This window comes from Scomber japonicus, chromosome 13, assembly GCF_027409825.1.
Source record: "Scomber japonicus isolate fScoJap1 chromosome 13, fScoJap1.pri, whole genome shotgun sequence".
NCBI classification, from domain to species: domain Eukaryota; kingdom Metazoa; phylum Chordata; class Actinopteri; order Scombriformes; family Scombridae; genus Scomber; species Scomber japonicus.
This window is the reverse complement of record NC_070590.1, coordinates 6,064,445-6,208,623: the sequence shown is the minus strand read 5'-3', so window position 1 is coordinate 6,208,623 and position 144,179 is coordinate 6,064,445. Positions and strand designations below refer to the sequence as shown.

General features: G+C 38.9%; 8 protein-coding genes across 10 annotated transcripts in view; 3 read left to right on the top strand and 5 right to left on the bottom strand.

Annotated features, from left to right (window-relative positions):
• The window catches only part of LOC128371286 (14-3-3 protein epsilon), a 19,431-nt gene extending 5,708 nt beyond the window's left edge, over window positions 1-13,723 (bottom strand). For both annotated transcript variants that reach the window (XM_053331567.1, XM_053331568.1), the window contains exons 1-4: window positions 13,500-13,723; window positions 7,387-7,586; window positions 4,071-4,177; window positions 2,328-2,534 (exon numbers count right to left, since the gene is read on the bottom strand). In XM_053331567.1, coding sequence (XP_053187542.1) covers window positions 2,328-2,534; window positions 4,071-4,177; window positions 7,387-7,586; window positions 13,500-13,563 — 578 coding nt within the window. In that variant the 5' untranslated portion in view covers window positions 13,564-13,723. The remainder of the gene's footprint in view (window positions 1-2,327; window positions 2,535-4,070; window positions 4,178-7,386; window positions 7,587-13,499) is intronic.
• A 7,745-nt stretch (window positions 13,724-21,468) lies between these two features.
• LOC128371284 (adapter molecule crk-like) lies at window positions 21,469-30,823 on the bottom strand. Its single transcript, XM_053331565.1, has 3 exons — window positions 30,321-30,823; window positions 26,793-27,397; window positions 21,469-21,723 (listed from the first exon to the last, which is right to left on the bottom strand). Exons 1-3 carry the CDS (start codon window positions 30,538-30,540, stop codon window positions 21,589-21,591), a joined length of 960 nt encoding a protein of 319 aa, XP_053187540.1. The 5' UTR covers window positions 30,541-30,823; the 3' UTR covers window positions 21,469-21,588.
• A 2,723-nt stretch (window positions 30,824-33,546) lies between these two features.
• Window positions 33,547-35,235, top strand: LOC128371283 (tripartite motif-containing protein 16-like). The gene has a single exon (XM_053331564.1). It carries the CDS (start codon window positions 33,562-33,564, stop codon window positions 35,233-35,235), a length of 1,674 nt encoding a protein of 557 aa, XP_053187539.1. The 5' UTR covers window positions 33,547-33,561.
• A 2,400-nt stretch (window positions 35,236-37,635) lies between these two features.
• Window positions 37,636-42,339, top strand: LOC128371791 (tripartite motif-containing protein 16-like). Its single transcript, XM_053332165.1, has 3 exons — window positions 37,636-38,788; window positions 39,502-39,590; window positions 40,597-42,339. The coding sequence occupies exons 1-3, from the start codon at window positions 37,636-37,638 to the stop codon at window positions 42,337-42,339; spliced, it is 2,985 nt and encodes a 994-aa protein (XP_053188140.1).
• A 2,311-nt stretch (window positions 42,340-44,650) lies between these two features.
• On the top strand, window positions 44,651-50,379 carry LOC128371790 (E3 ubiquitin/ISG15 ligase TRIM25-like). The gene is made up of 2 exons (XM_053332164.1): window positions 44,651-46,315; window positions 48,616-50,379. Exons 1-2 carry the CDS (start codon window positions 44,651-44,653, stop codon window positions 50,353-50,355), a joined length of 3,405 nt encoding a protein of 1,134 aa, XP_053188139.1. The 3' UTR covers window positions 50,356-50,379.
• Window positions 50,380-54,444: 4,065 nt separating this feature from the next.
• LOC128371788 (smoothelin-like protein 2) lies at window positions 54,445-67,430 on the bottom strand. The gene is made up of 13 exons (XM_053332163.1): window positions 66,954-67,430; window positions 62,184-62,253; window positions 61,960-62,109; window positions 61,282-61,443; window positions 60,995-61,168; window positions 58,948-59,118; window positions 58,683-58,841; window positions 58,493-58,555; window positions 58,179-58,236; window positions 57,887-58,012; window positions 57,669-57,783; window positions 57,135-57,286; window positions 54,445-55,177 (listed from the first exon to the last, which is right to left on the bottom strand). The coding sequence occupies exons 1-13, from the start codon at window positions 67,428-67,430 to the stop codon at window positions 55,051-55,053; spliced, it is 2,004 nt and encodes a 667-aa protein (XP_053188138.1). The 3' UTR covers window positions 54,445-55,050.
• A 2,254-nt stretch (window positions 67,431-69,684) lies between these two features.
• On the bottom strand, window positions 69,685-104,964 carry tlcd3a (TLC domain containing 3A). Its single transcript, XM_053331566.1, has 5 exons — window positions 104,639-104,964; window positions 92,986-93,072; window positions 89,150-89,369; window positions 82,066-82,161; window positions 69,685-79,232 (listed from the first exon to the last, which is right to left on the bottom strand). The coding sequence occupies exons 1-5, from the start codon at window positions 104,758-104,760 to the stop codon at window positions 78,927-78,929; spliced, it is 831 nt and encodes a 276-aa protein (XP_053187541.1). The 5' UTR covers window positions 104,761-104,964; the 3' UTR covers window positions 69,685-78,926.
• Window positions 104,965-127,198: 22,234 nt separating this feature from the next.
• On the bottom strand, window positions 127,199-138,702 carry LOC128371282 (ubiquitin carboxyl-terminal hydrolase 2-like). Of its 2 annotated transcripts, none has more exons than XM_053331562.1 (12): window positions 138,418-138,702; window positions 133,659-133,709; window positions 133,427-133,550; window positions 132,362-132,473; window positions 132,112-132,222; window positions 131,454-131,518; window positions 131,264-131,367; window positions 130,603-130,683; window positions 130,420-130,498; window positions 129,229-129,336; window positions 128,974-129,094; window positions 127,199-127,783 (listed from the first exon to the last, which is right to left on the bottom strand). In XM_053331562.1, exons 1-12 carry the CDS (start codon window positions 138,622-138,624, stop codon window positions 127,678-127,680), a joined length of 1,269 nt encoding a protein of 422 aa, XP_053187537.1. In that variant the 5' UTR covers window positions 138,625-138,702; the 3' UTR covers window positions 127,199-127,677. The 2 variants fall into 2 exon arrangements, with proteins under 2 accessions (XP_053187537.1, XP_053187538.1); XM_053331563.1 differs by having other exon boundaries at window positions 133,659-133,706.
• Between the last annotated feature and the right edge of the window lie 5,477 nt (window positions 138,703-144,179).

Sequence of the window (144,179 nt, the reverse complement as noted above, 5' to 3'; positions counted from 1 at the left end):
GACAAAAAATATGTTTTCCCCTCAAAGATGGTTTCTGTCATTTAGCTGTTATTACCCTGATGTTTATTCAACTGCTAATTTTTCTGATGAAGTTTGGTTTTAATTTGTTTTTTTGACGATATTAAAAAAGGAGGTGTGAGTGCCTTGGTAGCCAAATGGTTACCGTGCATGTCACATTATAGCAGCGTCCCTGGTTCGATTCTGGCCTTGGTAGACAAGTGGTTACCATGACGCTACATTACACGCTACTGTAGCGTTCGATTGTGGCTCTCCCTCTCTCTCTCTCTCTCTCTTTCACTGTTACCTGTTGGCTTCTCTACCATGTACTATCAAATAAAAAGGAAAAAAAAATGCCCCAGAATAAATCTTCATAAATCAAAAAAATGATCATCAGTGACATCTGTGACATCTGCTCTCATGGTGCGTTCCATATAGACTCGGAAGTCATAATTTCCAAGTTCCAAGTTGGAAATTTCAACTGGAATGCCCCAACAAGTCGGACTTCCGAGGTCGGAAACCTCACCAGCCCCGACCTCAAAACCCCAGATAGCTTCCCCGTGCATCAACTGTGTGAAGGTTGTAGTAATATCTTCTGTATTAGTACTTTTCTCTTATCTGTGTCTCATTACATCAATCGTACAAACATAAGTCTATCTGTGGACCCGTTGCTATGGAGATTGTATGCTAAAAATAGAGCGAAATGCCTTTTTTTTAAATTCACTGGTATTACTATTAATAGCTAACTAGCCTAGAACTGGTTTTGTGACTACTAAACTGGAAGAACTCAAACTCGTATGTGACGTCATTCCCAGCTCCGACTTCCAACTTCGGAGGTAAATGGACGAAATGTAACGCAGACAGACTCTGGCTCCAAATTACGTCACATAAGCTAAGATGGCTGCTCCCAAAAAAGAGATAATTTAGCTTCACTTTGGCATAGCAGCGGAGATGTGTCGTCCATATTTATGATCAGTCTATGTGGTTTATCAATACTACTCAACAACAAGCTTCTGTGTTTGATTCTTATAATTAAAAGACGGAGTGAGGGGTATTTTTGTGTCGGGATGGAAATTCACACACGTTCAAGTTTCAGAACTCGTTCCAAGAAAGTTGCCACGTTCCTGAGAATCATTTCGCTCAGCGTCTGACAGCTGGAACACACTCTCGCTTTTCTTTTCATGTGGGATTTGAGCCACCGCAGAGAGGAAATGATGTTAAAACATGTGGACACGTTTTACCAAATTGGACCAAAAATGTCAAACTGCAACAGCCTCAGAGCACTTTTTTTTCCTTTTTTTTTTTTTACTACAGGGCAGAAAAACAAGCTGTTCATGTCCAATAACTCGAAGAGGGCACGTCATGCCCATTTGTGAATATTTAAAGATGTTTCATCAAGATAAAGTAGTAGAAAAACAGGTAATTAACCCTCCTGTTGTCCTCGAGTCAAGGAAGGAAGGGAGGAAGAAGGAGGGAAGGAAGGGAGGAAGGAAGGGGAGTAAGAAGGAAGGAAAGGAGGGAATGAAGAAAGGGAGGAAGAAGGAAGGAAAGGAGGGAATGAAGGAAGGAAGGAAGAAGGAAGGAAAGGAGGGAGGACGGAAGGAGTGAGGAAAGAAGGAAAGAAGGAAGGTAATGGGAAGGAAAGAAAGAGAGAAGGAGGGAGGAAGGACAGATGGAAGGAGGGAAGGGAGGAAAGAAGGAAACAAGGAACAAAAGTCAATTTGACCCGGGAGGACGACACAAAGGTTAAAAGAGTGCAAATCCTCGAACCCTAAAAATTAAATGGAAATATGACATTTTGAGGAAGGGAAGTATATTTTTATCTTTTTTAGTTGAAGGAGAAATATGAGTGGACACTGTAGTCTCATATTTCATATAAACCATAATTCGATGGCCGAATCTGTTTTGATTGCACTACAGCCAAAAACTTTTGAACTGAATTTTTTTGCAATGCTTTTTAAAAATTTTCACACTCACTAAAAGAGGCAAAAAAACTTGGAGAACTAAAGAGTTGGATGATAATTCTGCATAATTTTGGCACTATGAACGGTTGCTCCCCATCACTCACACTCACACTCACACACACACACACACACACACACACACACGTCTGATGTTTATATGTCCAACAAGCGAGCTCCAAAGCAACACTTCTCTGACAAAAACTAAATTGGGGTGCCAAATATACCACCACACCTCCTGCCATTGCCTGGAAAACGTCTTTTTAACATCCTTTCCACAAACACCAGACACACTCATCATTCCCTCTTGAGGGGCAATTAAACCTGTTAAAAATAAAAACATGGGAATAACGTTAGGAGAGCGCCTACCTGCAAGCACGGTCTGGTGAGTTGAGGATTTCATAATAGAAAACGGAAAAGTTAAGGGCCAATCCCAGACGAATAGGGTGCGTTGGAGGGAGTTCGATCATGGCGATGTCGCTAGCAGCTTTATACGCTACCAAACTGTTCTCTGCTGCCTCCTTCCTGTCGTTGCCCGTGGCAAACTCTGCCAGGTACCTGTGGTAATCTCCCTTCCTGAGCAGAGGAAACACCAGAGTCAGAGAGATAATCTGCTTTCACACACACATGCATTACAAAGAGTCTACATGCTGATTATTATAAACCACATTCAAACGATACAAATGTTCTGTATCTGACTTTTTTTTAGTCCTGATAGCAATACCCGGGCTTAAAGAGATGGTTCGGCGTAATTTCAACCTAGCGTCATATGGTCGAAATATCGCGTGATCATTGAAATGCTGTGTGGAAGGAAGGAAGGAAGGAAGGAAGAAGGAGGGGAGGGAGGACGGAAGGGAGGAAGAAGGAAGGAAAAGGAGGGAGGAAGGAAGAAGGAAGGAAAGGAGGGAGGACGGAAGGAAAGGAGGGAGGAAAAGAAGGTAGGAAGGTAATGGGAAGGAAAGAAAGAGAGAAGGACGGAGGGAGGAAGAAGGAAGGAAGGAAGGAAGGATCTAGATCTCTGTGCAGGATCTTGCGATATTTTAGCAGTAGCCGCAGAGTAAAAGCCATCAGTTAAGTGTTTATTGTAATAAACTCCTGGTGTACTTACAAACTTTCCAATGCATGGATTTATGAGTAAAGATCCTATTTGTACTACTGTAGAAGTTTGATAACAATCCAGGCATTATTAGTGGGGTCATTTACCAGATACACTGGTGGTCCCATTAGCGCCTGTACTAAGACATTCAGCTGATGGCTCTAACTCTAACGACCAAATGAAAATGAACAACAGAGGTGGTGTTTAGATAGACCTCATGGTGCATATGACACGAGGTTGAAATTACACCGAAACATCGCTTTAACAGTATCAGTCTACTGGGAGTAATGATGCCAGTATTTCATTAATAAGCTGTTTGTCTCACTGTGTGAAAAAGACTCTTCACATCACACTTCACTTGCTTTTCTTAACTTTGTAAAACCAATTGTATTTACTAAATACATAAATATACATTTACTGAATTGTTATTTATTAAAATGATGGTATCCGACAACCAATCCAGCTATTTGAGTCAGTATTGGACAAATACGTTATATCAGTATCAGTGAATCTCTAGTCTGGGACAAATACATGAAATAAACAGGCCATTGAAAATTAACACTGTTTACTACTTTGCATTTTTTGTCACAGCACATTTCATTTAAATAGTTAGTACTGTTTTTTAGAGGCTTGTACCAGATACCGACTAAATTAATGTGGGTTTTTTTATTGTCTCTCCTGCTGGTGTTAAATATAATTACTCACAATTGTGGCATTATAAGTAGTTAAAACAAAAAACCCATAAAACATACTTGCTGGAGATATTTTTAGATCTAAAGCAAGACAAAAAAAGAAAGAGCTGCACATCAATTTTACATCAGAGCAGCATACTGGTTCAATAATACTGATGCAAGTCAGAGAAGAACTATACTGAGGTTAGTAGAAGTGCAGATATTGTATACATCATGTCCATGCCAGCAAAGGATAAAGTAGGAATCGATTACTTTGTTTTCAGTTAGTTTGCTTCAGTAATGTAAATGTGTTACAGAAATGGACACACATTTATTATTACGTACATTTTGTAGTAGAAAACCTTAGATTCTCCCGTGGTTGCAGCTAAGATGAGGTGCTTGTCCAGTACATCCAGGATGTCGTTGCAGATTGATTTCAGCTCTTTCTCAACCTGCAGACACACAAACACACACACACACACACACAGAAAACACACACACACACACACACACAGCTGTCATTTAAGTGTGCGGACACAGAAAACATTACAGGCACTGAAATTTCCTCTGAAACATTAACACATAATTATGATTTGTAGCCGATTTGATACGATTCAACTCGTCTGAGATTTAATGTCATAAATCATAATGCTAAGATGATCTGATTGGGGCCGGGCGATTATGGCAAAAATCAAAATCACGATTAATTTGCTTTTAACCTCGATTATGATTAATGAATAATGATGTATTTTCACAGTTTCTTTAGTTTTGTATTTTACTCTGCTGCCCTCACACACGAGTATCTTTAGGGAGTGAAAATAATGATGTTTTAACCTTCATGTCAAATTGACCCTGTCTGTTTTGACTGTTCCTTCCTTCCTCCCTTCCTTCCTTTCTTCCCTCTTTCCTTTCCTCTCTTCCTTCCTTCCTTCCTTCTTTCCCTCCCTCCCTCCCCTTCTCCCTCCTTCCTTCCTTCCTTTCTTTCTCCCTCCCTCCCTTCCTTCCCCCCCTCCCTCCCTCCTTCCTTCCCCCTCCTTCCTCCTTTCCTTCGTTCCTTCTTCCTCCCTTCCTAATGTCTGTTAATGTCTAGTTTACTTGATTAGAACTACGTAAAGATCATGGTTTGGGTTAAAATCATCACTGGAGACAAGTTTTAAAATTGCTTTAAAGATATGCAACCTTTGCTGTCATGGCAACAGTGAACACCACGATTAATTGACATGAGCAAGATTAAGTCGATTAGAGTTTCTAAATGTCGGTTTCGATTAATTGACCAGCCCTAGCTCTGATTTCATGTGATTTAATATATTAAAATTGCCAAACCAGTAACAGTAATGTGGGAGTCAGCGAAGAGTCGGCTGAGTATTGTGTGTCTCTGTTAAAGGGTCAATGTCAGTCATCTAAATGTGACCTTTTAGAAAACATCACTTCATGGCTGCATGTCCTTGTAAATAAAAGTGCTCTTTCTTTGGATACTGCCTTTATCCAGTTAGGGTCAGCGAGTTCTGTAACGTTATATCTGACAAAGAAGCTACAGCAGAAATGATCAAATGTGAAGGTTGAAATCTATTATTCAGGATAAAAGTTGTGTTTAAGTTTGTTTTTTCTTTCCGCTGAATGGATGCAGGGCTGCAGCAGAAATGTAGAAAAAGTGATTTAAAGTCGATTCATAGTTGCTTCGTGTCTCATTATTTCTTTAAGATATGTGGTGTCAGACTCCTCTCAAAGATCAGTGGAAGCGAGTTTAAAAAGTCTTACCAAAAAGGGTAAAACATCTGTGACACCTTGTCTTTCTAGAAATGGAAATGTACGACAGAGTATTAGGGCCAAAAAGAGAGAAAAAAAGAGATTTCTTTAATGTTAAAATGTTAAGAATAAAGTTGAAAAGTTAAGAAGAAAGTCAAAACTTTGAAAAGAAAGTCAAAATAAAAGTCGAACTTTTGAGAATAAATCAAACTACTGGCAGATGTAAGGGTATCTACCTCTGCTGTGCGTACCTCAGGTCAACGTAGGTAGCTACTTAAAATTAAAAACTAGACATCTGTACTCAACTCAGGATACTTGAAGTCAATCAGAGTCGGCACTTCCGACTTGGAGGAGAATGGAGAGAATAAAGTTGAAAGATCAAGAATAAAGTCAAAACTTCGAGAAGAAAGTCAAAATAAAAGTCGATATGTTGAGAATAAATCAAACTACTGGCAGATGTAAGGGTATCCGTGGTTACACCTGTGTGCAATACAGAGAAGATTTGTTGTATTATAAAATACTAAAACACTCGGTCCACACCGGACACCTCTACCTCTGCTGTGTTACCTCAATAAAATAAAAACTTAGGTAGCTACTTAAAATGAGTTCCATAAGAAGCTAAATATCTGTACTCGACTCAGGATGCTCGTAGTCAATCAGAGTCGGCACTTCAGACTTAGAGGAGTCGACTTTGGCGTTTTAATTTATCATGAGCTTCTGTTTCCTGCTGCTTCTTATCTTCTTATCACATAATTATCGTTCTTATAAATCCTCATTACTGATGTTTCTCTCTTCAGTACATGTGACCTACAAATGTTATTCACAGTCTCTCCGTCCAGTTACAGTACAAAGCAGCAGCAGCAGCAGCAGCAGGAGCCGTGGGAGCCTCATATTATCCTCCTACAAAACACAGCCTTCATGACTCATCTTTTACCTGTGAGACTGCTGTTCGTCATCTCATGTCAAACCATCAGATCTCAGAGCGGCAGTCATGACAATAATGAGTGTGTGTGTCTTAATATTAAGTTCGTTTAATTTATAAAGATCCAAGCAAACTGTGGAGCATCCTTCTCTGTGTTTGAGTAATTTAGGGAGGACATTTTGTGATGGTTTACAGCCTGTCACGCTGTCACACTGCGTTACTCTGTAAGCAGTGACGCAGCTAAATAAAGGAAGAGATTTAAGAAGAAAATGGAGTCGATAAGGGGCTTCAAGAAGGGGTCAACACTGATTCTTTCCTGTGATTCCCACTTAAATAGGTACAAAATGGACTATTGCTTCCCTTCAATTAAGCATCCTTAAGATATTGCACATTTCACCATTATTGCATGAATTATAGGGCTAGGCCAAAAAAAAAAAAAAAAAAAACGATTTTTTTTGGGCGATTTTTAAAAATTGATTCTTATACGAGAATCGACTTTTTTTTTTTTAATTTACATTTTTTATATTGTTTTTTTTTTAATTTTTCTAAAGACCAGCTAAATGTAGCAGTTTAGTTTATTGTAAGATGTTGGCGGATGAGAATGTTTTTTGTGAGGGCAGGTGCACAGTTATAAAAATAAATCTCACAAACTGATGTCATGTGTGTATTGTTTGTTGTAAATATGACTTATGATGTATTATCAAGTGTTTGGTTCAACCTGTTCCTGTTTAAGGAAAGAAAATCACAATAATTGAAATATAAAATCGCAATACTTGTTTAATCAGAATCGCAATTTAAATCGAATCGGGACCCAAAAATCGTTAGAGAATCGAATCGGCACAAAAGCATATCGGCCCAGCCCTAAATGAATTAACTTCTGTATTTTCACAATTAAAAAGAGCCGAGGAAACTATAAAACATACTATCTCACACAGCTTCCAACCATGAAAAGCAATGAGTCAGTAGAATTGGCTTTACGTGACGGTGTCTGACCGTTTTCCTGTATTCTCTGATCATCTTTAGTTTGTCTTCGCCTCCTTTGTTTTCTTCTTTCTGTTCGAGGCTGCTGATTATCCTCCAAGAGGCTCTTCTGGCTCCGATCACGTTCTTGTACGCTACCGACAGCAAGTTCCTCTCCTCCACCGTCAGCTCCACGTCCATACCGGCCACGTTCTTCATCGACTCCACCATTTCTGAAAGACACAAGGACACCAGTGATATAAAGGCACCTCACCGTTGTATAACTCGTATAACTCCAGGTTGGAAGTAGATGCATCTTTTCATATCGTCATTCTGAGGACTTTTTTTTTTTCTTCCCTTCAATGACAAACCACAAGACTAAGTGAGCTGGTTTTATTTTAAATTCTAGTAATTAAAGCCTAACGAACGTATAAGCAGGGTAGATATGGTTAACTGTTATTTTCAGCTACTATTATTAGGTTTAATTATCTGAAGGTCTATTTTAGACCAGGTCTGACTGTTCTCCAGTATCTTTCAGGCTGTTTTTTACATTTTATTTATTTATTTATTATAGTTGTTTCAGATTGGGCCAAAAACATTGATGAGTTTTCTACTACTTATATAATCAATTGTTCTTACATTCTTGTTTGCGGCTCCTGTTTAATGAAGATTTATTATACTTTTCTTTAACATACATGATAATAAAGTGAATATTTTTCAAGCATTTTTCAGTATTTTCTGATAAATCCATATATCAAAAAATAATTAACAGATTAATCAGTAAATTTGACGGGACGTTTGACAGTTTTTTCAGGCTGTTTTTTTAAGTCGTTTCAGATTGGGCCAAAAAAAATGGACATATGATGAGTTTATTTTTCTAGTGTTAATTGTCACATTCATTACTTTTCACCACTGCTGCAACAATTGAAAACTACTTTTATAGTCAATTTTTCTTTCATCCTGTTATTTGAAGATTTACCATACATTTTCTTTACCATACGTGATAATAAACTGAATATTTTTTCGGGGTGGTTTAGACTGTTTGCAATGCCACAATGAGATTTAGGACATTTTAACAAACATTTTTCACTATTTTCTGATAAATCCATAATCAAGATTATTCAGTAAATGTATCGATGCACATGCTGCGATGTTTGACAGTATTTGAGGGTTATTTGACATCCATCAAAAAGGAGAATTTATTTCCTTGGATTTCATTAAAACTACTTTCTACTGAGAAAACAGTCCCTATTAAACAGTCAGTGGATCATCAACAGTAATCAGGACAAATTCACCTCTCTTGTTTTGAGGATGGAGGCAGAGACATCAGAGAAATCTCAAACCTGGGCGAATATAACCAAACGTATCTACATGTATGTGATAAGATATGTTTGTGTAAGTTGAATGAATATTTAAGCCGTCGCCTCTGTTACAATTATTAACAACATTTTGTGGGTAAGAAGTGCATACGCCAATATTTCTTTCTTTCTTCTTTTAAAATGAGCACATCTTCCCTCCATTAACAAAGAGCTTTAGCCACAGTTGTGGAGCCTTGAAAGGTTTCTGTCATCCTCAGTACTTTATTAATGCACTCCCTGGTACACTGCCCAAGTACAAACTCCTCTAATGCAGATATTCACCACCAATGGTACAACTACTGTGTGGTGTGATGCCGGGAATGGAGCCAGGAGATGGAAGCTAGATCAAAAGTGATTTGTCCGTCTTGTACTTTTAAAGTCTCACGTCTTCGAGGTGATGCAGTGTGAAAAAACAAGTCTAGTATTATTTGGGGGCAGAAACAGCAACGAAAACAAGCTGATTATGTCAAGATTAAGATTTAAAAAGACACCCAAAAAAAAAAAAACACCTAAATAATTTAGATAAGTGCTTTTCTGCAATTTCTGGATCAACCTGAGATAATATATGCCTGTCCATCTTCTGCCTGAATTAAATGACTCTTCTTCTTGGTGTTTTACTCCTAAAGCTTTTATTTGCACTTACAGTAATGAGGGTGGTTCTCGTCAGCTGAAGTGTTTCACCTGGTTTACTGCCTCTCCTCTGCTGCGCTACACACACACACACACACACACACACACACACACACACACACACACACACACACACACAGAGGGCGCAGAGACGAGAAGAACTAACGTGACCACAAATGACAGCCAAACACAGCCCATTTATGCTCAACGTACGTACAAAAATGTATCCGTCTGTTTCAAACGATGTTACCGTCACTGCTCACATACTTCCATGCGTCCTTTACGTTGGCATGGATGTTAACCAATACATCCACCAGGGGGCAGCGCAGAGTCAAAAGTTTATGACAACAAATTCAAAAACAACTGTGGAGGAGATATTGATAATGTTCCTCTTGCATAAAAGACAAAAACGATATGTTTAAAGTTTCTAACCAACTCGCAAAACCTTTCCTCTAAAAGTTCCTCCATTGTTATTTCTTCTTTGTGTCTCACTAGACCTACGTATCGAGTAGTGACAGCAACACTGCCCCCCCATGGTTTCCGGTGGTACTGCTCCATTTGGGTCCGTATCTGTAAGCTTTATGGAAACGTGCAGAAATACGAAGGAAATGAACGCAGAGCACGGACAGCAGGCTCACACACTGAGACCATCCCCCTTCAAAGCAATGTAAGCATGGCGAAGCAGCTGAACGCGGCTCTGTTTTCACCAGCTAAAAAACTTCGAAAACTCGACAGAGCCGAGCAGTTCCCGAAGGACTTCTATGTGTCAGTGTCGTTTTGCAAAAACACACTGTTTTTGCTAGTAAAATAAGAGTAAAAGGTAAAAAAAACAGGATTCACAAAAATTAAAAAGGAAAGAACGGAATTTGGGGGGAAAAAAAACGGATTTTATAGAGCCCTAGCTAGGAACCTCGCCAGGTACCAGGTACTATCCCTGATGAAAAAGCAAAAAAAAACAGAGTTGAGCCGAGTCGAGTAGTGCTAGAACTGTATAGTGGAAAAGCACCATAATACTGAGCTTAAAATGAAATGAAAATTTATAATAAAAATAAATGAAAAAAGAGTCTCTGCTCTCTTCGTGTGAATGCCGTTCTCACATAGCGCAGCAGAGGAGAGACAATGAACCAGGAGAAGCACTCGAGTTGATGACGACTACACTTGTTACGTTACTCTAAGTGCAATAAAAGCTCCGTGAGTAAAAGGGCGAGAAGAGTGACTTATTAAAAATTGGACAGATAATATAATAAAATGAGAGCACGATATAAAAGAAGAGACGTTTTTTCTATCTTCAAGCGATATATATCGTCATATCACACAGCTCTGGTGTTACCTGCAGAAGCCAATAGCAGGGTTCAATGCAGCATGCTGATGCTGGAGAAACCCAATACACAATGGCTTCACGCCAGGAGGAGCACTGCTTTGATCACTTTACCCTCCAGCTCGGCCTGCACTCTGAAAAAAAACCCAATGACCTCTTTGTGCCACTTAAACATTTTTTCAGCATTACGAGCTCTGCAGAGGCGATCTCAAATCACTGCTCCGCCGGTAGCAGGAACAAACTGTACCTCATTGACCGTCTTTGGACACCGACTTCTCAAGCAACAACAACCAAAAAAAGGTGTTTTAGTCAAATCTGCTAAAAGTGTACTTCATGTCATTCAAAGATTATTTTCATTATTGAGTAATTTACTACTATATTGTCCTGAAAATGGGTTGTTTTAATTTATACAACCGTTAAAACCTAAAATGCACCAATAAATACCAATGCTATTTAAGTCTTTATATCGGAGCTGCAACAATTTACCAAATCAATCTGCACTATTAAACTATTTTAATAATTTAAATAACTGTTTTAGTAATTTCATGACAGCAAACTGAATAGCTATAGATTTGGGACTGTTGTTTAGATGAGATCTAAGACATTTTAAAAGGCACTTTTCACTATTTTCTGACATTTTTATTGGCACAGTGAGAACAGGAGATTATATATTATTGATCAAATAATCACTAGTTGCAGCTAGGTTGCGTCACGATTTTGATTCTCAGTGTGTTTCTGATTCACATCCGAAGGGAAATAAAAACATTTCAAAAGACGACACAGCGTAGCTTACCGGCAACCTGCCACTTTCCCCTGAGTATAATGAATGAGTGAGAAGGGAGCATCTAAAAAGTACAACCCTAAAATTTAGTTTCCTCCAGAATGAGTCCTGGTGGATTCATTCTCCTGGCTTTGTTGCAAATAAGGAAACTCAAGCTGTTGTTGTAACGTTCCCTTCTTCTGCCATCGAGTAGTTGTTTTTCTTTTTACTTGTATTCCCAGTTGATTGGTGAAATAAATTATTACATTTTAAATTAAGTATTTAAATGTAACCATGTGTCTTTAATGTTTTAAAGGAAGAATTTGAAAATGTAAATGAATGAAACAAATGGTTAAATCAAAAATCAAATCACAACCTTAAAAATCAAAGCTCAAATGAAATCATTGATTAAAGCTATGACTGTGAGACCTTCAAGTGCCTCGGCAGCATTACTCTCTGTCTCGCCTGCCCCTGTATATTGATGATGCTACACCTATTAATCAATTAAACACGGTCACCATGGCGATGGGGGGGTGGCGGGGGGTGTCCTTAAAACACTAAAACTGAGTGTAACAAAGAAGGAAGCAAACTGTTTTTTAATATAGCTTTCTGTATAAATATTGATTTATTCATGTTTATTCATTCACCTGCTGCAACAGAAAGTCTTCACTAATCATTGAAATGTTAAGTCACTCTTTAATTCAATAGTACTGTGTTTGAGTACAATTTTGAGGTACTTGTACTTGACTTGAGTATATTCATTTCATGCCATACTCCCCCCCTCCCCTGAAAAAATGCATACTTCATAATGCAGCAGTTTATGTTGCATTTTTGGGAGGGAGGGTGAGATTTACACTAAAAATACACAGGGCAGAAAACTAGTTATAAAATAAATATTAAAATTGAATGCTTTGCTACAGAAATACTTGACTCAATGAGCTTGTAATGTATTTGATAAGTCATGCACTCTTTCATGCAGGGCTTTTAATTGTAATATAGTATTCTTACACTGCCATACTGCTACTTTTACTAAAGCAAATGGTCTGAATACATCTTCTAACACTATCTTATAATCAAACTGTGAATTATAATTTGAAGAAAGTCAGTTCAGGAAGCAGAATTGTTATAATTTTAAGTATAAATACTGATTTATTCATTTTAACTTATTCACATGTTTCTGCAACATAGTCTTTTGATTATTTGTTTAAATGCAAAGTCACTCTTTAATTCAGCATGCACCCAACATGATTCGATAACAGAGGAAAGTAACAGATTGAGTATTTGTATTTACTTGAGAATATTCATTTTATGACCCTTTTCTTGCCATACCTCTCCCTAAAAATGCAGCAGTTTATGTTGCATTATGAAGTTGCATTTTTTTTGGGAGGAGGAGGAGGGGGGGATTTAGGGCATGCAGGGCTTTTAATTGTAATAGAGTATTTTTGCATTACTATACTGCTACTTATACTATAGCATACTTCTTGTAACACTGTCTTATAATTAAAATTGTGAGTTATAATTTCACAAAAAGCCAGTTTTTGCAGAGCTGGCACCATCCTCCCTTTTCCACAACACTTGGTGGGGGCGGTACATTGTTAGCATTTATACCCAGAGGGGCAGTTTTTTTTAGATTAATTGCACCGCTTTGTAAAGGAGCAGATACAGTTAGATATTGACCTACGGGAGACCTGCTTTTTAATGGGGTGTGGACGCTTTCTTTTTTGAATGGGGGCTGCAGAAAGGCTAAACCAGCTAGTTAGCCATTCACATATGTGCAGGAGAAGGAGAGGGGGACTATTTTATCTCACCGTGTAACACAAATACTCCAAATAAGGGGTGTTTTTTGTACATTTAAGCTACTCTTCTATTTGAAGTGTAACAATTGCTTTTTATTAATTATATTTTTTTTAACATTTAATGATTCATTCGGCCCCGAAAAAAAAACCCTCCGCCATTTTGTCTCCTCTCACCCAACAAACGGCTGCTTCACCTGCGTCTCCAAGCCCCCTGCGCAGGGACACAGAAGCGGCGGAGGAGGAGGGTGGTGATCCGCCTTATATATAGAGAGAGAGCCACTTACCGTCATATCGCTCCGCTTGCTCGGCGAGTTTAGCCTGATACACTAAGTTCTCTCTGTCCGCCATGGTGGTGCCTTTTTCGGGGGATTTGTTCTTGTTCTTGGCGTCCCGATTAAGGGGAGAGGGGAGGGGGAAGAAAAAAAAGGGAGGAATTTGTCAGCGATGGATCAGCAACAGCGCCCGTCACTCCCGCTGAACCGAAGACCCACCGGTGGTAGCACTGGCGTAAAGATGGCGTCGCTGCTCCATCCGGGAAACCCACGCACACAGTCTCTCCATCCACGCCTACAATCCTCTCCCAAAAAAAAAAAAAAAAAAGTGACCCCTCCAAACTCCATCCACACAATACCATTAAATCCTGCAGTGATTAAAACCACCAATTGTAGTAGTTATTTCATTAATTGCACTTCCTAAATAAAAGTGCCAATGATTTCAAAATACTTACAAGTAAAAGTCCTGCATGAAAATTCCTATAAAAGTAAAAGTACACAAGAGCTTGATGTAGTATTGCAGTAAAAGTGCATAAGTATTGTGAGCTTGATGTGGGTAGAGAGGAAAGAAGAAAAAACGAACTTCTGATAAACATCTGTTTTCAGTTTTTTTTTTAAACTTTTTCTCTAATCTTTGATTTTTAGTGAAACATTGGATCATTTAAACATTTATTGAAATGAAACCATGTGAGAAGTTTAGAGAGAAAAATCACTATTTGGTGGAGCTGTTAACTACTCATAGACATCTGAAATGTGACTCCGACTACACACTGCTTTTTCTAAGACTTCAAAAGACAAAAAAGTTGGAAACCACTGATTTAAACTTTAACAATGTGTTGTACTTTAAATGCTTGTGAAATGATCCATAGTATCAAATCTTCATCTGAAAAGTAAGTAAAGCTGTCAAATAAATGTGGTGGAGTAGAAAGTACAATATTTCCCTCTGAAATGTAGTGAAGTGAAAGTGTAAAGTATTGCATCAAATGGAAATACAGTACGAATGATTTGGTAAAATCTTTTTAGGTAGAACCAAATATCCCAAGTTTAATTTTATTGTACACCTATATAACACTTTATCTACTGCTAAGCATTTTCCACTTTTAACCTTTAACTGAACATAATTAAGACATTGATTATACTGTACGTCTCAAATGTAAGGCTGTAATTGCACGATTAGTTATTCAAACTGATTTTCTGCAGTCTTGCTCAACTACAGATCACAATGGTGCAACAGTGTAGTACAGCATACAGACATTCATCCATAATGTATCCAGGGACAAACCTTCATTTAACCTTTGTGTTGTCCTCCTGGGTCAAATTGACCCTGTTTGTTTTGACTGTTCCTTCTTTCCTCCCTTTCTTCTTTTCTCCCTTTCTTATTTCCTTCCTTCATCCCTCCTTTCCTTCCTTCTTCCTCCCTTCCCTCCTCATTTCCTTCCTTCCTTCTTCCTCCCTTCCCTCCTTCCTTCCTTCCTCCTTTCCTTCCTCCCTCCTTTCCTTCCTTCTTCCTCCCTTCTTTCCTCCCTTCCCTCCTTCCTTCCTTCCTTCCTCCTTTCCTTCCTTCCTTCTCCCTCCCTCCCTTCCTTGACTCGAGGACAACAGGAGGGTTAACCTTTAATATTACTGTTCAATCCGACTATACATTCTCCTCTTCTGTTTCTACATTATCGTGATGGTTTACTTCACCATCACCATCACGAGACCACAAATCCTCTCTGGAGGTCCTCGGTTAGTCTTAAGTGCTTCAAAAAGTTCAGTTTCAAGTCAGCATATTGCAAAGTTAGCTCTAATTGAACATGAACCATAAAACACTGGATGTAATTCAACAGAATAAACTCACCACATGGAAACACTCAGTAACGCCCCAAACTGAGAATTTGGTACATTTTTTTTATTGACTAGGTATATTAACACATTACATGCTACAGAAAATAAAAGGGTAAAATTTTAACTTCAAATAATATATTTTTCATAACACTTTGACACATTGTACAAAAAAAACAAAAACAGAAAATCCTATTTTGCTTGTTCCTGTCCTCTTCAAAGGTTTCGGGGTGGAATGGCACAAAAGGCAAAAATATTTGATCATTGTGGGGAAGAAAAAAAATAAAAAATAAAAGAACAATTAAACATTATTTGGCATGGTGAGACTTATAATGCATTTCTTTTCTTGAGCTGTAGAGGAGATAAGGTGCATATTATACGGGTCATCAGTGGTATCGTCTAAAAAAAGGGAAAAAGAAGAAGAAAAAAAAAACACTTCTTAAGCATTCATTGGTCCTCAACTAACTGTTGTGAGTTACAATAACGTTATAAATAAGAAATAATCTGTGTTCTCAAAGGCAACAATCGAGGGGCGGTGGGGGCGGGGGGGTTCAGTGCCATGCATCTGCAGATACCCAGATTATTCTTTGCATAAAAGGCATTACAACAAAGTAGAAAAAACAATGAAGTGGTGCCAGTATTAAATGGAGAGAACCAGCCTGTGAAACAAAACCAACGAAGAAGAAATGTCAAATCATGCAAAAACTGTAACTAAACATGACAGCTGACACAATTTATTGCATTTTCAATTTAGATTTGTGATCCTAAAAAATCAGTTTTTGTCTCAATATGTTCTGTTATTCTATGTTTTGGGACACAAGATTATAGATTTTTATTTAAAGCATTACTCTTCCCCCAAAATCACTAAAATACCTGATCTGCAGCGGCACATTTCATAACTATAAAACTGTTAAACTGGCCACCATTATATCTATATGAGCTCAACAGACACTCTGTATTAGCTGTAACTGGCTTTTATCAGCACATTAACCACTGTGTGTGTGTCTGTGTGCTAAATTATAAGAAATAAGGAATATGGGGGCTTTGAACCATTTCATGTATTTATTCATATGGGACTGTATTTGATCGACAGGTGTGGCTCAAAATTATTATTAAATATAAATCATTGTAATAAAAAATATGATTAATGTAGCATATAAAAAAATAATTGCCTTAAATTTGAATCTCAATAACAAGAAAAAATAATAATAAAAAAAAATTTAAATGGATAATTTCACAATTAGAAAAAAACACATTGTAAACTCAAGACCACATTTTTTTGGACATCTTAGTAAAAGACAAACTTTCTGTGTTCGTACAAAAGTCACTCTGAAATTGTGCACAGGTGCATTTAACTATAATTGGACAGATGCACCTTTAATGAACAAACCAACAATTTCAACCACATACAGCTAGAGGAGCAATTTATGGCACATCAAAGAAATTCATTATTAAATGTGCCTTTGATTGCTGATACAGTCGGGCTTTATAACCTAAATGAATAACCTCTCCTGTGTGTTAGATTCAGTCTCAGCTTATTTTATGATTTGATCTTTACACTAAATCACACACAGCTTGAAAAAGTAAAGTTAACCATGTGTTTGCTACGTTGATCTATGTGCTATGTGTTCACTTCCTCATCATACATTCTTTATGTTATAAATACCAGGTGTGTGTTTATGTGTGTGTGTGTGTGTGTGAAGTGAAATGGCATAATGAATTTTTGTGCATAGGCATCGTCTCCATATCTGACCATAATCGGACAATGTTGGAATAAAAATGTAAGTATGCGAGTGCTACAGAAACCATTTGGCTGTTTTTTATTCATTAAAAAAAAAAAAAGCAATACTGACTGATCGAGCTTCAGGACAGGAAGTTCCTACCCCCCCCTCCCCCTCCTCCCTCCCTCATCCCACCTTTACTTTAACGACAGCGGACGCGAGGTAGAGAGGACGTTAAATCAGCAGATCCTCCCTGGTGGCTGAAAAACAACCAACTTCTATGTGCAGTTGAGGTTCGTCACTCATCCCTGTTCCTATTGTAGTTCAAGCACTGCCTCATATTCAAGAAGACATCCATTGCATTCAAAAAAAAACAACCAATTGTAGTTTGATATATTAAAAATAAGACTTTAACCACAGGATGATTTGTGTTATTGACACTGCTAACACTCATTTACCACATTTTAAAACCATTTTTAAAGCCACCTCTTATTATTAGTGTTCATTTGCTTTACTGAAGAGTAAGAATGGACATAATGTTATAATAAAAACACCAACGAGTTAGTGATTGCTCTGCCTGAGGAAAAGGACGCATTCTGAAACAAAATATTTGGGACATTTAACCAACGAGAGTTAAAAATTCATACAGTAAAAGATCATTTTCTGGTTTGCTTTCATATTGACCTGATGCTCAGTGTGCTGGTGGTTCTCTGTATATCTTTACTTATTGTCACAAGAGACAAACCAACAATGAACTGATCTGATGTATCTTATTCTTTCTGTGCCGTAGACTTTTGATGTCCTAAACCCCCCCAAAAAACACATTACTGCTGAACATTACTGTTTGAAAACGACTTTAAAGATGAATAAGAGCGATCTCTTTATTATTAACCCTCCTGTTGTCCTCGAGTCAAGGAAAGAAGGGAGGAAGAAGGAAGGAAAGGAGGGAGGAAGGAAGGAAAGGAGGGAGGGAGGAAGAAGGAAGGAAAGAAGGGAGGAAGGAAAGGAGGGGGGGGGGAGGAAGGAAAGGAGGGTGGGAGGAAGGAAGGAGGGGGAGGGAGGGAGGAGGGAGAAAGGAAAAGAGGTAGGGAGGAAGGAAGGAAAGAAAGACAGAGGACAGAAGGGAGGAATTGAGGACTTGAGGAAGGAAGGAAGGGAGGGAGAAAGGAAAAGAGGAAAGGAGGATGGAAGGAAAGAAGGACAGAAGGAGGGAAGGTAGGAAGGAAGGAAGGAAAGAGAGAAGGAGGGAGGGAAGAAGGAAGGACAGACGGAAGGAAGGAAGGAGAAAGGAAAAGAAGAAGGGAGGAAAGAAGGAACAGTCAAAACAGACGGGATCAATGTGACCCGGGAGGACAACAGGAAGGTTAAGTTTCAGGAGAGTAGTTCTGTGTCGTGCTCTATTTATAACGTTTTGCTAGCTTGTTATACGACACGTCACAACCTTTTGACTTTATTCTACACAATAAAATGTATATAACTTTACTACAGGGGGCAAGAAGTTGTGATATGTAGCACAACAAGCTAATGAAGCGCCGTTAACAGGATGCACAGTGGAGTCAAAGCATAAGGAACAACTCTCTAGAAATTGACTTTGGAGCCGTTTCTTAAAGTCCGTGTAAAGTAAGAATAAATATGTGTTCCGAGTTTGACATACAACAGAAAAGTGTGTTAACCACCCTGCCATATTTAAATGATTAAAAAAAAAGAAGCCAAATATATGAAATTAGGCTTCAAAGTTGTGTAAAAATCAGCCTCTTTCTCTGCTCCCAAACGCTGTGGGTGTGGCCTCAGAGTTTGCTGAAGCCCCGCCCCCTACCAAGTGTCACCTGTCAATCAAAGTCACCACCTCTACCCGAAACATGGACGCTACGTCTGAGAGCTTTCTGCTGCTAACTTGGCTGCTAGCTAAGCGGCTAACTCTGCTGCTAGCTTAGCGGCTAACTCTGCGGCTAACTCGGCTAACGGTAGACTTTAGTAGTAGTAGTGTGTGCTGAATGTATTTCTAGCTCTACAGCAGCAGGGGCGGGTTTATGCTAATCACTAAATCCTGAACACAGAAATCTTGAAACACAGTTTGTGAAGCCTAGCTCCACAATTCAAATCTAAATTGTTGAAATGCTTTTTACACCTTTTTTAGAAATACATTCATGACCTGTTTAATGTGTTTAGAAGAAAATGTCTGAATTCACTTTACACGGTCTTTAATAAACTAACATGACCATAATCGTCATGATGAAGGTAAATGTCACCCAGTGCAGCTTTTTGGATAACGACAGCGCTCCACAGCACAGAGGAGTAAGATATAAATCAGGTTTTGGATGCACATAGACACATAGATACTTGTAAGTAGATTAATTAATTGTTGGTTTGACTCTGCACATTTGTTGCCATATTCTAAAAATCACAGCTTGTGTATTAAATATGGAAAAAAGCTGATGACGATCAATCCGATAGTGAAATGTCAAACGGCACCGGAAATGACAAAATGACATAATGTCCGTTTTATACATACACAAATGTAATATAGCATTAGTGTTTTTTAGGGTGGATTTTATATTTAAAGCATCTCAATGTCATATAACAACCCTGCTGGAAGACAACAATTTAAAAAAAGACCTTTCTCATTTCATTTATATAAATTTAAAAAAAAGAAGAAAAAAAAAAGAAAACAGCTTCAAGGGGGAATCTTTCCTTTCTGCTTCAAACGTCTCTTGTTCTTTCACACGGCTGCATTTGAAGTCATCCATGTTGGCACTGAATCGTGTTTTTTTGTCGTTTTTTTGTTGTTTTTTTTTAAACAAGAGGAACATAAAATAATATAAAAAGGTGTACAGTCTCTGGTAACAAAAAAAAAAAAAAAGGAGAATCAAATATAAAGGAAGGAACATGTTTACAGTATTTAGCATGTAAGGTGTGTATATATATATAGTCAATTCTATTATAATATTTTCCACTTTTAGTACAAAAAAAGAGGACTTGGTTTGTAGTGTGGTATGTAATAAGTTGGTATTGGTGAAGTTGTCTTTGCAAAGGAGGACCGTCCTTCTCCGCAAGACGGAGTCATCATGAAAAGTATGTTGTTGTTTTTTTCTTTTTGTTCGTTTCACTCCGAAGTTCACAGTCGAGCACTACAAAAACTCACTGATTCATGATTCTGTGAGAGATGTCAAGTGTTTTTTTCCCTTCTGTGTAACAATAAAAAATAAAAAATAAAAAAAGTAATGTAGTGGGGTTTTGGGATGGATAGATATCACAGGAAGGGAACAGTAGGCTGCTGCTGCTGTTGTGTATGTGTGCTGCAGACTTCAATACTGGGATGGAGGTGTGAAAACTCGGGTTCGACTGATATCGGTTTCTGGTGGGTTTTTTTTTGGTCATTTCTCCAGTATTAAAAAAAAGGATAATTTCCCAGGTTTTATGAGCAGCTTCTATCTAGCCACGTCCACTTGTTGGTGAAGAAATAGCACAAACGTCTAAAAGCTCCTGAGGTTGCTTTCACATCTGTATTTTGGCTGATTTGGTTAGAAAATGATACGTGTGTGTGTTTCTGGTCTATTTCTTGTTCACACTGACTCATTACAAAACTCCGACAGTTGATATGGACTGATAGGTAACTCATCAATCGGACAGTTTTGGTGAAGGGCAGCAACAAGCGATTCTTTTTATTATCAATTAACCTTAAAAATATTTTGTCTTTTTGACACAAAATACTTTCCTAGAGTCAAAGGTGATGGATTTAGGGTTCAAACCTGAAGATTAAAGCTTTAAATCATCACATTGAAAAGTTAAAGAAGACTAATATTCTAGTATTTGTTCAGCTACTATTTTAGTGACAGTCAAATTTCCACATCTTGTATTATTTTAGATATTAGTCAAGACTGCAGCCGGGCCTCAAGTGTCTTAAAATAATGACAAATGGGTAAAAAAAGGTTGAAAAAAAGGACGACTGTTGAGTTTTGTCCACACCAAAAATCTGCCAATTAACAGCTTTTAACATCAGGCAAAATCAACCGAATTAAACATAAAAAAAAAAATCACCTGAATGAATTTGAACTCCACCAATCAGATGTGAAAGCAACTTTACAAACCTCTTTTTACCTGTTCATTAAAACATTGTTAAAACATCCATGAAGCAGGTTTAGAGCCGTGGAATAGTTAAAAGCTTCAAGCTAGACTAACTGTTTATCTCGTCATAATAAATATTTAACAAATAAATGCTGCTATATCTTCCTGCATGTGAGGAATATGTCATTGCAGGCGTCGGAGATTTTTTTAAAGTGGCTTGTGGTCAGAGAGGAAGTTAAAAAAAAAAGCTAATATAAGCAAACCGATATCAGTCTGACCGTAGTGTAAACTCTTGGTGAGGCCGACGTCCATCGACACGTCTTGCATTGGCGGAGAGGGTCAGGAGGAGCGGCTTCATAAACTGTGTGCTTATATAAATCTTTTTCATTCTGAGCATGATGACAAAAATAAAAATAAAAAATAAAAAAATGGCCGAAGGGAAGGGATGTGCTGGACACTGTGGAGGCGATTGGGAGTGCGTTGTGTGTTTCTCAGCTCTCGTCATCAGGATGGTGTTGTTCCAACAGTCGGACGTGGGTGAAAGGGAAGTGGCCTCGCTTGCCTTTGCACTCGCCCTCCCATTGGCCGTTGACGTTGATCTTGGTCACTTTTACCATGTCGCCCACCTGCCAAAAGACAATATATATAAAAAAGGTCAATAATGTGGTTTTTATGTGTCTATGTGGTTTAGTCAAACTTAAAAGAAGTTAAAACATTTCATTTCATTCTTTTGTGGTTACACCATTTGACATTTTGAGGAGCATTCAGTCTTACTATTGGTTAAAATTGTTTCTTGTGTCCATGTGGTTTAGTCAAATATTGATTGAAACTATATCACACATATAATATAAAGATTATATTATACAAACTCTCTGAGCTCAGCATAAACTGACAGAATCAGTTCATACGAGTCAGATTCATCAATAAAAGCTTGAATGACTGAAATGCCAACACAAAGAAAAGTATTGACGTAAAATTGACTGACCCATCTTCATTTTTTTTATTTAACTACCGGACAACAAAACCACAGAAACAATACGACCCTGCACACTTCATGACTTAATGTCCTGTAATACTGTCAGTGGAAGCTCTTTAAAGCTGCAGTTGGTAAGTCTTATAAAAGTAACTTTTTGTCATATTTGCTAAGACTGTCACTATGTAAAGACAGCATTACATGAAACTAGTAATCTGTAAAATAAAAACAGGCTCATTTAGCCCCGCCTACTGCTCCTACTGCAAATTGCCCAGAATCCACCGCGGCCAGAAAAAAGACCCAATCAGAGCCAGGATTGTGTCTGACAGCTGTCAATCACTGCTCACGCACACAGGCCCTCCCCCTTCCTCCTCACAGGCCCCTCCCCCTTCCTCCTCAGCTCGGTCAAGCTCATATCTCCGAGTTTCTAGGTAAGGTATAGCCATGTGAAAGTCACTGTAAAGCATTTTATATCTAGCTGTGTGGAGTGTAGTTCATGTATTACTGATCGCGCACACGTCAGCCTCCTCTGGGGGAGGGACTTTGGAGGCAGGGCAGGAGTGCAGCGGAGAGGGAGGGGGAAGGATATGACAGTTGTACTTCTTCAAATTGGATGCTAAGTCCTCTCTCTCCTCAAAGTTACCAATTGCCTGCTAAAAGCTTAATTCTACATTCATATTTATATCTACATTATTCATCATCAGCAGCAGCTTTAGCCTGATAATCAGTCTGAAACATCATTTTCATTTTTACATAACTCAGCCTCTCAAATCTCGCATTTCCTGAAATGAAACTTGAGTTATAAACTGTGCCAATCTGCAAACAAATGCACTTTTTAAATAGGATTTAATTTCACTCCATTATGTATTAACTGCTGCTTCTTATCTCCAGAGAAAACATTGTGCTGTGAATATTAACTACAGTGAGTCCATACTTGGTCCTTACAGGCTTCACAAATACATTACGACCGATTTCAACAACAGCAAGAGGTTGATAAACACGGTGTGCTGTCATTTAGTCTGCTCCTTGTCTCACACACACACACAGACACACAGACACACAGACACACAGACACACACACACACACACACTCGTCTTAATTCAAACAAAATGGCAGCGTTGAGAAGACTTGAATAAACAGGGCTTGCAAGCGAGAGAGTCACTACGGCTGACAGGTGGAGGATTTAAGAGGCGGCTGTGTGTTTAAAAGTTGGTGTCAAAAAGAAAAAAAAAAAAGTAGTTATCAAGCCAACGCACGCTACGTCTTAAAAAATTGAAATGATGAAATTATTTTTAATATATTCAGCTTTTGCTCTTCCTGAGTTTAAAGAATGAGCCCAAAAAAAAAAAAAAAGTATATATCTGTTTATTTGAAGCTAATTTGGAGCCAAATGAGTTAAATCAAGTCGACAGCTTTTAAAGTAATCCTTCCTCTGGAGCTTAACAGGAAACTATTTTGATTATTGCAAAAGTAATATGCCCAAATATTTACTGGTTTTAGTAAGGGAGGGGACAATTTAATGCTTTTTATTGGCATACATGATAAAAACATGAATTTATTTGAGTTTTGGACGTTTTTAGATGTCATCTGGGAATTTTTTATTATTATTTTCTGACATTGTGCAGATAAAATGAAAATAATCTGCAGATAAATCAACAATGAACATGTATAATAAATGTATTTAAAGTTTTCACATAAACTTTAAATATATTTTTTGCTCCAAATTCAGATTGTGTATTTTGTCCTCCATCGCTTACATTGTAAAGATGTTTGAAGAAGAGGGATGATTATGTGAGTATGGTTCAGAGTTGGGACGGTTACTATGGTTACAGATTACTGGTTACTCTATTTAAAAAGTAATCTAACATAATAAGTTACATTACTTTGATTAGTAATAGAAATAGTTACTTCCTCCCTCCTTTCCTTCCTTCTTCCTGCCATCCATCCTCCCTCCCTCCTTTCCGTCCTTCCTTCTTCCTCCCTCCTTCCTTCCTCCCTCCCTCCTTCCTTCCTTCCCTCCTCCCCATTACAATCCTTCTTTCCTTCCGTCCTCTTTTCCTTTCTCCCTCGCTCCTCCCTTCTTTCCTTCCTTCCTTCCTTCTTCCTTCCTCCTTCCTTTCCTTCCTTCTTCCCTTCCTTCCTCCCTCCCTTCCTTCTTCGACTCGAGGACAACAGGAGGGTTAAGCACCAAAATCTAGGTTGAGCTGTTTTTCATGGATACTCACATCGTTTATAAGGGAGATAATTTCTTATAAAGCAACATTTATCTCTCATTTGGAAATGTATTCATTAGTTCATGTAGATTTTGGAATATAAAATAAATATATTTGATGAAAAAAGTCAAAAGTCTGTTATGGGCTTAATTGGTACTGTGACATTATTTAAGCCCATGTCATGATTTACTTATATAATACGAAAAATATTGATTTCAAAGAATTAAAAGCAGCAATATATGTATTCAGTAACATGTTAAATATTAAAAAGTGAGGAAAAAAACCCTCCTGAGTAAAATCTTAAAGGTCTGACTTCAGATGTAACCTCCTATGTAATCATCAACATTTTCATCAGTAACTATAGGCGTGTTTCCACTGCAGGAACCTCCCTCACAGGGTCATTTACAGGAACTTTTACGGGGGCCAACGGAGTACCTACTCCAGGGTAGGTACTCCGTTCGGCCCTGAAAAGCTCCTGGGTGGGGCTTGAGGTTAACCCGGCGCTGATTGGCTAAACCTAGAGCAGACTCTGACACCATCAGAAAGCACCAAAACAAGCAGCATTTTTCAAATCCAGCAGAAAGGGAGCATTAGCCTCGCAGACACCGCTGTGAACAACAAGAAAACAGCAAGAAGATGTACGACAAATAGACCGACGATGAGGTGCAGGCATTGATTTCCGTCTACGGCACCGAAGAGATTCAGAGGGGGTTTCTAATCGCACAACGATTACGTGCCGATTGAAACTCGTGACGTCGCGGAAGGGTCCTACTCTGCAGTGGAGACACGGCTACTGAGAGGGCCGAGTGAGAGGACGGTTCCTGTAGAACAGAGGTGTCAAAGGGCCACATACAGTCCAATTTGATCTCATGTGGGCCAGACCATTAAAAAGATGGAAGGAAGGAGGGAAGAAGGGAAGGAAAAGAAGACAGGAAGGAAGGAAGGAAGGAAGGAAGGAAAAGAAGACAGGAAGGAAGGAAGAAAGGAAGAAAGGAAGGAAGAAAGGACCATTAAAAAGATGGAATGAAGGAGGGAAGAAGGGAAGGAAAAGAAGACAGGAAGGAAGGAAGGAAGGAAAAGAAGACAGGAAGGAAGGAAGAAAGGAAGAAAGGAAGGAAGAAAGGACCATTAAAAAGATGGAATGAAGGAGGGAAGAAGGGAAGGAAAAGAAGACAGGAAGGAAGGAAGGAAGGAAGGAAGGAAGGAAGGAAGGAAGAAGGGAAGGAAAAGAAGAAAGGAAGAAAGGAAGGAAGAAAGGACCATTAAAAAGATGGAATGAAGGAGGGAAGAAGGGAAGGAAAAGAAGACAGGAAGGAAGGAAGGAAGGAAAGAAGGAAGGAACGAAGGAAGGAAGGAAGGAAGGAAAAAAGAAAGAAAGGGAGGAAGGAAGGACAGATGGACGGAAGGGAGGACCGATGGAAGGATGTAAGGAAGCAAGGAAGGAAAAAAAGACAGGAAGGAAAGTGGGCCGGTCCACATGTTTGACACCCATGCCTCCTTTTACCTGGAACTCCTGCAGTGGAAACGCGGCTTATAACAGATTACACTTACATTTATTTTGGAATTAAATTAACTAGTTACTCCCCAACATTGCAATTCTTTTCTAAAACAATAGTCAAACATATCCTTCAATAAATAAATCCCCTGCTGTACATATGACTGATGGAAACCAGTCAGCAGAAGGAGTCTTTGAGAGAAAGTTAATTTAGTCTTGACTAAATATACACAGTGCGTCGTGTATCAGGACTAATCACTGCCTCGCTGGCCCGTCAGCCAAAGTTCACATGCTGACATTATTTAAATAAAACAACGTCTAATTGCTAGCTCCCTGCGGTCACTCAGGACAAATTGCCCTAAAAAAGAAAATCCTCCTTCTTAAGTGCATTTAATCCATGAACTCTGAGTAGTGAGTTCACAGGCGGGTCTCATTAATCCATCATGTTTGTTAACAGAGTGCTGCTGAACGACGTAAACAGTCCAACGGTCTCCCGAGGACTCATAATAACCCAGATGATGACAAACTGTCTTTATTAACCTCCGCTCATTGTTTGGCGTCTTATTTACCGTTTTTTGAGCGAACACTCCCGAGAAAACAACGTGCCTTGTTACTGCCGGAGCTCCAGTGGTAATGAAGTACAACGCAGCGCTCACATTACTCCCATCGGAGGGCCGCGACGTACAGAAACGGGCCATTGTAAAGGATGTGTGTGTGTGTGTGTCCGCCTTTCTCTCTACAGAGCCATCTCCGCTGTGAGTGTCTTCGTGTGCGCTGTCAGCTTGCATTTGTAAAGATACTTTGTGTGGACGCTCACATGCATGAGTAAGCCATTAACAAAATCGGGACAATCTACGCTCGCTGCCTCAGCTGAGAGACGAAAAGAAAAAAAAAAGAAAAAGAAAAACTGAAAGGCAAAAAAAAAAAAAAGGAGGTTAACAGTGAATAGAGGGACAGCCTAGGAGAAAATGAATAAATGTGGGGAGGGGGGAGGTTGGGGGGGGGATTGCTACCTCCAGAGCGAGCGCTGTCTTGTCGTAGGCGTTGGGCACCCTCTTCTGAATGGCTCGGGCATAGACGGGCCCGTTCTGTAGGTTTGGAAGCTGCGTGTTGACTACGGGTTGAGCGTACTGGCCCGGGTCTCCCAGTGGGTTAACCTGAGGGGCCCCCGTTCCATCTGGGCTGCCCGCTACACCTCCAACGAGCCCCGCCTGTCCCGTCCCCGCTGCCGGGGGACCCGGGCCGGCGGCGGTGGGCGAGGCGGGCCGGTACTTCTCCACGTAAGGCACGGGGATCATTCCGGCTCGGCCTTCCTGGTTAGCGGCGTTCCACCACTGCTCCTCCGGCTTTTCCAAAACGCGGAGGATGTCCCCCTTGCGGAAGGGCAGGTCCTCGTCGTCGTTGCCGGGGAAGTCAAACAGCGCCCGGACGAACTCGGCCTCCTCGGGTTGCTGGGGGGGGCCGGCGGCGGCGGTGCTGATGAATCCTGTGTGCTTGGCCTTGCTTATGGGCTCTATGAGTGTGGTGGTGTCCAGGTAGTGGATCTTATAAAACTCCAGTAGGGCCGGCAGCGCCTCAAACTCCTGATCGCCGATCCGAAACCGAGGAGGAGCCAAACCTGGCGAGTGGAAAGGTAACGGATGAGTTTGATGAAGGTAAAATCATTTAAAAAAAAGAGAGACAGAAAACGAATAATAAAAACACCAATATTCATAATTAAGACGCAAAAAAAGCACCAGATTACAGTAAAACTTGTAATAGATGTGCAAAGGAAATGTTATTAAGGCCTACGTGATAATAAAAAAGAGCCAACCCCCGACCCTACAATTCATTTCTAATGGACAGATTTGATCATGATTGAAATGTTTAACCTACTAACACAGATTGTTGATTTTCTGGCCTCAGTTGGACAATAACGTTCGAAACGCAACGTCGCTCTCTTTCATTTAATTGCTGTTGAACGTTAAGCTAATGTAACTATCCATTTATAACTAATCCTTTATTTGACCCTCGATAGGGAAATGTATAGCGTTACAGCAGCAAAGTGGGTAGAAAAATATTAAAAAGAAAAACATAACATAAATAAATAAATAAATAATACTAGATACTTTATTGATCCTTCTCAGGAAATTGCTCTGTTAACAGCAGCTACATGTAACATCACATAGAAACACATCTCTGACTATCCAATGGAAAAAACTTATTATACTTTACTTTAGTATATATTATTTAGTATATATTATATTTACTTTAAAAATATTACAAAAAATGCCCAAAAATTACTAATAAAACAGATATATATGTTATAAATAATTTAAAAAATAATGTGTGTGCCAGAGTGCACTGCCATATCTAAAAAAAATCTAAATTATACAACACCTCAAAAAAAAAAAAAGAAGCACAATAGGAGATAAAGTATTAAAATGAATATTGCACAATTTTAAAGTGAAAAAATAAAACGGAGGGGGGGGGGGGCAGAGCTCAGCAGAAAGTTATAATAAATTAAAACAAAAAAACACACCCAGTAATTTCAAGGCAGACATTTGGGACACATTTTCACAAATCTTTGACTATTGAGCCAAGGCTTATTTTTTACCTGCAAGAGGGTGGAATTTATAAAAGTTTTTTTCAAATGATGACAGTTTCAGTTTTACAAGAGAAAATGCTTCAGAAGACAAGGATTAATACTCCCGATGAATGAACAGAGTCAATCAGAAGATGAAAAAAAGGGGTTAATGTAATTTTATAACTCAATATGTTATTAAATCTTATATAAATTCAAATGAGAAACCTTTTATGAATAAATAAATAACCACTATGTCTAGTGCCGGGGTAATTTGGTGATTCAAATGTGTGAAAAATTAAGGTGATACAACACGTTAATATTAATATTGCAGCTGTAACGCCGTGATTGCTCAATGGCTTCTTACTTGGAAACAGTCCAGCAAAATCCACACAGCCACATTTGAATAAAAATAAGTGTATTTATGTACATATTCTGTAACTTCAGATATGTCTGTACACATTTATTGTACACATACTTATGAAAAAACAAGATATTGTTTGCAAGAAAAAGAAAAAACACACCAATCTAAAATGAATGAATGAATGAATGAATGAATGGGCCTGGATGTAAGTCATGATTTTAAATAGTCATTAAAGGATATAAAGTGTGAGAGTGCCTGTTGAATCTCTCCATACATATATATACACATATAAGATTATCTGCTGATGTATTGATATCTGATCTTTTTTATTCCCTAATATCGGCAAGCATGGCGGTCTGTTGTAGCAGCTCCAGCTTTTTCCTCTTTTAGTTTATTGTGTTTATTTCATTTTCTCTCTTTTTTTTGTACATGTGTTTGTTTCTCTTAGTATTTATTGTTCCTTATTTTTTATTTTTTTTAAATTGATGCTGTTTTATTTTACTTTTTCCATTGCAGTGGGACTAATAAAGGAATATCTTATCTTAAAAATCCAGTATTGTTCAGGCCCTAGTTTGAAGACTTCTCTTTGAGCTTTAATACATTTTAATAAACAGGCTTTTTCCACTATCCTCTGGAGGGAAAAAATCTTAGTTGAATGGTTGGCGTCTAATCCTAGCAGCTCTACTTTCAACAGACACTTGAACACTGTGACTTAGATCAGTTTTTATTCTTTCTTGACTTTTTAAGTGGTGGACCTGTTGTGAGCTGAGCTGGGCTGTGTGTGTGTGTGTGTGTGTGTGTGTGTGTGTGTGTGCGTGTGTGTGTGCAACAGGGATGGATCACAGACATTCCTGAAACGCCAATCTGACCAGTCATCCTCCAGTTGTGACAGCCGGGCCTGCCCAGCTCCATTCAGTCCCTCCTGCAGCAGCAGCAGCAGCAGCAGCCCAACTTACCTCCACTACCTCTGAGCTACCCCTCCTCCTGCAAAACCACTCTACCCCTCCAACCCCTCAGTCAGGACAACTTAAAATGAATCATCTCAAGCACTATGATTGAATAGATTAAGCTTTGATTGGATGCTGGTGGCTAGCTAGTTAAACTGCAAAGTTGCACCAAACTCCATTTAAAAAGTAGTCAACTTAAGTGTACTTTGCTTATATGATAAAGTGCACAATCTCTATGCTGTATCGTATGGTTTCTTTTTATTTAACTAGTTCAGCTGATACATTTGCATTACCCAACATGTATAAATATTTTTTTATTAAAGTAAAATAATGTGAAATGCTCTGTCTCAACAGCTGGATCCCTGTAACTTAACCCCACATGTTAAAAGTTATTTCTTCTTTTTTTGGTTGAAGTGAGTTTAAATTTTTTAGTTGTAAATGTGCCGAATTTGAAAGGACAACCAGAAAATATAGAAAACACTCAGATGTTTGTGTCAAAGAACAGATTTGTGTGCTTATTTAAGAAGATTTGGTTAAATTAGACGATTTGTAAAGGGGAGTTTGGCGCGGCGTTCACGGAGCGTATAAAAAAACAGAAATCTTGGATTTACATAAAGATACTTGTAGAAAAACCTCAGATTAAAGTGATAAATAAATTCAACATTACCTGAGCCAGATTGCCGGTTGTTACTGATGCTGTTGATTATATAATGAGACACTTTTGAGTTTTCTGAAACGGACAGCACGTAGTCTCCGGGACTGGTTATTGAGTCTCTCACCAGGAAAACGCCATGTCTCTGTCCCTGCAGGAGAGACACGGCTTCCTGACGGCTCAGCCTCCCCCAGTACCAACTAGCACGGTCCTCTGCATCAAAATTACCGGCCATTGCTTTAAAATCCCGTCCGAGGCTTGAGGCCTTTTCCCCTTCGCCTCTTCTTATCCGCAACTCATACAAAAAACTTTGGTTCAGTAACGCTGCTCCTGCAAGAAATCAAAAATAATAATAACTGTAAAGAAAAAAGGGAAAAAAACGACTTAAGCAATCCTCCCCGATTAATGTTACTACGTTTAAAGTTGGTTGTGTTAATGTTGCGCAACTAAACCCCAACACTCAATTGCTTAAAAAGGGTTTTAAATATGACAAAATAATCTAAACTAATGTGCAACAAGAAAACTCCCGGACTGAAATGGCGGATCTAGGGGAAAAGTTGACCTCATCTACCGGAAGGGATGCCTGGTCAATGGGAATAGCTGCGTTCACTTCCCGTAGAAAACAAAATCACTGTATTGGAGATACGGCTAACATCTCCTCTACTACTCTTAATATCACAGCATATTAAATGCTACTGGGATTCATTTTGTTTGTGCATGCTTTTAATCTGTTTTTTTTTTTTTTTTTTTTTTACTTCTTGGGAATGTTTAAATGTGAGGGAGTGACTCAGAACAACGTGAGAACCTGAACTGTACACATTTACCCCAGCTAGTTTGAAGCCTTGAACGCACCAAGGTGGTATTCAGATCCTTAAATAAAAGTAGGAATAGAGCAATATAAAAAAATACTACATTATAAGTACAAGTGCTGCATGAATACTCGTTATTAAGTATAAATAGAAAATGCATTTAAAGTATTACAGTACATAAGTATTATGAGCTTGATTAGTACAGTAAAAATACATAAGTATTAATAGTTTGATATAGTTAAAATACTAAAAGTACATAAGTATTATGAGCTTGATGTAGTTATAGTATTACAGTAAAAGTACATACGTGTTTTGAGCTTGATGTAGTTAAAGTATTACAGTAAAAGTACATAAGTATTATGAGTGATGTAGTTAAAGTATTACAGTAAAAGTAGTGGTTTGGTCCCTCTGATTGATATTATGACATCATTAGATTATTAATAGTTAAGCATCAGTGTTAGAGCAGCATGTTACTGTTGTAGGTGCTGGAGGTGGAGCTAGTTTACACTACTTTATATACAGTTAGCTAGTTTACACTACTTTATATACAGTTAGCTAGTTTAGGCCAGTGGTTCCCAACCTAGGGGTGGGGCCCCTCCAAAGGGTCGGCAGATAAATCTGACAGGCCATGAAATGATTAATAGGAGAGGAAAGAAGAAAAAACAAGTTCTGAGTCACACATCTCTTTCTCTAATCTTGTTTTTTGGTGAAATATTGGATCATTTTAATATTTATTGAAATTAAACCATGTGAGAAGTTTAGAGGGAAAAATCACTGTTTGGTGGAGCTGTTAACACTCATACTCATACTCATAGACATCTGAAATGTGTGGAAAGTACAAGTACCTCAAAATTGTACTTAAGTGAAGTATTTGAGTAAGAGTACTAGAGTGATTTAAATTACAAAGTAGGCTGTTGATTCTTGAGTTGCTCAATGGCACAATGTCAAAAACAGTCCCTGGAAATCTTTTGGATAGACTGCACAACTACATGACAGAGGGATTTAAAATGACGAACCAGGCCATTGACTAGTGAAAATAGTGTTGATGGGAATCTCTTGGATTGACTGCACTACAGTCAGTGTGCAGACGTAATGTCATGAGCTCTTTTTTCTCACAGTTTACACCTTAAAGTAGTTTAGCATAGCAAAAGTTTATAATTTATGGGCAGAATATAAACATTAAAAAATGTTTTATACACACTATAATTTAGTTGTACATACCTATAAGTGTTTATTAATGTATTTATAGCTGCAACAATGACTTAAATAATACATCATCTGTTGATAAACAGGAAATGAATTGCAAACTAATTTGATAATTGACCACTAGTTTTAAGTCCATTTGAACAAAATTCAAATTTCTTTTAGTTCCTGCTTCTTAAATGTGACATTTTTTTGTCTTATATGACTAAACAGATAATACTGGGTTGTGGACAAAACATTTTAAGTTGCATCTTGGAGTTCTAAACATAGTTATAATGTTTCATGATTTTCTGACTTGACCTAATGATTAAGAAAATAATCAACAGATTAGTCAATGTAGAATATTTTGATTACTTGCAACTCCAAATGTATTTATCAACTGCTATGACTCCTGATGGCACCTAGTGGAGGCTGCTGTATAAATTGATAATGGACAATGAAACACACTTGTAAAGACATTAAATATGTCTTCACGGGAGAAGTTACAATTATTGACAAATACTGTACATTAATAGAAATTAAAAATATTTGTATCTGCTTAAGACTACATTGTAGTGTTTTATAAACTACTTATTAATGGTAAGTAAGGGAACTTAAAAGTATTTTTCTTTTCAACCTGCATTAATACATTATTTTGACCACTTGGGGGCAGCAGATCACACTGTAAACATCACTGGCAGAATACAGTATTATCACCTTATAAAATGGATTTGGTGAACATGTTACCAAACAGTTACCAATTTACTCATCCAGCCCACTTGACAAATGTTAATTAACATTCACTCTGTTGTGTTGTGTTTTGCTTGTTTGTGATAGATAGATAGATAGATAGATAGATAGATAGATAGATAGATAGATAGATAGATAGATAGATAGATAGATAGATAGATAGATAGATAGATAGATAGATAGATAGATAGATAGTATACTTTTGTATTACTATGATTTAAGTCATTTACAATTATCTTATTTCTTTAATATTTAATTAGGTTTTTATCGTCTCTCTCATACTGCTCCTCTCCCTTGCATGAATCATAGTTTGATAACTCCTCCCTCTTCTTCCTGCTTTTAAACACAACATTTCCTTGTTCCTTCCCTTTCAGATCTACAGTTTGTAGATGGGTGTAACCAACATGTGGTGAAGTGCAGGGAGCTGTCAACCTCATGCTGTTTAGATCAGAGCTCAAACTAGTTTCACTTTTTCGAAAGAGAAATTCAGACAGTCATTGCCACTGAGAGCAGAAATGGCAGAGAAAGGAGATCAGCTGGACCGGGAAACCTTCTCTTGTTCGATCTGTCTGGATCTATTGAAGGATCCGGTGGCTATTCCCTGTGGACACAGCTACTGCATGAGCTGTATTAAAAACTTCTGGGATGAAGAGGATGAGAAGAAAATCCACAGCTGCCCTCAGTGTAGGCAGACCTTCACACTGAGGCCTGTCCTGGGTAAAAACACCATGTTAGCAGCTTTAGTGGAGCAGCTGAAGAAGACTGGACTCCAAGCTGCTCCTGCTGATCACTACTATGCTGGACCTGAAGATGTGGCCTGTGATGTCTGCACTGGGAGGAAGTTAAAAGCCTTCAAGTCCTGCCTCGTCTGTCTGGCCTCTTACTGTGAGAAACACCTCCAGCCTCACTATCATGCAGCTCCATTAAAGAAACACAAACTGGTCAAACCCTCCAAAACGCTCCAAGAGAACATCTGCCCTCGTCATGATGAGGTGATGAAGATTTTTTGCCGTACTGATCAGCATAGTATCTGTTATCTCTGCACTATGGATGAACATAAAGGCCACAACACAGTCCCAGCTGCAGCAGAAAGGACTGAGAGGCAGAGAGAGCTCGAGGTGAGTCGACAAAACATCCAGCAGAGAATCCAGGACAGAGAGAAAGATGTGAAGCTGCTTCAACAGGAGGTGAGGGCCATAAGTCGCTCTGCTGATAAAGCAGTGGAGGACAGTGAGAAGATCTTCACTGAGCTGATCAGTCTCATCCAGAAAAGAAGCTCTGATGTGAAGCAGCAGATCAGATCCCAGCAGGAAACTGAAATGAGTCGAGTCAAAGAGCTTCAGGAGAAGCTGCAGCAGGAGATCACTGAGCTGAAGAGGAAAGACGCTGAACTGAAGCAACTCTCACACACAGAGGATCACAACCAGTTTCTACACAACTACCCCTCACTGTCACAACTCAGTGAAACTACAGACTCATCCAGCATCAATATCCGTCCTCTGAGATACTTTGAGGATGTGACAGCAGCTGTGTCAGAGCTCAGAGATAAACTACAGGACATCCTGAGAGAGAAATGGACAGACATCTCACTGACCATCACTGAAGTGGACGTTTTACTGCCACAACCAGAGCCCAAGACCAGAGCTGGATTCTTAAAATATTCATGTGAAATCACACTGGATCCAAACACTGCATGCAAATGGCTGTTTTTATCTGAGGGAAACAGAAAAGCAACATCCATACATAAAGAACAGTCTTACTCTCGTCATCCAGACAGATTCACTAGATTGATTCAGGTCCTGAGCAGAGAGAGTCTGACTGGACGTTGTTACTGGGAGGTGGAGTGGAGCGGGGAAAGAGTTTATGTAGCAGTCGCATACAAGAATATGAGCAGAACAGGAGACTGGAATGAATGTACATTTGGACACAATGACAAATCTTGGGCTTTAGATTGTGACAAGTACACTTATAAGTTTTGGTTCAACAACATCTCAACTCCCGTCTCAGGCCCTCGTTCCTCCAGAGTCGGAGTGTACCTGGATCACACAGCAGGTATTCTGTCCTTCTACAGCGTCTCTGAAACCATGACTCTCCTCCGTAGAGTCCAGACCACATTCACTCAGCCTCTCTATGCTGGAGTTTTGCTTTATTGGTTTAGAGACACAGCTGAGTTCTGTAAACTCAAATAGACAGAAACCATTTAAGACTTCATCAGTCAGATTCTGTTTGTATTTCTTCATTTTGTTTCTGAGAGCTTGTTGCTGTTTCTGAACTGCACAGAGATCACCTGTCAATCAAACTGTGATTGTCAATACCTTTTTTCTAGTGATTTGTTCTAATGATGTTTTAAATTCATGTAAAATGTCACTTTTCCCTGTGTATTTTTTTACCATGGAGGCTATCACTGCTCATGACAAATGTTTGAACTTTTACTGACATTTCTTCAATCTCTCTTTGTTCTAAATCTGAGTTTAATGTTTATTTTGATTCATTTGTTTGCTGTTGTTCACTTCAGCATCTGAAACAGAGAACAATGTTTAAAAAGAAATGATAAAGAAAACATAAAGAATTGTTGAATAAAAATGTAATTATCCTGATAATCATCAAAAAGCAGATCATTGATTATTTTCTTTAACATCCTGTGTTAAACACAGTGATTGTGTGGATAAAGTGAATCTGTTCATGAAAACATTGAACAAGTCATTTAACAGACTTTACTGATTAGATGTGTGAACAAACTGAAGGTATACCTAATGAATAAAGCTGTTTTTTTTCTCAAGAATGAATGAAAAAAAAATGTTTGTCTTCATTTCAGGATCATATTAAAAGCTTCTGGAGAAAATGTGAAACTAATATGAGAGTTTATTTGAGGCGCTTTTCCTCCTGAAACACAACAAAGTACTGTGCTAATATTAATTAATAATATTGAATTAATAAACAAAATGATTTAATTAATAAATATTTAAATGTTCTTATCTGCTTACATCTACATTATATTGCTTTATAAACTACTTATTTAATGTTTATACTGCTTATAAATGCTAAATATGGAAAATCAAGTGGAGATATTTTCAACCAGAATTAATACATTATTTTGTCCACTTGGGGGCAGCAGAGCACACTGTAAACATCACTGGCAGAATACAGTATAATCACCTTATGAAGAGGATGTGGTGAACATGTTACCAAACAGTTACCAATTTACTCATCCAGCAGACAAGAGGCAACATTAGCATTAGTCTGCAGTCATGTTTCTGTCCACTTGACAAATGTGAATCCGCATTCACTCCATTTTAGGCCAGTTTCGGTGTGCAACAACTCCTGAGATAAAGATATGTGACTCCAGTTCTTAAATTATTTATTTATTCTGTATATAGGCTGTAGATAAGTGTTGGTGGTGATTGTGGACCCTCAGCTTCCTCCCATGGTAGTCTGATGGGAGGATCACTCAAACCGCTCAAACCTGCCGGAGGAGGACGGACTAACAGAGCTGCTAAACCGCCAGGTAAGCTAAACATTGAAGACAAGTGCTCAGTCACTACACTCATCCCTCTTTCTGGTCTTGAGGATACCGACGACCAGCAATCCTCTGATTATAAACTTTCTCCCTGTTATTCAGCTGTCTAAGTCAGACAGTTTGGTTGTGGCTGTCTCACCTGTCCGACTCTGAAGAAGTTAACTAGCTAAGCGGAGTTTCCCTTCAGTCAGGACGGTGGAAACCTGTCGAGAGACAGTAGTTTGGACCGTCTGTAACCTCTGATGTGTGCGTTAAGGACATACATGTAAGCTTTAACACTTCTTTTTGTAAATATTGCTGCCTGAATCGACCTTCTTGTTCACATATTCTACCTCATTCTGACGGGTTTGCTCGATTAATTGATTGACCTTTTAATGACTTTGTAGACGGAGTTGCCTTATTAGCCTATCAGTGTTTTTATTTAGGATGGTGTAGGTTATTGAGGAGATAGTAGTTTTATTGTTAACTGTATAATATACAGAACAGTAATATACAGTGTATATTACTGTTCTGCAGAGGGACACACACACACTCACATATAGGCCTATTATTGTGTGCAAATGATAGTAATTCTATATTTTTGTTTGAGCCTCTATAGTTGCAATGTTTATTATTTTCCCTGTTATGATCATTTGTTAATATATTACATAGATACTTTATCCCAAGGAGAAATTACAGTATTACAGCAGCGAACAATTAGGTAAAAGACACAAGTAATCACCGGTAGAGTTATTACACGTGTGTCTGTGTGTGTGTTTTTGGATTTTATACTTTTGAGTCGTCTATGTATTTTTTTTTTAATGATTTACTAGCCTATGTTTCTATCATCTCTCTGAAACTGCTCCTCTTCCTGGATTGAATGACAGTGTGATAACTCCTCCCTCTTCTTTCTGCTCTCAAACACAACACTTCCTTGTTCCCTCCCTTTCAGATCTACGGTTTGAAGATGGGTGTAATCAACATGTGGTGAAGGGCAGGGAGCTGCCAGCCTCATGCTGTTTAGATCAGAGCTCCTACTAGTTTCACTTCTGGGAAAGAGAAAGTCACACAGTTGTTGCCACTGAGAGTAGAAATGGCAGAGAAAGGAGATCAGCTGGACCGGGAAACCTTCTCTTGTTCGATCTGTCTGGATCTACTGAAGGATCCGGTGACAATTAACTGTGGACACAGCTACTGCATGAGCTGTATTAAAAACTTCTGGGATGAAGAGGATGAGAAAAAAATCCACAGCTGCCCTCAGTGCAGGCAGACCTTCACACCGAGGCCTGTCCTGGGTAAAAACACCATGTTAGCAGCTTTAGTGGAGCAGCTGAAGAAGACTGGACTCCAAACTGCTCCTGCTGATCTCTTCTATGCTGGAGCTGAAGATGTGTCCTGTGATGTCTGCACTGGGAGGAAGCTAAAAGCCCTCAAGTCCTGTCTCATCTGTCTGGCCTCTTACTGTGAGAAACACCTCCAGCCTCACTATCATGCATCTCCATTAAAGAAACACAAACTGGTCAAACCCTCCAAAACGCTCCAGGAAAACATCTGCTCTCATCATGATGAGGTGATGAAGATTTTTTGCCGCACTGATCAGCAGACTATCTGTTATCTCTGCTCTCTGGATGAACATAAAGGCCACGACACAGTCTCAGCTGCAGCAGAAAGGACTGAGAGGCAGAGAGAGCTTGAGGTGAGTCGACAAAACATCCAGCAGAGAATACAGGACAGAGAGAAAGATGTGAAGCTGCTTCAACAGGAGGTGGAGGCTGTCACTCGCTCTACTGATAAAGCAGTGGAGGACAGTGAGAAGATCTTCACTGAGCTAATCCATCTCATCCAGAAAAGAAACTCTGATGTGAAGCAGCAGATTAGATCCCAACAGGAAACTGAAGTGAGTCGAGTCAAAGAGCTTCAGGAGAAGCTGCAGCAGGAGATCACGGAGCTGAAGAGGAAAGACGCTGAACTGAAGCAACTCTCACACACAGAGGATCACAACCAGTTTCTACACAACTACCTCTCACTGTCACAACTCAGTGAACCTACAGACTCATCCAGGATCAATAACCGTCCTCTGAGATACTTTGAGGATGTGATAGCAGCTGTGTCAGAGCTCAGAGATAAACTACAGGACATCCTGACAGAGAAATGGACAGACATCTCACTGACAGTCACTAAAGTGGACGTTTTACTGTCACAACCAGCGCCCAAGACCAGAGCTGGATTCTTATACAGCAACAGACGTTACTGATTAGATGTGTGAACAAACTGAAGGTTTACATAATGAATAAATCTGGGGGTTTTTCTCAAGAATGAAAAAAATATTTTCTTTTGTCTTCATTTCAAGATCTTATTAAAAGCTTCTGGAGAAAATGTGAAACTAATGTGACAGTTTCTTTGTGGCACTTTTCCTCCTGAAACTCTACAAAGTACAGTGTTAATGTTAATAAATATTATCTAATTAATAAATAATAAACTGACCTAACTAGTGAACACTTAAAATGTTATCTGCTGGTATCTACATTATATTGGTTCATAAACTACTCATTAAATGTTCATATTCTGCTTTTAAATACTAAATAAGGGAACTTGAAGTGTTTTTCTTTTCAACCTATATTAATACATTATTCTGGCCACTTGGGGGCAGCAGAGAACATTGTAATCATCACTGGCAGAATACAGTAGCCTATTATCACCTTATAAAATAGATGTGGTGAACATGTTACCAAACAGTTACGAATTTACTCATCCAGCAGACAAGAGGCAACATTAGCATTAATCTGCAGTCATGTTTCTGTCCATTTGACAAATGGAAATCCACATTCACTCTCTTTTTACGTCTGTTTCGGTGTGCAACAACTCCCGAGATAAAGATATGTGACTCCAGTTGTTAAGTTATTTATTTATTTTGTATATAGGCTGTAGATAAGTGTTGGTGGTGATTGTGGACCCTCAGCTTCCTCCGATGGTAGTCTGATGGGAGGATCACTCAAACCGCTCAAACCTACCGGAGGAGGACGGACTTACAGAGCTGCTACCCGCCAGGTAAGCTAAGTATTGAAAACATGTGCTCAGTCACTACACTCATCCCTCTTTCAGGTCTTGAGGACACCGACGACCAGGAGTCCTCTGATTATAAACGTTCTCCCTGTTATTCAGCTGTCTAAGTCAGACAGTTTGGTTGTGGCTGTCTCACCTGTCCGACTCTGAAGAAGTTAACTAGCTAAGCGGAGTTTCCCTTCAGTCAGGACGGTGGAAACCTGTCGAGAGACAATCATTTGGACTGTCTGTAACCTCTGATGTGTGCGTGAAGGACATACATGTAGGCTTTAACACTTATTTTTGTAAATATTGCTGTCTGAATCGACCTTCTTGTTTACATATTCTACCTCATTCTGACGGGTTTGCTCGATTAATTGATTGACCTTTTAATGACTTTGTAGACGGAGTTACCTTATTAGCCTATCAGTGTTTTTATTTAGGATGGTGTAGGTTATTTAGGAGGAGGTAGTTTTATTGTTGACTGTATATTACTGTTCTGCAGAGGGACACACACACACATATGCCTATCATTGTGTGCACATTATAGTAATTCTGTATTTCTTTATTGGTGTATAGTTGCAACGTTTATTATTTTCCCTGTTATGATCATCTGTTAATATATTACATAGATACTTTTTTATCCCAAGGTTAAAGTATTACAGCAGCGAACAATGAGGTAAAAAAGGTAAAAGACACCAGTTCAATCACAGGTTGAGTTATTGTAGCTGTATACACGTGTGTCTGTGTGTGTGTTTATATGCTTTTTGATTAATACTCTTGAGTAGTCTATGTTCATTTTGCTTTTTAATGATTAACTAACCTATGTTTCTATGTTTCTCTCAAACTGCTCCTCTTCCTGGATTGAATGACAGTTTGATGACTTCTCCCTCTTCTTCCTGCTTTTAAACACAACATGTCCTTGTTCCCTCCTCTTCAGATCTACAGTTTGAAGATGGGTGTAAACAACATGTGGTGAAGTGCAGGGAGCTGTCAACCTCATGCTGTTTAGATCAGAGCTCAAACTAGTTTCACTTCTGAGAAAGAGAAAGTCAGACAGTTGTTGCCACTGAGAGCTGAAATGGCAGAGAAAGGAGATCAGCTGGACCGAGAAACCTTCTCTTGTTCGATCTGTCTGGATCTACTGAAGGATCCGGTGGCTATTCCCTGTGGACACAGCTACTGCATGAGCTGTATTAAGAACTTCTGGGATGAAGAGGATGAGAAGAAAATCCACAGCTGCCCTCAGTGCAGGCAGACCTTCACAACGAGGCCTGTCCTGGGTAAAAACACCATGTTAGCAGCTTTAGTGGAACAGCTTAAGAAGACTGGACTCCAAGCTGCTCCTGCCGATCATTGCTATGCTGGACCTGAAGATGTGGCCTGTGATTTCTGCACTGGGAGGAAGCTGAAAGCCTTCAAATCTTGTCTGAATTGTCTGGCCTCTTACTGTGAGAAACACCTCCAGCCTCACTATGATGTAGCTCCATTGAAGACACACAAGCTGGTCGAACCCTCCAAAACACTCCAAGAGAACATCTGCTCTCGTCATGATGAAGTGATGAAGATTTTCTGCCGTTCTGATCAGCAGAGTATCTGTTATCTCTGCACTATGGATAAACATAAAGGCCATGACACAGTCCCAGCTGCAGCAGAAAGGACTGAGAGGCAGAGAGAGCTCGAGGCCAGTCGACAAACCATCCAGCAGAGAATCCAGGACAGAGAGAAAGATGTGAAGCTGCTTCAACAGGAGGTGAGGGCCATAAGTCGCTCTGCTGATAAAGCAGTGGAGGACAGTGAGAAGATCTTCACTGAGCTGATCCATCTCATGCAGAAAAGAAGCTCTGATGTGAAGCAGCAGATCAGATCCCAGCAGGAAACTGAAGTGAGTCGAGTCAAAGAGCTTCAGGAGAAGCTGCAGCAGGAGATCACTGAGCTGAAGAGGAAAGACGCTGAACTGAAGCAACTCTCACACACAGAGGATCACAACCAATTTCTACACAACTACCCCTCACTGTCACAACTCAGTGAACCTACAGACTCATCCAGCATCAATGTCCGTCCTCTGAGATACTTTGAGGATGTGACAGCAGCTGTGTCAGAGCTCAGAGATAAACTACAGGACATTCTGACAGAGAAATGGACAGACATCTTAGTAGCAGTCATTGACGTGGACGTTTTACTGTCACAACCAGAGCCCAAGACCAGAGCTGGACTTTTAAAATATTCATGTGAAATCACACTGGATCCAAACACAGCAAACACATATCTGTTATTATCTGAGGGGAACAGAAAAGTAACATCCATGTGGGATGATCAGTCTTACTCAAGTCACACAGACAGATTCACTGAATGTTGGCAGGTCCTGAGCAGAGAGAGTCTGACTGGACGTTGTTACTGGGAGGTGGAGTTGAGCGGGAAAAGAGTTTATGTAGCAGTCACATACAAGAATATCAGCAGAGGAGGGAACTCAAGTGAATGTAGATTTGGATACAATGACAAATCTTGGGCTTTAGATTGTGACAAAAACAGTTATAAGTTTTGGTTCAACAACATCTCAACTCCCGTCTCAGGTCCTCGTTCCTCCAGAGTCGGAGTGTACCTGGATCACACAGCAGGTATTCTGTCCTTCTACAGCGTCTCTGAAACCATGACTCTCCTCCACAGAGTCCAGACCACATTCACTCAGCCTCTCTATGCTGGAGTTTTGCTTTATTGGTTTAGAGACACAGCAGAGTTCTGTAAAGTCAAATAGACAGAAACCATTTCAGACTTCTTGTGTCAGATTCTGTTTGTATTTTTTTTTTTTTTGTCTCTGTTGTTTCTGAGAGCTTGTTGCTGTTTCTGAACTGCACAGAGATCACATGTCAATCAAACTGTGATTGTAAACACTTTTTGCGGTGATTTGCTCTATTGATGTTTTAAATTGATGTGAAATGTCACTTTTCCCTGTGTGTTTTTGGTCATGGAAGCGATCACTGCTCATGACGATGTTTAAACTTTTACTGACATTTCTTTAGATGAATATTTTAATTTCTCTTTGTTCTAAATCTTAGTTTAATGTTTATTTTGATGTATTTGTGTGCAGTTGTTCTCTTCCAACTCAGCATCTTAAACAGAAAAAAATATTTAGAAAGAAATGATGAAGAAAACATGAAGAAATGTAGAATAAAACTGTAATTATCCTGATAATAATCAGTAAGTAGATCATTGATTATTTTCTTGTACATAGCTGACATATTATGTTCATGAAGTCATTGAACGAGTCATTTAATAGACTTTACTGATTAGATTGAACAAAACTGAAGGTTTACATAATGAATAAAGCTGTTTTTTTCTCAAGAACAAACATATTCTCTTGTCTTCATTTCAGGATCTTATTAAAAGCTTTTGGGGGAAATGTGAAACTAATATGAGAGTTTATTTGTGGCACTTTTCCTCCTGAAACTCTACAAAGTAGTGTTAATGTTAATTATAATATGTAATTAATAAACAACAAACTGATTTAATACATGAAAACCTGAAATGTTCTTACCTGCTTACATCTACATTATAGTGTCATTAAAAGTACTTAACAAATGTTTATATACTGCTTAAATGCTAAATAAGGGAACTTTGTGTTTCTCTTCAACCTGCATTAATTCACTATTTTTAACCACTTGGGGGAAGCAGAGCACACTTTAAACGTCACTGGTGAAATACAGTATTAACGCCTTATGACGAGGATTTGGTGAACATGTTGCCAAACAGTTACCAATTTACTCATCCAGCAGACAAGAGGCAACATTAGCATTAATCTGCAGTAATCTTTCTGCCCACTTGACAAATGTAAATCCACATTCACTCTCTTTTTACGCCTGTTTCGGTGTGCAACAACTCCTGAGATAAAGATATGTGACTCCAGTTGTTAAATTATTTATTTATTTTGTATATAGGCTGTAGATAAGTGTTGGTGGTGATTGTGGACCCTCAGCTTCCTCCCATAGTCTGTGTGAGGAGGATCACTCAAACCTACCGGAGGAGGACGGATTTACAGAACTGCTACCCTCCAGGTAAGCTAAGTATTGAAAACACATGTGCCTAGACACTGCACTCATCCCTCTTTCAGGTCTTGAGGATACCGACGACCAGGAGTCCTCTGATAATAAACTCTCTCCCTGTTATTTAGCTGTCTAAGTCAGACAGTTTGGTTGTGGCTGTCTCACCTGTCCGACTCTGAAGAAGTTAACTAGCTAAGCGGAGTTTCCCTTCAGTCAGGACGGTGGAAACCTGTCGAGAGACAATAGTTTGGACCGTCTCTAACCTCTGATGTGTGCATGAGGGACATACATGTAAGCTTTAACACTTCTTTTTGTAAATATTGCTGTCTCAATCGACCTTCTTGTTCACATATTCTACCTCATTCTGACGGGTTTGCTCGATTAATTGATTGACCTTTTAATGACTTTGTAGACGGAGTTGCCTTATTAGCCTATCAGTGTTTTTATTTAGGATGGTGTAGGTTATTGAGGAGATAGTAGTTTAATTGTGAACTGTATATTACTGTTGTGCAGAGGGACACACACACACACACACATAGAGGCCTATTATGGTGTGCAAATGATAGTAATCCTGTATTGATTTATTGGTGTATAGTTGCAACATTTATCATTCTCCCTGTTATGATAATCAGTTGATACTTTATTTATCCCAAGGACAAATTTAAGTATTACAGCAGCGAACAATGTGGTAAAAAAAGGTAAAAGACACAAGTTCAATCAAAGCTTGAGTTGTCTATGTCAATTTTGTTTTTTAATGATTAACGAGCCTATGTTTCTATCATCTCTCTCATACTGCTCCTCTTCCTGTATTGAATCACAGTTTGATAACTCCTCCCTTTTCTTCCTGCTCTCAAACACAACATTTCCTTGTTCTCTCCCTTTCAGATCTACAGTATTAAGATGGGTGTAACCAACATGTGGTGAAGTGCAGGGAGCTGTCAGCCTCATGCTGTTTAGATCAGAGCTCAAACCAGTTTTACTTCTGGGAAAGAGAAAGTCACAAAGTCGTTGCCACTGAGAGCTGAAATGACAGAGAAAGGAGATCAGCTGGACCGGGAAACCTTCTCTTGCTCGATCTGTCTGGATCTACTGAAGGATCCGGTGACTATTAACTGTGGGCACAGCTACTGCATGAACTGTATTAAAAACTTCTGGGATGAAGAGGATGAGAAGAAAATCCACAGCTGCCCTCAGTGCAGGCAGACCTTCACACCGAGGCCTGTCCTGGGTAAAAACACCATGTTAGCAGCTTTAGTGGAGCAGCTAAAGAAGACTGGACTCCAAGCTGCTCCTGCTGATCTCTGCAATGCTGGACCTGAAGATGTGGCCTGTGATTTCTGCACTGGGAGGAAGCTAAAAGCCTTGAAATCTTGTCTTAATTGCCCAGCCTCTTACTGTGAGAAACACCTCCAGCTTCACTATGATGCAACTCCATTTAAAAAACACAAGCTGGTCGAACCCTCCAAAACACTCCAGGAGAACATCTGCTCTTGTCATGATAAGGTGATGGAGATATTCTGCCGTACTGATCAGCAGAGTATCTGTTCTCTCTGCTCTGTGGAGGAACATAAAGGCCACGACACAATCTCAGCTGCAGCAGAAAGGACTGAGAGGCAGAGAGAGCTCGAGACCAGTCGACAAAACATCCAGCAGAGAATCCAGGACAGAGAGAAAGATGTGAAGCTGCTTCAACAGGAGGTGGGGGCCATAAGTCGCTCTTCTGATAAAGCAGTGGAGGACAGTGAGAAGATCTTCACTGAGCTGATCCGTCTCATCCAGAAAAGAAGCTCTGATGTGAAGCAGCAGATCAGATCCCAACAGGAAACTGAAATGAGTCGAGTCAAAGAGCTTCAGGAGAAGCTGCAGCAGGAGATCACTGAGCTGAAGAGGAAAGACGCTGAACTGAAGCAACTCTCATACACAGAGGATCACAACCAGTTTCTACACAACTACCCCTCACTGTCACAATTCAGTGAACTTACAGACTCATCGAGCATCAATATCCGTCCTCTGAGATACTTTGAGGATGTGACAGCAGCTGTGTCAGAGCTCAGAGATAAACTACAGGACATCCTGACAGAGAAATGGACAGACATCTCACTGACAGTCACTGAAGTGGACGTTTTACTGTCACAACCAGAGCCCAAGACCAGAGCTGAGTTCTTAAAATATTCATGTGAAATCACACTGGATCCAAACACTGCAAACAATTGGCTGTTATTATCTGAGGGAAACAGAAAAGCAACATCCATACATAAAGAACAGTCTTACTCTCGTCATCCAGACAGGTTCACTAGATTGATTCAGGTCCTGAGCAGAGAGAGTCTGACTGGACGTTGTTACTGGGAGGTGGAGTGGAGCGGGTTAGGAGTTTATATAGCAGTCACATACAAGAATATCAGCAGAGTAGGGAACTCAAATGAATGTAAATTTGGACACAATGACAAATCTTGGGGATTAGCTTGTGACAATAACCGTTATGAGTTTTTGTTCAACAACATCTCACCTCCCGTCTCAGGTCCTCGTTCCTCCATAGTCGGAGTGTACCTGGATCACACAGCAGGTATTCTGTCCTTCTACAGCGTCTCTGAAACCATGACTCTCCTCCACAGAGTCCAGACCACATTCACTCAGCCTCTCTATGCTGGAGTTTTGCTTTATTGGTATGGAAGCACAGCTGAGTTCTGTAAAGTCAAATAGACAGAAACCATTTGAGACTTCATGAGTCAGATTCTGTGTTTGTATTTAACTTAATTTTGTTTGTCTCTGTTGTTTCTGAGAGCTTGTTGCAGTTTCTGAACTGCACAGAGATCAGCTGTCAATCAAACTGTGATTGTCGACACTTTTTCATTATCATCATCTCTTCTGTTGATAATGTATTGAGTTTCTTTAAATGTCACTTTTTCCTGTGTTTTTATCCATGACGGTATCACTGCTCATGACAATGTTTAAACTTTTACTGACATTTCTTTAGATGAAAATTTAAGCTTCTCTTTGTTCTAAATCTTAGTTTAATGTTTATTTTGATGTGTTTGTGTGATGTTGTTTTTCTTCCACATTAGCATCATAAATAGAAATAAATATCTTTAGAAAGGAATGATAAATATATAATGTAGAATAAAACTGTAATTATCCTGATAATAATCAATAAGTAGATCACTGATTATTTTCTTGTACATAGCTGACATTCTGTGTTAAACAAAGTGATTGTGTGGATGAAGTGAATCTGTTCATAAAATAATTGAACAAGAGTCATTTAACAAACTTCACTGATTAGATGTATGAACAAACTGAAGGTTTACATCATGAATAAAGCTGTTTGTTTCTCAAGAATGAACAAAACATGTATTTGTCTTCATTTCAGAATTATATTAAAACCTTTTGGAGAAAATCATAAACTAATATGAGTTTATTTGAGGCCCTTTTCCTCCTGAAACGTGACAAACTACAGTGTTAATGTTAATATTTAATTAATTAACAATAAACTGATATAATGAACACTTGAAATTACCTCATCTGTTTACATCTAGACTACATTACATTGTTTTATAAACTACTTATTAAATATTTATAGACTGCTTATAAATGCTAAATGGAAGTGTTTTTCTTTTCAACCTACATTAATACGTTATTTTGTACACCTGGGGGCAGTAGAGCACACTGTAAACGTCACTGGCAGAATACAGTATTATCACCTTATGAAGAGGATGTGGTGAACATGTTACCAAACAGTTACCAATTTACTCATCCAGCAGACAAGAGGCAACATTAGCATTAATCTGCAGTCATGTTTCTGTCCACTTGACAAATGTAAATCCACATTCACTCTCTTTTTAGGTCTGGTGTGGTGTGCAACAACTCCTGATAAAGATATGTGACTCCAGTTGTTAAGTAAGTTATTTATTTATTCCGTATATAGACTGTAGATAAGTGTTGGTGGTGATTGTGGACCCTCGCTTCCTCCCATGGTAGTCTGTGATGGGGGGATCACTCAAACCGCTCAAACCTACAGGAGGAGGACGGACTTACAGAGCTGCTAAACTCCAGGTAATCTAAACATTGAAAACATGTGCCCAGTCACTACACTCATCCCTCTTTCTGGTCTTGAGGACACCGACGACCAGGAGTCCTCTGATAACAAACTTTCTCCCTGTTATTCAGCTGTCGAAGTCAGACAGTTTGGTTGTGGCCGTCTCACCTGTCCGACTCTGAAGACATTAACTAGCTAAGCGGAGTTTCCCTTCAGTTAGGACGGTGGAAACCTGTCGAGAGACAATAGTTTGGACCGTCTGTAACCTCTGATGTGTGCATGAAGGACATGCATGTAAGCTTTGACACTTATTTTTGTAAAATATTGCTGTCTGAGTCGACCTTCTTGTTCACATATTCTACCTCATTCTGACGGGTTTGCTCGATTAATTGATTGACCTTTTAATGACTTTGTAGACGGAGTTGCCTTATTAGCCTATCAGTGTTTTATTTTGGACGGTGTAGGTTATTGAGGAGGTAGTTTAATTGTTAACTGTATATTACTGTTCTGCAGAGGGACACACACACACACATAGAGGCCTATTATTGTTTGCAAATGATAGTAATTCTATATTGATTTATTGGTGTATAGTTGCAACATTTATCATTCTCCCTGTTATGATAATCAGTTGATATATTACATAGATACTTTATTTATCCCAAGGTCAAAGTATTACAGCAGCGAACAATGTGGTAAAAAAGGTAAAAGACACAAGTTCAATCAAAGCTTGAGTAGTCTATGTCAATTTTCTTTTTTAATGATTAACTAACCTATGTTTCTATCATCTCTCTCAAACTGCTCCTCTTCTTGGATTAAATCACAGTTTGATAACTCCTCCCTCTTCTTTCTGCTCTCAAACACAACATTTCCTTGTTCCTTCCCTTTCAGAGCTACAGTTTGAACGATGGGTATAACCAACATGTGGTGAAGTGCAGGGAGCTGTCAACCTCATGCTGTTTAGATCAGAGCTCAAACTAGTTTCACTGAGAAATTGAGAGTCACACAGTTGTTGCTACTGAGAGTAGAAATGGCAGAGAAAGGAGATCAGCTGGACCGGGAAACCTTCTCTTGTTCGATCTGTCTGGATCTACTGAGGGATCCAGTGACTATTCCCTGTGGACACAGCTACTGCATGAGCTGTATTAAAAACTTCTGGGATGGAGAGGATCAGAAGAAAATCCACAGCTGCCCTCAGTGCATGCAGACCTTCACACCGAGGCCTGTTCTGGGTAAAAACACCATGTTAGCAGCTTTAGTGGAGCAGCTGAAGAAGACTGGACTCCAAGCTGCTCCTGCTGATCACTGCTATGCTGGACCTGAAGATGTGGCCTGTGATGTCTGCACTGGGAGGAAGCTGAAAGCCTTCAAATCTTGTCTGAATTGTCCAGCCTCTTACTGTGAGAAACACCTCCAGCCTCACTATGATGTAGCTCCATTAAAGAAACACAAGCTAGTCGAACCCTCCAAAACACTCCAGGAGAACATCTGCTCTCGTCATGATAAGGTGATGGAGATTTTCTGCCGTACTGATCAGCAGAGTATCTGTTCTTTCTGCTCTGTGGAGGAACATAAAGGCCACGACACAATCTCAGCTGCAGCAGAAAGAACTGTGAGACAGAGAGAGCTCGAGGCCAGTCGACAAAACATCCAGCAGAGAATCCAGGATAGAGAGAAAGATGTGAAGCTGCTTCAACAGGAGGTGGTGGCTGTCACTCGCTCCGCTGATAAAGCAGTGGAGGACAGTGAGAAGATCATCACTGAGCTGATCTGTCTCATCCAGAAAAGAAGCTCAGATGTGAAGCAGCAGATCAGATCCCAGATGGAAACTGAAGTGAGTCGAGTCAAAGAGCTTCAGGAGAAACTGCAGCAGGAGATCACTGAGCTGAAGAGGAAAGACGCTGAACTGAAGCAACTCTCATACACAGAGGATCACAATCAGTTTCTACACAACTACCCCTCACTGTCACAACTCGTTGAACAAACAGATTCATCCAGCATCGATGTCCGTCCTCTGAGATACTTTGAGGATGTGACAGCAGCTGTGTCAGAGCTCAGACATAAACTACAGGACATCCTGACAGAGAAATGGACAGACATCTCACTGACCATCACTGAAGTGGACGTTTTACTGCCACAAACAGAGCCCAAGATCAGAGCTGGATTCTTGAAATATTCATGTGAAATCACACTGGATCCAAACACAGCATACAGCAGTCTGTTATTATCTGAGGGAAACAGAAAAGCAACACGCATGGGTAAAGATCAGTCTTACTCTAGTCACCCAGACAGATTCACTGGAAAGATTCAGGTCCTGAGTAGAGAGAGTCTGACTGGACGTTGTTACTGGGAGGTGGAGTGGAGTGGGAGAGGAGTTTATGTAGCAGTCGCATACACGAATATCAGCAGAGGAGGGAGCTCAAATGAATGTGGATTTGGACACAATGATAAATCTTGGGCATTATATTGTGACAAAAACACTTATAAGTTTTGGTTCAACAACATCTCAACTCCCGTCTCAGGTCCTTGTTCCTCCAGAGTCGGAGTGTACCTGGATCACACAGCAGGTATTCTGTCCTTCTACAGCGTCTCTGAAACCATGACTCTCCTCCACAGAGTCCAGACCACATTCACTCAGCCTCTCTATGCTGGAGTTAGGGTTCATTGGTATGGAGACACAGCTGAGTTTTGTAACCTCAAATAGACAGAAACCATTTCAGACTTCATGAGTCAGATTCTGTTTGTATCTTCATTTTGTTTGTCTCTGTTGTTTCTGAGAGCTTGTTGCTGTTTCTGAACTGCACAGAGATCACCTGTCAATCAAACTGTGATGGTAACAGTTTTTTATCATCATCTCTTCTGTTGATGATGTATTGAGTTTCTTTAAATGTCACTTTTTCCTGCATGTTTTCTTCTGCTCAGGCTTGTTGCTTGTTTCATTTATTTGTTCATTTTATCCATTGTAAAGCATCCTTGGGTTTGTGAAAAGAGCTATTATTATTATTATTATTATTATTATTATTATTATTATCATTATTATTATTATTATTATGTTTTTATCCATGGAGGCTATCACTGCTCATGACAATGTTTGAACTTTTACTGACATTTCTTTGGATGAAAATTTTAATTTCTTTTTGTTCTAAATCTTAGTTTAATGAGTTATTTGTTCACTTCCGCATCTGAAACAGAGAAAAATATTTAGAAAGAATAAAACTGTTATTAACCTGATAATAATCAATAAGCAGACCATTGATTATTTTCTTCTACATAGCTGACATTCTGTGATGAACAAAGTGATTGTGTTCATGAAAACATTGAACAAGAGTCATTTCACAGACTTTACTGATTAGATGTGTGAACAAACTGAAGGTTTACTTAATTAATAAAGCAGTTTTTTCTCAAGAATTAACGAAAAAAAATGTTTGTCTTCATTTCAGGATCTTATTAAAAAGCCTCTGGAGAAAATGTGAAACTAATAGTTTATTTGAGACACTTTTCCTTTGTTAACTTTTCTCAATGACAACATTGTGTATTTTTGAGAATGATTTAACCTCTGCAATACGGGCAATTTAGGAATCTTTTTCCCTCCATTGCTTCACTGGGGAAGTCAGAGTGAAAGGAGAGTGTGGTCACAAGCCTTCAATCGACCCAATGAGGACACCATTAAATGAACGAGGGAGAGGATGTACCCTTGTAGAATAATAAAAGGAGAATATGTCATCAAAACTGCCCACATGGAAAGACAACTGTCTTTAGTGCTTACTAGTGCGTACTTTAAGTTGAACAGACATAAATGTGTTGAAATCATATTCTTCAGTCATGTACTATTACCTTGTAACCGCTAACAGTGCCTCCCATTGAACTGTAATTACAGGTGTTAATCATCACCTATGTTAATGGTCATAAGTCAAGTCAAGGAAAGGTTGGACAGGTTATATAATATACATGCAGTCTGCAACCATGTCTTATTTGGTTCATTACATATTCTTCTGATAAATAAAACCAAAACTTCTTTATTGATCTCCTGGTGTAGGTAGGAGGTCTAATGCTTTTATTAAGTGTAGAATACAATCATGATCACCGTTTTGGCAACCACAATTACTCTAACTTGAACGGTAGTTAAATTAATACACTGATTTAAGAAAACCTGTTATAGTGGTAGAAATCAACTTGTTCCCTACAAACTACATTACACATGTTCACTGAAATGATTGAATACATCATCTAATGTAACAGTATGGTCATTTTATTTTCTTTGTGACAGCATAGAAATAGACTTCCATGCTGTCACAAAGAAAATAAAATTGAATAGCCTCAACTAAACAAACAGCACTTGTTAGCAGGATAAATTCATTGTTGGTTTGATCTACAAGGGATTCCTTGATAAAAATACAAATATTAAATGATACCAGCCACATCCTGTAGCCTCTCTGTGCTTCTTAAACATGGTCTTAAAAGGATAGATTCAACAACAGCCAGGTGCCCAAATTAATATTGACATGTTTTTCTTGCTGTAATCATTCCTCCTGTTCATACTGACCATAAGATTCCTTCACAATGCACTTACAATGTAAGTGATGGGATACAAAAACCATGGTCCTCCTTCTGTGCAAAAGTGTATTTAAATGTTTATTTGAAGCTAATATGAAGCTTCTGCCATCCAAATGAGTCAAATCTACCATTTTTTTAGTGCCGAATTGTTACTATCCACCCACTGCAGCTGAACACAGAAACACTGTTATCCAAGATATCCACTTCATTTGACTAACTGAGATGACTTAAGTTTCATTTTATCTTCAGATAAACTTTTAAACACATTTTTTCTCAAAATGAAGACTGCGTTTTATCCCGCATCACTTAACCTTTAACTACAGGGTAAGTAATATAACTGCATTTTCAGTGGAGATGTAAATCTATTTAATTTGTTTGCATGTTTTGGTTGCAAGAAAAATGTGCAAATTTGAAAGATTTATTCAAAGGTTTATTTATTCCACTGTAAAATAAAGAGTGTTTAATAATCGCTGCAGCAATTTATGTGTTTCTGTTAGCTTTATCACATTATGCTCAAATCTAAAGCTTAGCAGACAGTAAAAAACAGCAAAACACACACACACACACACACACAGTAGAGACATTAGAGTAGTTGAACCACTGTCACACTGTTCACACTGCACTTGTGCTGCTGGAGGTGTGAGGAGTACTAATACTGATGTGCTGGTTAATTGGACTGAATTTATTTCACCAGTAGATGGCAGTGTGCACTCCACCTGGAGGATTGTTATTATGGCCTTTTCAATTGGTGTCATTAATGTGGACCCCTGGTTATTTATAAGAGCTTAGCTGGGTTGGACTGCCCTCACCATCACCTTTGTCTTCACATTTGTTAGTATCAGATCAACAAATCATTATCTTTCTTTTTGCATACTGTTGGAGCTCAGTTTCCAGTATATTCAGATATCAATGTCAAAATGGCTGTTTTGGGGATCCCCAACAGATGCTGGCCATGAAAGTTCATACTTGCTTTTTTCATTTCCAGACCTATGGCACTTTTTGGTCCTTGTACTGAATAACATATTAATTATTTTATATTTAAAGGGGACATACCATGCACATTTCCTGTCATATTTGTATTCTGGGACTCTACTTGACTCTACTTTTGCATGATTTACAGTTCAAACAAACTCCTTAGTTATCTTATACTGGCCCTCAGTTCAGCCTCTGTCTGAAAAAGGCTTATGTTATTAGCTTATGTCCTCCCCCCTCCTGATAAGCCCACTAGCTTCCAAAAGCTGAGATCATGTAAACAAGGAGTAGTAGTAGGATTTCACCTCTTTTTATCGTTCTTTACTCAAAATATCAACTTCTCAAATACATCCATACATGTTTAAACAACAAATTCAATTCATAATATGCCACATGAACAACCTTAGCAACAAAAACTACGGAACCGATGGCCATTTATGGACATGCACAAACAAACAATCAGATTTGAGGGGGAAGTATAGATAACTTTGCAAATGGAACATTCAAAGCAGGCTAAAGTCCTGGCTTTTTACTTTCCGAAAGCACTTTTACATAGATTCATCTCATGTTATAGGGATATTTTACTATCTTTAACAAAGACATACAACAACAGTATATAAATGATAATCACAAAACAATATGTTATGTCCACTTAAATACGGAGTTGTGTAGCATACAACCTGTCTGTGTCTGTGTTGATGTCATGACAACTAATACAATTTTGGATCAAGTTCAAAGAGGAAGATCTCGTTCTGCCTCTGATGTCACCATAACTGACAATGGTCTTTCTCCTCATGTTCCTCGAGCCAATCATTTCCCTGTGCTGTTCTCCAAATATCGTTGCAATTCTGCCATTCAGACCTGCTTTTGCATAACTTAGTTCTGCCCCGTCACCACCATAATTCTTCATAATATCCAGGAAGTAAGACTTGTCCAAAAGGTTTCTATTAACCATCTGCTAGCTCTGTTCCACCTCCACCAGCATCTAAACTCTGAGGGGGGGGGGGGGTCCTGTCCTTTCTCCTATCTACATATAGGCCTACACCTATTTGAAGATTTTCCACATCAAGATATCATACATTATACTAATTGGTTTCTAATTATTGAATTATCAATAGCAGACCCTCATAAATTTCATATTTGTATCTGAACAAACTGACCGGAATTTGACTCCTGATGATGATCATAAATTGTGTCACTTAAAAAAAACGACATTTTTTAAAACACTTGAGTTATTTAGTATTAAACTCCACCTTTTGCACTTGTACTTTTGTACATGTTTGTTTTTACTCAGCAGTCTTTAGTGAGGAGCAAGTGACAGGTCATCCCTCTAACAACAATGTAAAACATTTGCACCTAATATTAGAAATACTAGGAAATTACTTTATTATGCCACATTGCAAGACTTAAGCAAAACCCCTGTTCATTGTAACTGGAGTGACTCCACACTGATTCATGAATTTAGGGCTCATAACATTGCACATGTTACTAAACATTTTAACATTGATTGACAACAGCAGCTATTACAAATATTGTTTCTTTCTTCCTTTGATTATGGCCATTGACTTGACCTCCAAGCTCCCTTTTGTAAACACACCAACATTCGAGCCACACGTCACATTATATGAAACTGGATTTTAAGACAGTGTCTGTCCACTGCAGATGAGAGAGGAAATGGGGGGAAATGGTTAACACACACAGACAAATATATTTGTCAAACCCCAAGAGCATTGTTTAGGTGATTTGAAGATTTTGGGCTCCTCATTAGTCATTAGCTTATTCAAAGTGTTCACAACACACTGTGATTACCAATAGCAATACAGGGAGTTAAAGTAGAATGTATACTTTGTAAATGTACTCTGATACAGAGTTATTATTCAAACTGCTTCAGGTGGTTGTAGAGGGACTGGACGTATGTAAACACACACATGGGGTCAGGCTTGTCCCCCATCTCCAACATGTCCTCCACCTCGATCAGACGGAGACAGTCTGCCTGCTCCCTGTGGGGGAGGGGCAAACATAAAAGCACAGTAAATATAATTGAAATAGAAAGTAGTGGAAGGGATGTATCTAGTTTTAATTAAATAAAGAAATGCTGACATGCTGACATTCAAACCAAACCAAGCCACATGCTGCTGAGCCTCCCGTAGGCCTACAGTTTGAACAGTCAGCTGGATTGCCTTTAAATCTTTTACAGACATTCATCAACCAAAAAAGATGGTACCAGGGTAACTATAGTTATTAAATTTGCATTAGTTTCCATTTTTATTTTGTTTTTGTTTTATTTCAGTTTAGTTTTAGTTAGTTTAACAAGTGATTAAATAGTTTTAGTTGTATTGGGAGGAAAGTTTTGATTTGTAGAAGCTGGAAAGGATGAATGAATGCATGACACTAAATACGGTTTACCAAGTCACTGTTTATTAATAGATACCATATTTTATTCTTTAACCAAAACTACAACAAAAACAAAGCTAATCTGCAATTCCGTTTCGTTTTAGTTCGTTTTGCATTGTTCATTGTAGTTATTTTTTCACTGCTAGTTTTAGTTTACGTTAACTATAATAACCCTGGATGGTAGCAAATAACTTAAGTGATGCCCAAACTTTTCCTATGATTTTTCCTATTATGCCACCCTGAAAAATGACTTTTGTGATTTTGTGTCCATGAACTCTTAACCTTTTAGTCACTGTCATCATGGCTACAAAATATGTCCAACACTTTGATTAATGACCAAATGACCAAAAACTAATGACATTCTTATTAGCCTTAGCTGTACTTTTTGTTTAGTGGTAATTAGCAAATGTTACTGTACTAAACACTGTATGAGCTACACATCAACAAATGTTGTCGTTAGCATCTAATTTTAAAACACAGCTGTTCTTAGCCCGACTTAAATCATTTAATAATTTCTCTCTGCAGTCAAAAATAATGTCAAGTTGTTTTTAAAATGTACTATTAATAGTTTTGTATTATAAGAATGAAGAAATTTGCTGGCTGGCTTGGCAGGCATGTCAGAGATTTGCTTGACTGACTTTGGCTAGCAAGCAATCTTTCAATATTACACCATAAAGAACGGAGACAAAGCAATCAAACTGCTGTAGCTACAAATCACGCACAGACAAGTGTGTCGCGAACAAGAATTTTGGCAACGACCAAACCAGCATCTAATGGGCCTGAGGTGACATTTGTATGTTTATGCTGTTAACTGTGCAGCTAACTAGCTATCGAGCCTGCTAACTGACAGTGCACTTTTCCCCAGAAAATGTTTGTTTGGAGGCTCGTTCAACAAGTTATGGTCCAATACAAGATGTGTGTTAATGTTTGCATGTTAGATTAGAAGGAGAATTTAACAGGAGATGTGGGTTAACTCCATGTTATTGCCTTACTCAAGATTTGATTTGCTGGAGTGAAATAAGGACTCCAGCAACATAAGTGGATGTAAGTGGATGTAAATTACTCCTTTCTAGTTTAGATTTCTTTTTTTCAAAAGGAAAGTACTGGAAAAGTGATTTATAGAGCAAATAGCCGTGGCCAAAAAAAAAAGCAATTTAATTTCAGCCTCACAGAGCTGCTGGCATATTTGTAGACTCTTGTTTAATTTGTTCAAGTCTGAATTCAAGTCAATCACTCAAGCCTGACTTGAGAAAGTCAAATGTCTAGTTTTCTGAAATTTACATTCAAATATAGGTTCGTAAACACTTCTCAGACTTTAATGTAGATTGTGACTGTGCTTTCCTCCAGTTCAAGTTTTATGTTTTTGTGTTTATGTGGTGAATTTTTCCAATTTCTATTCATTTGTACATCAAAGTAGTTGCTGAGTAACTACCAGTCAACTAAACTGTGGCCCATTTTGGTAAGATTTATCATACAAAGGTTTCATGGCCTACAAAAAGTATCAGCAAAGTTAAAATACCTCTCATTTTTGCACAGTGTACTCAGTGTATTCTTGCCACTTACTCTGCGGTGGTGAATGCCAGCTGTAAGTTGTGTTTGCGGTTTGCAGGGTCCAGAGTGTTGTAATCAAACTCCAGTGGGAAGAAAGAGTGGACCAGAGCACAGAAAGCCATCCCATCACTCCAACAGGCGGAGAAATTTTGGATGTCTATATTCTGGAAGAAAGATTTTGCTGTATGAATGAATGAACTTTATTACTGTGTATCATTGAGTAGTGCAGAACATCTAATTAACTGACAGAAGCTTACTATGTATTGCTGGAAAATCTAAATAAATACTAATTAAACAGACTCCCTTGCCTTCTTTTCCAGACTTTTGAGATAAATTTAGCAGACTTGAACCCAACTAAATCAATGTGCATCATGTTAAATGTGTAAGATAAAGGGGTAGACAATAAAGACTGTACATCTCTCATAAGAAAAGGGCTCCACAGCACGTTAATTGGTAAATATACATGCAGTATGTCATCAAATAAAGAGCATTTGACTTAAAAGGGGAACATATGACAGAAAAAGAAAATATATCCCATTGCCATACCTGATAGCCAATGGTTTTCGAGCGGCACCACTCCAAGAGAATCTGTTTAATACCGCTGGCACTGGACATGCCAAAACTCTGAGAGCGCTTCAGTTTTGGCCTGGAGTCCTTTGGCCTATTCACAAGAAAAGCAAGTCATTGTGTGACAAAATGTCATTCATATCTGGCACTAATGATATGGCTTAGGACGATATGGAAAATATTTTAAATACACTTACTTAGTGGGCTCTGAGTTCATCCTCTCAAAGAGAGCTCGTTTGGCCTGTGCGCTATTGGATCGTGGAAGTGTTTGAGATTTCATCAAATCCTGCTTGAAGTCAATCCCTCCTCCTTTGTTTGTTTTCCTGTGGAGAAACAGAGAATAACAAGCAACAATCACCTACAGATTTCGCCAATATATGCTTTTGAATGGAGATACAAACATGTTTTTGTACTAAAGCTACCAATAGGCCGCAAACTGACCAAATAATAACTGAGTGTTATAAAACAGGTTTCATGCTAACAACTTACTTGTCCAACTTAGGTGAGAAACCAGATTTTATGATTGATTTGGAGGGAAGTAATTTTTCTGTAGAGACACAGGTAGAGAGAGTCAGAGTGAACAAGAGAGACAAAATGAGATTAATGAAAAAGTGACAGACAAAAAAAGAGCAATATATACGGATAAAGTGCCAACTTGCCACTTTGATACAGGTTTACATATGTCACCCTACAGATAAGTTTTGTGATGACCTAACTTTTCATCTAGCACCATAATCAGCTCAAAGTTTAATTTTGTACAATAATTTATTATAAACTGTTAATGAGGATTTAGCATATTTTACCTGCTGATTGTGGGAAGCTCACACTTCTCTTTAGGCTGGGACTGGGTGTCTTGAGAACTGGTACTAATAAGGTGAAGAGACAAAAAAAATCCACAGTAAAATATATTATTAAAAAAATATATTATATTCAAAATACTTAAAGATATGCATTACAGAGTGAAGATGAATGGAGGAAACCTTTTGAACTCACCTCGCTTAAAGGGGTATTCCCCTGGCTTTACAGTAGGGTCCTGTGATCCTGAAAGACTTGTAGAAGACTGAGCTGGTGCTGGTACAGCAGATGATGAAGACTCTGTGTTGGGTTTGGTCATGCCAGTGAGAGGCAGGTACGGTTTGGATTCACTGACATCTAATGAAGAGAGAAATAAAGCATGTTTCAAAATTCGAAATTTGATAATATCCCAATATTGCCAATTTTGCCAATGTTGTAATAATAATGTTGTCTCACTGCTCACCACGTTTAAATGGATATTGGCCTGGCTTTGTTGTTGGGGATTCTGGTGCTGAAGTGGTACTCTGATCAGGTTTGGGTGCAGCTGCAAGGGGGAGATGGGCAAAAGACTGGGATTCAGAGCCCGACTGTTCCTTGGATAAGTGGGACGGCACCTCCTTAGCTCCAGATGTTCCTGCACAAGTGGAAATGGAATAGTATAATGACTGGAATCAGGAATAAATAGTATTAGAAGAGAAGCAAAAAATGACAAACGAGATGACTGTTTTGTGTGTTTGCTGCTGAAAATTTGCTGTTGAAATGCTTCAAACATTACAACAGTTGAAATAAAGGGAGCATCTCAAATAGAATGAATGAAAGAACTGAAAGGAGTTGAAATGACAGTTTAGTGTCCTATTTATTTCTTGTTCTTCAAATATGTGAAGTTGAAACCTGAAAGGGTTTGTTGTTCGTTCAAAGCACTGAAAGCAGTTGAAATGTCATATGATGACGTATAACTACTGAAAACAGATGGTCAGTTGAAGAGTAACTGATGAAAGTAGTTGAAATGTCAGTAAGAAAGTAACAGATTAAATATTAGTTGATATGTAAGTGAAGCCAAAACACCAGACACATGGAGTGGAGAAAAAGAGGGTATACAGTAAAGTCCACTGGATTAAGGTGATTGGTTGTAATGAAACATACACTGTTGGCCACCCTTAGAGTCTGAGTTATTGTAGCTATGTGTTCCTATTTTTGGGGCCCTGGCAGTCACTATGCCAGGGTTTCGTAGGGCATTGCCAGGTGGTTGCTACAGTATACTGTATGTTTGGTAGGCTATTTCATGGTGGTTAATTGGGTATCATGATTGGCTGCTTTATTCTAGATGATTATTAGTGGGGTAGTTAGGATGTTATTGCTAAATAATTGTTCATATTTTCAGGGTAGTTGCTAAGGCATTGCTAGGTGGTTATTAGCAGGGTTGTTAAGGTATTCTGAGTGGTTATAGGAGGTTAGCTGGTTGATGAAAAGTGGTCGTTAAGAGTATTGTTATGCGGATGCTACAGTGATTGGGATGGTTGCTAGTGTGTTTTATATTTAAGAGTTGTGAAGGGTAGTTGTGTGACCTTAAATTGCCAAAGCAAGAAATCTAATACTTGTAAAACCCTCATCATCTGTTATTCCACTTTCCGACAGATGCCTGTATGACGCAGGTCTTGTGAAGCTCGTTCGACTTTCATTTGATCTATTAATGTTGGACTGTTGGATACTGGCCCAAGACATGTTGTCACCATTCACATAAGACCAGCGTTTTGACATATGTCACTGACTGAAGTCAATAAAAATAGATGTTATCAATACTTTGTGGAATTAACATGTACAGTACAGTCGACAATATGGAGCCACTCCAGGTAATCGTCTGTTTATGAGGTTATTTATATGACTACCTTATGAAAAATTAAAAGAAATGCTCTACAATCAGCACCTATCAAAGATATGATCAAGAAGATCAACAGATTCCTGAATGTCAACCCACATTGAGGACCTACTTCATGCAAAAATTGACTCATGTCCAACATGAAGGAATGAAATTTGTTACTCAAGTCCATCAGCGTAGAAATAAGTAACATTAAAAAATAGACCTTAATATAAATAATTAAATAACCTAAAAACCTATGATAAATAGAACACATAGTTAAAAACCAAGCAGCACAATCGTCGCATGCATTTGCAGCAGTGCAAAGTGCAGAAGACAGACTTTTAATCCCTGGAGGTCATGAAGGAGGGTTGGATGATGTGGGCTGACTCATACAGATAGACCCCTGACGCAGGTTTAACCCATGTCACAGTGTCTGTCTGATTAGGGTAAGAAAGTGAATTACTATGGGTTAAAAAGATGACTAAAAATGACTGTATACAGAACGTGGAAGACAAGTGAGTAGAGGAAGAAACATCTCCAGCCTCTATTCAGCTACATAGTCCAATACAATGTCAACAAAACAAACATGTTTTCATATGCATACTGGGTCTGCACACAATATTATTATATACAGTGCATCCCTTTAACTGACCTCTTTTAAAAGGATATTCCCCTGCTTCCCCTGTTGGGGTCTCTGCAGTAGGAACACTTGCTGCTTTAGGCACTGATGCCGGAGTCTGAGCAGGTTTGGCTGCAACCAGACCCTCAGGACTGGGTTTGACGCTCATAGCAGTGACGGGGAGATGGGGCTGGAGTTCATTGGCATCTGAAAAAAGTCAGAATCTGAATAGCTGAATTACGGAGCGGTTGATATTGTGTCTGGTTAAACTAACAAAAGGAGATTCTGTGTCTCAGTGGTATATATATTTAAAAACTCACCACTTTTAACAGGAGACTCTATTGGTGGCTTTTCTGGTGTTTCTTGTATTGCTTTGGCCACTGAGGCAGGAGACTGAGGAACTGCTGGTGCTTCAGAGCTGGCTTTTGTCATTGCAGTGAGGGGAAGATGGGGTTTGGTAAGAAGACTTAAATCTTCCTGGTCTGAAAGAAGAAAAATACTTTTTAAAATGATAACTGTGATGCCACTGCAAGTACAAAATATTGCAGGGTACATAATATAATGTATAATGCACAATAGGGAAATTAACAAAACTTTACACAGTACCAATGTGACCATTAGATGAATTAGAGGTTATTCATTTCTATGGTTTTGGTACTGTAGGATATTAGCCAACTTCTATTTACTGTAGCTTAAATCAAAATCATCATGTTGATGGCTGATGGTTTGACTGATTCTCTCAGGTTAATCTGGCTCCATATTTGTGGCATAATTGATCAACACTGATATTTCAGAAAGCCCTTGATTGATTGTCATGCAATGCTTTGATTGAATTCCATGTAACCATAGCCAGATCAATATTTTATTCAGTAATTTATCCTGGTATATTGGAAAATAGGACTTTTACTACTATAATTCTAGAGAAAAGACCAAAATACTTCTCATCAAGCAGGGGAGTCAGTAAGTAAGTAATTAAACATGAACAGTAAATGACCCACCAGGCATTATGGGGGTTTCCACAGGAGACTGAAGAGAGTTAGTTATGGCTGTAGACACTGAAGCTGGTTTGGTGATGGAGGTGAGAGGCTGGTGGGATTGGTGAACAGTTTCATCAGTCTGGGCTGCATCAGAGTCCACTGATACATTTTCTGAGAAGACATAACCAAAAGTGAGGTCAACTTGTCAGGTTACCTTTGTGGAGCCTCTCAGAGTATCTTCCTACCTTGCTGCTTGTGATTTCCATTCTCTTTGACAGTTGTGGCAACATTTTTCTCTCCTTTTGCATCAGTGCCCTGTTCAGTGAGTACAAAACATGTAATGCTGTTATTAAGATCAGCATTTTTTCATGATTTCAGACTTTAAGACATAAAAAAAAACAAAAACAGAAAAACTGGTAGGGTATTTATAGCTTCAAAGGTGTAGACCCAGTGGTCACCAACCCTGCTCCTGGAAAGCTACTGCCCTGCATATTTTAGATATCTCCCCACTCTAACACACCTGATTATAATTATTAGCTTGTCATCAAGCAGCTGAAGCTTGTCAAGGGCTTGATAATGAGTTAATAGACTAACTAACAGACTGACACCTAAATTATACACTTAACGTAATAGTAATTCAATCACAGCTGTATACTGATTCATGGGAAGTTATTTCCAAGTTTTTGATATGTTGAAATTGCAAAACTTTAAATTATTCTGAACTGTCCCTTGGTATTTTGGCACAGTTGAAAAAATTGTGAAATTCAGTATAAATTCATTACAGAACTCAGTATAATAGATAAACCCTAAGAAATCTATATATTTATTGTGAACATTTTTTAATTTCTCCCAGGAAGGTACATGAGTTATACAACAAATACAGCTGACAATATATGTATCTATTTGTACATTAGCAACTTCACTCATAGGATTATTGAATGTTCACTCTCCAAAGCAGATTTTCTTCTCTCGTCTTCAAACAAAGGTGGTGCTTTTGTTTGTCAAACTCCTGTGTGTTGTAGAGCTAAAATTATTTTCATGCCTTAATCATCCACAGTAAATCTTTGTGTGTGTGCGTGCTGACTTCTCAACATCTGTGATCTTCAGCTGTTAACGGCTGAAAGCTTTAATGACAACTGTGGCCAACAAACCCACGTTCCTGTTGAGAGGCTATTTTAGATTTAGCAATCACCCCCTTTGCAAGAGTTTCCGCTGCCCTCTTCTTACCTCCCAATATAGCTACAAATGGATGCTTTGGAAATCAGGGAGTTAGTCTGAGCAGCTCAAACTATGCCTAAGTATATCACCCCAAAGCATGGCCTTTATTTGCCCCCACTCCTTCCCCCAAGCTTTTTGCTTTCCAGAGACACACAGTGGTCTGGCATCCACGCAATAGAGCTATTACTGCCAGTCCATCAACTCGTTGTCATGAGGGAGATTAGCACCACAGTGATCTGTGGGCTCCACGGTAGCTGTTGTAAGATATCACAGTCTGACTCTGTCTGACCCTGTTTATCCTTTCAACCTCTGGCTGGGTTTACCGCCATAAACTTCACTATGGCTCCTTCTTATAAACACGTAAACATACTTTGGTTAGATACTGACACAAACACAAACATCTCCATCATTTCAATAATGGCAAATAAAACATTTGGTCAAACATATTTTTTGTCACATCACTGAGGAACAATCCTGATTGTTAAGCCACAATGAAATAAAACTTGTGCCATGGATCACATAGCTACGTGTATTGTAAAAGGGCACGCTTGTAGTGTCAAACCCCCAACAATTGTCACCATCTCTGCAATTCCACTCAGCTTTATGGAGCGTTTTAGTATCTTTCACCTCCTTGTGTTGTTTTTATAGCCTGTAACTTTCATTCTGTCTCACCAAAACTCATTAGTATTATTCCCTGCTGCCCAGCACTAAATGGCAGGCAAAGTTAGTGACTAGGTAGTGGACACAATGAAGATTTTAGCAGCTAAGGAGCCAGATATTTCTGGTTGGTGGGGACCAAAACAGAACTAAAATGAGAAAGTATTTTGGTTTTACATTCTTCAGGGGAACACAAACATGACTCTAAATAGATGTTAAAGTTGCTTGATGCAATGCCTAGCAACGCTATGTGTAAATAGTTATGTAAATAGCAACTCCTCTGAATCACGTAATTTAACAATGTGCAATCCAGAACAACGTATAGGTGTCTTTTTCTAATCTGGTGCCTCTATCAGAAGTAATCAACAGGATAACATAATTGAACTGTGCTTCCCAAAAACATAACAAAATCACTATTAAAAAATAACTTTGTAAAGGCTAGAGAAACGTGGCATTGGTTATAGTTACTACTAAAAAGTCAACTGTCTGGTTATTGCCTCCATTCACAGCAATCTTCCAATGTGGAAATTTGTCAACATATATATGCCATAATTACTATGGCCACTAGATGGCATCTTTCACTCAAATGTAAACATATATGTAGTTTTTGGGTGATTGAGGTTACAACCTCTTGTAATCTTCAAAAAGGTAGCTGTAGCTGCTTGCTTATAAAAGAGTCAGCTGTTCATTTTGAGATCTTCTGCAGCAAACATCTAGTGGTCATTGGTGGTAATACATCTTATAGCACTGGGCAGTGGCCTCAGCTCGGTGGCAACGTGAGAAGTGATAATCATTCATATGTAAATAACAGTGCACACTTTGAGGACAGTGTCTTGTCACACGTTAGCACATATGAAAAGTGGCGGATGTGTGAATGTGTAAGAATAAAAAAGCTCAAACCCAGCCTATTGTTTCACCTCTGAACAACTGGGAAATTGCTGCAGGAAATTGTCAGACTGTTGGTTTCAGTGTCTACAACAGATTTAAAAATCAAAGAGGGGAGATGATGTTAAGTGTGAAAGCTGATGAAACGGATGGCTCTTTTAACTCTGAGGGGGTTCAAACTGTTGTACGTCAGAGTGGGGGGACCAGCTGATTTCAGTGCAGAGGAATGTTGGCAGGGTGTGTGTTTCAACAGGACAGCTGGTTGTCCCTCTCAGGGTGTTGGGTGGGTATTATTGACAGGGAGGTAGATGCAATTCAACTTTCCATAAGGAGATTTGAGAGTTGTGTTGGCTGGGAAGCAAGATGCCTCAGCGATTAGGGGACAGAGATTTATTTTTATACCCGTCTTCAGAGCGTGTACATATTACATCATAAACATGCAATTGTCAGAAGGATGTAGTACTCTGGCCCTAACTGTGATTTTGAGTTCAGCTCCAAAGTTATAGGACTGTATTTATAAAGATATTGATTAAGAATTTATAAATTGAGGCTTGCAGCTAGCAACTGTTCTTGTGTGCATTTATCAGTGCAGACAATGTGTTTTTCTGGAAAGGAAATGTGTTGCAATACTGTTTAAGTTGGTATGTAGTATAAGAGGCCCCAAAGAGCTGCAGCTCTGTCCCAAAGCACAGACCCAAAAATACACGTGCCCTTTGGAGGGGTTGCTCTTATAAAAAAAGGGTCATGAGTGGAAGAGGGCTTAGAGGGGGGTAGGGAAGAGTAAGTGAGTAAGTGTGTCAATTCATTTGAGCCAATGTAAGGATATAATCCCTGTAATGGTAATTATACTAATATTCAAGGATAATGATGTTAGAGGTTGTTATTATTGTTGGTTTGCGATTCGAAATGAGGATAATATAATAATGTATAAAAATAATGATGACAGGTGATGCTGATCTTATAAGGCTTTGCTTGTGTGAGGATGGAGTCAGAGTTTGAGTATAAGTATTAGACAAACATTTAGTTATAGATCCGGTGGGCTCAGTTCACAAGCATGTCTGATCTTTTGAAAGGTTTCTTTATACACACATGGAAAATAGCAGCTTTCATCACACCCAGGATTACACTGAAAGGCATTATGCTGGGTTGGGTTGATGAATGCATGTTCCAGTCAACAGGATGGTTTCTGGTCGGATGAGGATCATGATTCATGATCAGCGCATCCAGACATTGTTTGAACCGCCTGATGTCAGCTTGCAAGGCTAAAGGTAAACTGCATAATGGATAGTCAGGGTCTGCCTGAACAAGACCCTTGTCCAATTATAAAGACAGAGAGGTTTCTTGGCACGGTAGGGTGATATAGAGGTGATAACACTAGATTTGGTTGAGATAGACATTGTGAAAACATGCAGCCGCATTATTTGTTTCAAGGATATCACTGTATTGATGCAACAAGAGTGCAACAGGAAAACCCAATGAAATTCAGTATGATCTGATAGTTTATTGTGATAAAATGTGAGCAAGCGCACATTTCTGGCACATTAATTAATAACACGAGAGGGGAAATTCAAGGATAAAATGATTGTTACCTTGTTTTTTAGAATTGTAAAGTCTTTCCTCAGAATATTATAAACAGCTGTATAATCTTATAAACTTTCAAACTCATGAATCTATAGCCATCCTAATTCCTTTTCCATCATCTCAACCCTTGTATTTGTTTAACATTGTGGCGTTTTCAGTCTGAATTCCTTGTTTCACAAAAATAATCAATTAGTGATGACTAAGGATCAAATTATGAACTTACTAGTAATGTCATACCACATTGATGATCTAGCATCTAATGAATTATTATTTTTCGGGCCTCTTTGATTAAAGTGGGGCATCATTCTGAGTTGTCACTGTGAACATCATTACTGCATGATTATTTACATTTTTATGTCTTCTCAAGTAAATTAGAGCATCGCCCAACCCAAATGACAAGTCAGCAGATGGAAGTTAGAGGGAAGCCATAAAAACTGATTTTTTAGTGACCAGACCCATTTTGCAACACTCTATATCTTGAGTTCATCCACTTGCCTGTTTTGCAACTGATATAAGACACATACATGTTGTTTATGTTGGTATCCCTCCTCTGTTGCACCAGAGGCAGGTAGTGACATTATTGATCATATAAACTGCAGAATGTGTGGAAAACAGTGAATACAAAGCACCAGCTTTGAATAAATACTCACATTCATTTCAGCATGTCTCTTTACTCTCCATGGTGGAAGGACTGGGATATTGCTGGGAGCAGCAGGAGCAGCAGCAGCAGCATGGCTTGATCCTGTACTTGACCCTGATTCAGGGATCGAGGAAGTGGTTCCAGAGTTAGCTAGACCCCTCTGATCTTCCAAGGTCTTGGACTGTATCTGTGCATGTCCATTTTCTATACTTCCTTGCTCGATCTTCTCCTTCACTACAGCAAGACTCTTCTCGATCTTCACCCCAGGGAGACCCTCCACTAGACGGCTGAGGGCTTCCATCTTTGCCCTGAGCTGAAGGTTCTCCTCCTGCAGTTTGATCACCGTCTCGGCCAAGCGTCCATTAGAGACGCACATCTCCTCAATCTTTTGCTCTATGCGCTGTTTGAAAGCACTTACATCCATGTGCACCTCCCTTACGGCATCTTGCAAGGTGGTATTGAACTGAACCAGAGCCTCGCTTACCACTGTCTCCTTTGTGGTTTCATCCATGGCCTTTTTTAGTGACTCTCACCACCCCTATGCTTCAAGTAAAACGAGTAATGGGGTGGTTGGATCTCGGAAAACAAACCTTCTAATTTCCAGTCTTTCACTCAGTCAGTTTGTTTGTCTGTAATGCCTTTCTTCTTAAATGTTATCTTTGGTGTCCCATGTCAATATTCCAGCAAAGTTTAAGATGCAAAAGGATTTTAAAGGATGGCCGGGGTAGCAAAATATTTCCTTGGCAGCAACTCATTAAAGTCCCATCAAGCTCCACTCTACTCTCTCCTCTCATCTGGTCAAAGCAAGAGCAGTTGTTATTTATAAGCCATGGAAAACTCATGTATAATGTCATCTTGGGAAAAGAGATTACGTACGGCACAGACAGATCAAATTCTCAGTGCGTGCAGGAACTGAGGAATGATCAAACCAACCTTTTGAAGTAATCCAGTTGAAGCAGCACATGATTTTGTTCCAGCTTCCTCTTTGGTTGTGTACCTACTGTGTGTTTCCTGGAAGTTTACCCCTGCTGCCCCTGCTCTGTGTCCAAGTTATCTGTGACTTCCAAGCTTGGGAGCAACAGGTTCGACTCTGTATTTCGGGACATTAAGGGGGTGGGAAAAGTTCAAATGGGGAGGAGGGGCCAGTGTTATTCATGCTTTCTTCTTGTCTTTACTTTGGGGGGCAATTTCATGACTTTCACTTTAGTCAAAGCAGCTAAACCAAGAGGAAGACTGGATCAGTATAGTAATGAAGGATAACCTGAGCAACAAGGGATATTTTTTTTAATATTACTTTAAAGATGCAAAGGTGCACAATGAAGAGGGAAAGACTTTTAGAATAGTTTCAAAAAGGTAATGTTTTTCTACATTAAAGTTGTGATATACTGCAATTTGAATATTTTGAATTTATGACTTGAAGAATTATTGATCTACCTGTACAAACTGGCAATTTAAAGACTCATGTTGTTTTTTGTCATTACTTCCAACACATATTGCATTTAAAGAAACAGATGAACATACTAGTAATTACAAAAGGATTTCATAAAAAGGGTAATATGCCAAGCAATATCAAAATAATTGAGTCAGAATTTTAAAACTAAAATAAACATTATTAGCTAATTTCCAGAACCAAATTGTGCCTACACATGTTCATGTTTAGTCCCCTGGAAATCAGGGTTACTTAACAGGGTAGGTATGTTGCAACTCAGTAACTTTTAGTTGTGAACAATTTACAGTATTTCTGTGCATGCTGGTGTTTAAAATTTCTTTAAGTGTTTCTTAATTTTCTTGAGTTTTAATTGATTTCAGTTGTTTTGTTCCCCTAAATGTAATACCATGTAAAAATGGTGCAAATGCTTTCTTAATGTTCTTGTGTTTTTCCCATTTACATGTACTTTAAGTTGCAGAGCACTGAGCTCCATTAGCCACTCTTTAACAGTAATGAATAACTTTACAAATGTGTTCACAAGAATAGTAAAGACAATGAAGCACTCTTTTTTGTCATTACTTGCAATAATGGCAAACTACGAATAAGCAGCAGATATTGGTGAATGTATAAAATAAAATATTACAGTAAATGGGGTTACACTGCAAAGGACGTGTAACTTAAAGATATCATAAGCCACCTGTAAAGAGGACTTCTTATCGTACTTCATCTTTTAACGGAGGCCGATGAAAAAAAACGTCCGATTTTTCCTACTTGTTTTAAAAAAAAAGTCGAAACCCACTTCTGTGTTTATCTTAGCTTCAGGGTCTCTTAAGCCTTCACTCTTTTCAAAAACTCATGTGAAACAGTTTGTAACATGTTGTTGCATAGGCTGAGATAATAAATAACTTCAAATATTAAAGCTGTGGTAATTATTTGTAGTTTGTTATTTAGACAAAATGTAAAGTTTTAAGAAACACCGTGAAGAAGAGAAGAAAGATCACCGTCTGGCTTAATCTACCTGCAGATTTCAGCATTGTAACTCATTTTAAACTAGCAAGAAGCATTTGTAATACTTATGACCATATGAAATTTAGAAGACACGGAGAAGTGTCTTACAACAACACCGTTCATCTACCCGCCAGTCCTCTTCACTCCAGCAGCAGAGCAGCTCAGCCTCAGTTTTGGCCCAGCAGCGCCTCCCGGTGGCCATGACTTCACATTACAGCTGAAAGAAGCACCAACTACACACCATGAACAGACGCAGGGCATGCACACATTATTAATGCACACACTAAATTTAAAAAAGAAAGAAAGAAGAGGAAAGCATGTGAGCAGATAATGTAATTTACTTTAATTTAAAGCACACACAGAGATGATAACAGTGGACTCAAGGCTTATTTTTCCGTTTCCTCAAATTCTTTCATGATGGCCATTTAAACGTCTTTGCCTTTAAAAATACACACTTTTTAACACCTTGTAAAACCACATATGCTGTTTATTATTGTCTTACTGGTCTAGTTGTTTGCTTCCACACTGCACAAGTGGATGGATATAAAAACACTAGAGCTATTTAAATTTAGATTGGGGCATGCCATGGTATTTTGCTGCGTGGCATGCACATAGAAATAGATCATGACCACTTTTTCATAAATATTCTTGGCTTGACTTGCTAACTAATAATGGGGACTACATCATTTAATTCATACAAACCTTATTGACAATATTTTTTAACATTATTGTCATCTTTTCTTTTTTTTTTGGTGGGAAACAAAATGAAACAAACAAAACAAAAAAAAAGATTTCTTCCTCTAAATTGCTGTCTGCATCTCCCAATATATCTGATGTTGTGATCATTGAGGACTGTTTCAACCATTTGGAGAAACAATCAGCAAATCACACCTTTGTGGGATTAAAAATAGGGACGTTGTCTTCTGTAATAGCTACATAGTCACATAGCCAACAGAGAAATGGCAACAGAAATGACAATCGACACATTTGTAAAGGTTGGTGTGAGACGACTTTTCTAAAGAAAAAAAACAAAAACAAAACACTCTTAAATCAACATATTTCTTCAATTGTCCTAAAAACTACAGCTGCAGCCCCCGCATTGACTGAAAATGACATTGGTAAATGGATAAGTCACTTTATATGTATTGGTTATAAGGCAAAACACAATAAAATACCTTTCTGAGCAGAAATCGGCTAACATGAACACAATCAGGCTGAATGAATGAAGTGAAAAAAATGGATTGTCAGTCTAATTTTCAGGCTAATGATGTCCTTTTATGTAAAAAAAAAAAAAAAAAAGTGGAAATGTAAAACAAATTTAAAGGCCCTGAAAATGTGTTTGCTCTTTGTCTTTGATTGAACAATGAATCTGACTTTAGATTGGTGGGTTGTTTTGTCATTGCTCTTTTTTTGAGTGTTAAACTTTTGACAAATAATAATAATAAAATACGTTTATTTTACTTGGATTGTTTCCTATTTAGCCATGCGTATTTAATATTAAAGAAAAATGGGCCGATTTTCAGGGTCTTTAAAATAAATTCTGCATGAAAACAGAGACACATATAACAAAACATGGAAAATAAAACTGAGACTTGTTCAAAACAGTCTATCAAATCAAGTTTATTGAATTTTAAAGGGGTGCTCTGAATTCACAAGTTGCAGCTACAGTACATAACTCCTCTTACATCAATAGTTTTAAGTTTTTTTTCTTCATAAAACAGTCCAGTCTCTTCTCAGATAGGAAATTTCCTCAAAAAAAGGGTCACGCTACAAAAAAGGACAGATGCATCAAATCTGATATATTATATATACATATATACATATATATATGTATATATATATATGTATGTATGAAAAATTAGAATGCTATCAAAAATAATGTGGGGCAGGAAGTGTTAAAGGTTGTGAAGGTGCTGCATTTAAGTCAGTAACACCCATATGGCGGAACGGTGAGTGATATGGACAGCAGGTCAAGATTCAAATCTCCAAAACATACACATCGACTAAACTGACAGATGACAGGTCTAAAAACAAACACAGAAACACAGCAAACAAAGTCAAGACTACGATATATCTGTGATTTAAAGGGTATCAACCTCAAATGATGTGCATCCATTTAAAAAAACAAAACAAAAAAAACAACAAAAAACAAAACCTAAATTATGGGATTTAAAATGCTACAAAATATGAAATACTACAAAATAATAATAACATAAAGGCCTTAAACTTCCTAATAATTTCAAAAGGGATCACAGGTTTCATTCTCATTCTCGCTGTAAATGTATAGCGATTCGTTTCAAAACAGTTTCAACCTGTTAAAATATAAATAATGATTCGGATGATACAGTGATAAACATGATAAATACAGCCACAACCTGTAAACACTGCCTGCCAGCTTAGTTCCTTCACACTCAGTTTTTGTGGGTATCACAAATAGATTTTTTCACAAGGCACCGGAGACCAAATTTGGTTCACTGTCCACAGATCAAAATCAGTCCCAGCAATACAGTTAATGCAGCGAAAGCTCATCCGTAAAAGAAAGAAAAGATGAACGCTAAAATGTTTCAGTCATGTTTGTGCATTTTCCATCAGTCTAATGGCGCATTCACATCATATCAGAGGAAATCTAACAGAATATCGATGTTTAAAATCAATAGAACACCCCACTCGTAATTATATTTATTAATAAATTTAAAATACATAATGAAAAAAAAAAAAAAGTGAAGCCGATGTCACTTTAGATGTCGTCAGTAGAGCTGTGTTTGTATATATATATATGTGTCATTATAACTGAAAATTTGTATTATTTTTTACTACTGATCTCTGAATTTCTATCCATTTTGCAACTATTGCCAATTAAGTGTTAACAAACCATTGATAAAAAATTAGCTTACACGTTCCATTTGTAATAAGAACTAATGCCAAGATCAGACTATGCAGTATTTTTGCCTTTTCGAGATGGTTATTGGGTCAGATTAGATCTTGATATGGAGCATATATCATCATTTATGCTCATTTTTATTCCACAATCTACTTTTTGGGCTGATACTGTGTAGTCTGATCCCAGCATGTTAGTGTCCATCCAGCAGCTCATATTTACATCTAACATGGCATGTACGTAGCATTATAGGCCACAATTTCTTTAAAAACCCGTTCTAACTGCATAAATTTAATCTTTAACCCACTACAAACACCACCAGCCCACTCCAGCCCAAATCCTGTCACATCCCACAAGGAAAGGGACCAACCCTGAATGCATATGTGAGAATACGAAGCAGCAAAATTACACAAAAAGTGCCACGGGGGGAGGGAGGGAAAAAACCAATCCCAACACGCAAATATAATTCTCATTCATACCTCAAAAAGCTACAGCAACGCTAGACATATGTAGGTTATTTTTGGATGTGAAATCACAAAGGAATTAGCATGTGAGAACATATAGACACCAAAATTAGCTGTTGCTGTCTGCCTGGTTGTTGACTATTGTACTATTTACAACACCTCTAAAAACAGTGTAATAGGGAGATGTTTCCTGGCTTCAAACAGGCCCATTTTTAATTTCCTCTGTTCCTGAATGCTTCTTCTCACTGATTATTTCTTTAATCTGCCTTTCTGACCAGATCCATCTCCCATAGAGCTGTATTTAGACACATAAGAGGGCTCGGACGTCATAGAAAGCTAACAAAATAATAATAATAATCTTATTTTACAAGCTGATACCTATTTAGCTTTGACTATGGGCAGAAAATCAGAGGTACATATTGAACATAGTGTTAGCATTCAATTTACAACCACTCAACTCATAGTAACATGAGCTTATATGGTATCATGGAGTAAAATCTCATTCAAAATAATGTTAGCAGTAAGTTGACTACTGCTCAACTTAGCGTAGCCCTAGCGTGTTAGCATGGAGTCGCCTACCATTTAACATATATGAAGCTTTAACTTGGAGCTAAGTTCTCAACATATAGTGTTCACATTTAGATTACAACCACTCAGTACATAGTAGCATGTGCTGAAGTGTTAGCATAGAGTGGAAAATTACTCAAATGCCAAAGTGTTGACATGGAGCCAAGTATAACAGCTTGTGACGAGACGTTGACTTGAAGCATAAACTGTAATATATAGTATTTGTTTAGAAATGAATACAATCTATGGCTTGAAGTCAACTACCACTCAACATAACTTGGAGCTTATTATAACCACACAGTGTAAGATAAAGTGTTAGCATGTAGTAATGTAAGTATATACATGCTAATTTTGGTGTCCATGTTCCCATTCAACAGCTGTCACACGATAAAATTGTATCCTTACATACTAAGGCAAGGCATAGGAAGGAACTGTGGCCAAAAATAATGCATTATGTAGTTCCACAACCCATGAGCAAAATGTCAAGTGACTAACAAAAGCACATGCAAGTTAAGAGTGTGTGTTAGTGGAGAATTAACTAAACAGCGAGCAAGTCTGTATTTCATCCACCAATTTATCTTCAGAGGAAAACACCTATCACAAACCCAAGTTGGTCACTTCCTGGGACCCCGAGAAAGAGGATAAGACTGGAGGGTAGTTGTGTTTTTTTTTTAAAGTGAGAAGTGGGTCATTTAGCTATGAAGTCAAAAAAATCTACAGCAGGTCTAAAAGACTGAAAATCAAGTGGATATTTTTTTATATAATCACAATAGTTACTATGATTAAGTGTCTGACAGTCTTTGGTTTACCAACCCCTTAAAAGTTAAGTATCACAAGCCATGTCAGAAAGCATAAATATTAGAAAAATCTATAAGGGAAAAAAAAAAAAACCTTTAAAAACATCATATAGAAAAGAAAACAGCATACCATTCTAGATGTGATCATGTTCAGAATAACTCTCATAACCTCACAGTTTCATCATCTTAGAATAAACCTCTACATTATACATACATGTGTTAGCAATTTTATCATATTTCATCAAACCCTGAGCAAAGAGGATAAGACTTCCTACATTAAGAATCTATCACGTGACAAATATACCTGTTAACATATGTGCAGTCTGCATGCTTTGAGCCTTTTTCATATGTCTTTACTGAGGGATCTGCAAGGTTTAGGGATCAGATGTTATATGTGGCAGTGATTCAGATTCCTAGCGGTGGAAATAATGTGGTTTGCCGTCCCTTAATTGGTTATGAACCTCACAAGAACCAAACTCTATAGTCAATCTGGGCTGATTTCAGGTTATACCAATTTATCGGATATGAGTGTGTTTTTAAAATCAGGCATTGGATAGTCAGTGTCTCTAGGACTGATATGAAGTACAAGAAGTTACATTTGAATTTTGGACATACAAACTAATGAGTATATAATTTAGCTTTCTTAATTTCCAGAAGGCTGAGATGAAAAGAAAGGTAAAACTAACAAAAAAAAGTGAACTTGTGATGAATAAATTCAGAGAAAAAAAAAAAGGTGGAATGTTGTTATTTCTGTTTTAATGATGATTTTAGAGCAACGTCTATGGACTGCTGTTAAAATCTTATGGATCCAACGCAGTGAGCCTCCGATTATATTCCCTCTATTGGACGGTTTTTCCCAAACTGTCCATCAAATGGACCTGCCAAATTAAGTGACTCACTGACTTCTTCAAAAGCTATGAAGCAGTTTTACGGGAAGTCAAGCTCAAATTATCATGACAGGCTTCATTTTAGGGTCAGGAACTACTACTACTCCTCAAAAAAAAGGATTATCGCATCATGGCATACATGCTGTTTCCCAATTTGAAACAAGAATACATTTCTATCAAACTACTTCAGGAGTTAAAATGATCAAATTTAACAATGCCGATTCATCGAATCAGTACCACCAATCCCAAAGCATTAATACAGACCCTTATGTCAGTTGTTTCGGTGTATTTAGTGAGGGGTGAGGTCATGGAGGCTTAAAACTGAGATCATTTTATCTCAAGGTGGCAAACTACATAAAAAAAGACATGCACAGTATCAATAGGAAATGCCTGCCTAGCCCCATTAATTCTACCTATAAACTGCTGAGTGTACAAGCAGATAATCCGGACAACAGATGGCAGCAGAGAGGAGGAGGAAGAGGAGGGGGAGGAGGAGGAGGAAGAGGCAGGGAGGCTTACTCAGCTCTGCTAACTCTGAGCAACTTTCTATCATTGCAGACCACATCAGCCAAGAGAACTGGTGACTGCTGCAGGTCACAGAGATAACCATCATTTCATTTATCCCTGCAGACATGTGGATGCAAGAGGCCAAGGCTGGACATGAAAGCAGAAAAAAAAAGAGTGAGAGTGAGCTCAGCTGAAAGAAAAGACAGAAAGCAGAACAAAAAAAAAAAAAAAAAAGCCTGGGATGTTTCCAGTAACAGTGGCCTGGTGGTGAGCCACGGACAAAAGAGCCCTGCACTCTCCTGGTCTCCAGCCAAGCCAGACAAACAAACCCCATCATTCAGCAGCTCGGCTCTCCTTACTCCCTCGTCCTCACGTTGCTGGTCAGGCAGGCAACCAGCAAGATGACTCATCACCTTTTCCCTACACCAATGTTCCCAGTAGATGCTGGATACCAATTTGTTTGCCATTCATGGGTGCAGAATGTAAGATTCCTACACGGGACACGATGACACTACCGAAACCAACAGTGCAACATTAGACACTGGCATTTGAAGCAGTGTCGATGGTGTCATATATGCCAGAAAGTTGAAACCTTTACTTCCTTCAAGAAAATTAAAAGACTGTCACTTTTGGAATTTTTTTTTAAAACTGTTTAATCCATAATAGTTTGTGTCAATTTTGAAATTCACAATGTATGAGCACCACACATTCGTGAAATGAATCATCACTTTAATCCTATGAGTAAAATTGTTCTACAATAGAGGAAACTACTTCACTGTGCTGAATGATGTGCACATTTTAGACTTCAAAACCAAAAGACCCAAAAATTGGTAGATAAAATTTAGGGCTGTTTGCTGCCTGTTAAAAACTGCAACAGCAACAAACATCTGCAGGTTACTGAGGCTATGTGAGCATGCATTTAAAATTGAGTTTTTTTTAAAAAGGTGAGAGCCCTTTTTCGGGGGAAACTCAGATTTGTCAACCGAGCTGCTGTTGTAAACGAGTATGACGCTGAAATCCTTCACACAGATTGTAAATAATGATCAACATACACCTGTTTTTTTTTTTTTTTTTCCTTCCTTCTTTTCTTTCAGCTCTACTTAAAAATTTGAATGAATCAAAACACCTGTGAGGTAAATTTGAAAGACAAAGCAAACAATTTTCAACTCCCTATTCGACTGGAATGCAACACGAGACTTGTGGTGGAGTTGTGGTGTGGAGTCCCAGTAGAAATGTACAGTAGAAATAAATGTAGGGTCCCCAAAAAAAAAAAACATTCAGAAACAACGCAACGTACTGAGGCCTGGATCAATTAGATATGACTTGTCTTCAGTCTTGTATACATGCACGGCAGCCCCTTTTGCATAGATTAAATTTGCAGGACATTGAAAAAGCCCGTTAATGCATTCTGAATCAGTTAGTTCACTATAAAGCTTATATGACCAACAATATTATACAAGGGTCTAGGATGTATGTGTGAAACTAACCCTGCAGCATTTGTTATTGAACATAACAGCTTCTGCTTAATTGTATTCAAAAGTAAAAGCAGGTGACATTGATTTTTCTCTCATAAATGCCTCTAAGATAAATGTCTTTCTGCACCTGTGGCTCCAACACAAATTAAAAATAGCTTCGCATGATAAAAATGGTCCACTCAAGTCTAGCAACGTCTCTGGATATCGGTCTAGATATGGTTTTAAATCTTTTTTTTGTGTGTGTGTGTGTGTGTGTGATGAAACTAAAATCTCTAAAAACTTGATAGTGTGTGTAAAGTAGTCAATGCAACACTTCATAACATTAGTGCCTACAAATCTCCGGAGCCTCTATAGGAAAAGTAACTGGATGTCGTCGTTTTTAAGATACTTTTACTGATTTACTTGATTTTTTTGTGGTTCATTGCTGCAAAATTTCACTCCTTAGCATAAGTTATTGCTCTAACCTCGGCCCTGAGGTCAACCAGGCACCATCTGACCTAAAAGTGAAACCTAAATTAGTCCTCATCACCCCCTCTGACAGGCAGATCTGACTGACTTTCGACTGGACATTTGACCACGAGTGACCCTCGGTGACTGCGGCGTCACAAGCTGCTCCGCGTCAGCTCTAGCTGTCAGCATGGCAAATTTCTGTGGCAGCTGCAATACTACAGTGTCATCTAACAAGAGATTTGGATTCAGAAGATGAGTCTCTCAGTAGCAAAAAATAAACTTGCCCTCTTTCCTATAAAAATGATACCGACCTAACGCAGCAGAAATTTGAATCTGAATGAGTCCGAATGTATTATGTTCTCTAACAGAGGGCAATTTCTTACCTAATATTGGCTTTACATCATTATTCAGGCATTGTAAGCAATCTAGTCTGTATTTTTTGCCGTGTTGTCATGTCACAGGAAAGCAAACTTTGCAAAAAAAAAAAAAAAAAAAAAAAATCTAGCATGTACTTGTTTCTTGACTTCCAAGACGTGCAACCATGAAAGTGACTTATGTGATGGAAATCTTGGTTTTATGGGAATGAAGCATGAGTTTGTTAACATTGGAGGTTATTACCAATTCCTGACAACGTTCAACCGGCAGTAAACAAACAAAATAAAATCAAAAATTCCAAGTAGGAAGCTTTGGAAGTAGGAAGATTTAGCAATAATTCTGCGGGATACACTATATATACAAAACTCTTATTGAAGGGGACGGCTACTGGAAATATCTGTGCTGGATGATACAGTGAGGAAGGTAGGATTGCTGCTGCAAACTGATGCCATGGTGACATGCTGTATGGGAAACCACAAAAAAACCAACAGGGGTGAAAAGTCAACCTATCACATTGACGGGGTTATAAACAAAAGGTAGCTATTGCAAAAAATATATATATATATATATATAAATTAGCTCTCAGATGTCAATGAGGTCACACATGTTCCTCACATTTTTTTCCTTCTAATACTGCCTGATTTTGCATCCTCGAACCCTTCATATCTACGTGATAAGTGAATGAATGGGAGTGAAAACGCAAAACCATCAAAATAAATACAATCTGTCGTAACAGCTACTCACACACGCTGTAACAGACCGTCCAGATCAGCAGAGGCTGTAAACACAGTAGGAGTTACAGATAAAGATTATTTCTTTCCATGGAAGCGCCTCCTCAGTTTCTGGTGCTTTTACTCCACGTTTTCACTCTTTCTTCAGATGCGGTGTAGCACTCCAACAAGTTCCAGGCAAGAGCCAAACCCAATAAAAACCTAAATCATCAAACTTCAGTAGTAGAGTTGGATTGGTGGAGAGGTCCACTTGTTAGGCAGCAGATTTATAACCGAGGAGTTAAAAGTGTGCGGAAAATGCCAAGGAGTGCTGGCAGTCCTGGTGTACTACAGTACAATGGTGGGGTTTGAAATGTGTTAAGTCAATCTAGTGCCTTTGCAGAAGTAGTTGCGTTAGTAGCTGAGTGTGCGGCTTGAGCGAGCATTCGTGAACTGGATATCAATCGTCCTTTGAATTGTCAATGACGGCGGCCGCGGGTGACGAGTCTGGCCTACGGCTACGCCGGTACAGGCGCCAGCCCTTTCGGCAAAGCAGAACGAACCAGTAGACCTGCGGCGCCAGGATGCACGAGTTGCCTAGGTTGGCGGACAGCGGCAGGTGGAAGGGCACGCTGTAGAGCGGGATGCTGTAGTGTTGGCCGTACATCCAGTACATGTAGGGGAAGAGGGCGATGCGGCAAAAAAAGAAGGTGAGTAGTACCATACCACCGTTGAGCTTGTGCAGCCAGAGGTCCTGGAGGCTGAGCTGGTGGGAGGAGACAAGAAAACCAGGGAGGGATGGAAAGGGGATGTGCATGAAGACAACAGTTTAAGGTAACAATCTTAAAGGTCCGCTTATTTTCTTTAAAATCAACTTTTCTTCAATTGGATGTTTGAGCGACATGGTGCAGAATGACGTACAGTATGTGCATCTGCTGATATCTGCATTGAAGGCATGCACTTATTAACAGTTGAAAATTAAAATTAATTAAAATTAGCAATACTGTTCATTCTGGATTTTTAATGGGGGAAAGTTAGGGATCTTTCATGGATATCTAAGGTTTCTTATTGTTCATATGTCTACAAACAAGCTGGTAGAAACAATAAGACAAAGATAAAGGTTGGAGCATCAGACTTCTTATAATATCTGTTAAAGGATGTGTTCATCAGTTGGTCTGATTAAACTGTGTTCAGACATTCATGGTCCCCAGATAATTAACTCTAACGACTTTGGAGATCTCGGCTTTTCATTGAGCTTCACCAACAGGTCAAAATTCCCACTGGTCTAATATTTCAATTAATGACAAGATCCCTCTAAAAGGGGTGGTAATACGGTGCACTACAGTCTTTATGTTAGTTAGTTAGTAGAGTTCAGATTAATCAGTCAGTTAATTGGCAACTATTTTAACAATTGAATAATAACTTTTAGTCCTTTTTGGGGCAAAAAAGCCAAAAATCTGCTGTTTTCATCTTTTCAAAATGTGATGATTTAATGCTTTTTTAAAATCATATATGATAGAAAACTGAATATCTTTGAGTTTTGGACCATTGGTTGGACAAAATAAGACAATAAGACATTTAAAGATTTAGCAGATTAATTGATAATGATATATAATTGCTGCAGCTCTTCTTGTTAAGATATATTTGTTAGATAACATGGTCACATATTAAATGTAATGATGTTGTGAGCAGGAACCCTGGTATGCAAAACAGGAACCAACAGGAATCAACGCTGCTGTTGAGAGCAGTAAAAATGTCTGGCAGGGTTTCCGTTAGTGCTGATCTAGTCCAAAGGAGGGCAGCAGTTTTTTTCTTTTCTTTTTTTTTTTTTTTAAAGACAGAGGAGCAGTGCAGCTTTGCTTTGCTCTTTTTCTCTGTTGACACCAGATGTCAGCAAAGACCTGGAAGCTCACGCTCTACTGATTTTACTGAGATACACAGTTAGGCTTTGCTATTCTTAGATTACTGCTTTTCTAAGACGTGGAGCGCCTCTGACGATACAGCACATACTTGCTCGTCAATGTCAATGTCAATGTCACAATGTATTTATACAGTACATTTAAAAACAACTGCAGTTCACCAAAGTGCTGAACAGGCTTAAAAATATCTAAATGTAATAGAGAATAATAATTAGGAAATGATTACATTAAATATAATACATTTGCACACACACACACACACATATATATATACTCACACACACAGACACGTACTAACCCACACATAGACTACATATATAACAGCAGTAATAATAAGAGTGCAGGATGTACTGTTTGTTGTTTGGGTGGAACCAATGAAGGAATTGACTGCAGTGCAGCGTGGGAGAGTGAGCAGTGCCATAGCCTCTTAGCCTAAATGCTACTGACTAATGTTTGCTTTTTTCTTCTTCTTCTTTTTAGTTTTTGGTAAGCCGTGGACCTTAATTATTGATGTTCCAGTGACAAGCTACATCCCCAAATGAAATGGAGGTACTGTGGATTTTTTTTTTTTTTTTTTTTGATGATGCAGCCACTGCATATCACCTGAACAGGAATGCATAAGAAAATGATGAATGGATTTCTTGTGCCCAGTCAGAGTCATAGCAGGGTGGCTTCACACCTACTGCAATCCATCTATATATAGGTAAATACATATATGGAGTAGCACTAACAGCGTTATGTAAATCTGAGATATCCCTGACAGCATTTGTATATTTTTAAAAATCCATTAAAAATCCTAAGGCCTTTATTTCATAGCAGAAAAATACAATTTCACATTAAGTTGGTGATAAAGTCCTGAAGATTATTTCACAAGCTAATCACACCTGTTCACGATGATGTGTCACGTAACAGGGACGATTATCCTGCTGCAACACTTGGTCCGAAGTCTCACTAGATTGTCTATTAATTTGTTCAGATACTAAATAAACCTTTACATTTTATTTGGTGCAGCGGCTTCTGGTTGCTTCCTGTCTAAGCTTTTCAAAATAAAACCTCTCTTATTGAGCGCTATGTCATCATTATTAAAAATCGTTTCCCCTCAATTTTATTAGTTTTGAGATCGTTTGGCCCCTAAATCGTAATCACGATCAAATTTCGATTAATTGAGCAGCCTTACATACACATACTATGCATATGTAAGACCGAGGTTATATTTCTGCTTTACTGCATATGTTATTTTAAATGCAATAAGAGAGGACTAACCAGCCTTTTTTCGCAAATGTCGGCTGTGCTTGCTCGAGTGTAAACTTCCCAGAGGTGAAAATACACACTAATAGTCGTGACCTCTGCTTTTATTCTAAAGTTTAACATGTAACCTGACAAACTTATCTAGTTAATGATATGCTCGTAGCCTTTGAAGCACCACTATGTTACTGCTAGTGAGATAGTAATTCCCCTGTGTGGTTCGGTGGTAGTTGATCTGCCTGATAAAGCAAGAATGTCCTCATGATACTACTGCAGTTATTTCAGTCAGACAGTGTTTGCACTACATGTTCTAAAAACCTTTTGGCTTTGAGAGTTTTACACAAACGGGACACAGGACACATGACACATATATAAGACTTCCCCTAGTTGTGTGTGTGTGGTGAACGCACACACAGGTGTTACGCGCCGTCTCACCTGAATAAGTATCTTCCCCAGGGAGACGAAGGGTGTGCTGAGCTCCGTTAGAAACAAGCAGCCGATGAAGAAATCCCCCTGGTCCCTTCTGAAGAACTGAGGAACAGACAAACAAGAGCGCACATAGAGTGAGCAAATAAACACAAGTATGAGGAGGGGGGGAAAAAAATAAAAAAACACAGCTGACATTCAAGGACGACTTCTGGAGCAGTCTCATTGGAAATATGATGCTAAAAGAGACTTCAAAAAGACATGAGATGGTATCAAGTTTTGATCAGTATGTGTTTTGATCAATCAATTAGCCGTAATTCTGACACATGCTATTGACAGATATGCTACATGTTAGGGCTGGGCCAAAAAAAAAAAAAAAAGATTTTTATATTAATAGCAAATTTTTTTCTGGCGATTTTTAAAAATGGATTCTCATATGACAATCAATTTTTATTTTTTTTCTTCTAAAGACCAGCTAAATGTAGCAGTTTAGTTTATTGTAAGATGTTGGTGGATGTGAATGTTTTTTGTGAGGACAGGTGCACAGTTTTAAAAATAAATCTCACAAACTGATGTCAAGTGTGTATTATTTTTTATAAATATGACTTATGTATTATCAAGTGTTTGGTTCAACCTGTTCTTGTTTAACCTTTGTGTCGTCCTCCTGGGTCAAATTGACCCTGTCTGTTTTGACTGTCCCTTCTTTCCTCCCTCCTTCCTTCCTCCTTTCCTTCCTTCTTCCTCCCTCCTTTCCTTCCTTCTTCCTCCCTCCTTTCCTTCCTTATTTCTCCCTTCCTTTCCTTCCTTCCTTCTTCCTTCTTCCTTCCTCTCTTCCTTCCTTCCTCCCTCCCTCCCTTCCTTCTTCCTCCCTCCTTTCCTTCCTTCCTCCCTCCTTTCTTGACTCGAGGACAACAGGAGGGTTAAAGAAAGAAAATCACAATAATTGAAATATAAAAGAGTTTAATCAGAATCGCAATTTAAATCGAATCGGGACCCAAAAATCGTTGGAGAATCGAATCGGCACAAAAGCATATCGGCCCAGCCCTACTACACGTTATCTTTAAATCTGAGCACTGACAGAGAAATGAAATTCTTCCTTCCAATTATATCCTTTACATCCAACATGTCAGATTGTAAAAGCATCATGTGACACTAAAATAATCCGATGAAGCCCACTCCTCAGGCGGCTGTATGGTTCATATAGTCATTGGTCGTCTGTAGAGCCAATCCATTTCATCTGTTTGATAGCCGGGTATCAAACTATACATATATAGCCCAAATCAAAGCTTTCCTTCGCTAGTTTTGAGTATAAGTTTGTTCTGTGTTCTGTAAAGTTGTTGTGTTACATCTGTCAAAAGAGAAACGTCAGTGTGGATATGTTGTGGCAGGAAGGTTCGGACATCCAACCTGTCTTCAGTTATCAATCAACAGCAGCACTTTAGATGTTTGGTGTACCTGAAAGATGTCACTGAAACTTTCTTTTAACCCACCCTGGCTCTGTGGTTACTGTGGTTACGTCATCAAAACTGCATGTTGATGTTCATGTTATTTGTGCTGTGTCCCGTATAAGGTTCCAGAGAGACCGTCCTTTTTTGTCTGAACTAGGCATGGGCCGGTATGAGATTCTGGCGGTATAATAACTATAAGAAAAAATATCATGGTTTCATGGTATGGTGGTATTGTGATTACAGCTCTAAAATGTTCCTAAAAAGAAGAAAAATAAAGACAGACATGTTCATTTAACCTGAATATACACTGTAATGACAGTGTGAGGGGTCGTGATACTCTACGCTGCAGCTGCACCACCTGAGGGATTTCTGACCAGCACTTCCTGTCTTTGACCAGACTAAAAACAGCTCATACCTTAGGAACGGTACGACAGAACATTTGGCGGTTTCGGTTATCGTGGCTTTTTCAAATCGCGGTATACCTTGAACACGGTTATCATCCCATGCCTAGTTCGAACTACTTCTGATTTACAGTATGTACAGTGTTAGTAGAAAGGCAGATGGTAGTGGGTTTCTCATAGTATGAAAAAACAAGGATGTGTATGTGAGGCTGGTGGATCGGCGCAAAAAAACTGTTTGATTTCAACACCAGAATCCATCATTCGGGTCACATGTCCCATTTCCAAGATGGCCACCATGGAGGTGAGGGCGTTGGAGGACCTGGTGGTGAGGCTGAACCTGCTCTTCCTCCCAAAATGACGTCAACAAGCCTCAAAAGATAACAATACTAAAAGGTGCATTCAAACACTCCCTTACGTGTAAACACTGATGGTAACCAGAGATCATTTCCATGTTTATCATGAAGTCTAAAGATTAACTTCAACCCATGATGGATAACTAGCAAATTCTACGTCTGGTTAATGGCAAATATATCCATCAATATTCAATTAATTTCTAACATCTTGTTACTCTTTATAACGGGATAAAATCATTTATTCACAGCGGTGGCTCCAAGTTATCGGTCATATTCAAATTATATATGAACTACTAACCACCTAAATACAAATACCTGGTAAACCTGATGTGTTCATGTGATATAAAGTTCACAATGCCTTGTGGGATACGGAGGCCTACAAAGGACAGACTATACATGTGTCCTCTAAATTGGGTGTCATGGCTGCAATCTTGATCCTGGCAAGTCAGAAGAAGAGATTCCTGTTTAACAACTTCCTGTCTGTATATTTCACTTGATTTTCATTTTCAAGGAGGTAAATAAAGTTTGGTAATCTCTTAAAAAAACGACAGTAAAAAAACATCAAACATGTGGACGTGTTTCAATCAGGATTAGCTTCAAACCGATTCAAATTTTAAAGCTGCCAATCAGAAGCTGTGGAATAAAATCCTTTTGACATGTGAAGATAATTTTTATTTTGTTTGCATAACGCCACAAGAGGCAAATGTCCTAACCGCAACAACTTTATGATAGCAAAAGGAAGGAGAGGCAGGCCAGGCCAGAACGATGTCCTGTACATAAGTAATGAATGAAGCTTTGAAATATTGACCAGTGGCACAGTGCTGTGAGTTAAGAGAGGCCATCCTAGAATAGGTGAGTCAGTCTAGATGGATAAAGAGACTCCAGACAAAAGACAAGCGCTGTGTGTTAGCTTAGCTTGCAGTGTGCTGATGATGAATAAAGCATGAGTGGCTCCAGACGTGGCCTTGCCATCTGGCCATGACTGAGACCACAGAGGGGGAACTTTACACCACACCTAACCGACTACCTTGTTACCTCATTCCACCCCCACCTGCACCTGACTGTGTGTGTGTGTGTGTGTTACCTTTATACTACTGTAGGTCTATGTACGAGGCCTCATTCAAACTCTGTATTCTGTGCAAATATGCTAAAACTGACCTACGTTATAAAGCCACAAACATGCTGTTCTGATGCACCGCTCCATGCTGCTTCATTTGCCTCCAGCCACTGAGAAAAAAATAGGTGTATTTGTGGTTTGTTAGCATTTGATGCTCACCATCTGTCCAGAGATTTATTTGAATTTTCCCCTTCACACATTCCCCTGTGTGCAAATAAAATGTCATGGTTAGCCACTACTTAGCAGGACATGTAGATAAAAATCTATTTCATGCCTTCTACCACTGAGGTTAATGCAGCAGCTCGCAAACCTGCAAATATATCATGATGACAGCAAACCAATCAAAATAATCCAGAAGTTCATCCTCTTTCTTCTCCTGCTCCATCTGAGGTATCCTGAGTCTTCCCAGGTCTGATCTGTAAAAATCTCAGGTGTTCCAGGTCTGCTCCGAGCTCTCCACCCAGCTGGACTTGTCCTGAAGACTTACACAAGGCGCCTCTCGAAAAGGTATCCTGGTCTGATGCCCCAACCAAAACTGAGTCTAGGAACATTGTGACTGACCCACTTCATGGCCACATTAATATTCTTTTGGTCATTTGGTCAATTAATGTGTCGATTATTGGCTCAATTAATCCTTTAGTCTATAAAATGCAATAATATCTTCAATTGTTTCCTGTGTCTGACTCAAAACCTTAAGATATTCAAATCAGTTGTATATGTTATTATTAGCCTACCTTTTAATACTGATATAATAATTAATTTAAATGATAATTCTGGTGATTTTTCTTATTGACAACTGATCCTATGAAGTCCCAAAAATGATGAAGTGATCCTTCCTCTGAGCAACAGAAGGTGACATCATGCTTCTCTGTGTCTTTATTACACTTATTATTCTTTATTTCACTTATTATTACAAACTTGTGTACCAAGTCTGCAGTTGAAATTAATCCCCATTGAATACACTTTTTGCTCCTGTATGAATGACTATATGTTATGCTTATTAAAAACAGCAGTGCCTGGGTGTTTTAGGAAATACATGGGGAGTCTTTTACAAAATTAAACTTATTTTACTTGAAGCACAAATTGTGCCATAGGGGTCGGAAAGTCAAAAAGTATGAAGAGACAGAAAAAGAGATTGCTGATCATCGTCTTTTCGTGTTTACAATGAATAATAATATTTGACTTTATATTTAAACTTTTCAATAACTTCTGACTCTGAGAATAAACTTTTAATCAACATTCAATCTACACCTAAAAGGTTTTTGGTCTTTGGTCTCTGCATGTCACTGTCCCTCCCTTTACAGCTTTGTTGGATAAGTGTACCGGCTCAAGTATTAAAGCTGATGAGTGAGAGAACAAGAGGAGAAACAGAGGGAGGGGTGGCGAGTTAAGAGAAAGAGGATGACTGCAGCTGCAGCTGAATAATGTAGGGTAATGTGATCTCATATTGCCACTGACTGCCACTGCAAACAAAAGGGTTGAGTTTCCACTGCACCTGGCCTGCTAACCTGGGATACCACTTGGAAAGGAGTTGCTATGGTGTCTGTAAAGTCTGTGGGATATAAACTTTAACGGCAGGTTGAAGGAGGTCTGTAGGAAGCTCATGAACGACCAAATTCTAGCAATAAAGTGTGATAAAATTCATATATATATATTCTTTAGAGAAAAAAAAAGCCAAGTTGTTTATTTGGACCTTTCTTTGTTGACATTGTTGAACTGTAATAGTTAGGTCTCCAATTTATTGCTCAGCCAGTTATTCTTACACTAAAAGGTCATCCTGGTGCGCAGTACGTCTCCTCTTTTGTTGCCTGCTTCCTTGTTTGCATTCATCGACGGTATAATGACCCATTCAACATGTTTTTTTTTTTTCTCTGAGCTTTTCATGCTTTCATGTACATAAAAAAAATGTTGCTTGGCTTCAGTTTCCAGGAAGCAAACTTGGATCTTTCACTCTCACTTCCTGTCCATTCTTACTGGATCTACTTACCTGCAACACTTAACAATTCAAGGATGTAAAATAAATCAATAAAGGTTTAATTTGTTACTATTTTTTTAGTTCCAAAAGAAAGCAATCGATAATCACCAGTTACCTGTTCTCTGTCCCTTCCTGTTATTTACTCCCTTGAGGCCTTTGAACTGAGTTGGACTTTAGTGGACTCATTTCCTCCCATGAAACACACAGATAATCAGTCAAGTGGTTCCTTTCTGCTGCATAAAGCTGAGAACTCCACCATTCGTGACTCTAACAATAGCTCATTGTGATTTGCAAACATAATATTAACACACAGCTGATATTACATAAGTGTAGTAATATAGAAACAAGGCTTTTTCTATTGCAGATTCAACTATATCCACGGGTTCAAATTCGAATGAGGGATTTTTTATCTCATGGCTTATCTCATTCTGGTTTGGCTTCTTGGACTTCTCTGTAAACATTTCAACATGGAAACCTTCCACCGAGTCGGTTCTTTTTCTAGTTTATAGCAGGTGGCAAACGGGTGTATTACTGCCACCTGCACTGGAGTTTGAACCAGAGTCATAAGTCCGAGGTTTTGGTTGCTTGAGTTGATTTAAGTTCTCACTGTAAAACGAACCACTGCAGGGTTCGATTAGAAGCTAGCTGAGAAAACTCTCTTTGCTATCTCAGCCCACTTGTTTTGTCCTGCATCTGAGAGCGATTGCTGCATTCACATATGACCAAATGACCCTCCTGTTGTCCTCGAGTCAAGGAAGGAAGGGAGGAAGGGAAGAAGAAGGAAGGAAAGGAGGAAGGAAGGGAGGAGGGGAGGAAGAATTAAGGAGGAAGGAGGGAGGGAAGGAAAGGAGGGAGGGAGAAAGGAAAAGATGAAGGAAGGAGGGAGGGAAGGAAAGAAGGAAGGAGGGAGGGAGGGAGGAGGGAAGGAAAGAAGGAGGGAGGGAGGAAGAGAAGAAGGAAGGAAGGAATGAAGGAGGGAGGGAGGGAGGGAGGAAGGACGGAAGGAAGGAAGGAAGGAGCGAAAGAGACAAGGAGGGAGGGAGGAACGAACGAACGAACGAACGAACGAACGAACGAAGGAGAGAAGGAAAGAAGGGAGGAAAGAAGGAACATTCAAAACAGATGGGAGGACAACTCGAAGGTCAAACAACTGCAAGTCATAGAAGCCAAAGTGACGTTAATTGACAACACTTTTTGGACTCCTGTTTTGAAGCCTCCAGTTTGCATGGCAGGCCATTAATTGAATACTTGGCAATTAATTGATTCATTATTGCAGCTTTACTCATCAAAAATGAGTTGAATGAAAGCAGGTAACACTAGCATGGGTTGCAATCACTAACACAGGACACAGATAAGTAATGTAAGTGAGATAGTGAGATCTGCTTTATTACCATTTGTAGAATACTATATGTGCACCAGCAGCACTAACTTAATAGTAAGGCAGAAAAAACTATGTCTAATATATTTATAAAAAAAATATGACAAACTAGAGTCAATGTCACAACACTAAAAAAAACCCAAGAGACCAGTGACAGTGATTGTAATCCCACAGTGTTGATGAAGATTGTGATCTGTGATGCTAATTGTTTTAGCACCAGCGCTGCAAGATACTGAGTAATCACTGCCAGTTCTGGCTGCAGGACATTCAGCTTTAATGTGAATTACCGGCCTCAGCTACAAACAACATGACCTCATCAATGCTGTCTCAACCTCCACCTCGTTTTTCTCATCACCCTCACCCTCCCCCTCCCCTTCTCTCTTCCCCCCTCCCCCTCCCCTACCCTCCCCCCCCTCCTCACCAGTGTGACAGGCAGCAGGATAGTGAGCAGGGCGATGTGATGCAACACCAGCAGGAACTCTCTGCGGACGAAGGAGTTCACGGTCTTCAGTGAATGCTGCTTGTACTCCTCGTGCCCTTTGACGCGGAAGCGGTGGTAGTGGCTGAGGTACATGGCGAAGATGTCGTATGTCATGTAGGGCACGCCGTACCAGATGACAAAGTAGGTTGCTAGCCAGTGCCTGAGGAGGAAAAAGACAAAAATAAATCATTATGTGTGTATTTATCTACTACTTTGTTTTCTGAATTATACTTTTTATTCATTCCTTAATATCCGATCCCATTCAAACACAAGCTGCAGGTGATGAGCCAAAACCAAAAAATCGACTGACAACCACATTAGCACTGATCACACCAGAAACAAAGACCAAATAAAACAACCAAAAAATATTCAACCAAAAAAATCATCAAAACATGTTTCTATCTACTTCTGAACTCACTTCTTTTCACAATTTTTGTATCAATTAAATCAATTAATCTGCAACTATTTTGATGATCATTTAATTATATAGAGGCAATTTTCGAGCAAACTGCCAAATATGTGATGGTTTCGATATCTGCAAGTGTGAGAATTTGATTTTCCAAGATATTTGATAACATCACCTTAGTCTGTCGGAAATTGTGGTATTTTTTCCACAGTTTTCTGATATTTTATAGACCAAGCATTTACTAAATTAATTGAAAAATACAGTATATATATCTATGTGGCATCTATTTTTAGCGCTTTTTACATGGCGAATATCAGAGAGTAACTGAAATGTTGTTAATCTTAATAAATCTGTGGTTTAGAGTCAGAGTGTGTGGGCGTTAAAGAGGATATATCATCCACATTTCCAGCTCTGTAATATCTTTCCATGATTTATAATTCAAAAAGCTCCTTATATATCTTATACTGGCCCTTTATACCCTGGTCAGTTTAGCCTCCTGTCTCTTTAAGCCCCACCCCCTCCCCTTCCCAATGAGCCCACTCTGTTCTGATTGGCTGCTGCCTCTCAGCAGACTCCAGTCAGCTCTTGATTTGCTACGTAAATTAACCTGATTTCACTTCTTTACTCAAAAAATAAAACCCTGTGTCAAATCCATCTGTGCATGTGGAAGCCTGAAATATGCAAATGGCTGTTTTTCAATGTGTTTGATTACACTCTGGGCCATTCTACAGTCAATGATGAGTTTAAGTTAAGGTTTAAATATCATCGTATTTATATTTGCTTTCCTCCAGTAGGTTAAGTGGTAGATGGACAATTGGTTTATCTTTAGTTTTAGTTTCAGTTTGGCAGACACTCATTTAACCTACATGCCTTCCCCCCTTCCTCCCTTCCTCCCAGAAGCATGCCAAGGCTTTAAGGCAGCCGTATGTAAATACAGCTTGGTTGGTTTCAGTAGTCTAATGAGCACCGATTACTGTGATGGTTAATTATGTGGACAGAACGGAGTAAAGCTGGAGGGAAGAGCTGAGCTACTGACCTTTGACCTCTGACTGGGTTCTTTAGCTCTTAAGGTCAGTGGATGGAGATTAAAACAGCAGAGAGGCACAACAAACAGCTCAGGATGGAATGAATGCTGCACAACTCAGCTCTGTAGTACATATAAATATATATATATATATATATATATATATATAGCCCTTTACATATATCTGCTGTATTAAGGGCAATGGAAAATACGGAAGAACTCTTTTTTTATTAGTGCACGCAGAGGAATCACTCTTGAAACTTGCTGACTAAGCCTTTTCCCATTAGAAATATATGGGCAAACCTAACACTCATCCTCAGCCTCTGTGCTGCATCTTCCAAATGATCAGACAACTACTTTGGGATAAGTTCAAGGTAGTAAGACTTTACTGTTTGCGACTGCTTTTTTTTATTAAATCCAAATTTTAGGGTTAATACATTATACTGCACTGCAACTTTTTATTTTCGTGTCTTATGTCTTATATATTTTGCATAAAGCACTTTGAACTACCTACTTGTTGAAATGTGCTTTACAAACACATTTGCCTTTGCCTTTGCCTTTGCCTAGCAGTGACTGGCATACAGCTGTGTGTTATCGTGTTGTATTGTAAAGGAAACCGCACCAGTAACACTGAATAGTAAAGTAGTGCATATGTGGCAGTGATAATTATGCAGTGTTACTTACACTTGCATGTACATACAAGACTTTACTACAACTTGGGCCCTCTTTTTGTATCTTTGGATGTTGTTTCTATTGGTCATGATAACATTATGCTGTGTTAAACTTCCAAAAAAGTGGGTACTGGATTTTAAAAAAGTCATCATTGGGGCTCTGAGAACTCCCAAAATGTTAGTAATAATCCCTCAATGCACAGGAAAACAGTGTATGTGAATATATGGTGAATTCATTAGGTCAGATTTGAACCAGGAAGTCATAAACACCAAAAATGATCAACCGTTAGCATGGAGAATAATATGCTCCATGCTGCCACACTCAATATATTGCATGCTGTCCCATCAGTATTGGAGGTTTAAGCACTGCACAACCTTGTCATAGTTGTCGCAACTGAGGCAATGAAGTCTAAATGAAGTGACAGATTGTAATGGAGTATTAAGAGTATTCATGGGTCTGACTGTGGAGCATGTGTCTGCTAAGCTCCGGGCCCTGTGCACGTCACCGGACAGCAGAATTGAGCAGCGTTGTGGAGGAATTAAACCCTGTGGGTGATGGGGAGGGGCGGTGGTGGAGATTAGCAGCCTGGAACTGGGCCTGCCCAGGTCTGGCCGCTGACTCAGTAGGATTAATAGCCTAGCATTAGCTTAGCGTTACACTTTCATAAACTGTGCGGGGAGGTTAACGCCATGCTAACGCTAGCTTCCTGCCAGGTGGCTGATCTAGGAGGCGGTTGAATAACAGTTAAATACGAGGAGTCAGATTGGGAGGAAAATAGGTTTCGTTGAAATAAAGGCAAAGTTAATCATGGGGTGAGACATGTGAATTATCTGTGACAAAAAGCAGATATAGAAAGGAGGTATAATAGCTCTTTCTTTAAGTGATATTTAAGGCAGCCTAAATCTGTAATGTTTGCTTCCTCTCTTGTGCAGCTATTACACTGTAGAGACAATACGGCTAGAAACACTGTTCAATTATACAAGCTTTTAAAATCACACCAAAGAGTAAAAAGCAAACATCTATCTTGTGTAAGTGGGGAAAGAACATGTGAATAAAAGCAGTAAGTCGGTTCTTAGAAGAAATGCATAATACTAACAGTGTGTTCAGACATTGGGATACAAAGAGGCAGGCCGTGTCTTTGCTTGCAGGCATGTTAGCGCTGAGCATGTAATTTACATGAGTCGTTGACCACGCCAAGCTCCCTCTCTCTCTCTCTCCCTCTCTCTCCCTCTCTCTCTCTCTCTCCCTCTCCCTCTCTCTCTCTCGCTCTCTCTCGCTCTCTCTCTCTCTCTCTCTCCAACTCTGTTTCGAGTATGTTTATGTTGTTGAGTGGAGAAGGAAACAACTATGATTTTCTGTTTATTTGAGGTCACTTGCTTGTTGCCAGGCTGTCACTCTCCTGTGCTCCAGGGGACATTTGAGTGAAGTCGGATCTTTCTCAACTTCCTCCAAAGTCAATATAAACTGCATTCTGTTGCCTCTCTATTGTTGAGTCTGAATGTTAAAATAGGGCGTCCTGCAGATCTCAGCGGTTACATCTAAACTGAGCGGACTTCTGGCTTTGCCCCGAGGATGTGGATGAAGCTAAGAAAGCGTAATAACTGTGTGGGAAATGTAAAAAGGAGGAGTCATAGGTTATCAGCAGTTTGAAGGATTGATGACATGAAGTCTAACCTGTCACTGATGACGTTGCCTCGGCATGACGACACAACAATGACTCCCGCTGTGGTTGCCATGACAGCATGGATGGAGGACACCAGCCTGAGGAAAAGACAGAAAAATAGAAAGATTGAGACATTCATTCGACACAATCCACATTTACAGTTTCTAAAATGAAATCATGGCATTTATGTTGTATGTTGTGTCTGTTAAAGAGCCAAACTGATACTGGATTATTGCAACCGATGCCAATAGCGATATTAAAGGAATACAAAAATTCCAATATTGATACAGATCGGCCGATAATACCTACTTTATGTATATATCCTGTATATACATAAAGGACACATTGATGATATTTAACAGTTTAACAAACTTTAACTAACAAAATGAAGAAGGAAAAAAGCACATTTACATAAAATGCTGCCTATGTAAGTTTTAAAAGTAAAATGAAACTATCGGCACATATCGAACAATATATTCCAATACCATACCAACACCGATAAATCTGTCATAAGATCAATATCAGCTGATCAATATATCGGTTGGGCTCTAGTCTGTTTGTCCACCACTGTCCAGACTGAAAAAAAAAAAAAAAAAACTATCGGATGGATTCACATGAAATTTCGTACAGTCATGGTTCCCAGAGGAAGAATCCTTGAGTGATCCCCTGACCTTCCCCTGTGGTGTTATTATAATTTAGCGCCATCATCAGGTCAGTATTTAAATCTTATTCACCAAATATGTGCAACGATAATGACATTCCCATCAGCCTCAACTGACCTTTGTTTACAGCTAATTAGCACAAATGTTTTCATGCTAAACTTAGATGCTGAACCTCAACCTTAAAATTTAACTCAAAGCATGGCTGTAGACTCATTAGTCATATTTCTACTATTAGAATTATAATTGTTATTCCTGTTGTACTTCTGTGTCCCTCTCTGCCCTCGCTCTGCTCTTTCTTTCCCAACCCAATCAGTCAAGGCAGATGGCCGCTCACCTAGAGCCTGGTTCTGCTCGAGGTATCTTCCCATTAAAGGGAATTTTTTTCTTGCCACTGTCGTTAATGCGCGCACACACACACACACACACACACACACACACACACACACACACACACACACACACACACACACACACACACACACACACACACACACACACACACACACACACACAGAAATATGGACTTTTCAAGTCGATAAGCAATGTCCTGAGATCATCTATCAAGTTCTGTACCACACCTAAAAAATAAATCAGTTAAACACCGGTAACCATTTTTGCTTTTTTTTTTTTTTTTTTTGATGACTCAAATGTATGCCCTGGTCAGTTTTGTCTTAAGTCCATTTGTGAAGTGAACTGTGGGACTCTCACATTAATACAACTAATGTGTTTATAATTAAAATTGTTCACTAGAGCACAAAATTGTTTATAAGAGCACAAAGTTCTTTATAGATCTGGATTCTCAATTTTGCTCTTAAAGTGCATCAGATGAATGCATTTAATTTTAAAATGTACAAGATTTTCTTCGGGGGGGGGGGCATGCACCTGGACCCAACTAGAAGGTCTGAAGTACACCCATCACAATCTTACTTTCCATGATTTTAAATTGATCCATGATTCTTGTAATATCATTATGTACTATGTAGGTTTAGTTTAGTTTATTTGGATCCCCATTAGCTGTTACCCAGGCAACAGCTACTCTTCCTGGGGTCCATGTTAAAATAAATACAACCAACCCTAACCCTAACCCTAACCCTACAATTACAATATAACAAATGCATACCTCTATCCTTTTAACTCCAATTAAAAGGATAGAGGTGCAATGGGGTATATGTTGACTATTCATAAAATTTACACTCAACTCAACTTCATTTTTTATGTTTTAAGTCTGATTTGCAGACTCCTATATGAACACTGCATCTCAAAGTTGATCAAACTTCATTTCGGGTGGCAGCATTTGAAACAGGCATTTGGTGTTGGTGTTGGGTAACTCTTGGATTCTTGGAACAGATAAAATGTCCAAAGAAAAAAATAAGAGTTGAGCAACATGAGCAAGTTGATGTATGATACCAACTACAAAGCAGATTAACAAGTAAACCTGCTGCAGTGGTCAGAAGCAAGAATTTGAATGGTTGTAATTGATAATAAAATGTTGGTCAAGTAAAAAAAAAGGTGTCCCTTCAGGTGAGTGACCCCGGCAGTCGGACCTACAAGTTCCATGATGGGATTAGCAGTGCTTGGCCTCAACTTTCCTCGTCTATAAACAGACCTGTGACATAGGAGAACTTGGTATATCTCTATTTGAAGTGTCACTGTGTGAGGTGACACGAGACACTACAACATGTGTAACGCTGCACCTATCTTAAGAGTAAACTTACACCTACACGAGCCTCTGAGAAATGTTCTGTAGTAAAACTTGTATATTTAATATTTTAAATTGTTAGGAGTTGGAAAACCTCACAGTTGTGGTGTTATGTGCTTTAAAAGATGATGAATGTGCAGTTTACATAGCCACAGAGATGCAGAGTTTTTTTTCACTTGGTTAAACAGAGTTATATTCTTGTCCATTTTAAACAGGACTTTGGATTATATCACCAATTTGTTCAAACTATGAATGACCGCTTTTGCTCTGACAAGCTCTCTCCCTGGCTGTGCTCCAACTTGGCAGCACTGACAGTAAGCTGCTTTGAAATCAGAAAACATGTAATTTATTCCCCTGCCCTCACTGCAGCCATAATAGACAGTCAACCCTTTAACACAACGCTGTTTTTAAAGGAATGATTTAAAACCCAAATGTTTTTATTTTTTCTTGCCACCTTGAGGTGTCTGTATTAGATCACCACCGGTAATGAATGGTGGTGAGAAAACTGCATCTCACATGTGTTCATTATGTATGTTTGGTTTGTGTGAGATACAACACACACTTATGTTGGATTTACACTTTTTCAGACTTGCAAGCAGAGACTCAGCAGCCACAAAAATGAAAATAGTTGGTCCACCTTAAGGGTTAGTCCACCTTAAGTGAGCCTGGTCAGGTTCCAGTGGGCTACCAGGTGTAGCTCTTTTATGCTCTGTCACAACAGGCTAACTTACTTTTGCTAAAAGCAGCTTTACTTTTATTACTACTTGCCTTTAAACAGCTTAAAATCCTCCACACACACACACAGACACACACACTGCATCTTCTGTATATTTAAACACACAGAAATAGAAAAGAAATAATTAGTGGTTTAACAAGCAGGCAGTAAAACAGTTTGGAAGAAGTCCAAACCTCAGCTGCATGATTCACACACTCTCCAACTCTACAGTAAGCTAGCGTCAGGTGGCTCCTGAATGCTACCTGTAGCTAACGTTAGCTAGCCGGCTACAAGCTACAAGACACAACACAACTTCAGAATAACCCCGAGTCACATTTCTCCTCCTCTAGAGCAGTCTGTCAGCTGATCATAGAGACTGCACTTATAAACACTTTTTAATCCCAGTCAGACAGCGAGCACACTGACCCCCAAGTTTTAAAGTAACAGAGTTAATATAATTACTGAATTTTGAACTTTAATCCCTAACACTACTTGCTATTGGAAGAAGTAATAACATTAATAAACGTGTTACAGGTAATGTGTTACTACCCATCAATGCTACTGCTGCAATAGATAAATGCTTTCAATGAGATAAGATACTAAAACGCAGCACAAGTGATTTGAAGTATTCATCAACAGGATTTTACAACTCTGGACAGCTATCATTATGGCACCTAGTTAATCTTTTCACTGCTACAATCACAAGGTTAGGAATCAAAATACAATGTCCATATCACAAAATAGCCCACCAGGAATGTGCGATTGGAGGGTGCAGCACCTTGCTGGGTGACACTGCATTGCGTTGCAGCAAAATTTGAGCCAGACTCAGCTTCTTTTTTTTTTTACTAGACAACTGGGGCTCTCTGAGTTGGCGCCCCTGCTAGGTCAATGCACTGCCCTTATCCAAATAAATGACCTGATGTCAGTGTGATCGCCACCTTAGTCTCTGACGGTTCTGACTCACCCCATGATTAGAGCTCACAGTAAAGCCACATGGATCAACTTGGGAGGTAGACACATGAAGCACACTTTTGGATGAAACTGTTCTCGTCGGGACTCCTTGAGAGGAACTACCCACTGGGGAGCTCACATACCTTCAAGGGGCTTTTTTTTCCTATGTGCATTCCCCCTGCCAGAGTAAACTATGAAGTGACATAAGCCGGCCAGCGGTCAGTAGAGCAACATCACTATTACACAAGATACAACAATGTCAACAAGATGAAGGACGCTGTGATTGAAACTGTGTGTTTGTTGTGTGTCGTGGATTTCACAATAATAATGGAGATGGAAAGGACATTGTGAATTTAGACTAGGCATGAGCCAGTATGATAACCATAAGCAAAAATATCATGGTTTCATGGTATGGTGGTATTATGATTACAGCTCTAAAATGTTCCTAAAAGGAAGAAAAATAAAGACAGACATGTTCATTTAACCTGAATCTGTAATGACAGTGTGAGGGGTCGTGATACTCTACGCTGCAGCTGCACCACCTGAGGGATTTCTGACCAGCACTTCCTGTGGATTTCACAATAATAATGGAGATGGGAAGGACATTGTGAATTTAGACTTCATGGTTGTTTTACACAGGTTTTCTTTTTTTTTTAAATGATGGTTGCAGGTGCTGTACTGCCTCATGTGTACGACCAATGAATGTACATTTACATCCATCTAGGCATGGGATGATCACCGTGTTCAAGGTATACCGCGATTTGAAAAAGCCACGATAACCGAAACCGCCAAATTTTCTGTCGTACCTTTCCTATTGTAAGGTATGAGCTGTTTTTAGTCTGGTCAAAGACAGGAAGTGCTGGTCAGAAACCCCTCAGGTGGTGCAGCTGCAGCGTAGAGTATCACGACCCCTCACACTGTCATCACAGTGTATATTCAGGTTAAATTAACATGTCTGTCTTTATTTTTCTTCCTTTTAGGAACATTTTAGAACTGTAATCGCAATACCACCATACTGTGAAACCCCAATATTTTTTCTTATAGTTATTATACCGCCAGAATCTCATACCGGCCCATGCCTACATCCATCAATGTTCATCTTGTTCTAGAAGAACTCAAAGTCCCCCAAAACAATGCTCAAAGAACTCCAATTGTTCAAAGGTCCTGCAGTGCGGACACAAAAAGGGGGAAGTTCTCCAACAGTACTCCAGTCCGAAAGCATCTATTGACTCTCAGCCATTAAGACTCGACCCTGCCCAGACCTGAATATCATCTGGATCTGACCCAACCCAGTTCAGTTAGTAGGAACCAAGAGGACCAGTCAATTCCTCCAGCAGAGGCAGGACTTTAGAGACTTTTAGTCCTGCTGTTAATAATGACTAGTTTTACAAGACCAATAAAGCCTGCTTTCTTTCTTTTTTAAGAATTATAGTGTGCTGCGAATGGTGTGACTGAGAAACAAAGAGTCCATTTGTGTGGTTTCCTGATTGAACCTGCTCTCACCTCACACCAATCTCCATGGGAATGCAGCCATGACACCGGCATCAACAAGGCATTGGCAAGGCAACGACGGCCACGTGACCGGCAACTACTAAACCACAGGCCGAGCTGGAAAAGACTAAACCCCCCCCACTCCCCCCCCCCCCCCCCCCCCCCCCCCCCCCCCCCCCCCCCCCCCCCCCCACAACATACACACGCACACACTCACATTTTACCCCCACGCCTCGCTGCCTTCTAGGGCTGTATGGTTGCATACTCTGTCACAAGACCCAGATTTTTACACAGCCCATTCATTGTGTGTCCGCCTATAACCCCCACTCTCTTGTGATGAAAGGTTGAGGTTGATGGGGTGAGGAGCGTGCGGAGAGGAAAAAGGGAAGAATGCCTTGCTGCCTTGTTCGGCAATGTTGTCTTTTCTTTCCTGCTGCGTCAGGACAGCGAATAACCTCAGCTTCCCTTACACTACAACCAAGACTTCCTACTGACTGTTTTGTTATATACGGACCACTTGGTCTTTCATGTTCTGTCGCACACACAATGTGTGACAGTCAGGAGTGGTGTCTTTTTTTTGCTTCTCCAGTAAATGGGCTACGTAATCTGTAGTTCCATTGGCGCTGCAGCAGAGCGAAAGAAAAAGTGACAGCGGAGGCAAGAAAGCAAACGTAAAGTGCATTTAATGGCAAGTAGAAGCTCTCTCTCTCCTTATCACAGTCCTACAATCACACAAATGGATGCAGTTACATCACTACTAACTGCATGGTTCCTTATCCAGTGTGGTAATAGTAAATTAAAGTGGCAGGAAATGATCTTTATAATTTTGCTAATCGATTCATTGTTTTAGTCAAATACCAACTAGCTTCCAAACTGCCCAATCTTGTTTGATATTAAACCTCGGTGGGTGCATGAATTGGGTGCATGGGTGGACCTTACTGATCCCAAATGGGGAAATATCTTCTGTTAAAAAGTGCAAGGTCATCAAAGCATCACAAGGGACACTAAATTAAGATAACATGTGCAAATTCACCATGAACAAAGTTATTGAAGGAGCAAAACAGAGTATAGTTTGGTTCAAGGAGAAACTATAAAGCTGAGTTCTGTTAGGTGGAAGTGCAGTAGTGTTGTAGAGAGTTATTGCTTTGGGCAGCAAGGTTTCCTGTATCCGTCCTTATGACAGCGAAGCAGTCACAAGCGCTTAATGTGTTTTGGACGGATGGTTGGAAACAAGTGATTTGAACTGTGAGCTCTGAGATATTGTCACAATGTTCGAACATTTTATTGATTCTAGATTGGCTTTATTTATGGGTTTTGATATTATAAATTGCAGCTCCATATGGCAGGTAGACTATGTAAACACTGTAGTCACTTGTCATCATAATTCATGTTTATATTACTTTTCTCAATTCGTCAATTAATTGTTTGGTCTATAAAAATGGTGAAAAATGTCAATCATTGTTTCCTTAAGACTGAGATGCAACCTTAAGTATCTTGTTATATCCCAACCAACAATCCTTAACCCAAATATATTCATTTTAGTGTCATAGAGGACTAAAGAAACCAGAAAATGTTCAAATTTCAGAAGCTGGAATTGAAGAGTTTCTGCATTTTATCTTAAAGAATGACCCAAAACATTGAATTGACTACTAAAATAGTTGCCGGTTCATTTTCTAATGAACTAATCATTGCAGGTCTAATTTTAAAAAAGCCATCTATTAAAAGACAGCATCCTCATGTGACTTAGAGTACAACAACATAATGCTGTTATTTGTGCTTTGATAAATGTTGCCTTTGAAAAACTTGAGGCTTGACACCACCATATTGTCGGGAGTATACACCCCTTTTATGTACAAGATGGGCAAAATATACAAATATATCACAATTACCAGTATTCATTGAGTTATAATGAACACCAATGCAGATTTATGTCAATTGCAAGCTGAAGCAATATACTGTTAGTGTAAGACCACTGCTACTGTTGAAACTAAGGCATGACTATGGCTCTTATAATTAGAGTGTGACACTGAGCACTATAATCACCTGTAAAGTCAAGTGTTGTTCTTTAACGTAGGCTGTGGTTGCACCTGGTATTGTATGAGATCCTTTTAGCCGATTTAAACATCAACCAATGTTTTTATTTTTGCATTTTTACTGCCAAGCACTGGTTGCTGTGATGTTTCAGCACTGCAATGCACCTCCAAGAGACTGTCTGTCAATCAAGTCATGTGGCCAGTAATAACAGTTCAGAGACTATCATTGCTGACACACACTACCCACTTCTCCATTTTTCTGAACACACCAGACACTTAAAGCGACGCTCTATCCTGTGTGGTAGACCAAGCTCAAGAAAAAGAAAAAAACAACAACAAAAGTGCCTCTTCATCATTCTGAGAGACTGAATCACTGGTCTGCATTAGAGAAAAGCTAATATGCTAACCCTAGTTGCATAATGTGTGTTAGCATCCTGACCTTTAAGTATAAGGTTGGTGATACTCTATATTTTCCAATGAACAGACCAAAACAGGTGATGCTTTCAGACTTTCAGGTTCCCTCTGAAGATGAAAATCATATCTGAACCAGGCAGCAAACCTGGGTTCTGTGAAGTGAAGCTAGTGCAGAAGTGCCAAAAGCTATATTCTTTCTAATGGTGAGCAGCAGAGCGACTCCACTGGCTCTACAAGAAAGTCAGATTGTATAGAAGTCTATGAGACAATTATGACTGTTCTGATTTTTTAAATTAGTCTATTTTCAATGACCTCCGTTAACATTTTCCTGGTGTGTTTAATGTCTCAATCGCTAGTTTCAAGTCATTAACAGTCAGTCATTTAGAGAGAAGAGAGAGAGAGAGAATATAAGATACGGCAACGTTTTCTATGTACGTTATGTAATGTAACCCCAGATAAGAACTGGTGTATAGCCGTAGCGTTCACAGTTCAGTTCGTGAAAGTTCATTGCAACATTTTGGTCATCTCAAAAAGTCTTGTTCAGCGTTGTTGGTTGTACTAAAAGACCATCTAAGTAAATCGAGTGATAACCATAGGCCGTAAATGCACTGTGCTAGCCAAGCTAATAGCTAGCTAACTTCATAATATGGTCATAGTATTCTTGCTCCGAAAATCCAAGATGGCGACGGTCAAAATGCCAAACTTGAGTCTTCAAAATAGGTAACTGAACTGACCTGGATTTAAAAAGGGAATGACGACATCTCAGAGGTATAGTATGACAAAGAGTTGCATGTACCCTGTTTAATAAGTCATAGATAAGACCTATCACTTTACCTAATCATCACCACTGCAAAAAGCAAATGCAACCCCCCCTCTACCCCCCTCCACCTCTGTCTGTCTCACACTCTATCCCTCTCTTAGTGGCTCAAATTAAAAAGGGCATTCCAGCAAGTTTACACAAGAAAACAATCCCTGATTAAATTAAGTCATCAGAGTTATCACAGCTCAGGCTCAGAACTTACATTTTTGGCAGAAAGCCTGCGTTACAACCTGCAAATCTGGAGTTTGGAAGATGTGAGCACTTACCAGAACAAGGGATGCTATGCAGATACATTATGGATTTTAAGGCCAGGATATCCTGCATTGCTGCTAGTGCAAGTTCCCCTTGTACTGTAATAATTTATGTATGTCGGATTGCATATTACCTACATACAGAGCTGCAACAATTAGTCAGTTAATCGATTAGTTGCCTAATTGTTTTAGTTCATTTAAAAATTTAAAAACATTTCTGATTCCAGCATCTCAAATGTGAACATGTTTTAGTTTCAATAGTCCTCTATGACAGGAAAATGAATGAGTTGTGGACTACTGTGGACAAATGAGACATTTGAGGGTTTCTCATTGGGCTCAAAGAGTGACTGACATTTCGATTAATAGACTAAGATAATTGACAGACTAAATGATAATGAAAACAATCATTAGTTGCAGCCCTACACAAACCCATCAACTTCCTGTTAACTTTCATATACTACCAGTTGTAGTACACCACATGCTTGCAAGTGTAAAATATTTAAATGTTCACAAAGACTTTATAGGGCAGTTGAGGATAAATGTAGTATAGACATTAAATGCTGTGTTTTGTATATATATGAGATATGAGATACATGGGATGAGTTGCAAATGGAGATTTCAACAACTTAAAAAAGGGACTATAAAGAAATATATATTTTCTTTTTACTTGAAAACTGTGACCTACTAAAACTAGCATAACTAGCATAGTAGCCACAGTAGATATCAAGACAGGGTGGTGGGGAGCAAGCAGTGTTTGACACCCACAGACGTGTGTACACATGTACGTACAACATTTTCAGTTAGCATGAGCATTAGTAAATTAGTAGAAGTGTTATTCAGGAGTGGGGGCTCAGTGTTTTGCAGTGCATAGCTAACTCAGCAGTCAGCCCTGACTGGAGCTCAGAGGAGGATTAGCAAGAGTGACAGGGTACAAATGAGCATTGAACTGAGCTGTGCACATGTGAGCAAGTCACACTGACCCACACACACACACACACACTGTATTAAATATTACTACTATACAACTCAACATGCATAATTATGAAGTTAGGGTTAGGGTTAGGGTTAGAGGAGGCTGCAGATGTAATTTTTTTTTAATTGTCATCTTCACATTAGGTTTGTTTAGCTTCAATAAAAATGTAACTTCCTGTCTGTACCAGTCAGGAGCCTCTTAGTGAGCAGTTTGTTACAGTCTACTGAATCATTAGAAACCACTTATTAAAAGGATTCGTTCATTCCCGGAATCCCTCAGTGGTTGAATGGACCTCCGACTGCGTAGTCCCCACTCACTGAGCTAAAACACTGCCGAACACTCAGCTCGCTAACTCGTGAACTGAAAATGATTGTTAGTGAAGAATGAGTCAAGCCAGCTGAAAATATAGTTTGCGAACCGATAGCCGCTGCAACAAAGTCCTATCCTGTTAATGTACGATCAGTTGGGTATTTGCTAGGACTGGGTTTCGTTTAACAAATTACGATACCAGTACCAATCCGATATATAGTGATACAGATACCAATTGGGTGCTTAATTCAATACCCATAATTCATTTTTGTGCTCTTGCTGTTATCTGTAGCCACACTTTAGAGCGTTTAGGTGGCGTCTTGGTAGCTGAACTGCTTAGCGTACTAACCTAAATTGACCGCGACTTCACGACCACAGACGTGTTGTAACTGCTGCTTGGCAACGGGCCTATCACGTCACATTAAACCGAATAAACGTTAGCTTGATTGGCTATGAGCGAGTCTACTCTAGCCATTGATTGCAGGTAATGTTTGATGGGAGATCTTTCAATATAACTAGGAATCAATATATTTGGTTGATGTTATCAAGTAGCAATACCTAGCCTTAGTATTTGTGCTCTTGAACACACCCCAATTCCTCCTACGAACAAATGTGCGTGAGTGTATCTCTGCAAATAAATCACGTTAGCTAAAAGGTTTTACCTAAACCTGAATGAAAAATGATCAGATCCTTTTCAGAAAGTGATTCGGCTCAGTTCATTAACCCCTAAAACAATTTGTTCTTTTGGCATGAATCGTTCACAAACAACTCAACGCTAGAGTCCCCTAGTGGATGCAAGGTTTTCCCAGATTACTTTATTAGTTGTGCATCATCATTAAAACATTCATGTTAATTAAACTTTTGAATGCATTATATCCACACACACAGGAATACTAATTAAATTGCACCTCTTACAGCATTGTCTATAAAGGCTCAGCATTAACTTAAGCCTGCACAATGTTGTCACTAATGCTAAAGATTATCTTTATTCCTACAAGGACCTCATAGTGTAGCTGTGATATTTGCAAATCATCCCTTACTGTACCATTTTTTTTTGCATAAAAATACAACACTTCTGAATTAAGAAAAAGCACAGAAAATTAACACAAAATATTTAAGCAATATGGTAGCGACTGTAGGAGACATTTATACTGTATTTCCATGCAAATAATAGCACAATAAATAAATAATAAAAAATATATAGCATTGCATTAACAAGCTAACTTACAGGCACGCATTGGCCAGGGTTACTACCACAAGATGAGCTAAAAGATGCTACACCTGAGCTTTAGCGTTTGGTGTTATGTTGTATAATAATGCTGATTTTTTATTTATTTATTTGTTACCTCTCGCTGACCAGCACCACGTCGGCATCGCTCCAGTGTTTGAACACACACGGCAGGAATCTCCTGAAGGCGAAGAACAGACCGGGGAAAACTACGGCGCCACAAGCTAAAACTTGCAACATCCTGCTGTTTATTTTATCCTCTAAAAAAAAAAAAAAAAACCCTTTTTTTTAGAGATCCTGCTCTCTCTCTCTCTCCTCCTCCTCCTCCTCGATCTTCACCCTTCTACACGCGGCGGTGGGGCATTTTTCATGCGGCCGGAGATCGGTGTTTTTCACCGGGAACAGTCCACCATCCACACACACACATACATACACACACACACACACATTTACACATACATATACACACACACATACACACGCGCACACACACTATCTCTCTCTCTCTCTATGCTGACGCTCAGCAGCAGCACCGCTGCTAAGCTAAAGGCAAATAAAACACACCGGACTTCCGCTGGTGACTGTCAAAGTAAAAGTCTTGACCCGGTGCCGGAATTTCACAGGGGGGTACTTCCTGTTGAAGGGTTCACCCCATACCATAAGATGAAAAAAAAAAACACGGCCATCTATATAAAATACGACTGTAGATATATATCCATATAAAATACGACCTTTTGATATATAACACAGTCATGGTTACAAAATATAACCATCAAAATAAATGAAAGATAGAAAACACAACCTATTTATATAAAACACAAAAAGAAGAAACACAGCCATAGATTAAAAAAACCCTAACAACATGAGCATATAAACACATCCATAAATGTCAAACACAACCATTGATATAAAACATGAACGTCAATATAAAACACAAAAAGAAGAAACACAGAAAGAAATAGACATAATATTATGAATAAGATAAATAAGATGATGATAAAATGAATAAGTTAAAACAAACATGAGCATAATAATACAACATTCAATTCAACATAAAACACACCCATGGTTACAAAACATAATCATTGAAATAAAACAAAACCAAAGATTTTAAACACCACCCTTGATATAAAACATGATCACTGATATATAAACATGATCCCTCATAAAACACGACCATGGTTACAAAACATAACCACTGAAATAAAACAAAGCAAAGATATGAAACACAACCACTGATATAAAATACGAACATATGAAACACAGCCGCAGATTAAAAAAACATGAGCATAATAACACAACCATCAATGTGAATCAAATCAAATTGATTAATAAAGCACATTTAACACAACAGCAGTTGACCAAAGTGCTGAAAAATCAACAACGTAAAAGCAATATAGCAAAGGAAGGAAAGGAGAAAGGAGGGAGGGTGGGAGGAGGGAAGGAAGGAAGGAAGGAAAGGAGGAAAACAGGAAGGAAGGAAGAACAGGAGGGAGGAAAGAAGGGAGGAAAGAAACAAGGAAGGGAGGAAAAGAAGAAGGAAGGAAGGAGAGAAGGAAAGGAAGGAAGGGAGTAAGGAGGGAGGGACTAAAAGAGGAAGGAAGTAAGGAGAGAAGGAAGGGAGGAAGGAAGGAATAGAAGGAAAGGAGTAAGGAGGGAGGGAGGAAGGAAAAGAGGAGGGGAAGCAAGGAAGGATGGATGGGTGGAAGGAAGTGAGGAAAGAAATATAGAAGGAGGAGGGAGCAAAGAAAGAGGGAATGAGGGGAAGAACGAAGGAAAAATTCAAGAAAGAGGGAGGAAGTAAGGAAATGAGGAACAGTCAAAAGAGAGATGGGGTCAATTTAACCCAAGAGGACGACACAAAGGTTGCTAATGAAGTAACATGCAGAGGCAACTCGCTCCAGAGTTTAGGGGCCACAATTGAAAAGGCCCGGTCTCCCCTGTGCTTCAACCTTGATCTTTAGACACGACTAAAAGCAACTGTTCAGCAGACCTGAGTGTCCTGGATGGTCCGTGTGCGGCGTGCCAGTAAAAGACCAGAGAAGTATGTTGGAGCTAGGCCATTTCCTGATTTATAGGCAAAGAGTAACATTTTAAAATGAATCTTAAAATGTACAAGGAGCCAGTGAAGGGAAGCTAGCATGGTGGAAACACGCTCTCATTTGCCTTTCCTGTTAAAAGACGAGCTGCTGCATTTTGTAAAACACAACTATTGATATAAAACACAACCATTGGTGTACAGCAGGGGGGTCAAACTCATATTCATTCAAGGGCCACATACAGACCAATTTGATCTCATGTGGGCCGGATCATTAAATAGATGGAGGGAAGAAAGGAAGGAAATAAGAAAGGAAGGAAGGAAAGAGAGATAAAGGGAAAGAGAGAAGAAAGGTAGGAAGGACAGACAGAAGGAAGGAAGGAAAGAAGGAAGGACAGATGGAAGAAACGGAGGAACGAACAAACGAACGAAGAAAAGAAAACAGGAAGGTAGGAAGGACAGATGGAAGGAATGAAAAAAAGGATAAAAGGAAGGGAGGGAGGAAGGACAGATGGAAGGAAGGACAGAAGGAAGAAAGGAAAGAAGGAAAAGAACACAGAAAGGAAAGTGGGCCGGATCGCACCCCTCGGCGGGCCGGTTCTGGCCCACGGGCCTCATGTTTGACACCCCTGGTGTATAGTATGGTCATCGATATAAAACACAGCCATATGAATTTGACCATAGTCATGTCTTTGATTTTAACACAACCATCAATATAGAATACAATCATCAATATAAAACACAACCATGGCACATGACAGGCAAAATAAAGAAAAGGGGCTATTGGTATAAATTCCGGCTTATCAATATTCTGTTTATTGTAATACAGAATTATTACACATGTGCATTGTTATTGACTAGCGCAAGCTTGTGTGTTCAAATTCAAATTGTTTCAAAATGGTGAAACATTTTTGCTTGCAGTTGTTTCCAATGGTTTGGGTTAAAATGGTTAGGTTTAGGCACAAAAGTCACTAGGTTAGGGTTAGGAAAAGAGCATAGTTTGGGTTAAAAGAGTAAAATGGAGTAAAAATGAATTATTTAATATAACTAAAAAGCTTGAATGTCCTGTGTAAAAACAGCATAACCTCCTAATTTGACAGTTAAAAATGTCCAGGGAAACTATCTTGTTTAACAACACTAAAATGCATGATGGTAAAAATTGTCTTACTCCATTTAATGGCACTAAAAAGCTTAATGTGATAGTAAAAAAAAGCCCTACATTCCAGAAACCCATTATGTAAGTGATGGAAAAAGCTACTATCGGTGCAGAAAACCAGTCCAGACCAAAACCCATTTGTTTCAGCAGTAGAATAATACTGTGCTTTTATTTGAAAGGGCAAAGTTGACTTACCCCACTTACAGAGTTTACTGTGAACAGTAGGTCTATATACTCAGCAAATAGTGTATTATGCACTATTATAGCCATGGTCATGTTTGCATGTTTTAAAGGTGCAGTATGTCGAATTTAGCAGCATCTAGTGGCAGAAATATAATACAATATCAACAAATGTGATTTAATTACTGTATAATCACCTGAAAATAAGAATTGTTGTGTTTTTGTAGCATTTTTTCTTCATAGAGAGTGCATTCTCTTGTTTCTACAGTAGCCCAGAAGGGACAAACCAAACACTAGCTGGCTCTACGGGGGGCCTTCTGCATTTTTTGCAAGTTTCACAGCCATTGTTGGTTCTCCTACATGCTTGAAAGGGGGAGAGTAAACTGAGGGGTATTCAGTTGGTTGCAATCTGCAACCTCACCACCAGATGTCACTATAACCTACGCAGTAGTCCTTTAAGATGTTGATAAAATAGTCTACTTTGAATAATAAGTTGTGTCTGATATTGTATTGTATTGTTCTTCTGCAAAAAAAGTTAAACTATGTTGTTAAAATACTTAAAATTACATCTTCTACTTCCCTTCATCAAAGCTCCCGAATCTATGAATATGCAAATGTATTTTTATTTCAAAAGCTTTTGGGGACTTTAACTATGGCACTGTAATCTATCTATCTATCTATCTATCTATCTATCTATCTATTTTACAAATGGACGACTTGAAAATAAACTGTGTTATTCTAAATGATGGATTAACCTACTTCTGTATATTGGCTTAACAGTTTTAGTTTTAGTCATAAATATTACTGGTGTCATAATAGAGGCATTTGACTTAGTAAAATGTAAAAAACCTGCATTCAAAGCTGTCTCCTCCACTCAAAAATATGATTTATTCTTGTAATTACTAGAGTTCATCAATGAATGTGTATATGAAATCCGTTCATCCAACAGTTGCCAAGAAATTTTTCAATAAGCAATTAATAAGTCAGCTTCATGGTGGCGTTAGCAGAAAAGTCAGAGGATCAGGTCAATATAGGGTCATAAATGTTCTGTAAAATATATAATATCAATCCATCAAGATATTTCACTCTGGGCCAAATGATTAACTTCAAATTAAGTTAAGTCTTCCGGGAGTCAGGTCTGAAGTCTAAGGTCAATGTCTTTGAACATTTCCATGACTCATACTGTACGTGTGGATCAATGCATCCTTAACTTCAGATTGGCAGTTATTAACTTGAATGGTATCTAAACAATGAAATACTGTGTTTCCTTATTGCGATTGCAACTGTCACAAGAGCGTAGTTAGTTTCATTTCATTGGAAAATGAGGAGCACAGAGCATTTTTGTGGATTGTTTCAAGATATGTCAATGCCAGATCAATGTTTCTCTGAACTTTCTAAAAAGCTTAGACTGATTAAAATAAGAGGCATGACCCTTAGTGTTAAAATCCACATGATCACAGTGTTGAATGAATATTTCCTCTAACCCTAACAGTTATTGCCACATCCAAGAGAGTGTAGTTAGTTTCATTTCTTTGAAACTGAGGAGGAGATAAAAACTGAGCAATGAAAGCTACAGGAGTGAATCAAGGGCACAGTGCATTTTTCTGGATTGTTTTAAGGTGTCCCGATGCCAGATCAATGCGTCCCTGAAATTCTCAAAAGCTTAAGCTGATTAAAAACCCTAGTTCAACAATGATGTAAATGTTGGTTTGTTCAGTTCAGTCGGTGAGCAGTTAAATATCTGCTCACTCCACACTGGCTGAGAGAGAAAATCCAGACATCCAAGATAGTTTGGAAATGAAACAAGGATGTCTTATACCCAATGTGAGCCAAAGTTCACTCTGGGAATGTCGTGGTCTAGCTAATCTTTTTTATAGACACTTTTGTAAAGTAAATTGTTCTCACTGCTTTTATAGATTTTTTTAAGGTGGGGTGGATTCTCAACTTGAACTACAGCTATTATTGTCTTTTAGTCTTAGATGTTATCTTTAGGTCTTCACCCATTCACTCTGACATTAAAAAAGTACTTCACCAATTGGATTTCTACTGTATAAAATTGTCAGACTCACGATATACAGTTATTTAAAAATTAATTAATTAATGCAGCAGAACCAGAAATATTCACTTCTTATTTAATATATTCTTCCTTGTCAAAATCTGGCACTTACTTGTACATGAAGATGGAGGGGAAACAAGCCTACAGGCAAAAACTGGATCAATAAAGTATCTATCTAGCTATCTACATATCTACTAAAGGTTTATAATGCTAGTAGCACGGAGATAAGGTGTATCTCTGTGCTACTAGCATTAGCACCACCGATATGTTATATGCATATGTCATTGATAATTAATCAATTATAGACATGAGCACAGATTAATCATACAAATTTGACCAGTGAAAAGCCAGATTCAAAGCCAGAGTCAAAACATAACAAATATTTATGGTCCTGTTATGCAGCTGATAAACTGCTTCCTTGTTCCTGTTGTTATATAACTGCTGAATGTTTAGTACAACACAATTAGACAAAAAGTGAATGGAGTTCTTTTACTACGTTACTATGGAAGATATTTATTGTCCATGAGAGTGGTGGGTCTCAGTGTAACCATGTTAAACCAGCTGCTCTTACTCTTACTTATATGTGTTAGTCTCATCGATTGATCCTATTCATTGTATTTTTCATTTATCTCATTTTGGGTTCACATCAGGATTTCCTGATTAAATTAATATTAAATAAAATATGTTTTTCAATGGCTGACTATTGAATATAACAGTACACAATGATGATGTGCACTAGTCAGGTTCAGAGCCAACAATGGCAATAAAGCAGAAGTCATCAGAATAATCATTTACCTACAATAAGCCCTGTTACCGAGAAATCATGTTTATATAGCAGTAATTTGCAACAGCATGTATGGTGTAACAGGAAATGTAAACATGCTTACACCTGTCTTATCAAGATTATAAGGAAATGTTTTAAAATGTTTTGCCTAAACCTGACCATCATCAAATTCTTGCACTCCCTGCACGAAACCTCTTCTCCATCCACTTTGCCACTAAACATGATACAGCCAGCAATTACTTGTCCTTCAAAAACAAATTAGTGGTGTATAAATGTCATTTCTAAGAGAGTAGACTGTTGTACAGAGAACTTCCCTTTTATTTTTTCATGTCCTCATTGCTGCTTGTGATGCAGCTGATCATAATATCTTCATTCACAGAAATGCGTTTCCACTAGGGATAGTACCTGGTACCTGGTACTTTTTTAGTACCTGCTCTGCTGAGGTTCCAAGCGAGCCGAGCCGATACTAAATGTGACGTCAACAGACTGCCGGCCACTGATTGGTCAGAAGAGTTGTCGCTGGAAGAGTCATGAGCCGTCCCACACAAGAATCAAACCTGGCATTTTTAAATACCGGCAACAGCGTTACAGTCATTCATTTCTCTTCTCTTGCTTTGTGTGTGACAGAAAGCCACATACAGCAGCAAATACACCATCGCCTCCATGTTCTCCATTGTTTATGTGTTTGTGTCGCGTAGAAAACGAATCCACGGCAGTATCACAGAGCCGTGCTATGACAACCTCGCCCACGTTGAGTAGGTATCTTTTTGTAATGGAAAAGGTCGTACCTGGAACCGTGTTGAGTCGAGTCGAGTCGAGCTGGGTAGTGCTGGAACTGTGTAGTAGAATAGCGCCATACGTTTCCCCTGGTATCTGTAAATTGGATGAAAGTATATTTTTGTGAGGAGCTCCACAAGAGTCAGTCCTTGGACCTTTGTTTTTAATATGGTTATGTTGTAAGTAAATACTGTACATACATTTATAATCATACTCTCTGTCCTTTAAACAAGGTTAACACCTCCAGATCTATGCAGGGAAGACCAAAGAGCTGGTGGTCGACACGCCCCTCCGATACCGGTGAACTTCCAAGGAACAGACATTGAGATGGTGACATCTTACAAGTACCTGGGTGTTCACCTGAACAATAAACTGGACTGGACTGACAACACCACTACACTTTATAAGAAGGGCCAGAGCAGAAGCTACCTGCTCAGGAGACTGAGGTCTTTTGAAGGTTTAGGGTGGGAGATCCTCCTGAGAATGACACTCTGGTGATAGCAGCCATCTTTCATGGGCTGCAGACAGGAAGAGACTGGACAAACTCATAAAGAAGGCCAGCTCTGTCCTGGGATGCCCCTTCGACCTGGTGGCCAAGGTGTCTTCTCTGATGAACAACGACTCCCACCCCAAGAAACACACCCTGACTAAGGGGCGATATAAATAAGCCTCATTTCCTCATTGTGAGACTAATATCTTATCTTATCTTCTCTCATTTATCTGAAGGTTGTAAAATCAAACTGAATTGAATAAGCAGGATACATACAACCCTACAATGTTTATCTCAAACAGGTTAAACTTTTGTAATGCTCTTTCTGCTGCTGCACCAAACAATCACAAGGCTTCAAACCCCAGTACTTAATTCACTTCAGTGGCTCCCATTTCGTTGTAGAAACAATTTAAAACTTAATTTGAATAAATACATAAATAAAGCAGATAATAGTTTGGCTTTCCATTTCACTTCTTATGTACCCACTAACTACAATCCAATCCAGTCATGATAGATCTTCATGTAGTGGTTGTGGTAAGAAGACAATAAGATCTAACACATTTCCTAGATATATTACCTATTTGTCACATGTTCATCCAACCGATCAAGGCCTGGTTCTGCCTGAGGTTTCTTCCCGTTAAAGGGTTTTTTTTTCCCTTGGCGCTGTCACCAAGTGCTTGTTCATGGGGGGGAATGTTGAGTCTCTCTAAATTAAATTAAAGAGTACAGTCGAAACCTGCTCTGTGTGAAAAAGTGAGATGACCTTTGTTGTGATTTTCGTGCTATATGCTTTCCTGACTCTCCTACAATCAAGCTACCATACCTTGACTTCTTTTGCTATTCAGGTCTTTTACGATAAAGATAATATTTAACAGAAGACTTGTTCTATAGTGGTTATTTGGATGATTCACCACAGTCAGAAAATTTCAAATCTGTCACACATAGACTTTGTGAAGTGCTGATACTGTGAGAAAAGATTCACCTGTTCATTGGAACGTAACCTGCTTTGATTAAGTTTCACTAATATAGTTTACATGCCATTTCTTATATTGGCCACAAATATGGAAAATCAATCTGTGCTGCAGGAGATTTTGTTCGTTGCAGGTTGGTCACTAGGATGAAAGTGAAAAAATTGACTCTTACTGTATCCATGTATGGCAACCACATGTTTTCAGGTACAGTTGGCTGAACGGCTTACCGAGCGGAACAAACTGTGTTTTCGAGCTGTGTTGCCTGTCGTATGAGTCTTTTACCTCCAAGGTACCGGTGCTATCTGGCTAGGTTAACTCATGTTGATGTTGCTGACTGAAGGAAAAACCAGAAGTTAAAAGAAAGCAGCGAAAACAACTGAAAGACGAATTCACTCAGTAAGTGTTTCTAGATGCTAAACCCTTCAACAGTATTTTGTGTACATTCTTTGAACAGCTCATTGTAGTGTTAACCTTCATGTAGTCCTCCTGGATCAAATTGACCCCGTCAGTTTAGGCTGTTCCTTCTTTCTTTCCTTCCTTCCTTCTGTCTGTCTGTCCTTCCTCCCTCCTTCTCTCTTTCTTTCTTTCCTTCCTTCCTTCCTTCTCTCTTTCTTTTCTCCCTTCCTTCCTTACTTATTTCCTCCATCCTTCCTTTCCTTCCTTCTTCCTTTCCTCCCTTCCTTCCTCCCTCCCTCGTTTCCTGCCTTCCTTCCTTCCTTTCTCCCTCCCTCCCTCCTACCTTCCTTCCTTCCTTATTTCCTCTGTCCTTCCTTCCTTTCCTTTCTCCCTTCCTTCTTTCTTTCCTCCCTTCCTTCCTCCCTCCTTTCCTTCCTCCATCTCTCCCTCCTTTCCTTCCTTCTTCCTCCCTTCCTTCCTTAACTTGAGCACTATAGAATGGTGATAGTCTTCTGGACCAATGTGTACTGATGTGCAGCATTGAGGAAGCCATAAATGCAAATATATAGCCCTATTTAAATATTACTGAACTTATTACATCAATACATGCATTGTCTGTGCTGATGTGTTATGAAGCAGATGGGAGGGCTATAGAGGCTGGGATGGGGAGGTCTGATAAAGGGTCCATAAAAGCAGGTGTCTTACAGGAAGAGAAGCAAGCCGTCATTGATAGCACCACAGGTGAGTAACACAGCTTTCTTTGATCTGTTAGGACAATATGAGGAGTTATACATGAGCATTTGATCTTAAAATACACCTGACAGTTATTTGTATTCTGATGAATGGTACTGCAGTTGTAAAAATGGGTTACTTTGAGAATTAGATACTTTTTTAAAAAAATTGTATTGAAATACATTATGAGTTTGGTTCAGCCGAAAATGGGATTGTAAACTTTTTTCATCAAGTTAAAAAAAAGAAGAAATAAAAAGGACAAAGTAAATCCGATGTACTTCCTCCTGAGTTTGTCTTTGCGGACACGACAAAGCTGAAGTGGGTGTGCGTTTTAAATAAGGATACATTTCCAGTTTGTAACCGATGACCGTTAGATGAAACAGAGCTTATTACATGTGTGCATGAATTTATACGTTTGTGTTTTTGTGTTTCCAGCACCACAGCTCACCATCCAAGGAGCATCCTTTAAGACACCGCCTGTGCTTTATTCCCTACTTTAAACACCGCAACAATGCATCTGACTCTTCAACTACTGACTTTTTGCCTTCTTGGCTCAGGTAAATAAAAACTAAACTTTTTACAGTGCAGATTTTGTTTAGAGTTCTTGGTAACAAAACTAATATTTATAGAGTTTATCCATTGTAATTGATGGTTTTATAAATGGTTTTTTACATATTTTACTAATGATTTATATAGGTAGAAGTTTTTTACTTTCAAATAATCCACAAATTCTGTAAGTAAGAAAGGTTAATAAGTAATTCATAGACGGTTTAATCAGGTCAAATGGTTCCTGGCAACCCGAAATGAGTTTGTATCAATGCTTATAATTGATCTATTATGTGTTACAATATTTATCAACAATAATAATAAAGGGTTATATTTGCCTAATGAGAAAGTGGTGCAACATGGCAGTAGAGGCTACCAAGTGTGGAAATCATCGGATGGCTCAAAAAAACTAAAAATGATGACGATTGCTGATTTAATTGGGCATAAAACATCAGCTGAGAGTTGATAGCGACTTCTTCTTTTGACATTTCAAGCCTTCAAATGTCGTAAACGATGTCACGACATCCGAAAGTTAACATACCGTGCAATAAACTGTAAGGAGGAAATAGAAAATAAATGTGTGGAGGTTGGGTTGTGAAACAGTTGGACACGCTCACTTTTACCTCATCTCATGGTTGGGGCATTTTGTGGTGGAGGAATGTCATAAAAAAATATCATGGGACACACACACACATCACAATTAACTACAGGGACGATAGACGGATACTGTAGGAGTGTTGTAGCATTTCAGATGAACGCTCTATGAGGTCAAATTGAGAGTCATAAATGTTGCTTTTGTTTGTTAGACGGGTTAGTCATAGTCACATTGGAGCCTTTTAATGGAGATGATGGGTCCAAGATTAGTTTTATTATAGGAGACTCTTACACATGCAGTGATAGACCATTCTCATTAACCTTAACTATTTAATTGCCCCATAAATTAGTAAGTCAAATTAAAAGACCTGCACCACTGCCTCATCTGAAATAACAGCAAAGATTTCAACAGTGTAAAAAGTTTTTTTATAAAATCAAAGTTTCAGTAGAATCAGTACTTCAGCTGATTCCTGGATTTGTGAATGCTTGATCTAAATATTTTAATGGATTAATGCAATTTAAAAAAAAATGTGTTAAGGAGATTGATGATTGATTGATAATCATTCTTTCATTTTGTCTTTTATCTGCTTCTATTAACACAGCACTGCAAAGCAAAGTCACAGCTCAAACAGTCGCAGCTACTACTAAAGCCCCCACAACAGTCGCAGCTACTACTAAAGCCCCCACAACCAACCCAACTACTACTAAAGCCCCTACCCCACCCCCAGCAACTACTACTAAAGCCCCTACCCCACCCCCAGCAACTACTACTAAAGCCCCAACCCCAACCCCATCCTCAGCCACAACTACTAAAGCCCCAACCCCAACCCCATCCTCAGCCACAACTACTAAAGCCCCCGCAACCACCCAAACCACATCTACCACATCCACCACATCCACCACAGCAACTGGTTCTACCACCACTGCCACAGCAGAGCTTTCAGCTGGGGCCATTGCCGGTATTACCATCGGCTCTATCGCCGGGGTGGCTGCTATAGGTGAGTACAATACCCAAGCACACACCTTTAATTTCTGCTACCTCAATATCACACTATCCTGTTATGCATTAACAAGAACTCACTGAGAGAGAGAGATTTGATATTGGACAAAGCAGTGGGGTCTCTGGCACTGCTGTCCCCTTTATTGATCCTTAGCATGTGGATTTGAAGTCAACCTATCAAGAGGTGAACAGTCAATCCAATCGTATCCACAAGCACACAAGAGAAAAAGAGCAGGACTGTAATGTTAAGCTATGGAAGAATTGTGACAGTAAGATACTAAAGATAACAAATCATACTCTAATTAAGAGATTGTAACTATAAATTATGACATTTTAAGAAAATTTAATTTCCAAATGAAAATGACAAACTGTGCTATACTTTTACTTCGTAATCATTCTCTGAAAGTCAAAAATCTGACTAACCATCTTATAATATATTTTTTTTTTACCAAGAAAGACGTAATTTGAATTTTGTATTTTATCAAGTTGACTGACCTTGTGCATTTTTAATTCTATCATTCCTAAGTCTTAAGCAGTTTTCCAGCTCAACAAGTTGCAAGCAAACTGCAAAAAGAGAAAAAAGAAGAGACGAAAATAAACATAATTAAATTTACACATATTGAGAAATCACAACTCATTCTCAATCGGGTGATATATACTTTTAGTTTATCCATGTTTTATGTTGTGCTGTAATCACACACAAAAAAAAACATTAGAAAGCAGGTTTTTAATAGCTTGTTTTATGAATGTAGGAATTAACAGACACATTAAAGGACAACTGGATTAGATTAAAAATCCAAAATACTACAAACTCCTGTTTTAAATGATAAATGTTAAAATACCAACAACAACAACAACAATACATGTATCTGTCTTTATAGGTGGTGGTATCTTTGGTGCACTGAAGTTCACTGGGAAGATCTGAAGTCGGGGAAGTACCTGAGATTCGTATCTCGACTCTGTTAACTGGACTTTGAAAATCTTTTATTGTCTGAAAAGCCCAAAGGAGAAGATGACGTCATGGGCCAAGAGGAAGACATAAAAGTACCTTTGACTTTGCTGTTTCAGTTTTCAGTCTGGCTTCAGTAAATAATCCTTAACTGATAAAAACTAAAACTACATTTAAAGAAACCTTGATATGATAGAAAATGTATTTAACATTTTTTTGAGGAAGTTTTTTTTATTTGGGGGGGGGGGGGGGGGGGGGAGAATGGAAACTTGTCTAATGGGATTAATATAATAAGAGAAGGAGATGTCATAACAGTACATAATGTATGAGTGTAGCTTTGTACAGTGCTTGTTTGTGATTTACAGAAATCATTGATTACAGTCGTTTTTTTTCACTGCATTTAATATATAATATAAATACATGAATAAAATATTTTAATACATGTTCCCGCCTTTCTTACAGTTGACTTCTGTGGCGTCACATTACATCTTTTTATAACACTGCGGGTAAAGTCCATGTGTTTATGATCGAACTACTTCCTTGTACACTGGTGTTTGATCATTGTTTTTATGAGCGTGACGAGAGTACAGTGTAATATGTGTGCACACATCCAGAAAAAGAAACAAGATTAGGGTCTTAAATTAGTTGTCGCAGCGCATGAGAACTTTCCATCTAAGATTGATTTAATACACTTACAGTCAGAGCAATATCAAACCTTCTACTGTACCAAGAAAGTATCCATTCAAAGCACATAATGCAGCGTCTCTGCTCGACTCACACTGTTAATTTAGAGATATTAAGAGTTAACGTTTCCTCATTTTCAGCAGAAGACACCCACCGAGCGAATATGTTAGGAAATAGCAGGCGAGCAGATCATGTCTTGCAGTGGGATCCATTGTAACACACCAAGGAATCAGTCTGGCTATCTTTAAGAAAACAGCTTTTATATAAATGGGTCAGTGACAAATAAGGGTTCACAAGAAGAGCAATTCAAAAATATGTTAAAAAAATTGTCTTAAAGTGATGGTTGGCGTAATTTCGACCTAGCGTCATACGCACTATGAGGTCTATCTAATCAGCAACTCTGCCCTTTTTTTTCATTTGGTCGGAAAATAGTGGAGTTAGAGCCATCAGCCAAATGTCTTAGTATAGGTGCTAACGGGACCACCAGTGTATCTGGTAAATGACCCCACTAATTATGCCTGGATTGTTATCAAACTTCTACGGTAGTACAAATAGGGTCTTTAAGTTTGGCAGCCACCATAGAGTCTCCTACAAGCTTGTAAGAGCAGAGGAGGAGGAGGGGTTGTCAGGAGGTTGCAACCTGCAATCTCAACGCTACATGCAACTAAATCCTCCACACTGGTTCTTTAAGGCAGAATGTTAAAATGCAACTTGTAAATAATCGATTTGTCAGAGACGAACATACTTTATGACAGCTGAGGGAGGGATCTGGTAGAGTATGACTTGCCATAAACAATCCATTTGTCAAAGGCGTGACATACTGACACAAAACACTGATACGTGATATGACTGATATAAGTTCAGTGCTATAGTTTTAACCCTTGTGTCGTCCTCCCGGGTCAAATTGACCCCATCTCTTTTGACTGTTCCTTCTTCCTTCTTCCCTCTTTCTTTAATTTTTCCTTCCTTCTTCCCCTCCACCCTTCTTTCTTTGCTCCCTCTTCCTTCCATCCTTCCTTCCTTCCTTCCTTCCTCCTTTCCTTCCTTCCTCCCTCCTTATTCCTTTCCTTCCTTCCTTCCACCCTTCTTTCTTTGCTCCCTCTTCCTTCCATCCTTCCTTCCTTCCTCCTTTCCTTCCTTCCTTCCTCCTTTCCTTCTCTCCTAAATTCCTTACTCCTTTTCGTCCTTACTCCTTTCCTTCCTTCCTTCCTTCCTTCCTCCTTACTCATTTCCTTCCTCCCTCCCTCCCTCCTTACTACTTTCCTTCCTTCCTTCCTTCCTTCTCTCCTTAATTCCTTCCTCTTTTCCTCCTTACTCCTTTCCGTCCTTCCTTCTTTCCTTCCTTCTCTCCTTACTTCCTTCCTCTTTTCCTCCTTACTCCTTTCTGTCCTTCCTCATGTCCTTCCTTCTGTCCTTCCTTGACCTGAGGACAACAGGAGGGTTAACCCTTACATACTATTTTATGGTCTAGGAGAACATTTTATAAGTATGATGAACATACAACATGTTTGAATGGTGATTTTTATACATTTTTATATATTAAAATAAAAAGAGATGGATTTTATTTCCATGTTTGTATATTTTGGGGTCACATTAGGAAAAGTCCAGCTAAAAGAAATCAAATTTGACCCTGAACAGTATGTAAAGGTTAAGTCATTGTAGATAATTCACATAATACGCAGTTACAATATTTAATAATAAATGAATGTTTTAACAGTCTAAAGTTGGTATCAGTGTTTGTTCTTCTGCCTGCAGTTAAATAACTTCTTCAACTTCAACTTCAACTTTATTTATAAAGCACTTTAAAACAACCACAGCTGAAACAAAGTGCTGTACATAAATAGATAAAACAACACAGGAACATAAAAAAATTAAATTAACATAACATTATTAAATTAAACACAATAAAACAATAACTAAAAAACAAACAAACCATAAAACACTAAGCCAAGGAATAAAAATGGGTTTTAAGACAAGTTTTAAAAATGGACATCTGACAAAATAGGCCGTCTGTATTACATAACGTCTACTGGAGACAATTCCTTTAGGTGATTGACCATTGGGGCTAACGCTTCATCATATCCGGGACAACGGTGCAGTATTAAGTGGACTTTAGAACACACGAGGGCTTCAGGGTTTTATGGTGGGGCCATTAGCGATGGAAGTGTCAACAAAGGCAGCGCTTGGTAACTACACGAATAAGAACACGGCTCTCATGCAGGAAAACGACTGTTAATACCCTGAGCTGTGTGATCAGCCCATATGGTGCGCATGGGAGCCAGGGGGAGTGTGTGCATGTGTGTGTGTGTGTGTGTGTGCATGTTGGGGGGAGGGGAGTGTTCCTATCTGTGTGTATTTGCAAAGATGAAAATGAAATGAAAATTTAATTGAATTATATTTATAAATATTCGCAATATACAAAATTATGACAGGATTGTAAAATGTACAGGTGCATAGAAACCTTATCTTAACCCTTCCCTTGCCCTCATGAGCATCTTTAACCCTTAAACAGGTAATGTGCACCAGGAGATACAGACTCTTTAACCCTCCTGTTGTCCTCAGGTCAAGGAAAGGACAGAAGGAAGGACAGGAGGAAGGACGGAAAGGAGTAAGGAGGAAAAGAGGAAGGAAGTAAGGAGAGAAGGAAGGAAGGAAGGAAGGAAGGAAGGGAGTAAAGAGGGAGGGAGGAAGGAAATGAGTAAGGAAAAAAAAGGAGGAAGGAGGAAAAGAGGAAGGAAGTAAGGAGAGAAGGAAGGAAGGAAGGAAGGAAGGGAGTAAAGAGGGAGGGAGGAAGGAAAGGAGTAAGGACGATAAGGAGTAAGGAGGAAGGGAGGAAGGAAGGAAAGGAGTAAGGATGAAAAGAGGAAGGAATTTAGGAGAGAAGGAAAGAAGGAAGGAAGGAAGGAAGGAAAGAAAGAAGTAAGGAGGGAGGAAGGAATGAAAGAAGGGAGGAAGTAAGGAAAGGAGGAAGGAAGGAAGGAAGGAAGGAAGGAAGGAAGGAAGGAAGGAAGCAAAAAGGGAGCAAAGAAAGGAGTGTGGAGGGGAAGAAGGAAGGAAAAATTAAAGAAAGAGGGCAGAAGGAACAGTCAAAAGAGATGGGGTCAATTTGACCCGGGAGGACGACAGGAAGGTTAACATCTTCTTAGGAGCATGATTGTGGCTCTTCAATTGTATGTGTCTTGAATTGTTAGGACTAGATTGGCAAAATTGAAGCTTGTGGTAGATCTATACTTTGATATAAATGATAAAACTCAGATTAGAAACTAGTATGTGTGATATTAATGATCAGGAAAAGCAAGAATATATCACTTCTCTTCCTTTCTTCGGAGTCATGAATGGAGTAGTGCATTTTTTTGCCACTGAGTGATGAAGTTTGGAAGACTTCCCTCCAGAACTTCTCCAGACTATAGGGCATGTCCAGAACATATGGATAAAGGGAGGCCTCATCTGTCTTACATTTATTACAGCATGAATCTACATCAGGGTCAAAACTGGATCATTTGGTGTTGGATATGTGGGTTCTATGTACAACTTTAGAAATTGTAGCAGGGAAGTGCAATTTATCAACTTAAAGATTATATCCCACGTGTCCTCAGATATAGATATATTCAAATCTTACTCCCATGCTGTTTTAATTTTTATTAGGGGGGCTTGCCTTACACTCAGTAGTTTATCATAAATATCAGATATCAACCTTTTATGTGATGGTTGGTTCAAATCAGGTCTCTCAGGGAAATTTGGTATCTGGCAGCAAAGAAAATGTCTTATTTGTAGATACCTGAAAAAGGTGGGAATTTGGGAGATTCAACTTTCTAGCCAGTCTTTGCCATTCTTGAAATTTTGGGTCTAGCAAGGAAGGTTGAGAGAGATGATTAGCTGTAATAGGGCTTGAAAGGCAGAAAGCAAGAAGGCCAAAAATGTCTCCTGAACTGAGCCCACACTCAACAACAGGCTTATCTTATCTATGAGTATATTTGACAGGAAAGGTTTCTTTTCATTCTATATGTTTGCTTTGACTATCTTCAAATAGTAATATTATCTGATAAGAGTTTATGAGTGAGTGGGTATGTACATAATAAATTAACTGCATCATCATCTTCCTGTCATGTGATCCATTGTTGGACTACAGCTGCTTTAACATATATTATCAGTGTATGAAAAAATTCAAATAGCTCTGTTTCGATTTCCGCCGCCTCCTTAGGAAAGTATTTGTCTCTAGCAGCTAAATGTTCATCTGTTAGCCGCTGACTTTATGTGGTTGCCAGGTGGTAGCGTACGGTTGGCTGCTGCAGCTAGAAATGTGCCTGATCAAAGTGATGAGTGTGAACCTAAACTGTAATGTTGTGGGCCATAAAAACTAAAGAAAAAGCTGAAAGATGCTGTAACGCTCTGCAGAGCTGAGGGGAAACTGCAAAGTCAGATGATGAATCTCTGAGGGGGTTTGTTACTACCGGCAACCCCTTTCATGTCATGTGATCCATTGTTCATATATAAAAACATGGACTACAGTACAGCTGCTTTAACATATATTAGCAGTGCAAGTGTTTTAAAAAGCAATATGAATGGATCAGGAGCTTTGTAGTGCAGTTTAGCAGCAGATGTTCCACATAATCTCTATATTAAGGATCCAAACATGTTTTAAAAAATGCTTTTCTTTGAATAAAAATGTGTGTGTAAGGAAGGAAGGAAGGAAGGAAGGAAGGAAGGAAGGAAGGAAGGAAGGAAGGAAAGGAGAGAGGGAGGAAGGAAAGAAGGAAGGAAGGAAGGGAGGGAGGAAGAAGGAAGAAAAGGGAGGAAGGAAGGAAGGAAGGAGGGAAGGCAGGAAAGGAGGGAAGGAAGGAAGGAAGGAAGGAAGGAAGGAAGGAAGGAAGGAAGGAAGGATGGAAGGAAAGAAGGAAAGAAAGACAGAGGAAAGAAGGTAGGGAGAAAGGAAGGAAGGAACAGTCAATACAGATGGGGTCAATTTGACCCGGGAGGACGACACCAGCTCTTACATACTGGTCATATTCAGGCATTTCTCAGTTTAAATGTGTATCAGGATAAGTTGTCAAATTTCTGTTTTTAATGCTTTTTTTCTTCTCTCAAATGAAAAAGAAATTGGTCAAATTAGACCCTGAATAGTACGTAAGGGTTAAATGAGTAAGTGCTGAACACAAGCTTTCTCCTCCTTCACTGTAAAGTCCATTTTCAGTATGTTAGCAGCACTGGAGGCTTCAAGTTTCCACATGACACCTTGTTCACTACGTCACACACTGCACCACAATGAGCTCCAAACTAGCTGTGACGTCACAAATCATGCACAGCGCTTTAAACTCAGATCCAGAGAAGAAGAGTGTGAAAAAAACAGCTTTGAGGGTTGAACATCTGACTGAAGACTGAATAACTTTTATTTTATTATTTACACCAAGTGCTGAATCATCCAGTAGCTGTGAATATATTTTTGTCTGGAGCAGAGGAGTGGACTGATTGACAGACCCAGCAACTAAGGTTTATTTAAGGCCATACGCCATATAACCAAATTACAGTGAATAAGGAGTAACGTACTGTACAGTAACTAGTGCTGAGGTCACGAAATGGGTTGGGGTGAAGGTCTTGTTGCCCTGACAACAGCTCCAGGTAAATATTATACACAATACATCAATATTAAATCAACTGAGCCCTCCCTTCCTTCCTTCCTTCCTCCCTCCCTCCCTCCTTACTTTCTTTCCTTCCTTCCTTCCTCTTTTCATCCTCACTCCTTTTCTTCCTTCCTTCCTTCCTTTTCTCCTAAATTCCTTCATCTTTTCGTCCTTACTCCTTTCCTTCCTTCCTTCCTTCCTTCCTTCCTTCCTCCCTCTCTCCTTACTCCTTCCTTCCTTCCTTCCTTCCTTTCTTCCTTCCTGCTTACTCCTTCCTTCCTTCCTTCTGTCCTTCCATGACCTGAGCGTTGTGGGAGGGGCTCAGTTCGTGTTACAGCTACAACAACAGTCGGCCTCTTGCTCCCACAACTTTATCTTTTCTCCTAACAAAATGGCGTCAACACAAACAGATCATCAGTCTAAAAGCCCTAGAAACCTAATCACACACACACACACACACACACACACACGCACGCACACACACACACACACACACAGATGTCTTTTCCCTCAGGCGTTAACAAGCTCAGTGGCTCAAGGATAAGAGCTAAGTCAGAGGGAAAAGAGAGGAGATATGGTGGTATGGAGGTTTTCAGGTTAAACAGATGTAGCCAGTACGTGAATTCATATTAAATGATATTAAATATCAGGTATTAGCTATAGATGTGATTTTAAAAAAGACTTCATGTTAAAATGTTCCTTTCTAACCTTGTCCTTCTGAGAATTTGTCTCCATGTTACAGATAATAAAAATAGTTTATATTAGTTTAACCCTCCTGTTGTCCTCGAGTCAAGGAAGCAAGTTAGGAAGGGAGGAAGAAGGAATGAAAAGAGGGAGGGAAAGAAGGAAATAGAGAAGGAGGGAGGGAGGAAAGGAAGGAAGGGAGGAAAGAAAGAAAGAAGGAAGGAAGGAAGGAAGGAAGGAAAGAAGGAAGGAAGGAGGGAGGGAAGGAAAGAAGGAAGGAAGGAAGGGAAGGAAAGAAGGAAGGAGGGAAGGAAAGAAGGAAGGAAGGAAGGAAGGAAAGCAATGAATGAAGGAAGGAGGGAATGAATGGACAGAAGGAAGGAAGGAAAGCAATGAATGAAGGAAGGAGGGAAGGAAAGAAGGACAGAAGGAAGGAAGGAAGGAAGGAACAGTCAAAACAGACGGGGTCAATTTTGATGACAGGAGGGTTAAATGGAGAGTTTTTTTTCTTAAGGCTGTTTCAGAGACTCATAAGGATAATATTTTTCAATAAATACTCCACACTGGGGATTCTGGGGGATTTAATATCCTAAATATGAAACTATTCGGTTAAATATATCAGTTTTTATCCACTTGTACCCAAAATATCAGCCTCAGCTCTTAAAACCCTTCATCTGTTTGCACATGATTGAACACTCACACCATATGAGAGCGTACCACTGTGCACAGCGCCCTCCAGTGGCCGCAGCGGGAAACTAGCTCCTCTGTCTCATGGCCTTGTTTTAAGTGGGTCAAAGGTGTTTCTGACACAAATCCAATCTGACCGCACTCAGCTCATTTAGCCTGGAAGTTCACAGCACGCTCTGCACACTCATTGACCTCTGAGTGTTTTCAATGCAGACAAAACAGGAAATACGCAGCGAGAGACATAACACATTTTACAGTATTATTAATCTGCTTCCTTCTTACCTTTGTGGGTGACTAGTAATTATTGTCTGTGCTCTAATGGCGCCCTCTTACTGTCCGACTCTGCTCTGAATTTGGCAAACAGGCCTTTATGTTCTCTCCCCTGCAGACAAAGGTGCAGCTGAATGAGCTGATCCTGATTAGGGAATTTAAAACGCAGTGAAGCGTTCAAAGGCAAATTCAACTGGAATTTAGTAATTGCTTCTTTTGCTAGATCAATTTCCTCCTTTATGTCTTTTTTAAGAACATGATTGTGTGAGTTGCTGCTGCTGTACTGTATGTTTTGTTTCATGTGTCTTTAATTGTCTGTTTGTATGTTATTTAAAATGCTGTATTGCTTCTATCTTAATCAGGGCTCCATTGAACATCATGTAATCTCAATGGGATTCACCTGGTTAAATAAAGGTTTTTAATAAATATAATGCATCATCAGTGAAATGGATTACACCTTTCTCATTAAGCTGCAATTTCTTTGTAATGCAACAGTATGATGCCAGTAAAAATATTCAATGTCAGGTTATATAACTTATCAAAATAACTGCATTAGGACTTATTAGATTCCTTATTAAGCCTTACAAGCACTGCAACTTGAAGGCTGCATTTATCAATATTTTATATTAATATTACTATCAGTATTTTTAAACAGCCCACTCACCTCTAGGGAGCTTTTTAAGTCTCTCTTAACTCATTAAACTTTACTCAGGTCGGCTCCATGGGTAACAGCTTTTTCTGCAAGTGTCTAGCTGGTGAATATAGTGGAGCATTTAGAAACCAGATATTTTACTCAGGAGTTGGTAAAGGAGTAAATCTTGGGACTTAAATTCATCAGATGGTCAGAAACACGACTCAAAATGAATGATAATGTTTCTCCGTGTCTGCAGGATGTATGAATATGTTTATCAACTTAATAAAATGATAATATATCAATGTCTTTCAGCTCAATTTATGCAGCTTTCAAGACCGGTAATACCTCTGCTTTTCTAACACTCCTGTTGTCCTCAGGTCAAGGAAGGACAGGAGGAAGGAAGGAAGGATAGGAGTAAGGAGGGACAGAAAGGAGTAGAGAGGGGGGACAGAAGGAAGGAAGGAAGGAAAGGAGGAAAAGAGGGAGGAAGGAAGGAAGAAGAGATGTAACGGAGGAAGGAAGGAAAGGAGTAAGGAGGGAGGAAGTACGGAGTAAGGAGGGAGGGAGGAAGTAAGGAAAGGAGAAAAAGAGGGGAGGGAGGAAGAAAGGAAGAAGAGAAGTAAGGAGGGAGGAAGGAAGTATGGAAGGAGGAGGGAGCAAAGAAAGAGAGAAGGGGGGGGAGAACGAAGGAAAAATTAAAGAAAGAGGGAGGACGGAAGGAAAGAAGGAAGAGTCAAAAGAGAGATGGGGTCAATTTGACCCAGGAGGACGACAGCAGGGTTAAAGATATCCCATGAAAAGACCAAAATCAACAATGAACTGATTCTGCCGTTGAGATTGACATGACTTTTTTCTTTCTTACCCCTCAACTTAGTGTGTATCTGTTTATCTGGGTGATGAGCTGCTGCATAAAATCACCTGTTTACTGTTTGTGGTATAGTATAGTATATTTTTTAAGTATTACCCTTATGGAAGGAGTAACCATATGGCAGGCTGAATAATGAAAATAAACACATGAAGCAGTTGTAAGTTAACAATGAATTTGAAGTATTTATATACTCTGAAGTGACTTGGATGAAAAGTCAGATACATTTTTTCCTGGCAGAAGTATTGTTGCATATCTTACACAGCTGCTTTGGTACAGTCTGGCTTTGCCACAGTAGTTACATTCACTGCGCTGCCTATAAATACAGTACAAAAATAAAATGTGCTTCGACACAAAGCATCCTCTCTCTCTCTCTCTCCGTTAATGTATTTCTATTGTTCTAACAGGAAACCATTAGGCTTTAAATGACACACAATATATGCATTTTTTAAATTACCGGCATCAATATCGAACAGAATAAATTACAACTTGCAGTTCAGTGTTTGAGACATTTTTTGAAGTCTCTGTAATGTTCACACATAATATAATAATATCCTTAAGGCTAATAGTCCGTGTTTAAAGTGCATAAAAAAAAGAAAAAATATCCACTCAAGTGACAAGGAAGGATATGAATTCAACTCCAGGAACAGCTGCGTAAAAATGTTTCTGTGAGTGAGAATAAACAAAAAAAAAAAAAAGTCATTTTCTGAGTGGAGTGTCCTCTTATCCTCCAAAAAAAGCACAAGTATGACTCTCAGCTGTGCCTGGAGCTGAATTTATACACTTTTCTCTCCAGTGTCAGTTCCAGCTTCAAGTCCTTGAACCTCGAACGGGTCTTCAAATCCACCCTTTAATCTCAAAAACACACTCAAATGAAGGTCGGAGGGTGTTTTTCTCTCAACAACACCTCTCTGAGCTCCGTATTCAGTGTCTGTAATGGCAGGACTCTCTCCACTAGATGGAGCTCTCCTCCAGCAGGCAGTGTGACTCCATGGACTCCATCTTCAGGCCCCAGTTTAGGACAGTTCATCACTCGACTGCAGTGTCTAGAGTCGACATGTCTGATATTTAGTGTGAGGGGAGGCGGCCAGCTCGTAGAAGAGGACGTAGGCGTTGCTGCTGCGAACTTGGCTGGAGGACATCGGGCTCACCCTGCACAGAACAAATGGTACATAATGTAGTTGTTTTTAAAATGAAATATAACCACAAATGAGGTTCAAACACATCATTTGACATTCATGTATTTTTAAACCACCAGAGTTCACAACAGGTGTGCAGAAACACGAGGGTAAGGCTGATTTGAACTGATGACCTGACAGTTACATGACTACCAGGACAACACAGCTGTCACTGTAAACATTAACGTAGTTCTGTATACACTACAATGCTGCTCCCCTCCCCCACCCCCACCCCCACCATGGGATAATACATGTGCATACAAACTCACCAACGTGTCCACTATCTGTCCACTTCTAAAGGACACCAGTGCTTCAGTCATTACACACTGCCCATATTAAAACATCAGCACTACCTATCTTTTTTAATATACCAGTGCTTAAACTACCCCACATCACATATTTAAATGAGTACTCAAAACTCACTTCTACAGATTAGCTTTTATGTGATGTCATCTGCTTGTCTGTTCATTTTGCTTATTGCTATACTGTCTTTTATTTAATCTTATTTTACTTTGTCTTATTTATTTTATATATTTTTACATTCTCATTATCTCCCACTGTATTCCATTCTCCTCTACTCTCATCCTGTCAATGCCAGTCTTGTTACCTCTCTCTGTGTTGTATGTCTTGTTTTTTTATTGTAATGCTTTTGCTTGCTTTGTCTGTCAAAGCACTTTGTGAACTTTGTTTTTGAAAGGTGCTATATATGTGACATACACTGTGATCTGTGGAGAACCATATTTCGCTCCTATACATGCTGTGAGTGTGTAGGCTATTATTAAAGTGACAAATAAACCAGATTCTGATTCTGAATGAGCAAAGTACAGCGTTGAAGTCAATGAGACTGAATAACTTAATGATCTGTAACACTTGAAGGCCCCATGAAATAATTAAAAAAGCAAATACAGTATGACCTCTTTCCCAGTTTTAATCTTGTGTCACTGTGTTAATTGGCACTGAAATGCTCTTAAAACCACAGTCACATACACCCAATCTGCACATTTAATTTGCCATCAGTAAATTATGCCAACAGCTTGACACACCTAGATACGGCTAGTATGAGGTCACATTAACTTGACAGCGGGTTTATACAGCCGTCACCTAATCTGATAAGAAGATATGTGACAGTGATACTGCATGTGGAGTAGATGTGGGAGTCCATACCTGGAGTCGTTGTAGCTGTACCACTCTCCCAGCCCCGGGTTCTTGCAGTAAGCTGTGTAATGGCCTCCCAGAGCGTTCCCCGAGTGATTGGACACTGCATACAGGTTATACACGGCACGCTCTGCGAAGGAAGAAACAACACCGTCAGTCCTTACTCATCAAAATCCAGCTGACCTTGGAAAGTACATGAGAGTTTTTGTCTTCCTTTCTCTCTCTCTGCAGGGTGACAGCTTGTCGTCTTCGGCAAACACTCACCGCTGCTCTCTGAAGTAAACTCCCGCAGGTCGAGCTCTTTGAGGGGGAAGTTGACATAAGTGGAGAGTTTGCTGGATCGGATGTTGGAGTCTGAGAAACGTTTCAGGTCTGAGAGGAATGCTGAGTCAAGGAGGCAAATGATTGTGCTTGGAATAACTTCATAACATATACTTGACAGTTTCACTTAGGTCAGGGGGGTCAAACATGCGGCCCGCGGGCCAGAACCGGCCCACCGAGGGGAGCAATCCGGCTCACTTTCCTTCCTGTGTTCTTTTCCTTCCTTACGTCTGTCCTTCTTACCTTCCATTTTTCCTTCCTTCCTTCTTCCATCTGTCCTTCCTACCTTCCATTTTTCCTTCCTATCTTCCTCTTTTCCTTCCTTCCTTCCTATCTTCCTCTTTTCCTTCCTTCCTTCCATCTGTCCTTCCTTCCTTCTTTCCTCCCTTCCATCTGTCTGTCTGTCCTTCACTGTCTGCCTTTCCTTTCCTTCCTTTCCTTCTTATTTCCTTCTTTCCTTCCTTCCTTCTGTCCCTCCATCTTTTTAACGATACGGCCCACATGAGATCAAATTGGTCAGTATGTGGCCCTCGAATGAAAATGAGTTTGACACCGGTGACTTAGGTTTTAGAGTAGTTCGACTTGCAGTAGCACCACCAGAACCTGTCTACTCTTTGTAGCATTGCTTGATTTATTTATTTGGCCACTAGGGGTCAGCAGAACAAGCTAAAAACACAATACTGATACACCACAATAACAATATCAAGTTCTTGTGGCTAACAGATTAGCATAAAAGTTGCTTATTTACAAATCCAGCAGACACAGAGCAACATTCGCCACCATGTGAGTGTAAATCTCAAGTCTTTGCTTTCCTCTCAGCTGTTTTTATCTCCACCTGCTCCTGAGAAAATATCTGGCTCTGCAGCTGCTACATGCTCAACTATGTTCACAAGCTTGTTGATGGATTTTGCTGAATATTCTATTTTTTCTTCACTTAACTGGACACTGGTTCGCTGAGCAACTATATTCCATTGTCCAAATCCAGCTAAATTATGCATGTTTGTGGTAGATCATTGAACTAACAGATCATACGCAACCCTTTAGCACATGCACATACTTTCTAATGCATGTGAGTGTGCTGTAAATGATAAACAAAATATGCAGCTGATGTTAAATGGAAAATTAAAAGGATACGAAGCACAAGAATCTGCGGGAACTTCTGGATGCTGAATCGTTTGGTACATTTCCTTCTGGCTTTGCATCTGTTGCATGTCTGAGGGAGAGACAAACACAGGATATAAGCCAATGAGTTGCTGCTGCTGTACAGTATAATCCATATATCATGTGAAATGTGCTGTTATGTAAAAGGTTTCTTACCGGTCTCTCTTCTCCATCCAACACATCTTCCTTTGTGAAGAGTCTAAGGCAGTCTTTGAGAGTCACCTCGCCTGAGTTTTTCTATAGAAGCAAAAAGCATGACCAGTCAGGGAACAGCCAAATACATCAACTCCATTACCTCTGGAGGCTTTCTGAGGTGGTCAAATATGATCAGGCAGGACAAGACAGGCAGGATTGGATGTACAGTACAGTAAAATCAGTATGGATTATATTCTTGGTCAAGGACTCCAGCGCAAAAATAATCATCATTACGGCCAATTTCCATATGTGGAAAACCTTTGTCAAGTGTATGTGTGTGTACTGTCTGGCCCCCGCCTACTGAACTCTCTGCCACCAGACATTCGCACTTCAGACTCTCTCTCCACCTTTAAATCCCGCCTGAAGACACACCTATTCAGAGTGGCCTACTCTGTCTCTCACTAACTATGCAATCTTCATTCTTATTTATTTATTGTAATAATGCATTTGTAGTCACATTCATATTTATTCTTTATCCTTGCACTAAATGTCACCTGATTTATATTGTTTGATGTGCTGTTGTGTTATATGTGCCTTGTAAGGTGTCCTTGAGTGCTTTGAAAGGCATCTTTAAATAAAATGCATCTTTATTGTTATTATTATTATTATTATTGTTACTGACCTGTGCAATCGGTATCGATAGATCCCAGAATGGATCAAACACGGTGGAGCGGAAGCCACAGACAGTGCAGGTCAGAGAGCTTTTCAGCTGTCCCACAAAAAGATCTACAAGCACAATAAAAAGATGTTTAATACACATATAAAATTTCAAGGACGAATGTAACTACAGTAGTAACTCAAATATCACTTACCCACTACTTTGCTGTCCTCTCTTTCCAAATACATATTCCACATCCGTTTGCCTTTCTCTTCATCCCTGTGAAGGAAAATCATTAAAGTTAAAATGTTGTAATACTTAATGTTGTAAATACTGGTTATGGAAACAACTTAAATGTAAGTTTGTAACCCTCCTGTTTCTCCCTCAGGTCAAGGAAGGGAGGAAAGAAGGAAGGAAGGAAGGAAGGAAGGAAGGAAGGAAGGAAGGAGTAAGGAGGGAGGGAGGGAGGAAAGGAAGAAGGGGGGAGGGAGGGAGGAAAGGAAGAAGGGAGGAAGGAAGGAAGGAGGGAAAGAAAGGAGAAAGGAAGGAAGGAAGGAAGGAAGGAAGGAAGGAATAGTCAAAAGAGATGGGGTCAATTTGACCCAGGAGGACGACAGGAGGGTTAAAGATAAATCTCAGCAGATTCATAACATAGTGGGGTCCTTCCTTCTTTTTGCATAACAGCGGTAGAATAAACTACAAAATCTTGAAGCTAATTACATACATGATCAAATATACAGTATATCTTCAACACTGCAGCTCGATGAGGTACTCTTTTTTTTTTTTATTGTGGTGCGAGGTGTCAGTGACATGGAAGTTTATGAGTGACTTATTGGGGATAAAGGTGAGAGATGGCCAGTGTTCCAACTTACGAGAGATGGTCAAAGTCCTCGACAGACATCTTAGGACGGACTGTCACTCTGTTCACCTCATTATGGAGACCGTCCAATAAGAAGCGTAGAAACTCCTGGGCGTCCTGCTGACTGCAGACAGAGAGAGAGATGATTCATTATGTAATTATATTACCCTGCTACAGTACATATCTGACATCAGACATTATTGAGTCATGTTTAATTACTTTAAATGAAAAGGTTTATATTTAAAAAGGGAGGGAAGACTTACTTGCAACCCACAAATTTGGGAGCGTATCTCTGGATCTGGCTTCTGAAATCAGAGGGACTGATGGCGTCGTCTTTCACAGAGGTCCACAGGCTCTGAGTCAGCTTAGCAAACTCTGAAGGAGAGAGAGAAAGACAAAGACGATTAGACCATAATCATCATAAAGACAATTTAAAAAGGGAACCCTGCCAACTTTAAAAACCCCTTTATATCTCAGGACTTCTCACCCCTCAGACCCTCTTCACACCTTCACATGTTGACTGTGCTTCCATTCATGAAAAAACTCAATGCATCTTAAGACTCACATTTATTCTCTGGCTTTTAACTGTGTTTAATCAGTTTTTAATTTATTCTGATTTCTTTGGGTTTTCATTTGTGGTTCTATTTTAATCTTGCTTTATTTTTCATAATCATGTATATAAATGTCCTTATACCTCTATGTGTATATGTGTGTGCCATACAAACTTCCTCTCATTTGAATGAAAATAATATATGTATGAGAACAAGTGTGGGGATTTTTTTTAAATGGTAAAGCAACAAAAAAAAAAAAATCTTATCCTGATCTAATCTTATACTTTTTTGGGCATGGAAGTTTATTCTTCACTTTGGGAACTCACTAGCTTTTTCCAGGGATTTCAACTGCTTCTCACTGTCTTTGCTGGCAAAACAATCATATAAAAACAGACCCAAAGCGGGTGACTGTGTTGTACTAATTACAGGTACAAACAACTGAGTAATTGCTGAGAAAGTAATGATATTCTGAGGATAGTAACCTGTGTGAACATGCTGTGCAAACACACCCTTTAAAAAGCTCTGCGGGCATGAAATAGTCTGGTGCAAACATTATAATTTGAGTTTAATGTGATCTGGCTGTAGTTTGATGATAGTAGTCTAGTCTGTCTACTTTGTTAAAGGGCAACTTTTTAATATATAGTTTAAAGAACAAAGACGTGTAAATACATAAAAGCTGACAATTTGTGTCTCAACATTGACAAAGCATTAAAACAGGTGGGCAGTGTTCCTCATTATGTGGCTAACGTGGTTTAACAGCTCAGAGGATGGTCTTACCCTCCATAAGAGCGGCGTTAGACCTGCAGTTGTTGTTGAGGTCTGAGCGGTGAACGTTTCTCAGGCAGTAGTCCCTCAGGTCCGGAGTGTTACTCAGACACTGTACGATGGAGTTCATGAAACACTGGAAATCAAAAACGAGACACAGAGAAAGAAAAAAGTTAATTCAGTGAATATAAAGACTCATTTGGGGGTTTCAGTGTGATATATTAGATGAAGTAAAAGCACTTACCGTGTTACCCAAGTTCCTCAGCCCCACCAAGCCTTGAGGACTCTTGTTCTGCTAAAAAGAGAAAGAGGAGATTCAGATTCACTCATATTATATTTGTTGGGGCATGATACGTTCACCAGATACCACATTAAACTTTTAAACAGCCTCCAGAAACATTTGACCTATTCTGAAGGAAAGATTTTTTTTAAGGCCACTTTTTTGATAAAAGCGCAAATATCTCGACTTGTGTTTCTGGTAATGGGGATCAGTTATGGGGCCAAAATCAGCTTCCACTTTGGGCTCATGACTGTACTGTATGTGGGCTGATTAATCAAAGATGGAAGTGTGATTTTTATGGGCAAAGCTGGTCCCTTAAAAAATATATATATTTGCTTATGGTGTGGGTAGAAGGTGAGTCATGGTAATCCAGATATAAACTATGAATAAATTAATGAATAGGAGCTGACAGTTTTCAGAGCTATTGTCCCTCGCGTTCCCACAATGAACATCAGCGAAGGACTGCAGCTAACGATTATCTTCATTATCGATTAATCTGCCAATGGCTTTCTCCATTAATTGTTGGGTCGAAAAACAAAAGGTCAGGGAATAGTGAAAAAATGCCATATTTTATCCAACCAACACGACAAAATGCAAGAAAAAGAAAAGCATTAAATCCTCACAATGGTTAACAGTTCATTTCCTGTTTTTAATCGACTTATTGCTGCAGCTTTAATGTCCAGTGACTATATTAAGATGTATTGACGCTGCCAACAGAGAAACACTTCAGCCTGCACAGTATGATGAAACTACTGTATGACAGCAACCCCCGTTACATCACTGGAGTGTGACTAAAGCCTCGAAGGACTGCGTGGTATTCATACCACTTGATGGTCACATTGCTGGCAGCGTTTAAGCCACTGTGCTGCGGATATCAGCGACTGTTCCACATGCTCTGATGAAATGTCACAGTCCTAACCTCTGCGTGCCACCACCCGCACCGCGGTGGCATCACACCAGCATGTGATGCAGACCGAGGAGAAAGGCTCTACTGAGAATCACCAGGACAGGACAGTCGTGTCAAGTTGTGTGTGTATGTGTGGAGAGTTTCACATCACTGCTCGAGTCAAGGATCAGCCGGTTTAGTGTTTGATGTATCCGGTGCCACTCACAGTGACGTGTTAATCATCTGTAGGCTCAGTTTGATGCATCGGACCTGATGATAGAGTTACTTTTAGATCGAGACTGCGGATGTATGTACGAGCAGGAAATGCCAGAGCAATCACAAGATGCTCTGTTGTATCACAGAGATGAATACCTTTGGATTGTGCTTTGGGGAAACTGTGATAAATATATCTTTTTTTTAGACAACCAATGGTTTAATTGACAAGTAATTAACAGATTCATCAAATAATGGTTAGTTATACCTGATCCCTTTACCTGTGTAAATATTAATACATGAATATCAGGTCTAGGGGAAGTAAAAGCTCCAAATCTGGCAGTATTTTGACCTTTGCAGAACTGTAGCAGGGATCCATTAGAACCAATTTACAGTAATACAGATTAATCAAAAGTACAAAAGACAATAATTCAGTGCTTTCCTAGCAGTTTTTAATGTTGCTGCTGTCCTGAAGGGAACAGAATAATTGGTTACCGATGCTTGGAAAAACTAGAAATGTTTATCCAAACCCGGTCACCTGTTGCAGAGATATTGCACTGCATAAAATTTAGTCAAAGTCGGAGAAAACCTCAACATACAGTATCACTCCTATAAAACAGAGTGAGTTGAATAGATGTAGTTACTAGATTCTACTCTTTACTCTGTACCACCCGTATGTTCATGCTGTAGTGACGCCAGTAGCTGAGTATTGACAGTTGACATAGTGTCTTGTGACGAGCAGCTCTTCCTGAATGAGGGAACATAGTAACAGAGTAACGTGATGACTCGGAGCAAGTCAGCACAGTTACGCATCAACGCCTCTACTGACGCCTCAGCGGCTCCATCTGGAAATAACTGCGTCAAAAGGTAGCGGAGCGTTGACGGAAGCAGAAATAAAAAGGAATAAACGCAATATATGGATTTATGTGCATTTATATTTTGTTGGTGATTGCAATATGTGTGAGCTTTTTGCTGCTGCTGGACAAATTAAACATGTGTCTGCAAAAAAAAAAGAAAAAAAGTGCATGCTCCCACTTTATTGTGCAGTGTGCTTCAACCTGTGGCACTTTTATTATCTTAGCATCACATTTATGCTACAGTGGTCTGACTTGGAGATATGAGGTGTGATTTAAAGCACGCAGCTTGTATCTTGATAACAATTAGCTTACACTGCACATGTCTGAACATGTTTCAGTGGAGAGCTGTGGGGCCTCATGATGAGCTTTTAAAGCCTAGAAAATAGAGCAGTGACAATACAAGCTATTAACAGCCTGTTTGGCTTCAATGTTTTTGTTTTTTTTCTCCCTTTTTCTTCCCTGCAGCGTTTGAAGGTGACCATATGGTTTGAATCCCAGTCTGCTGCATTGCTCTGCTGAATACTGACCAGCGGGGCTCGGCACACTCAGCAGGTAGCTTGTGATTTAAAAGACCCATCTAAAAAGCAGAGGAAGCGATGCGTTCAGGTAATTGCTGCGCTCTGAACAAGAACGCTCTCCACTTGTTGGCATGACTTCAGAGAAAGAGAGCAAGAGAACGTAATGTTCTCAACCAGCTATGCATGCCTGGTCAAGGCCATGTAACATGTGATAAACCAAGCAACACTCCTGCACACACACACACACATGGTGCCAGCTTTGCCACTCCCTTGGAAACAGTATAAACATAAATCTCTGTTACATGACAGCAGGGCTGGGAACCGGCCAAAATACAGTATCCAAGTAGCAATATTGGTACTTTTCTGAAACTGTACTGAGCAGAGAAAATAATACTAATAAAAAACATCTAATAAAAAAACAAAAACAAAAAAAATATTTAAAATGCTGTCAGAGTTGTTGAGTTATATGCTAATTTTTAAAAGTTTTTGAAAAGGCAGAAAGTTTTCTTTTGTCTTCCTCTGATCGTTATGGAAACATTGCAGAAGTTGTATTTAGTGGTGCTTTGAGATCAATGCTAACGTCTGCACGCTAACATGCTCATAGTGCCAAAATGCTGATGTTTAGCAGGTACTGTAAAACATTTGCCATGTTCACTGTCTTAATGTTGTCATGGTGACGTTTGCTTATACAGTACAGTAAGCCTTAAACTCAAAGTACAGTGGAGGCTGATGACAAATTGAAAATGAAATTCAGAGGATCACCAAAGTCAGCAGCAGGAATCATCATGAATGTCTGCATGAAATATATCAGCAGCAGTTTGGTTGAAATATTTCACTCTGGACCAAAGCAGAGAAAGAAGGTGTGATATGGAGTAGTGAATGTCAGAAAACTGAGAAAAATGCCTGTTATAAAACTCAAAGATGTCTTCAATCATCCTGTTTAGTCTGAGCAACAGTCCCAAATCCTGATATTTAGTTTACTGTCATTTAGGACACAGAAAACCTTCAAAATGATCAAAATAGTTGTCTTTTTTTTTCTCTTTGGTTGACTGACTAACCGTTGCAGAAAACATAATGCTCGGCTACACTAAGAACAACTAATACAATTGTGTTTCCATCTTTCCATAACACCAGTGCATAAACAACAGTGAGAACACAGATCGTCCGTGGAGACCAATAATATCCCCTACAGTACCAACAAGGACAAAGATGTGAAGTGAACTCATTCACACTACTGTAAACCACCATGGAGACAAACATGTGCAGGCTGCAGGCATCTCTTGTGTCTTAACAAAATGTCCTGAACAGATGATAAAGGCGTCAGTCTGGACACATTCCTTATCAGCAACGCTCCTTCCTATTATGTAACTAAGGTCGCACTCGAGATCTTATTTGGATGCAGGCGAAATGCTGTTCTTCTTCAATCTGCTGCATTGCATGTGTTGCATGTGTTTACAGCTCAGTCATTCTCCATGATTCTCCTGATGTGAGCCCAAAGGTCAGATTTGCTCCTCCACAAAGCTCTGTTTGGCCTTGCATATGATGTTAAAGTTGGAGGAGATGTAGAATTGATTTCACTGTGATTTTGCAGTTTCTTCTTTTTTTTTAATGCAAAACTTTCTCATCAGCTGATTTCATTCAAGCAGTGAATGACTTTAAAGTGACTATCTTTGTTTAATATATTTTTGCTGTGATATTTGTGTGGAAAAATGATCATAGAGCATGCTTTCAGTGCAAAAGCATGTCTGTTTTTTCTTTATTAAGACATAAATATGCAATTTTGATATAATAAGTTGATATAATACTTGAGTCAAATATATATTTCTGCAATGACATTTGAAGCAAATTTAATAAAAGTTGCATTGTCCTTAATGAAACTAAAACTAAACTCATCATTTTACTTGACAATTCATCAAAGCTAGCCTATTGGCCTATAATTTGCTGTTGCAGCCCTAAAATATATCAGTGCAAAGTTTAAAAAAAAAAAAAAAAAAAAAAAAAGCACATAAGGGCTTTAAAAACTCTGTGAGGCAACCACACAAATATTTCTTTCTTCTTTTTTTTTAATGTTTAAAGTTAAGAAAATATAATGGTGCCAGTAGGAGGAGGATGCCTGCACAAACACACACACACACACACACACACACACACACACACACACACACAGGTGAGACAGACAGAGGCAGGTGTGCAGTGTGCGTGCGTCTATGTGTGTGTATGTAAGTGAGGAAGGGTCGATTTAAACTCACCTTGGCCTGGTTGATGATCAGTCCCATGAATGTGGACACCAGCATGGACCGGGACAACGGCGGACTCTTGCGCCGCAGGTCGGCTTTGTCTACGGGGAAAGCGGCCGGTTCCTCCGGTACTGTCACCGTGTATGAGTGTCGCAGAGACGGCATGGCTGCACTGTTGAATACTGTCCGACACCAGGATGAATGGCACACTGCTATCATCCACTGACAATCCACTGACAGGCTGTTTCACTGAAGACGTCGTCAAGGGAAACTCAATAGCTCTCGTGCGTCTGTATGTGGAGGCTGTCAGTCGCTTCTATACCTGCGCACTATCTCCTCAGCATAGAGAATAACACAGGAGGTGGTGTGTGTTGAGTTTTTACTGCGTGCTGCTATGAATGTCTCCTCCCACCCGGAGAGGACTCATGCTGCCTTCAGGTGCTGTAGGAAAAAAAATCTTGCATTGCATAGTGAGATGAGAAGATGCTGTTATGTAATAAGAAGGTGACTCAGTTGAATTAATGTATATGCAATGGCTACTTTTAGGATAAATTACGCATGAAAAGGAGCTGCTGGTGTCCTGAAATGGATACTAAACGGTTTCTTGTCAGTTTTTGTGCAGGAATATTAAAAAAAAACATTGACACTGGTGGGAAAATTACAGTTTTATGGCTGTTAAATCAGCTAAAAATTGTCACTTGAATGGATTAATATTAGATTAAATTTATGGCAATGGCTTGTTTTTGGATAAATTGCAGGGGTAGAGCACATGCAGGAGAGTTACTGGCCAATTCCTTTTAATTTAAGTGTTTTAGAATATAAAATAAATGGCTTTTTGTCAGTTCTCAAGCAGAATAAATGATCTTAAAAACCACTTACATTGGTTAATATAGTTTTCTTTGGCATTATCTGGTCACTTGTTAAAATATGATGTATAAAACCAATCAGCTTTAAAAAATATTCACTTTTTATTTGATGAGATGTTTTCTTAGATATGTTACAACCTCTGCAGATCTGCAAGAGACAAAGAAGCTGAGAGATGAGATAATGACTTAGTTTCCTTGATATTATATTTAATTAACACCAATAGTTTATTAGGATAAATCACATTAAGGAGAGTTACTGCTCTACTGAATTTAATTTAGGATTAAATTAAATGGATTCTTTATACTCCAAAGAAGGCATTGATGCTGGTTGGTTTTCTCTGACTCTGACTCTGACAAAAATATTACACCAATAATCAACAGTTCAAGAAATTAAATACATTCACTAAAGTACTGTAGTGAAGTACAATTTTGAGGTACTTGTACTTTACTTGAGTATTTAATTATTTTTATTCTGCTCTATACGTGTGCTGTTTACTCCTCTCCATTTATTTGAGAGCTACTAGTTTGATTTGCAGATATTTAATAATCAACAAATAAGTGTTGAAATAATGTATTGCAGTACATACAAGGGGTTAAAATTCGCCCCACGTTCACCAGCTGCAATATTTAAGTAACGCTCACACATGAATGCATCAATAATTATAATCCAACTCTGATATGAGCAGTTTTATTTTGATGGTAATGCTTCAAGATAGGGTTTTTTTTGTCTTTATGCTTATAAAACAACTGCTGACATCTGAGAAAATGAAGAAAAAAGCAGAGTATGCAGACACTGGGATCCGGCACTGGAGACGATGACTTTAATGAATTTTCTGTGCTATAATGTGCTGCTGCAGCTCCGTGTTTCAATACTCATCATACTTTTTTTTAACTTTCTGGATAGTTGGAGTTGAAGAGGAGGAAGTTTTATACCAACACCTTGTCTTCTGAGGACAGTTGGAGGATTATCTGTCTCTCTATTGTAGCTGTGACAAAATTAAATGATTTCACTCTGCAGGTTTGATATTATATAATTGTCATGGCCTCTTTACAATTGTCCTTTTCAGACTGCATGCATTCAGCAGTGAAGTATTTGCACAATGTATAACAATTACTGACTATGATATGCTTCAAGAGAAAGAGCTGGTTTTTGTTTCAAGGGCACAGGTGGCTTGGGTTTACTCAGTCAGCACTTCAGTCAGCATATCAGTGCTGATAATAAAGAAATAGCACAGGAAACTCAGCGTCTGTTTGAACAGGATCATTGTTATGTTTCAAGACATTATGAAACTGTCCTGCAACCACTTTGTTTTTTTTTAAATTTTAAAAGCAGTAATACAATTCAAATTTCAACAATATTCACATTTCTTTGATAAGATGGGTTTAAGAACATAATGAAACCTTTACAGTTAGTTTTTCTTCTTCTAACACCAAATATGCACAAGGTTAACCCTCCTGATGTCCTTGAGTCAAGGAAGGAAGGGAGGAAGGAAGGGAAGAAGAATGAAGGGAGGAAGGAAGGAAGGGAAGGAGGGAGGAAAGGAAAGGAGGAAGGAAGGAAGGAAAGGAAGGGAAAGAAGGAAGGAAGGTAGGAGGGAGGGAGGAAAGAAGGAAGGAGGGAGGGAGAGAGAAAGGAAAAGAGGAAGGGAGGAAGGAAGGAAAGGAGGGAGGAAGGAAGGGAAGAAGAAAGAAGGAAAGTAGGGGGAAGGAAGGGAAGAAGAACAAAGGGAGGAAGGAAGGATGGAAGGGAGGAAGAAGGAAGGGAAGGAGGGAGGAAGGAAGGGATGGAGGAAAGGAAAGAAGGAAGGACAGGAGGAAGGGAGGAAGGAAAGGAAGGAAGGAAGGACAGAGGAAAGAAGGAAGGGAGGAAGGCAGGAAAGAAGGAAGGAAGGAGGGAGGGAAGGAAGGAAGAAAGGTGGATGGAGGAAGGAAGGAAGGGAGGAAAGAGAGGAAGGAAAGAAATAGAGAAGGAAGGAACGGAGGAAAGAAGGAACAGTCAAAACGGACAGGGTCAATTTGACCCAGGAGAACGACACAAAGGTTAAAAAGGTAAAAAAGGCTCAAAAGATTTAAAGTGTTGTCAGAATATAAAAGCTTGAGGAGTTTCTGACCTTGTGTTTGATCTTTGAATCTTTGAATGTGTTTCTGGCTTATTAACTTGACCCAGAGAGCGATCACAGACTGATAAGAAGCTTGATTGCTGCCTCGTAAACCTTCAACCTTCTGCATTCTTCTTTTTGCAATGAGCGAGAATCACAGAGCAAAGTCTTTCACACTCACGTAACACACATACCTAACACCGGATTAATCAGGTTTATACTATTGCTACTTATTGCATGTGAAGAAATGTGAAACTGGGTCTTTATCACGTATTTAAAGGATAAAGCCCTAGAGTCTGTTAAAGGAAGTGAACATAAGGAGCTTAATCATTTAAACATAATCAAATTAAAATGGTTTATTCATTATGGAGCATGAATTTATTCTTAAATACTTGAGACAGTCTACTGATTATATTCCTTTTACTATTCTACTATTTACTACTAACTATATTTGGTAAAAGCACCTTTAACTGCATTTAAATTTTCAAAGTGCTTCACAAAATACAAAAAGACCATAAAAACCTGCAAACATTAAACAAACACAATAAAAACATACAATAGCAATAAAAACTAAATTAAAATATAAAAGATCATAAACATATAAAAGTAAAAGCACAGAGGGAACAGAGGACATGCAGAGAAATTAGTATTTAAAACTATTTAACCCTTTAATACTGTTCATATTCTGACTCATAATTAGTCTCTACACAAATTCACATTAATAAATTCCCCATTAGTCATTAATAAGTGTTTGATTAATCCTTCTGTTTGATTAAAAGACATTCACAATCACTATTTTATGGTCCAGGAGAACATTTTATAGAATATGATGGATACAAAAACATGTTTTAATGCTAATTTTTTTAATTTTGTTATAAATACAGATCAATTTATTACAATTACATGTATAAAAATGTGCATCAGCTGCACAAAAATAAAAGAAATATGTATTTTATTTATATTTCATATATTTGGTAGGAAAAGACAGACTAAAAGAAATGTGTATAGGGTGTTTTTACAGCTCTCAAAAGTAAAAATGAACAGTATGTAAGGGTTAAGGCCAATTTAAACAGGCGGGTCTTCAGTTGCTTCAACAGAGGCTGCAGATCATAAACCTAAAGGTAGAGAGTTCCTTAGTGTTGGAGCCTACACCTACAGTACTATCACACAATGACATGAAAATATAACATGTTTAAATTTATCATACTGAAACTGAAAATGAGCAGAACTTTATGGAGCTGTGGGGTTTATTGTTTAACCATTAGAGCCATCAGTCTTCACTACTACGTCATAAAAAACTACTATCTTATATCATTGTTGTTCATTTAACAATAGATGTCAATAGACCACATTTGTAGCACCTATACAAAAGTATAACATTTTAAAGCATTTCATTTCAGGAAAAGTCATCAAATTTCAAAATAAAAGACCTTAGGCGTGTTTCTACAGCTGTAAGAAGTCAAAATGGCTCAAATTTGACCTGAACAGTATGAGAGGGTTACAAATGGCTCCAAAGACTAATAACAGCAATCATGTTATCATGCATATACAGAGGTGTCCGCATTATAAAGAACTAAGCTATCTTTGGAGCTGTTTCTATACAAACTAACGGATCACCTACAGCACATTTAGATATATCAGCCTTTGGATACACACACCATTACTTGTTAACTAGTTGTTAATTAGATCCATTTTTTGTCGGTTTAGCTCTGCAACATGAGATTTGTTGAGAATATAATGAAAAATAAGAAAAAGCCTGCCTAGTTACAGACTAGTGGGACATTTTGGGAGAGCTTTATGGAGCTGTGGGGTTTATTGTTTAACCATTAGAGCCATCAGTCTTCACTAGCTGCTATGTCATAAAAAGAAATCCTCATAACTACTATCTTATAATATATCATAACTATTCATTTAACAATAGATGTCAATAGATATACATCCACAATGGACAAACAATTGTAGCACCTATACAAAAGTATAACATTTCAAAGCATTTTCATTTCAGGAAAAGTCATCAAGTTTCAAAATAAAAGACATTTGTTGGTTTAGCTCTGCAACATGAGATTTGTTGACAATATAAGGAAAAATAAGAAAAGACCTGCCTAGTTACAGACTAGTGGGACATTACATTTAAAATGCAACCCCACTCCCACTTGGCTGCCACACCATAGAAATAATTACAGTGCGTCAATGAGAGAACACCTCAAACATTACTCATGTCTAAAGCATTCAGTGAGGGAATCCTTTTTATACCTGATAATTACCGCCCACATGCACAGAAGAAGATTTGCTAAGTTTATCAGATTTGACTCATGGATGATTCTCACTGAAGGTTTAACAGGACAGATTTATCATGATATCCCATTTCAGTTTGATTGCGTCAAACGTTAGAGTTATTTAATCTGTAATCTGTCAGATATTTGGTTTCTTTCAATCTTTGTAACACCTTCCCTCATTGGTCGTTGGTTTGAGTGTTTTACATTTAACCCTTACATACTCTTCAGACTCAAATGTGACCCATTGTGCTTTAATTTGAGAGCTGTAAATATACAATATACACATTTCTTTCAGCCAAACTTTTCCTAATCTGACTCACAGTATACAAAAATGAAAATAAAATGCTTTAAATGCCATAAAATAGTGATTGTGAATGTCTTTTAATCAAACTGAAGGATTCATTAAATATGTATTAATGACTGATGGTGAATTTATGAATGTGAATTGGTGTAGAGACTAATTATGACTCAGAATATGAACAGTGTGTGAGAGTTAAATACATACTGCAACCTAAAAGACAAAACAAGGTATG

Coding starts and splice junctions, on each gene's coding strand:
- LOC128371284 (XM_053331565.1), bottom strand. CDS start 30,540: ATGGCCGGTAATTTTGATGCAGAGGACCGTGCTAGTTGGTACTGGGGG. Junction 27,398..30,320: donor CAACCGGCAATCTGGCTCAG/GTAATGTTGAAT, acceptor TCCACTCGCCAG/GTTTGGCTCCTCCTCGGTTT. Junction 21,724..26,792: donor AGACAGCGCTCGCTCTGGAG/GTAGCAATCCCC, acceptor GTCTTTTGGCAG/GTGGGCGACATGGTAAAAGT.
- LOC128371283 (XM_053331564.1), top strand. CDS start 33,562: ATGGCAGAGAAAGGAGATCAGCTGGACCGGGAAACCTTCTCTTGTTCG.
- LOC128371791 (XM_053332165.1), top strand. CDS start 37,636: ATGGCAGAGAAAGGAGATCAGCTGGACCGGGAAACCTTCTCTTGTTCG. Junction 38,789..39,501: donor ATTCTTATACAGCAACAGAC/GTTACTGATTAG, acceptor GTGGACCCTCAG/CTTCCTCCGATGGTAGTCTG. Junction 39,591..40,596: donor ACAGAGCTGCTACCCGCCAG/GTAAGCTAAGTA, acceptor CATGCTGTTTAG/ATCAGAGCTCAAACTAGTTT.
- LOC128371790 (XM_053332164.1), top strand. CDS start 44,651: ATGACAGAGAAAGGAGATCAGCTGGACCGGGAAACCTTCTCTTGCTCG. Junction 46,316..48,615: donor GCACAGCTGAGTTCTGTAAA/GTCAAATAGACA, acceptor CATGCTGTTTAG/ATCAGAGCTCAAACTAGTTT.
- LOC128371788 (XM_053332163.1), bottom strand. CDS start 67,430: ATGGATGAAACCACAAAGGAGACAGTGGTAAGCGAGGCTCTGGTTCAG. Junction 62,110..62,183: donor TGGAAATCACAAGCAGCAAG/GTAGGAAGATAC, acceptor ATGTCTTCTCAG/AAAATGTATCAGTGGACTCT. Junction 58,237..58,492: donor GAGCTTCCCACAATCAGCAG/GTAAAATATGCT, acceptor GTGTCTCTACAG/AAAAATTACTTCCCTCCAAA.
- tlcd3a (XM_053331566.1), bottom strand. CDS start 104,760: ATGTTGCAAGTTTTAGCTTGTGGCGCCGTAGTTTTCCCCGGTCTGTTC. Junction 89,370..92,985: donor GGCAACGTCATCAGTGACAG/GTTAGACTTCAT, acceptor TTTCCTCCTCAG/GCACTGGCTAGCAACCTACT. Junction 82,162..89,149: donor TCCTGCTGCCTGTCACACTG/GTGAGGAGGGGG, acceptor TCTGTTCCTCAG/TTCTTCAGAAGGGACCAGGG.
- LOC128371282 (XM_053331562.1), bottom strand. CDS start 138,624: ATGATAGCAGTGTGCCATTCATCCTGGTGTCGGACAGTATTCAACAGT. Junction 132,223..132,361: donor CCCAAATTTGTGGGTTGCAA/GTAAGTCTTCCC, acceptor CTCTGTCTGCAG/TCAGCAGGACGCCCAGGAGT. Junction 127,784..128,973: donor TACAGCTACAACGACTCCAG/GTATGGACTCCC, acceptor TGTTCTGTGCAG/GGTGAGCCCGATGTCCTCCA.